At 46.4% G+C, this 119,178-nt stretch overlaps 8 protein-coding genes and 2 long non-coding RNA genes across 18 annotated transcripts; 6 read left to right on the top strand and 4 right to left on the bottom strand.

Moving 5' to 3' along the window:
- Positions 1–1,050: 1,050 nt before the first annotated feature.
- Positions 1,051–31,860, top strand: ttc3 (tetratricopeptide repeat domain 3). 4 transcript variants are annotated; one of them, XM_030101101.1, is made up of 46 exons: positions 1,051–1,188; positions 4,739–4,818; positions 4,915–4,945; positions 5,292–5,451; positions 5,541–5,616; positions 7,163–7,216; positions 7,334–7,466; positions 7,571–7,656; positions 7,746–7,840; positions 7,972–8,034; positions 8,145–8,199; positions 9,585–9,747; positions 10,362–10,401; positions 10,497–10,557; positions 10,782–10,812; positions 11,653–11,713; positions 11,943–12,030; positions 12,103–12,252; positions 12,393–12,473; positions 12,935–13,044; positions 13,128–13,254; positions 13,440–13,562; positions 13,641–13,742; positions 13,828–13,920; positions 14,042–14,106; positions 14,693–14,829; positions 14,965–15,282; positions 15,375–15,650; positions 15,735–15,772; positions 16,889–16,945; positions 17,023–17,102; positions 17,185–17,340; positions 17,437–17,989; positions 18,070–18,138; positions 18,290–18,439; positions 18,538–18,677; positions 18,809–18,877; positions 18,962–19,058; positions 19,272–19,375; positions 21,556–21,640; positions 21,793–21,894; positions 22,264–22,463; positions 22,552–22,666; positions 22,776–22,895; positions 23,137–23,229; positions 23,317–24,049. In XM_030101101.1, exons 2-46 carry the CDS (start codon positions 4,750–4,752, stop codon positions 23,425–23,427), a joined length of 5,187 nt encoding a protein of 1,728 aa, XP_029956961.1. In that variant the 5' UTR covers positions 1,051–1,188; positions 4,739–4,749; the 3' UTR covers positions 23,428–24,049. The 4 variants fall into 4 exon arrangements, with proteins under 4 accessions (XP_029956961.1, XP_029956960.1, XP_029956959.1 ...); XM_030101100.1 differs by having other exon boundaries at positions 5,538–5,616; positions 12,106–12,252; XM_030101099.1 differs by having other exon boundaries at positions 5,538–5,616.
- On the top strand, positions 30,526–31,089 carry LOC115395528 (uncharacterized). The gene is made up of 3 exons (XR_003932288.1): positions 30,526–30,551; positions 30,746–30,895; positions 30,995–31,089. It is a non-coding gene; the product is annotated as an uncharacterized LOC115395528 (long non-coding RNA).
- A 6,191-nt stretch (positions 31,861–38,051) lies between the features above and the next one.
- Positions 38,052–40,312, top strand: LOC115395527 (E3 ubiquitin-protein ligase DZIP3-like). The gene is made up of 6 exons (XM_030101103.1): positions 38,052–38,083; positions 38,452–38,651; positions 38,740–38,854; positions 38,964–39,083; positions 39,964–40,056; positions 40,146–40,312. Exons 2-6 carry the CDS (start codon positions 38,614–38,616, stop codon positions 40,254–40,256), a joined length of 477 nt encoding a protein of 158 aa, XP_029956963.1. The 5' UTR covers positions 38,052–38,083; positions 38,452–38,613; the 3' UTR covers positions 40,257–40,312.
- A 3,501-nt stretch (positions 40,313–43,813) lies between these two features.
- Positions 43,814–64,644, bottom strand: vps26c (VPS26 endosomal protein sorting factor C). 2 transcript variants are annotated; one of them, XM_030100221.1, is made up of 10 exons: positions 64,634–64,644; positions 62,226–62,227; positions 46,569–46,735; positions 45,809–45,952; positions 45,568–45,717; positions 45,079–45,159; positions 44,735–44,809; positions 44,488–44,635; positions 44,261–44,413; positions 43,814–44,051 (listed from the first exon to the last, which is right to left on the bottom strand). In XM_030100221.1, exons 3-10 carry the CDS (start codon positions 46,623–46,625, stop codon positions 43,969–43,971), a joined length of 891 nt encoding a protein of 296 aa, XP_029956081.1. In that variant the 5' UTR covers positions 46,626–46,735; positions 62,226–62,227; positions 64,634–64,644; the 3' UTR covers positions 43,814–43,968. The 2 variants fall into 2 exon arrangements, with proteins under 2 accessions (XP_029956081.1, XP_029956080.1); XM_030100220.1 differs by lacking the exons at positions 62,226–62,227; positions 64,634–64,644 and having other exon boundaries at positions 44,488–44,638.
- Positions 48,177–49,011, bottom strand: kcnj15 (potassium inwardly rectifying channel subfamily J member 15). Its single transcript, XM_030101418.1, has 2 exons — positions 49,007–49,011; positions 48,177–48,876 (listed from the first exon to the last, which is right to left on the bottom strand). The coding sequence occupies exons 1-2, from the start codon at positions 49,009–49,011 to the stop codon at positions 48,177–48,179; spliced, it is 705 nt and encodes a 234-aa protein (XP_029957278.1).
- On the bottom strand, positions 55,698–59,926 carry smg8 (SMG8 nonsense mediated mRNA decay factor). The gene is made up of 5 exons (XM_030100217.1): positions 59,276–59,926; positions 57,958–58,855; positions 57,655–57,800; positions 56,676–57,548; positions 55,698–56,519 (listed from the first exon to the last, which is right to left on the bottom strand). The coding sequence occupies exons 1-5, from the start codon at positions 59,900–59,902 to the stop codon at positions 56,301–56,303; spliced, it is 2,763 nt and encodes a 920-aa protein (XP_029956077.1). The 5' UTR covers positions 59,903–59,926; the 3' UTR covers positions 55,698–56,300.
- Positions 62,414–94,277, top strand: ppm1e (protein phosphatase, Mg2+/Mn2+ dependent, 1E). Of its 2 annotated transcripts, XM_030100219.1 has the most exons (8): positions 62,414–62,570; positions 62,685–62,878; positions 86,057–86,178; positions 88,315–88,514; positions 88,607–88,795; positions 88,875–89,018; positions 93,111–93,204; positions 93,342–94,277. In XM_030100219.1, exons 2-8 carry the CDS (start codon positions 62,694–62,696, stop codon positions 94,274–94,276), a joined length of 1,869 nt encoding a protein of 622 aa, XP_029956079.1. In that variant the 5' UTR covers positions 62,414–62,570; positions 62,685–62,693; the 3' UTR covers position 94,277. The 2 variants fall into 2 exon arrangements, with proteins under 2 accessions (XP_029956079.1, XP_029956078.1); XM_030100218.1 differs by lacking the exon at positions 62,414–62,570 and having other exon boundaries at positions 62,633–62,878.
- Positions 65,598–73,534, top strand: LOC115394917 (uncharacterized). Its single transcript, XR_003932195.1, has 3 exons — positions 65,598–65,610; positions 66,701–66,703; positions 73,430–73,534. It is a non-coding gene; the product is annotated as an uncharacterized LOC115394917 (long non-coding RNA).
- Positions 94,278–100,791: 6,514 nt separating the features above from the next.
- trim37 (tripartite motif containing 37) lies at positions 100,792–113,291 on the bottom strand. 4 transcript variants are annotated; one of them, XM_030100215.1, is made up of 25 exons: positions 113,088–113,291; positions 112,112–112,182; positions 111,843–111,944; positions 111,513–111,553; positions 111,202–111,318; positions 110,145–110,232; positions 109,810–109,932; positions 109,380–109,503; positions 108,580–108,647; positions 108,051–108,175; positions 107,896–107,946; positions 107,266–107,347; positions 107,086–107,162; positions 106,771–106,950; positions 106,565–106,679; positions 106,275–106,466; positions 106,051–106,184; positions 105,865–105,947; positions 104,951–105,175; positions 104,437–104,745; positions 103,644–103,793; positions 103,210–103,354; positions 103,009–103,112; positions 102,693–102,803; positions 100,792–102,481 (listed from the first exon to the last, which is right to left on the bottom strand). In XM_030100215.1, the coding sequence occupies exons 2-25, from the start codon at positions 112,130–112,132 to the stop codon at positions 102,435–102,437; spliced, it is 2,814 nt and encodes a 937-aa protein (XP_029956075.1). In that variant the 5' UTR covers positions 112,133–112,182; positions 113,088–113,291; the 3' UTR covers positions 100,792–102,434. The 4 variants fall into 4 exon arrangements, with proteins under 4 accessions (XP_029956075.1, XP_029956076.1, XP_029956073.1 ...); XM_030100216.1 differs by having other exon boundaries at positions 103,021–103,112; XM_030100213.1 differs by having other exon boundaries at positions 100,793–102,481; positions 103,189–103,354.
- Positions 113,292–115,562: 2,271 nt separating this feature from the next.
- On the top strand, positions 115,563–118,262 carry LOC115395493 (THAP domain-containing protein 6-like). Its single transcript, XM_030101065.1, has 6 exons — positions 115,563–115,699; positions 116,507–116,699; positions 116,784–116,885; positions 117,022–117,229; positions 117,324–117,477; positions 117,603–118,262. Exons 1-6 carry the CDS (start codon positions 115,620–115,622, stop codon positions 117,628–117,630), a joined length of 765 nt encoding a protein of 254 aa, XP_029956925.1. The 5' UTR covers positions 115,563–115,619; the 3' UTR covers positions 117,631–118,262.
- The last annotated feature ends 916 nt before the right edge of the window (positions 118,263–119,178 follow it).

Raw genomic sequence — 119,178 nt, 5'->3', positions numbered from 1 at the left:
CATCCTTTAACCCTCCCATTATCTTTGGCGTCAATTTGACCCTGTTCAGTGGTTATCATTCACATAACAATAATTGATTTTTTTTCAGGAGTAGAATCAATACCTTCTATTTTATACATGACACTGGTGGTGAGTAAAACAACTATTCCCATGACAACTTGGATAATTAATGTGGCAGAACTGATATTGCCCGCACTGTAGTGGGTAGATTATTCCAACTGGGGCACTGTTAGTTCAAGTAAAGAAAGAGAAGAAAAAAAATAAAAGCTTGCTTGGCAGCCCTTTAGGGAAAGGTCTACTGTCTGCTCTTTGACAGTGAAAGTGACGATGAGGAGAATGAGTCTGAGACAGAGGATTGTGTTGAGGAGAACTCTGACTTTGAAGCATTCTCATCTGAAGAGAATGACAGTGTTGACCCTCCTGTTGACGCTCAACCACCAGCAAACACCATCCCTTCCAGAAATGGAAAGATTATTAAAGCTTGACCCGGTGGTGGCGCGAGAAAGCAAGTCAAGGATTCATTATCTAGGGATTATTTATGTATTCAACAAAGAAACGAAGCTGGGATGACACCTAACTCTGGTTCTGCAAAGGTATACTCTTATATAAAAAGGGATTTTTTTCCTTTCCACTGTTGCTCATGCTTGTTCACGTGTGATTGTTGGGTCTTTCTCTGTAAACGTGCCCAGAAATGACTGTGTAGTAGTTGGTGCTGTACAAAAAAATGTTGAATTGAATTGAATTATTAAAACTGTAGTGCATTCACTCAAATTTTTTTCAGATTACTATTAGAACTGTGCTGCTTACACTTGTAACTTCTGTAACTGCGATGTGTTCTGGGATTAATAGCGTAAATCTATTCTATTCTTTTCTGTTTTGTAAATTTACACGTCCTCCTATGAGATGTAACTTTCTTTCTTTTTCCTTTTCTCTTAATTTTTATTCGTACTGTCCATGTGAAAATACCAAACAATTTGTCCAGTTGGCAATGTGATACTATAAATAAAGTTTTTTTTGGTTCGTTTTAAATAAAACCCATGGAGGAGAAGCCACGCCTCCTGGCGGAGAGCGTCGCGTGGAGCGCGGCGCACAGCGCGTGAGCGGCGTCGCTTGCTTCCGCACACACGAATATGAACAACGCAGGGGGACAGCTCTAATAAAACCCGTCACTCAGCACTACGGTTAAAGGTGGGTGTTTTTCCTTCGCGGGTGTTTTCGTGGTTGTTCATCTTCGCTGTACTCGGTTTGAAAAAGCGGTTATTGGGCTCGCGCTCTGGAAGCGAGAACAAAGTACGAAGAAAAGTGTCGAAACGCCCCAGAAAGGCCACAACAGCATTTAACTTCACTATGAAATACCATTTCAGTAGTTGACGGCGCTGGGACGTCCCAAATGCCGGACCATCCGGAATTTAATGCTTCTCCGTAGGCGTCCGTTTGGGTTAGCTCGGATGCTAACGATGGATGCTTTGACGTGGTTTTGACAAAGTGGGACGCGGCCAGGCGGGCTTGAACAGAAAACAGAACAAACTCGTACGTGTAGTCTGGAAAACACAGCAGGCCGCACACATTCTGGACTGGTGAGTCTGTTATTGTGGCTCATTTGATTATCTGGTTCCAGGATGTGGCTTCATTCGGGTGTTTCGGGTGTTTTGCCTACTGCTGCGAACAGAACGTGAGCAAATGGCGCTGAAAACAAAACCTGGGCTGTGTTCGAAACCGCATACTGTCTACTACATCCTTACATACTCATACTATGCATCCTGCATCCTGCTTACTCAGTCCATCAAACAGTATGCGAAGCGTTTACACTACAGCATACTACATAATAACCCACAATGCATTGCACTTCTTCCATGAGCAGAAATCGATCTGCTAAAGCTGATTTCACTTTAGCTCTAAACTCGTCAAATGTATAACTTCATCGAGATTTTTTTTTAAATTAGGCGACAAAGTGGTGGTTTACAGCCCGAGTGTGTCGTTTATTTGTCCGAATATCAGCCGTTTATGATTTTGTTCGGACGAATTCGGCGAAATTCAAGCCAGCCGCAGTGAGCAACGCACTTCCGGTTATTTTCACCAAAATAAACCACCCCTTTCCCTTTCTCATGCAAAACAACCTCAGTGATAAATCTGTGCTTTTACTTTGAAAACAAGAAGGCAATCTTTCAGCAATATATCTCGCTTAATATCGCCGTTTGGACCGGTGTCCCGTTAACGGACCACTTATTATGCCAATTATGATGCTGTACCGACGGAGAGTTTTTTCGGCTCTTCAACAAAGATCGGCTCGCCGTCTTCGGTGCATCATGGTCGCTTTCAGCAGGGACTTGTTCTCAGATGTAAGGTTTTTTTTTCTTTTTTTTACTATTTTTAGTCATTGTCAATCCAATCAGAAATCTCGTAACATAACACACCTACGAGCACAAACAATGGAGGGAAGATTAAATCTAGAACCATACTCAGCTTGCTAAATGTACATCATGAAGAAACGGTCATTGTGAACTGAATAAAGTTTATTCAAATGTCCGTCGCGTTGCATCTTGGGCAATTTCAGTATGAGTAGTGAACACACGATGTATACTCAACATTTCTGGCGAATGCAGTATGCATCCGGGGACTTCTCGCATACTCAAAATCGCATACTGCCAGTGTAAACACACTGCATACTCAATAAGTTAGTATGAGTAGTACGTAAGTATGCGGTTTCGAACACAGCCCTGGAGATTTCCGAAGAAACCACACCTACGTTTACTTAACTTTCAGGACTGAGCTCCAGCAGCAGCCGGGACATCGTGTTAAGAGTATAGATACTGTAATTTAGTCAGAGTTATGTAACTAGCTATCTCGTTTTTGGTGATTGAGTGTGGGTGAAACCAGGAGTCTGCAGCCTGATGCTTCCCCTGGAAAAACTCACATTTCAGCCTGTTAAAATTCCCACACAAGAGTTATTTAAAAAGTCTTGTTTCAGGGGATAATTTGACTGACGAAAGGTGAAACAAGAAAATAGCTTTAAATAAAAAAAACTGAAAGAAATGGCAAAACTTCATGAAATAGCTTAAAAATAAACTGGAATTTAATAAAGAGGAAAGTTTAAAATTGCAACAAAAAAAGAGCAAAACTTTTTTTTTTTAATGGCTTTTGTACATGATATGAAACTATTTTACACTCATTTTAGAGGTTAAACATGTCTTGCTGCTCCACTTGATTGGATGGAAAGAGACAATAGTGGCTCTTTTGCTCATTGAAGTTTCAGACTTCTGGTTTGAATTCTCTCACAAAGGACATAAACATGAGTACTGTGCTTCATTCACACTCAGTGAGGTTTTCAAAAAGTTTAAAAACTGCCTTTTAAACTAACTAAATGATTGTTTCAGCTAATTCCAGTGCAGCCGATGCCAGCTGACTTATGGGCGAGGGCAGGTTGACCCTGGACAGGTCTCCAGTCCATCACAGGACAAACAAACATTCACACACCTAGAGACAATCTCTGATTCACCACTTGACTGCTTGTGTGTGTTTTTGGACTGTGGGAGGAAACATGTCAGCTCTACACGTAGGCCCCGGTAGTATTTAGTATCAAAAATGTTTTTTTACCCCTCAGTTAAACACTGTGAATGTATAGATAACACGTCTGCAGTAAAAAATGAAGAAATCAATCAGGTGACAGAAAAATACAAGAAATAGTCAACCGGGCATTTAAAGAGTCTCCTTTAAACTAATATATGTTTCTCTGACTCCTTGATGATCATTTCATTGCAGTTAGTTTAAGACAGATCTGGATATTTTTTCCTTTTTTTCTGATATTTTATAAAGCTTGTGTGTGTTTTGTAGACTATTTCTTGTATTTGTAGAACAGCTTTTTAGGGAAGATGAGTAAGCATCAGAATAAGCCCTTCAGCATATTTATCATAGGTTTAAGATGTTTTCAATCGAAGCATTATTGCAACAGAAAAATTACTCGGCACAAATTTTCCTTTTTTTGTTTTGTTTTTTGAGACATGAGCAGTGTCATTGCTTTATTGGCTATAGCTGTATATTTTCATTCACGCAGAATAATCTGAAATAGATGTTGTAGTTTGTTTGTTTTTTTTATTGCTGGCTCTATATCCTGTTTACACCCTGAGCATTGGCTTCCAGTTCCAGGTCAGGCCTAACAGATGTTTGCCTTGTATTTTCTAGCATGCAGCCACACCCCATGCTGGCTCTACTTCCTGTTCAAAGAGTTTTTCCTGTTTCCTTTGCTCATGTGGAGGCTGTTGGACGTCTCTCCCTTTCAGTTCATGTTGGAAATGTCATAAAATGAGTCATGTTTTAATTTGACAAGTTACACAAACTGATTAGATTGGAATGAAAGTTACGACATGTTCGCTCAAATCATAAAAGCCAAAGGACCACACATGACGCTGCTTTTTAAGGAAAACTGAAATTTGGGAAACTTAGCAACTGTGCTCCAGCTGACTTTTGTAAAGAGGTGAACTTGGGAGTGGAAGTTCACAGGTTTGATCCTCACAGTGGCGTCAGCCTCGACGGCGCAGGTGTAGTGAATCAAACCAGACGTGAAACCTGAACGTGCTCCCAGTTAGCTGAATTCACGCTTTGTTTCAGTAATTCCTTCCGCAGAAGCGTGATGACAAGCCGCTGTGTGGGAGTAAAGCTTTCAGGGCGTTGGCCTCAGAGGATCGGGACGCGCTGCCTGGTGATAATGCCATTTATTGATGTGTGTGAAATGTGTTTCCAGAGTTTGGCAGAATGTCAGATTCTGACTCTGACTCAGAATACGGCATGGATTGGTTCCACAAGACACATTACAAAACCAGGGTGAGTTTTAAAAAACAAAGTTCACTTTTAACTTTATGTTCTTGTTTCCTTTCCGTCACTGACAAACTGTTTTTTTGTCTTTTGCTCTTTTAACAGCGTGACACCATCATCACGTTTCGGCCCACAGGTAAGAAACACATGAGCTTCTTTTTTGTTCCAGTTTCGTAGTAAAATTTGACCTGAGATGATAGATTGTTCTCGGAATTGGCTGCTTGGCTGTTGGCACGGCGTTAACTGGACAGTAGCTCATGTCTGATAACGTAACTCCACACTTATCTCGCTGGCTCAGGCCTGCTGACTGCTCTTTAAAATATAAATTCTCCTGCTGAAGTGTTCGAAGTAGCATGAAAAGGAAATTTGATCACAAGCGGAATTATTTTTTTTGATCTGGACTAGATTTCACAAGCAAAGAGTTGTTTGTTTTTCTGTTTCTCGTCCCTTTATGTCGTCTCTGGACGTCTTTGTTTTCTCAGACGAGATTTTTGAGAAGTTCAGTCTCATACCCGTCGAGACCAAGAAACTTGCCGTGCAGCGGATGAGGATTTGCGCGTTCTGGCTCCCGGCCCTGCTGCAGCCAGAGAGGCACCACAGCACTCTGGTCTGGGCCATCGACATCGGCATGAGACCCCGGAGGTCAGGGGCCGCTCATCACCGTGGCGATTCCTTCAGTGAAACATCATCGTTTGGCCTTTTAACAGTTTGTCGTCTCCCTTCTGCAGCAGCAGCGATCTGAGTTTGGACAATCTGGCCGTCATTCACTTAGTTGAACGGGTCCTCGATTCACTGGAGCAGGCTTCTGTGAGTAAATGATGAAAACGTTCAGTGTTTTGGGAAATGAATCCATTCTGACCAGGAGTGTCCAACTCATTTCAGTTAAATGAATAAAAATGTCTCGTTTTTGTTTTCCCTCATCTGTAGAGGTTTTCCCCGACTAAGAATTTACATAGTCGAATCTGATTCGTCCGATCCTGCTGATCGTAGACTGATAGTGGAATCTTTCTTTTTCTTTTTTTTTGTTTTGTTTTAGAATCATTTGAATATAAGCTACAGCAGAATGTTGCATTAATAATAATAAATAACAAAACAAAACAACACTTTTATTTTTTTCCTACACACTGAAACACAGACTGGAACAAAGTGTCGGTAACTTTAAATATGAAACGAATGAGGTACCGTAGTTCAAATGAGCAGAACCAAACCCACTTCTAACAAACGGGCTAAAGCATGTAATTTATTTATATTTATTATCTCTGCAGATAAGCTAAAAAAATTTGGCTAAACAATTTCTCACATTATCTGCTCAAATTAAATGAAACAGGCTTAATTGTGCTGTGTCGGGTCTGTTTGGCAGCGCAACATCCATGCTAAAACAAACACTAAATTAAATAGAATGAGCCTTTTAGATTAAAAAATATATATATATGTATATATATATGTATATATACATAATAACCTAAAATATTACAATTAAACGAAATAAAAGTCAGCATTAAAATTGAGAAGTGTGTGACAGAAACATCTTTCATACACCCAATTATCTGGCTACTGACCCGTTTAAGTTGAAAAGCCGTATAGTTGTTGTGGAATGATAAAGGAGCTGCTGACACAACTAGCATTTGACTTTTTTTGGATCATCTTTGACTTGTTCTGAAGTTTTTTTTTTCTGACATTGTGAGCCTTTCAAAGTTAAGCCAAATCACCACCGAGATGCTGCTCTGTGACGGAGCTCTGCGCAAAATCGGATTGTGCCACTCACCATGGTGGTTCATTCACAAACACTAAATAGATAGAATATTGAATAAAACTACAAGTTAAGTAAATTTATCCACAGTATATTTGATAGGCTAACATGTTTATCAAATAGGCTTTATATCATGTTTATTTGAAAAAAAAAAAACAAGCAATTCTATGTAAAATCAGTCATTCAGCACCCCCATGCAGCTGTGATGGAATGGTCCTCGTTTAATAACCACATTTTGTGATGCTTCGACTGTATGATTGGCCGTCAAATCAGGCCCCTTCGAACGAATCATCGACTGTCTGAGGACACCCCTACTCATCTGTGTGTTTTTCTTTTTTTTTTTTTTTTTTCAATCCATATTTGTCAGGACTTGTCTGAGGTCAAAGTCCACCGGCGGGTCTTTATCCTACCCTGCTGATACTCGTCACTGTAGAAATCATTTCCTACTTTTACAGCCGCAGTGGCGTCTCGCTGCCAGTTACACCCCCTTTTCTCTCCCTCAAATAGAAGTTTTTTTTCTTTCTCCGTCTCATGATAGAAAGTTCTGTTTTTATGTGAATTCCTGCTCTCGTCTTACATGTTTGTTTGTCCTCTCACTTCCAGATGAAAAGGGGACGAATAAGACAAATTGTTGCCATCAGCAACATGTTCAACTTGGTAAGTTGGACTGTAATAATCCAATCAGGCCCGATTACCAGACGTTTTCACGTAAAGAGGGACCACTTTCTTTGCGTCTTGGGCGTCTGTTTACACGCCAACCGTTTGATCCCACAGCGGTCTCCCAAGGCCTTCCACGACGCGATGATCTACCTGGAGCAGCTGGGAGACCTGGCCTTGCACGAATTCCTGCAGGTGTTCCAGAGCGCCGACACCTGCAGCACCGTGTTCCACCTGATCTTCACCGAGTGTAAGAGCCTGCAGAGCACACACACACATACACACACACACACACACACACACACAAACACGCTCTGCAACACAGCTGAAACTGTTGTCCCCGATTTGATGCAGTTGCCAAGTTTATCCAAGACATGGGGAGCGACGTGGAGAGGACGATGCGGTCGCTGATGCATAAACCAGCCGACCATCATGTGGAGGTACTGCTTCATACATTACAGCTCAATAAGTATGTGTTCTGCACACGAATCTCTGCTGAACGTTTAAATCTGTTGTGTCCCTACTGTAGAAAAGTGAAGAAATGAAGAAGAAAGGGAACAAACACTTCCAGAATGAGGAGTTTGGCGAGGCTCTCAAGTTTTACACTGAAGCCATCCGTTGCTAGTAAGTCTCAAAGTCTTGTCGATGTTTCATGTGGAGTTTTAGTTCCGTACTGTCGGGTTTATGTGTCAAACTCATTTTTTTGGGACTGGTAAATGAATGTTTTTCTAACGGAAACCTTCTCGTCTCTCCAGCCCCGACAATCATTTTCTTTATGGGAACAGAGCGCTGTGCTACCTCCGCTGTAAGCAGTATCTGTAAGTACCTCGCCGAGAGAGAGAGAGAGAGAGTGTTGCTGAGTATTTCTTCCTCATTGTAGCAAAGCGGAGACCCTAACTCTGTCTCTCTGTTTGGTTTCTCTTCCCAGAAAAGCAGCTGGCGATGGAGTCCGTGCCACACTGTTAAAACCACTCTGGGCTAAAGTACGTTTGTGGCGTCGGACCCGAACCTGACGAGCTTCGTTTCGTTCCGTTTATTTGGGCATATCACATAACATAAACATGTCAACAAAATATACAAAACCATTCAATGAAAGCCCAAAAGGAGTAGGCTGAAGCAGAAGCTTATCAGTGCCTACCCCTTCCCATATCTCGTAATTATATCACTGAGGGTCACATGGCAATGTTGTTGTATTTATACATCATTTTATCATCCACACCCAGGCCATTACACAGTAGCATGTGCCTGCCTATGAATGTGTGTGTGTCATGTGGTACAAGATTCATGTCCTGGCATGCCACACAGTGTGTGTGCATGCCTGGACATGAGCTGCATCATTAACCAATCAGTCATTATTCGTCGTTATTCGAACCAAGCACACAATATTTCATATTATTACAGTATACTCATAATCATACTATGTCCGACAGTATTATTATATTTTGTGTGTTCATTTTCCATACCCAGGCCCATGCACCCTAACCCGTGCATGTGCCTGTTTATGAGCGTGTGTTATGTCGTACAGTATTCACTTCCAGTGTTATGTTTGTCTGGCATAGTTATCAAAAATACGGCGCATATACAGTTTTTTGAATTGATGTATAGTTATGGCACTTTTTAGGTTCCCATCTAAGCTGTTCCATAGATTTACGCCTCTCCGGGTAATACATTGGCTTTTGAGGGTCGTACGAACACGTTGAACTTTTAAATTAAGCATTTGCCTGGAAGAATAATTGCCCTCTCTATTAGCAAACAGACGATTTATGTTACCGGGAAGTAAATTGTTTCTATTGTTTCTTGCCTTGTAGAGTATTAACAGAGATTTCAAATGTATTAAGTCCTCAAGCTTTAGAAGGCTAGATCTTAGGAACAATGAGTTTGTATGGTCCTTGAACCCCACGTTGTGTATGATCCTGATAGATTTTTTTTGAAGTCTGAACAAAATCTCCAAGTGGCTTCTGTAGGTATTTCCCCAAACCTCTACACAGTATGTGATGTAAGGAAGGACAAGTGAGCAGTACAAGATTTGGAGAGCTTTTTGGTCAAGAAGGTGTCTGCATCTTCTCATAATAGCGATGTTTTTAGCCATCTTAGTTCGGATACTGTTGATATGCAGCTTCCAGCTCATGTTGTGACTCAGAATCACTCCCAGAAACTTGTATTCTTTCACTCTTTCTATTTCAACATTATCTATTTTAACTTGGGTTTTAGTGTCTTCTTTGATTTTACCAAATAACATGAATTTTGTTGCGAGTACATTTAGCGATAATTTATTTTTATTGAACCACTCTTTAATTTTACAAAGTTCTGCTGTAATCTCAGTCACAAGGAGGCAGGAATGTATTGACTCCTGCTTTCTCCTTCTCAGGGACATTATCGATACGCCGAGGCCCTGTTCTTCGTCGGACAGCCACAGCTGGCCTTCAGCGCCAACTCCAGAGGCCAGGAGCTGTGTAAAGAGGACCAGGAAGCGAGGAGAGACCTGGCAGCGCAGCAGCAGAAATTCATAGACGCACTCTTAGATTCCGATGGTACCGCAAACATTGGTTTTTTTTTTTATTTTATTTATGCTTTTTTCACTTTCACTTTTTTCACTTGAAGAGTTTCTTTTAGTAGCATGTGTAGCCGTGGCCTCATTATGACGTTCAAATTTGGAAACTGTCTGTTTCCTCCCTGTCTTGCACCACATTTTGTGAAAATGCCTGCTGAGACGGTCGAGTTTGAGTTGGGTCCGCTGATCCTGAAATAAAAGGATTTAGCTCCTCCCCCTGACTGTGCCCCCACCGTGTGTGTGTGTGACAGAGTGGGCGTGGCCAGACGCGTTCGCGTGCATACCAGGAAGCAGGCTCAGAAACGGCGTGTTCTGAGGAGGCCTCCTCAGAGCCACTTTTCCGAACAAATGATGAATTTGGGGCGAACAACGTAAATACTACATTTTTGGGCTTCTGAGACCGATATGACGTGACTGAGAAATAGCATAATATGTCCCCTTTAAACCAGCTGAGCATTTTCCAAAGGAGAATTCAGTCTGATCGATGGGCACAATGTGGAGGAAGTGAATTCTCAGCTGGATTCCTTTCGAGGTGTTGATTTGTATAAGTGGATTTAAATCTTAATTGTTTTTTTCTCCCTCTGTGTCTTTTAGCACTGACGTCGGTTTATAAGGCGCCAACTCCATGTAAGAAGTACGTGTCTTCCACCTCCCAGCGAAAGTGCATTACTATTCATTGACTTTGATTTGAGTCTTGTTTTCATTTTTTCCACTTTGTCTCTCTTGCAGTTCCAAAGGCGGAGGAGCACATCAGACCGGGGAGGCTGTTAAAAAGACGTCTGCGCCGAAGGTCAGTGGTTATTCAGCTCTCTTCAGTGAAACATTGTTTCTTCACATTTGAAATGTCAGAAAAACGAACCGGCTTGATAAATGTGAAACTTCAGTGTTCAAACAGTAAACACGAATTTAAACTTTTAAATGTTTAGCTGTTGGTAACGATATTTTCTAAGTTTAAAGTTCTAAGTTCATTAAAGCCTCCGTGAACTCCGTGTGTCTGTTCATGTGTGTTGACAGGTGTCAGAGGTCAAAGGTGATAAACAGCCAGGTGAGTTTTTTTTTTAAATAAATTAATTGATTGGAAATCCTATTAGTCTGCACACGCAGCTTTAGAGTTGGTCTTTTGACAGAAATGTGGTTTTCGTCTCGGGATTGTTCTGATTTTCTGTTTTTAAGCAAAAACAATATCAAAATGATCGATAAATAAGCCTCATATTGAGAAGAAACGTGTCTAAGATTGGCCGTCATGGTGAGATTGAGAGGTCAGAAAGTTTGAGATCGGCTGACATTTTAACGGGATGGTGATAGTTTGAGTAAAGGACTCCCTCGATCTTCCACTGACGCCTTCGTCCAGTCAGATCTGGGAGAACCAGACACCAGCGTTCATTACCGAGGCTCCCAGCTCAATGATCCTTATTCTCCACTTATGTCTCCTTGTTCACCAACTGACTCACACATGTAGATGTGATCAACGCTCCTTTCTAATGTCGGCATATTCTATAGGGTCTCTCACACACACACACACACACACACATACATATACACACTTTCTGACAGAATCATGCCCCTCAGTGTTGGGATCCACACGGGGAGGAGAGCATCCAGGCTGTATAAACATCACACACCTCCTGATACGACCTTCATGCTATCTACAGACTGGTGTCACGTTCTACCCAGTCGCTGGAGTTATCTTTGCAGACATTCCTTCGACTGGAGGGTACACTCCCACAGTTCAGCTCCTGCCTGATGACTCGGGGAGATCATAGTTTCTGTCCTTTCCTCATCCATTCTTGCTGTGACCTTCTCATCTTTGAAAGCGGGAGCGTTTGTTTGGAAATGGATTTGATGTTGCAGGCTGTAAAAAAGGTGCATTTTATTGTCCTTTCAGCCAAAAATGACAAGACGGCGCAGAAGCAAAGCAGCACTAAAGAGCAGAAGCCTCCAATAAGGTAAGAAGCACTGCGCTTGGACTTTATCTCATGAACTGGTGAAAGATCTTCTGTTCCAGCTCAGTTTAGTCTTTTTACAGAGAATTTGCACGGAGAGCTGATAAAGCCTCATCTCTGCTGCATGATTCCACTTATCTTCTGTTTTCATTCGTCTGCATGGACGATAGAATAACACACAGAGACTGAAGGAGCTTCACTTGGTCATCAGCCTGATTTCTGGTCTTTTCAGTGAGTCGTCTTCCAAAAATAATAAAGCCGAATCGAACAACGCTGCAAAGAAGAAGGCAAAAAACCGGAATCCCCCGGCTGAAAACAAAGTGAGACGACGCCTGGCGGAGCCTCCCAGCCTCGGACAAACACAGGAAATGACCCGATGTCTTTCTCTGAAGCAGAAGGAGACCGACGGTAAGAGCGAAGTGTGTAAGAAGCTGAGGTCGGCGGTGCAGGACGCCCACGCCGCCCTGGTGGACCTCCGCAGCCGCAACGCCGAGCAGGCCTTCAGCCAGGCTCTGGCTCTGCTGGAAACCACCACGCCCAAGGTGAGCAGGACCCCGCTCTCACTGCGCCGCAGCGTTGGAACAGATGTTGACACATGGAACGAAGACGTGATCCGTGACTTTCCTTCGCTCTGCTGCTTTTGGAAATGCTCTCAGCGCGACGATTTGTTTTCCTCTCACAGGAAGTCGGGCTCTCCACGGTGGACGTCCTGCTGCTGATGTTTGGCCGAGCGTCGGCGCTCACAGACATCGGTCAGCCTGAGGTAACTCCCACTCCGAGCACGGTTTTATTTATTCATACACACTCCTCGGTGTGTGTCAGTCCGGAGGGCAGCGCTTCTATTGAGCTGAAGCAATCAAATAAAGCATCGCAGACAGATTTAGAGGAAGAACCTTTTACAGAGGATGTTATAAAAATATATAAACACACTTTATTGATCCTGTTCATGTGCAGGAAATTATTCCTGCTACTCAGACAACAGAAATAAATCTTGCAATGATCATAAAAGCTTTGATATATTGAGTAGCAATAACATTACTGTATTGTTAGGAAAAAATTAAATATTTAAAATATTACTATAGCATGTGGTGTCTTATTGTTCTGTCATGATCTGATGTCTGAGGAATATATAAAAAGCAACGTTACAAACAGGAGTAGTGAGGTTTTACAGTGTGCATATTACGTAACAGTTTTCACTTCATTTGTGCCCGTCTGTTTCTTCAGGAGCTCGCAGAAGCCCAGAAAGTCCTGGAGAAGATGAAGTCTTATGAGGACCGGACGTTCCAGTGTCTGGTTTACTACGCCGTCGGCAGGGTCTTCTTCAGGGAAAACAAGTGCTGCACTTTTTCCTCTCTTTTCCGTCTCGCTCGCGCCGGTCTCGCACGGCGCTCACGGCCCTCCTCCGCCTTCTCCGCAGGTTCGCTGTGGCTCTGGAGCAGTTTTCGAACTCGATGCAGATGGTGAAGAATCAAATCACTCCCGGGAAACTCACCTGGCCTTTAACAAAAGAGGTTGTGAAAGAAACGCAGCCGCAGTATTTTAAGGTACGGCAGCGCGCCAACTCCACATTTATGCAGCAACAAGTGAAGCTGTGCTTCTGGAAAACATACAAATAGACAATCGGTAAATAATCTCATGGTGTATTAAATTATCAAACTGTAAACACTGGCGCTTCAGCGCGGCAGCATTGTCCTCGCTCTCATGTTTTCTTTTGTTTTGGTTCCTCCAGGAACATTTGAAGAGCGCCATCGAGTCGTGCCGGTTCCCGCCGCCTCCAGACGCCATTTGCCGCTTGGATAAATGCCTCTCCTCCGTGAAGCCGGAGATCTTCTTCACCGACCCGGATTTTAAGGTGGGTGTCAGCCGGGCCGCCGTCTGAAGGAGCCCACACAGCGGACTGATTTTTAAGTGTGTGTGTGTGTGCGTGCAGGGCTTCATTCAGATGTGCTGCTGTAAAAGCTGCATGGTGGAATATCACATGACCTGCTGGAAGAGCCTGAAGTCGTCGGTCTACAATGAAAAGAATGAGAAGGTCGAGTTGATTCCTCTGCGTTTCCAGTTTTTCTGCCGAGAACAAACTGAATCAATCGGCTCCTTGTGTTTCTGCTGCTCCGCAGGATTTTCTTCATGAACCGTGTTTGACTCCCGACTGTATCGGCCTAATTTGTAATATCAAAATCTACGGTCCGACGGGCCTGGTGAAGTGTAAGGTGAGAGAAACCTCTGGAGATAAAGCACGGCTTAAAGATTGGATTTTTTTTATTATTTATTTATTTATTTATTTTTTTCAGTTTTTCATGGTGTTTTTATTGTTTTGCTTCCTTTTGTCAGTTTGAAGCTGCTATCCTGAAACCACAAACCCCCAAGAAGCCTAAAGTCAATCAGACGTGTACAAGGTCAGTGCCACAGCTTCCTGCTTGTGTCTAACTGCCACTGTCTTTGGTATTATGGTCTGGATCGGGGTTTTTTTTCCACAAGGCCAGGCTTCAGAAACTCACATTCTTCAGATTGTCTGATTTCACAACACGTGCGGGTCGAGACACGGTTTTTTCTTTCAACCTAATGTGGAGTCGGATTTTCCTCTTTTAACTTATAAATGTGACATTTAAAAAAAAAAGACAGGTTAAAGTGTCATCCAGTTATCGAACAGTTCATGAATACGACAGTCGAACAGACTGGCCTCATTTTTTGGTTTTAGGTTGGATATTTATAACTTTTTTAGAGCTGAATCATGGACGTATACAGGCCAAGCTGTCTCATGGTCTGTTTTGTTGCGCTTGCTAAAAAGAGAAAGCACATCTGTGGTTCCTGATCAGTTGTAAAATTTGATAGACCAAATAGATGTATAGAGATAAGATCTTTTGCTTGTTCCTCAGCCTTCATCATCAACTGCCCTGAGGTCTGCCACAGATAGAAATAGACATGAAAAAGCTTCTGCCCTTTTTTTTTTTAAATTGCTGTTTCTCGCTTCTTCTTTTTTAGTCTGAAGAAGTTAAAGTCAAAGGAGGAGCGTAAGACCAAGAGGAAGCTGCACAAACAGTCGTGTGAGGAGAAGCAGTCCTTCAACGAAGAGATCCTGCCGCAGAGCCAAGACTCGGCGTCTCAGAGTCAGCAGAAAGGTGCTTCCCCGTGACGCCCCCCTGCTTCTGAATCTCACCTGCAGCTCGTCCGCCGCTCTGACGGTCGTTTCTCGTATGAATGTAGTGATTCGGCTTCAAGTGAACTTGTTCTGACTCTCCCTTCACCGCTTTCAGCCTGGCTGCTCTACAGGGATCGCGTCCTGCTGCAGATCAGCCAGAAGCTGGATCTTCTCCGGGAGGAGAAGGGCCTGGACGTCGTGGCTCTGACCGGCAGCCTGAAGCCGTGGCTGGAGCTGGACTCGTCTCGGGGGAACCAGGTCGCGGCCCAGATCCTGGGCTGGCAGCAGGAGCAGCAGACTGTGGGGCGGGCCGTGGAGCTGCTGCTGGAGAGGAAGAACCGGGTCTGGGCTCGAGTCTTCGTCCACCACCTCAGCGGCCGCTCGGATTTGAACCCCAAACTGAGCACCTGGGCGTGTCAGCTCAACGACGCAGGTCAGTGTGACCCGGCGACGGTCGCTTCAGATACTCCGTGTTCCCTGGTCGTGGCCTTTTGTAACGCCGCCGTGCCGTCCGGCTCTCCTCAGGCCTGAACGCGGCCCGGTCCTTCATCGAGCGCCACGCCGACCACCTGGAGCAGCTGGACCTGGCTCTCCTGCTTAACTTCGCCCCGCTGCAGGAGATGGTTATAGAAAAGTTCGGCACCAGGCCGGAGCTGTTTTCAAGCATTGGCTTGACTGTGACTGAATACCTAAGACAGGCTCAGCCGCAAGACATGAGGCTGTTTATCTGGACTCTGGAGGAGCACAGAGAGGATTATGTCTCCTGTCACACTTTACTGGATGAGTATTTTGATATGATGGGTACGTATTCCCTCTGCCGCCCGCTCTCGGACGCCGAGCCCCTCCCACCTGACTTCACCGTTTCCTCTGGTTCTTGTTTTCCAGATGGACATTGTTCGGTCTTAAAAAAGTCTGATGAAAATGTAAGTCTTGGTGTCCGAAGCAGCGTTTTGAAACTGAGAAGAGGGGATCGACACATGGAGGAATAGTTTGACATTTTTTTGAGAGCGGAGTTAGAGGGTAGATTATAACACTGGCGATATAATCAGCAGAGGTATTCGTTAAAGGCTGAGTCAGTCCGGACACACCCGCTGAAGGCATTTCACACACTTCCCTGTTTTGGTGGAAAAACAATCATTAACCCCGTCTGGACGTTTGTTGCTCGTCAAGTTCGGCCTGTTACGCCACGCTCACACATCCATTGAAGGTTTGTTTTGAAACAAATGGAGAGTCAGTCAGGTTTTTCCATCTTGAGATTTACATCTCCTATATCGAAAAATGAAAGTCCCTCAAATGTTTCGCAGTTTAAGTATCACCTCAATGAAAAATTCTCGCCCATTTTAGAGGAATATTATCAATTTATGTGTCACAGATGAATAATTAATAAGGTAATCTAATGAAATAATGAATTATAAATATTTGAATCAACTGTTGGCTTTAAAATTCTTCAGTTTCAGACCAAGTTATTTGGTTGTTAATAATAATCTCAAGAATGAGAACACTCTGCTGTGATGGGAAACTTGTTTTGTTCCTGATGTGAAGAAAGGACATGAGTCACCTTGGCCAAAAAGTAATGGAGTATTTTAAATACTAGAAACCTGTTTGTCCAGAGTTGTGAAATGAGCTGTAGGTCGTTGTTGAAATATCAGATTTCTTCACCTTTTTTTTTTTCTTCCTTTTTTCCCAGCAGGTCATGACAGGAAATGTTTAGATTTATCATTTGACCTCGAGCACAAAAACCTAAACACTCCATATGTGTGACTGAGTGAACCCTCACCCAGTCAGCTGTGATCTGATCCTGTGGTCCTCAGTTGGATTCAGCCGTATATAAGATGGCTGGATGGTTTAACATGTTTTTATAACAGAACATCAGAATCGTGGAGCTATAAACAAATTTTCCTCTCCAGAAAAAAAAATGTCAAACTGTTCCCTTAAATGTTACTCTTGTGGGGATTTATCGTCTCGAAGTCGGAGAGAAAACGCAGGCAGGCAGCTTTCACCTCGAGTTTAAAGTGAGTCTCATGTGGTTTTGCTTTCAGAATTCTCCTATGAAGACTAAAAATCGAGGACGGAAAAAGAAACAGAGAGAGCAGAGGGTGAGACGTCGGGTCTTGAGTGGGAAAACATTCTTCTGTGCCATCTCTCTGAAACATTCACTCCTCTCTCCGCTCAGGGTGTTTATGTTTTACCGGAGGCGCGGAGTGTAACGCCGAGAGCCAGTTGTGGCCTCGACTTTATTGATGAAGACTCTTTGTAAGTTCCCTCTTCCTCTCAAACTCTCCCCTCCGAGCCGTCGTCTCACGGCGTGCTGAAGGTTGATCTGGTTTGTCTGCAGATCGTTCCTTGACCCCGTCGACCCGTTCACTGTGCCCAGTCACCTTCGAGGGCAGGTAGCTGACTTTGAGGACCAGTACCACAGCACCAGACACAGAGGTCACTTAAAAATGATTTTGGACAACAACCCCGACCTGACAAAAGAGAGTTTGTATGAGTAAGTGCGAACACACACAAACGTGCACTCCACAAGGCGGAGTGTCGCCTGGCCCGTCCTGACATCCCGTTTGTTTGGATCTCTTCCTGAATGCAGCTACTTCGCTCAGATCCTGGACGAGCACGGCCCCCTGCTGGCCACGGATCCCCTGCTGGTGGGCGAGCTGCTGTATTTCCCTTTGGAGGCCCGGGACAAGATCGAGCAGGCGGGCGGGTTTGAGGCCTTCCTGCTGGACTCTCTTCGCTTCATAAAGATCGGGGAGTGCATCGGCCTGGCCAAGCACGCCGTCGCCCTGCAGCATTCCGTTCAAAGAGCCAGCCTGGACGACCTGGACGAGATCACGGATCCCGACGACGACTCCTTCACTGGCTTTCAGACTGAAATGGACACTGATTTTGCAAGCTGTCTGGACAGTTACCATTCTTCCGAGGTCCGTCGTGTTCTCCCAAATCCATATGCGCCCGAGTTCAAGCCAGCGGGAATGAGCAACTTTATTCCCTGGAGTAATGGTGACGACCAGCAAGCAGTTTACTATTTACCCAGCTACTACGAGGGCGAGAACCTTTATATCTGTGACGCTGCAACTGAAGTTGTAGACAGTGATCCAACGGCTGAGGAAGAATATTCGAAGGTGGATGCAGCTGTGCAGGTCAGCGGCTCTTAAAAAATACACAGCAGGTGTTAAAAAAATGTCCTGAATAGCGTTTGAAATCTTGTTTATCATTGTAGACGTGTCAGGAGACGATGAGGAGCGTTGCAGTCAACACAGAAGTTTATGAACGTTTTGAAAAATACCCGGTGAGTTATGTCAGTCATCCATCAGTGGTTAATCTGATTACACTACTGTTTTATTTGTTTTTTGTTTTTCGTATATAGCTTTCCAATCATGTGTTACTGTGATACCTTAAAAAAAGCTTGATGTTAATCAATGAATTGATCTACTTTCCAGGGTGACATCATGAAAAAAGAGAAGAGCAACATGAAGTTAGAGCAGGACATCCAGAAAATGACAGAGGAAGCGAACAAAGTCAGACTCTCAAAACCAGAAGACATCATTTCTCTTGAAGGAGACATTGAGGAAATGAATGCCAACATACAAGTAGGTGTTGAGCAGCTCTGATTTATGTCTTTGTGAGTGAGCTGAAGGACCATGTTCGGCTACATCCATCGTTTGTTTGTTTTTTTCCTGTCTTGAAGGTGACCAATAAGGAGCTGGTGCTGTTCCAGCAGAAACTGGAGGAAGAGGTGAAGAAGGACCAGAAGGAGAAGAAAGCCAACCAGGAGACACTGAAGTCCCTGAAGCAGGAGATTGACGAGCTGCTGGAGGAGCAGGGGAGGTAGGATGGAGCCGTGCAGGTTTTGAACATCTTCAACAAGGGGACGTGGAAAACCGGCCGTGCAGTGACTTCAGGATCAGAAATGAAAGACTGAACATTAACCTGAAGCTTCACATCTTTTTGAATCATAGCCTCACCAAGAGCATCCGTGAGAAGAAAGCCAGCTATGAAACCAAGCTGACAGACTTTTTAGACCTGAGGTAAGAGGTAAATCAGAGGTGAGATAAATAAGGCATTAAACACCGCTGGCTTCATTCCCTCTTTTACTCTCATTGTCGCTGCAGCAATCAGTCAGCAACCGAGAAGATGAGCCTGGAGGATGAGATCAAACACTGTAAAGCTTTGTTGGCCGCTGCGACTCAGAGGTCTCTCTCAACTCAGGTACAAACATCTCCACTGAACACATTGCCTCCTGTCTTCAGGTTGAATTACTCCATTCTCATCCTTTTTATTTTGTCCTTTAAGTTTACCACAGTTCACTGTCAGCTTGGCATATCTGCTACAAAAGGACGTTAATGACTGATGTTGTATTGCTGATTGTATCTCAAAAAGTTGACATCTCCTCCAACTGGTTCCCTCCTTCTGCCTCTGTAGCTGTTGATGGTGGAAAGCAGTCGTGAGCAGTGTTTGTACAGCCTCCGCAGGGACCTGGTAGACTCCAAGGCTTTGCTCGCCAAAATGGATGAAGCGCTCACCAGGTGAGAGGAGGAAAATGTGAAGAGGCCAGGTTGAAAAAAATGAATGAAGAAGTTTGAGTGCCCACATGATCCCAGGAGCTACGATGTGCGTCGTGTCTGGTGGGGTCTCCCATGGCAATCAGGTCCTGGGTGACGGGCCAGACTAAGAGCAGGTCAAAAGTCCGGATGAAAAGAACAAAATCAAGGAACAATACATTTCCCGGTGTGGTGAAGTTGGGGCTCCATCCTGGAGGCAGGCCCGAGGTTGGGGCTGACATGTGGGTGTCCGTTCCCATGCGAGAGGCTGTTCGCCCTGAGCCCAGCCGGGTCTTCGCCCACAGGGCCCGGCTGGGCTCACCCCGAAAGGACGACATGGGCTCATCCTCCGGCGGAATCACCACCCTCCAAGGGGACCGTAGGGGCCAGGTGCATTGTGGATTGAGTGGCAGCCGATGGCATGGTGCCCATCGACCTGGTCCATGAACACAGACTGCTTCTTGGGATGTTTAAGGTCACGTCATTGGTAGGGGGAGAAGCCTGAGCTTATGAGGAAGGTTGACGGTTAGCGACTAGATGTAGTCGAGCTCACCTCCACCCACAGCCTGGGCTCTGGAGCCCAATCCCTCAAGAAGGGCTGGACTCTCATCTTTTCTGGCATTACTTGTGGTGAGAGGTGACTGGCTGGTGTGGGTTTGCTTATTGCCCCACAGCTTAGCCGCCATGTGTTGGGACTGTTCACGCCAGTGAATGAGACGCTTGCATCCCTGAGCCTTCAGGTCAGAGAGAGGTGTGTCATTGTTACTTCTGCTTACCAGCTGAAGAGCCGTGTAGAGTTCCTGGCCTTCTTGGAGTCAATGGGGGTTTTGGGACAGTGCTCCGACTGGGGTCTCCATTGTTCTCCTGGAGGACTTCATTGCCTTTGTGGGCAGTGACACTGAGATCTGGAGGTGTCCCCCATCTGAACCTGCACTTCTGTGCAAGCCACAGCTTGTCCATAAGAGCACTTGGCACCAGGATGTCCTACGGCAGTGTCAATGATCGACTTGTCATCTGACCTCTCGCCGTGTGTCTTGGACACTCGGGTGAAGAGAGGAGCAGAGCTGTTGACCGATCACCACCTGGTGGTGAGTTGGATCCACGGGTGGAGGAGGAACCCGGACAGACTTGGCAGACCCAAACCTGTTGTGAGGGTCTGCTGGGAACGTCTGGCAGAACCGTCTGTCAGCAGGGTTTTCAACTCGCACCTCCAGGAGAGCTTCTCCCAGATCCTCAGGGAGACGGGACATCGAGTCCAAGTGGACCATGTTTTACCTCCATTGTCGAAGCAGCTGCTCAGAGCTGTTTTCATAAGGTGTCCGGTGGTTGCCGTGGGGGGAAACTCCCGACATCGGAAGTAAGGGCTGCTTCAAGCTGAAGGAGTCCTATCGAGTCTTGTTGGCTCGTGGGACTTGAAGCAGCTGACAGTTTAACGGCAGACCAAGTGAACTGCAGCCAAAATGGTTGTGGAGGTAAAAACTCGGGTCTGGGACGAGTTCGGGGAGGCCATGGAGGACTATCGGTGGGCTCGAAGAAATTCAGTCAAACCTCAGGAGGGTAAAGCAGATCTCCATCAACACAGTTCACAGTGGCGGTGGGGAGCTGCTGACCTCAAATGGGGATGTTATCGGACGCAAGAAGGATCTTTTCAATCCCGTCGCCACGTCTTCCTTGGAGGAAGCAGAGGCTGAGGTGGACTCATGTCACCCACAGTGGCAAGGCACTGCGGTCAGATGAGATTCACAGCTGGTGGCCAGAGGGGGTCAGGTTTGGGGACCATGGGATTTTCTGTCTGCTTTATGCAGATGATGATGTCCTGTTGGCTTCATCAAACCTGCACCTACAGGATGCACTGGTGCAGTGTGCACCTGAGTGTGACGTGACGGGGACAAGAATCAGCACCCCCGAATCCGAGGCCATGGTCCTCACCTGGAAGAGGTGGTCTGCCTTGTGGGGGTGATTCATTGGATGAAGAAACCACCTGATATCAGCTCAGAATCACTTGTTGCTGCAGTAAAGATCAGGCCTTATTTACATGAATACGCCAGTTGATGAGTTTCGTGTCTTTTTTACAGGACTTTTCTAGAGAGATGCTTGTGATATTTTACAGACCATTCTTAAATTTCTCATGTTAGAGGCCATAAATCTTGTTGTCTTACATTCAGAATCCCAAACAAGGATCTGGAAATAACTAGAAATGGCTGCAGAACCACCGTGGAAGAGCTGAAGAAGAGAATTTCCAACACTGAGGTAGAAACACTCTATATTTCATTTGAGTGTTTGTGATGATAACTTTCTCAACAGAAGTAAAAGTAGTCATTAGTTATTAGATAACTGATTTTTTTTCTTTAAGTGTCATAAAGAGAGTTAAACCAACAGATGGTGTTTATTTTTCTTTCCAGCAAGAGTACCAGGCTCAAGTTGATAAAGTGAAAACTGGCTCAAGAGTCAACGACTTGCCTCCAGTTAACGTCCAAAACCAGCCCGAGGCTGCAGCTGCACCAGTAAGACCTGCACAACACGCCACTGGACTTTCTTCTGTCATTCACTTAAAACCAACCTGATTGTCAAAACTTCTCCTTTTTAACGAGACTCATCTGACAAGACCAGTCACAGCAGCTGCAACTTTCCCAGAGTTTTAAAACTCAAGAACACTTTTACTTTTTCAATGAATTAGGTCTTAATTGGACCATGAAAAGTAGTCATAACCTTTCCATCATAAAAGAGCTGAAAGTAACCTATGAAGTGATCGCCTGGTGCAGGAGCACAGACACTGAAACAGAAAAGTCTTGGATGATGGAGGACTTCTGCTCTCAAGCTGAGAGTGTCTGAACGAATGTCTGAAAGAGTTTTGTTTTGTGTGAATGCTGAAGCTCTCGGCAGCAGCTCAGGCCTCTCGCAGCACTCCTCCCCCTCCTCCACCTGCTGCCGCCGCCGCCCAGCAGCCTGCAGCCACAGCATCGGCCCCTCCAGCTCAGAAAGCTCCAGCCAGGACGGTGGATCCTCCTTCACACAGCACCGTGTTCGACAAAGCCATGGACAGCCTGGCCGGCATGTTCCCCGACTGCTCCAGGTAACGGCCGGTCCCTGTGGACTCCGCACTGGACCCAACTGAAGGAAACAAGGGACTTGACTGAAGTGAACTTCCTGCATGTGTTCAGGTCACAACTGAGGAAGTTTGTCCAGCAGCTGCGCTCCTCCTCCGGGGGCAGCCTGAGCAGCATGGCGCTGCAGGATGTGGTCAGCGGAGCCGCTCAGCTGATCTTGGACCATCAGGTAGGACGAGACGAGTCTCCGAGTGACTCCACTTCAGATCCAGCAGAGGAACAACAGCTTGAAATCAACAGGATCTGCAGCAGTGGTTTTATTTCCTTGTCTGTGTCAGGAGAAGCTCAGAGCTGCCAGGTCTAACGCCGCCGGTCAGAGGAGTCCAGCCGTCACTCCTCCTCTGCCCACCCCGGTCTGGCAGGCCGTCCCACAGCAAAGCCCCGCATACGTCATCGCAGTGAGTCCAGATTCATCTGACAGCTCTGTCAGGAGGTTCAGCCTGAGGGACGTCTTTAAAACATTGTTTGTTTAGACTTCTGATCTCGCTGTGAGAGGATTTTGGATCATGGGGGACGGTTTCCTTCTGTCTGCCCTCCATAAATTTTCCTTGCCTGTTTTTCCAGTGTTGTCCACTCAAGATGCAACCATTTCCCCTGAGCTGAAATGTGTCTGACCCCCCCTGAACGTGTGTGTTGCAGCTGAACGCAGAGGATCCCTGCATCATCTGCCACGAGGACATGAATCCAGCAGACATCCACGTGCTGGAGTGCAGACACAGCTTCCACCATCAGGTGAGCAGAAACCGCACCAAGCTGCACGCTCACCCTCTAAAGACGAACACCAGCCTGTTTCTGACCTGGGTGTTGGTGTGTGCGCAGTGCATCAAGTCCTGGCTGAAAGAGCAGAGCACCTGTCCCACCTGCAGGAATCACGCCCTGATGAATGACGAGTTCCCCGCGTTGATCGGCCGGAGACGCCCAGCCCCGTGACGTCTTTAAATCTACTGCTCAAACATCCACGCTCTTCTTCTCCTTTTATCTTTTTTACTCATGTTCAGCCATCTTGTTTTATTTCCTTCTTTCATATCATAAATGTTTTAATTTAGCAGGGGTTGCATTGTGAAAAAAAGGAACTGCTTTTACTTTGATTGTGTTTGGGTGATTTCCCTTCTGTTGACTGATCTTCCTGTAGCTGCCATGTCATCATTTTTGGTAAATCAATACAGATCTGGGCCTGTGGAACAGCTCAGAGCTTCAAGTGGTTTCTGCTCCTGCTGGTTTTAGTCACTCATTACGCCATCGTGTGGTGAGAGCTTGTATTACAACAGTAAACTTTTGGAGATGGAAGTCCATCAGCGGGACTTTTTTGTCACATTCGGCTTGTTATTAGAGGTTATGTGAATTGGCACGACTCTAAAATATCAAACTGTGTACCTTCGCAGTGGAAATGAGTCTGAATGGAAGTTTGACCACAGATACATCGAGAGGCATCTTGTGTGCTCACACAGGTTTAGAAAGGAAGAAAACATTGTTGAATATACTAAATGTATGCCATTTCAATGTGGATTTTTACGCTCTGTAGAATACATTCACAGTAATTAAAGAATTCTGTCTGCACTGCCTGGTGTCTGTTTATCCATTTATTCTCTCAGCTTCAGAAGGTTTGTCCATTCAACAGGTTTTCCGTTTTGAAAGTATTCTTGACATTTTTCCACTGTAAGACATTTGTAAATCCAGTGTTTATTCATAAGTTCAGTGAACTCCAGCTGTACATAAATGGATAGGTGGCATTCCTGATCTCCATCCACATAAGGAGGATTTTGTTTCTTAATCTGAGGATTTATACATTCGGAGAGCTTTATTTAAACCTGCTTTTAGTTGTCATTGCAACACTAAGAAGATTAGTTTGTTACGTATGTTTTTGATAAAGCAGCAGCATAAAGATGCTTCTCTTATTTAACATAAATTCAAAATTACGGTTTTTGTATGTCCTTTATTTAAAACACTTCACATTTTATTTTCACGTAACGTTCTCCTTTTACGTTTTCCCGCGAAAACATCGCGCGCTGAATGTTCCTTTCGCTCGTGACGTCACCAGATTGAGTTCGTGAGCGCACGTCACGTCAGGCTCGCTCACCGTCTTTTCTGGACAAACGGTGAGTTTTCTACATATTCTGAAAACATTGCATTCTTTGATTCATATTTTTTATTTTTAGAAAGTCTTCTTCTGTTAGCTTTGTTCGCATCCTACTTTTTAGCCAGTGAGGCGTGAATTTGTGTTTATGGTCACCTGCGTGAAAGTTCGCACACACACCGGAAGACGATACACACCAATGCGCCACGTGAAGGGACCAGCCGGGAAAAGCGTCCCTCACTTGTTGGGCCCTCTGCTCCTGATTGGACGATTGTTTCCAGCCGGTGTGAAACCCCTTGCTCAGCTGCGAGGGCAGCAGGAGGAATCAAACTCACTCGCGCCACACAGCCAGAGGACCACAGTGGCTGAAATAAGCCATTCCGTCGCACCAGGTTTGAACTTTGACATTTTTTTCCCCTTATCTGTTTTTCACTGAAAGGGTTGTGCATATTGCAACGACACATCGTCAGCAGGCTGAACCTGACCTGCCTCAGGATCAGGAGTCTGCAGCCTGAGCCTCTTTAGTCCCTCTGTAGCGGCTCTGTGAAGCCTTCACAGCATGATACATGAATAAACATTGAACTTTTTAAGTTATTTTCTGATTCGTCACTCTTGGTTCAACAGGGTTTAAAAAAAAAAAAGATACAAGTAAAATTGGGAAAACCACTAGAAATGGGGGTGAGGGGTGATAGAATTGCGTAAAAACCTGAAATTTCTCCAATATTTACCATAAGAAAAATAAATACGGAAATATGGTAGGAAAAAAAATCATACAAAACTGTTTAAAAAGAGATAAAATGGCAAAATTTCAAAACTCAACAAAAAAAAGCTCAAGAACAAAATTGTTAAAATCAGGTACAAAAATAGTTTAAATGTACGCTACTAAAAGGTTCTGTTCTGAACTGTGGTTAAAACATCATGAATGCATCTTCAAATATATGGTTTTTGTTTGTGCATCGAAACCATGTGTGAAACTTCATGAGCTGCATTCGCCTCATTTTAATGGTTAAATGTGCTTTATGGCTGCAGACCAACTCGGCTTGACAGAAAGTCACTAAAATGGCTCTTTAGGTCATAAAGGTTGCAGAAACCTGCTCATGATGGTCTAAACCAGCTCATGTTCCCTGTTAGTGGGTAAACAATCCAACATTTGGTGATTTCTGCCTCACAATGATAGGAAGAAAGGCTTAGATCAGGGGTGGGGAACCCTGGTCCTGGAGGGCCGCAAACCTGCATGTTTTCCATGTCTCCCTGCTTCAACACAGCTGATTGCAATGAGGCTCGTTATCTGGCTTTCTGCTGGACTTCGCCATGAATCTTGATTCGATTCAGGTGTGTTGAAGCAGGGAGACATGGAAAACATGCAGGTTTGCGGCCCTCCAGGACCAGGGTTCCCCACCCCTGGCTTAGATGGTCTTCTCTGGTGGCAAAGCGTCACCTGCTGACCTTTCGGTGACCAGTATTTGGGTTTCACCTTTGAGCTTTTCACCATTGATCATAACTTGTCCTTAAAGGAGCACGTTGACTCATGTAAACTCAAATTGTGATACATCTTCAGAAATAAGTCCTGTTTTTCATGTCAGGTCAGAGATGATTTCATCGGCACAACCTTTTTGCCTGTACTGGTCTGTGTTCAATGCTCCTGAAAAACATTTAAAGAAACTGGACTCAGTCTATCACTGTGTGCTGTGTTTTATCACTGCTTGTGTTTTGCAGGGTAGACTTTCTCACTGGCTGCTTGTCATTTATAAATCTGCTCTCGGGCTGCTCCCTTCCTTCTTGACCTCATATTTGATCAGGTCAAGAAACCATTCTTGGCTGAGCTCTCAGGATTTTATTAAAACATCTGTGGGTCAGAACTGAACTGAGTAAGACTGCTGTTAAATATGCCGCCCCCTCTTCATGGAATCGTCTCCAGACGGACTTGAGACTAATAGAACTGGTCACGGTTGGGAGAGAGAACCATGAAAGAGCAACTTTTGGACTCTGTTTCAATTCTTGCATGCCCATCAATTTATTTCAAGTTGTTGCCTCCAGAAGTACTTGTTTTGTCTCGTGAATCGATGTAGTATTAGTTCCTGTAACTGCCTATATCTCAATAAGGCTTCTTTTTTTTTTATCAAGGTCTGTTTATTTAACAATTTTTGAAAGCAATAATACATTCAGTCAAAAAATAAAAATTCCCCCTTTAAACACAGAATCCCACCCTCAACCATATCCAGCCAGACTGCAGGAAAGGAATGATGCATTTTGGTTCGTTTCACATCAAGGGTAACTCTAAATATGACAATAAATGGGCAAAGGGTCAAGTCAATACCACATGTTTTAGAGAAAGTAGCAGAGACATATTTCCAAGAATTATGTAATTTTGAGTAAGTCAAAACGTATGCGATATGGAGGCTGGCTCATGTTTACAGCGATCACAAGGAGGGTCAAAATCTCTAATCCTTCTCAGTTTAGTGTTTAAGTGGAGACAATGTTCCAATTTTAATCGTGTTACCATGTCTTTGACAAATCGATGATGGAAAAAAATACGTTCAATCATCTAGATGATTGAACGCATAGATAAACAACCCATAGATAACACTTATGAGACGCTTGACGTCTGGTTTAAGTTTAAGAATATCATCCAGAAGAATCTCTAATCTGTGGATATCTGAAGAAGTGGGAACCAGGGGATACATTAGTTAGTCTTCAGTTGTTCGAAAGAAGTGAAAACTTTGTCTTCCAAGAGTTGATTCATTGTACACTTGATGGTTTGATTTGATTTATTTATTTATTTCAAACATGCCATAAATAATGTAATAAATAAACTGAGATATACGTAGAGAAAAAAAACGAGAGAGAGAGAAAAAAAAAACAATATTAATAATCCAACAAATTAATAGAGTCCGACATGTCCGAAAAGGGGTAGGAAGAAGCATAAGCTTATTTACACCTACCCCCTCTCCACTAACAATTAGTGTCCTGAACATCTATTTACATAATCAATATTAACTTAAAAGAAAATTAACAAGGTAAATAAACATAGTCACAGATTAAATAGACATTAAGTGAATAAAACAAAAACCCCCGAAAGAAAATAGATAAATAAAAAAAAAAAAACAAGCAAAAAAAGAAAAAAAGACAGACAAAAATAATTTGTGAAAACACACAGCTGTTATAAGCCTTCTTCCTCCCTGTACCTCGTGAAAACCATGTTTTTGTACCGCTTTTTAAACTGGGTCATTGCTTGAGCTCCACCCCCAACCTGTTCCATGACCTCACTCCACTGACTGAAACGCAAAAACTTTTTAATGTTGTACGTGCTCGCTGGTATTTGAAGTTCAACTTCCCCCTCAGATTAAAACCCCCCCTCTCTGTTAAAAAACATTTTTTGAATATTTTCAGGAAGTAGATTATTGTTTGCTTTGTACATGATTTGTGCTGTTAGAAAGTGAACCAGGTCAGTGAATTTTAATATTTTTGATTTTAAGAATAGTGTATTTGTGTGCTCTCTATAGCCGGCGTTATGAATTATCCTTATTGCTCTTTTTTGTAGTATGGATAATGATTTTATTGAACATTTGTAAGTGTTACCCCAGACCTCTGCACAGTAATGTAAATATGGTAAAACCAGTGAACAGTAGAGAATGTGGAGTGATTTGTGGTCCAGAAAATGTTTGACTTTGCTCAGAACAGAAATACTTCTTGATATCTTAGTGTGTACATACTTGATATGTGATTTCCAGTTCATTTTATGATCAATCATTACACCAAGAAACTTATTTTCAAACACCCTTTCAATATTCACACCATCCACACTTAGCTGTACTTGATTATTCTTATTACAGTTACTGAATAACATAAATTTAGTTTTACATAGATTTAATGATAATTTGTTACTGTCAAACCATGTTTTCAGTTTACACATTTCAGTATTAACCCTGTCAACTAAGTCTTGTAAATCCCCCCCAGAAATATATTTGTGTCATCTGCAAATAAAACCAACTTCAACTGTTCTGAAACTTTACATATATCATTAATGTAAAGTATAAACAGTTTTGGACCTAGTACTGACCCCTGAGGGACGCCACAAGCAATGTCCAAGCATGATGATGAATTTTCACCCAACTTCACAAATTGTTTTCTAGTACTTAAATAACTTTTCACCCATTGCAAAACCAACCCCCGAATCCCATACGGGATATGGTGCACTGAAGGTTTGTTCAGATGCTGAATGCCTCATCAATTAATGATGGGGGAAACGTACAATTTCTTCATGGTGGTGCAAAGAGGGATAATTTGACCACTTTGAAATTCCTCCTGAGCTGGTTCCATATCTTCATTGAGTGAGTAACAAGTGGGTTTGAGGTGAAGTTTGAAATGGGTTTTGCCATGGGTAACCTGGTGTCTGTCAAAGTTCATCGTGTTCCACCGATAACTTTTCCAGGGCTTCCCATGATGGTGAGTTAGCATCCCGTTCTGTCCAGCACAGCATTGCTTTCATGTTGGACGCCCAGTAATAAAATAAAAAGTTTAGGAGTGCCAAGCCTCCTGTGCTCTGGGGCCTCTGGAATATTCTTTGTTTTAGTCTAGGTAGTTTCTTATTCCAAATGAAAGAGGAGAGTCGACTGTTTCCATTTTTTTAAGAAATATTTGGTCAGAAATATTGTAGGGCATTGGACAAAATACAATTAAAAAATAATAATTTAATGGTAATGATTATGCTATCTAGTGAAAGACAGCAATTCCCATTTTTCAAATTCTTGTTTTAATTTTTACAGTAACACCTAATAATTGGCTTTATACAAGTCTTTGTGATGTCGTGTGATCCATATGTCAAAGCATTTAAACACTGTAACAGAGTTTAAAAAGTGTCCAAAGTAAAAGGCAGCTCCCCCATCATTCTATCGATGAGCATAGCCTACGATTTCTGAAAGTTTACTTTGTATTCAGAGATTATTCCAAATTCCTTTAACAGAAGTTTGGGCGACTATGCATTTGGCCTGAGACAGACAAAAGTATATCATCCGCATAAAGCATCCGCATAGTCCATTTTTACTAAATTAGGCTTAACCTGGTTAAATAAAGGATATGATATGAATGTTTTTCAACCACTGTGACCACACCTCTCTGATCATGCAGCTGGTGGCGTCCAAAAGTCCTCTGACTAGAAAACTGGGCGCTGAGCTCTTCTGTAGGCAGACGACAGTTCATCCTCTGAGTTACACTTGAAATCAACAAAATCATACGTCAAGTTCAAAATGAAGCCGCTTTGTTGTTCTGACCTTGTTGGTGTTTTGCAGTGTCCAGAGTGATTTTGAAGTGGAGCAGAGTGGGGACGACTTTTGACTTCTGTGGCTGGAAAAGAAATCAAACAGCTCAAAGGTAAAGGTCATGTAGATGTAATTATGGTAGCTTATGATGGGCAACAGGGTGCAAGTTGTAGAAATTCCAAAGAACTTGTAATGTCATGATGAGATCACTGGATGATGTTAGCAAATCTAAAAGTAGTTTTTACCAACTCATTGAATTTATGTGATCAGCAAGGCTTTTCAGGGTGTATGAAGGTATTCCCAGCTCCTCAGTAAGCGCTCGGACTGACCTGAATGTTTATGAAGACCCCGTGGTACGACGGATGTTGCCTTCGGTTTGCAGCGGAAACTCAAATGAGGATCTCGGTTTTTCCTCCGGGAATTTTTCCAGGCTTGGCCACTTCGATGTTGCTGCTGATCAGCTGGATGGGCTGCAGCACATTACGGTCAGATTAGGAGGAGGAAAGACTTTCTCCAACCAGGAACAGTTCACACTGATCAGACAGGTGTCACACAGCTGAAAAAAGATCTCTACAGATCTTTTTAAAAAAAAGATGGATCGGGTTAAAAATGATCCTGAATAATGTTTGAAATCCCGTTTATTTTCATTGTAGATGTGTCGGGAGATGATGAGGAGCGTTGCAGTCAACACAGAAGCTTATGAACGTTTTGAAAAATATCCGGTGAGTTACATCAGTCATCCATCACTGGTCACATGTTACACATGTCCACCTAACTTTAACTTTGTGAATAAGATGCAAACCCTTCAACCATATTATTATTATTATTATTTTTACCTTCCATATTTAGCTTACCGACCATGTATTGCTGTCATGCCTTCGAAAAGCTTCATTCGATTAATTGATCTACTTTCCAGGGTGACATCATGAAAAAAGAGAAGAGCAACATGAAGTTAGAGCAGGACATCCAGAAAATGACAGAGGAAGCAAACAAAGTCAGACTCTCAAAACCAGAAGACATCATTTCTCTTGAAGGAGACATTGAGGAAATGAATGCCAACATACAAGTAGGTGTTGAGCAGCTCTGATTTATGTCTTTGTGAGTGAGCTGAAGGACCATGTTCGGTTACCTCCATCGTTTGTTTGTTTTTTTTCCTGTCTTGAAGGTGACCAATAAGGAGCTGGTGCTGTTCCAGCAGAAACTGGAGGAAGAGGTGAAGAAAAACCAGAAGGAGAAGAAAATCAACCAGGAGACACTGAAACCCCTGAAGCAAGAGATTCACGAGCTGCTGGAGGAGCAGGGGAGGTAGGATGGAGCCACGCAGGCTTTCAACATCTTCAGCAAGGGGACGTGGAAAACCAGCCGTGCAGTGACTTCAGGACCACGAATGAAAGACTGAACATTAACCTGAAGCTTCACATCTTTTTGAATCATAGCCTCACCAAGAGCATCCGTGAAAAGAAAGCCAGCTATGAAACCAAGACAACTGACTTTTTAGACCTGAGGTAAGAGGTAAATCAGAGGTGAGATAAACAAGGCATTAAACACCGCTGGCCTCGTTCCTTCTTTTACTCTCACTGTCGCTGCAGCAATCGGTCAGCAACCGAGAAGATGAGCCTGGAGGATGAGATCAAACACTGTAAAGCTTTGTTGGCCGCTGCGACTCAGAGGTCTCTCTCAACTCAGGTACAAACATCTCCACTGAACACATTGCCTCCTGTCTTCAGGTTGAATTACTCCATTCTCATCCTTTTTATTTTGTCCTTTAATTTTTCCACAGTTCAGTGTCAGCTTTGAATTTCTGTTTTAAAAAGACGTTAATGACTGATGTTGTATTGCTGATTGTATCTCAAAAAGTTGACATCTCCTCCAACTGGTTCCCTCCTTCTGCCTCTGTAGCTGTTGATGGTGGAAAGCAGTCGTGAGCAGTGTTTGTACAGCCTCCGCAGGGACCTGGTAGACTCCAAGGCTTTGCTCGCCAAAATGGATGAAGCGCTCACCAGGTGAGAGGAGGAAAATGTGAAGAGGCCAAGTTGAAAAAAATGAATGAAGAAGTTTGAGTGCCCACATGATCCCAGGAGCTACGATGTGCGTCGTGTCTGGTGGGGTCTCCCATGGCAATCAGGTCCTGGGTGACGGGCCAGACTAAGAGCAGGTTAAAAGTCCTGATGAAAAGAACAAAATCAAGGAATGATACGTTGCGCGGCATGGCACAATCGGGCCCCCACCCTGGAGGAAGGTCTGAGATTGGGGCTCCCATGCAAGCACCTGTTTGAGAAGAACCGAGATGGGCTGGACTGTCGTCTTCTCTGGCATTGCCCGTGGTGAGAGGCGGCGGGCTGGTGTGGATTTGCGTATTGCCCCACTGATTAGCGGCAGTGAGTTGGAGTTCACGCCAGTGAATGAGACGGTCACGTCCCTGAGCCTTCAGGTGAGAGACAGGTGCCTCGCTGTTGCTTTGGCTTACCAGCTGAACAGCAGTGTAGAGTTCCTGGCCTTCTTGGAGTCAATGGGAGGGTTGCGGACAGTGCTCCGACTGGGAACTCCATTGTTGTCCTGGGGGGACTTCATTGCCTTTGTGGGCAGAGATCTGGAGGCCTCCCCAATCTGAACCCGAGAAGTGTTGTGTTATTGGACTTCTGTGCAAGCCACAGCCTGTCCATCACAAACACCATGCTCGAGCACAGGGGATCCATAAGTGCAGTTGGCACCAGGACGCCAGAGGTCAGTGTCAGTGACTTGTCATCTGACCATCGGTCACTTGTCTTGGATACTCGGGTGATGAGAGCAGCAAACCTGTTGACTGATCTCCACCAAGTGGTGAGTTGGATCCATTGGTGGAGGAGGAAAACCAGACAGACTTGGCTGACCCAAATGTGTTGTGAGGGTCTATTGGGAATGTCTGGCAGAACCGTCTGTCAACATGGTCTCATATCCTGAGGAAGGCTGGGAACATTGAGTCTGAGTGGACCATGTTCTCCACCTCCATTGTTGAAGCAGCTATTCCAAGCTGTGGCGGCAACCCCTGAACCCGGTGGTGGACACTGGAAGTAAGGGATACCATCAAGCTGAAGAAGGAGTCCTAACCATGCTTGTGGGACTCCTGAAGCAGCTGTCAGTTACCAGCAGGCCAGAACTGCATCCTGAGTGGTTGTGGAGGCAAAAACTGGGGTCTGGGAGGAGTTCGGGGAGGCCATGGAGGAGGACTACCGGTCGGCCTCAAAGAAATTCTGGCAAACTGTCCGGTGCCTCAGGAAGGGAAAGCAGGTCTCCACCAACACTGTTTAGAGTCAAGGTGTGGAGCTGCTGACCTCAACAGGGGATATTATAGGATGGTGGAAGGAATACTTCGTAGACCTCCTCAATCCCGTCGCCACGTCTTCCTTGGAGGAAGCAGAGGCCTAGGTCTCAGAGGTGGACTCATCCATCACCCAAACCAAAATCGCTAAGGTGGTCGTTGAGCTCCTCGGTGGCAAGGCACTGAGTGTGCATGAGATTCGCCCTGAGTACCTTAAGTCTTTGGATGTACAGGGACTGTCTTGATTGACACATCTCTACAACATCGTGTAGTGGTCAGAGACAGTACCTGTACATTGGCAGACCGGGGTGTGCTCCAACTATAGGGAGATCACACTCCTCAACCTCCCAGAGATAGTCGATTCCAGTACCCTGGAATCTACTATCTCTGGGAGGTTGTCCAGTGGTCCAGTGTCGTGGAACACTTGACCAGCTCTATGCCCACCAGGGTATAACAGCTTGAGGGTTCATGGGAGATTGACCAACCAGTCCTCATGTGTTTTGTAGATTTGGAGAACGTGTTCTACTGCATCCCTCATGGTCTTTTATGGGGGGTGCTTTGGGAGTCCTGAGTCCCCTTGCTAAGGGCTGTCCAGTCTCTGTATGACCGAAGTAGGAGTCTCGTCCGAAATTGCCAGCAGTAAGTCGGACCTGTTCTACATGCGGTCGTTGTATCGGTTCGTCGTGTTGAAGATGGAGCTGAGCCAAAAGACGATACTCTCTATTTATTGGTCAATCTAGGCCCCTACCCTCAGCTGTGATCACGAGGAAACGACAAAAAAGGACCAGATCCCAGATAGAAGTGGCTGAAATGAGCTTCCTCCATAGGATGGCTGGGTGCTTCCTGAGAGATAGGGTGAGGAGCTACGTCACCAGGGAGGAGCTTGCAGTAGAGCCGCTACTCCTCCACATCAAGAGGAGCCAGCTGAGGTGGCTCGGGTGTCTCTTTCGCATGCCTCCCTGTCAAGGTGTTCCGGGTCTGTCCTGCCGGTAGGAGGCCCAGGGGGAGGCCCAGGACACGTTGGAGAGTCTATGGGCTCTTGCACACCAAAATCCAGATTTTAGACCAAATCAGAACTTGCTGGGGAAATCCTGATCATTTATGCATGTTTGAACGCTCCCCTGAACTCAGATTGTGATCTTTCAGGCGAACCCTGAAACTGTTAGATTATTTGAATTAAAAGATAAAATGCACACACAGTTTCAGTTGGAGCAGACTTCGTGAATGTGACAACTTGAATGTAGTGATAAGGAAATACGGTTGTGCCTTCTTGTAGTCTTTTGTTGAGAACTTGATTTGATGTAGCTGTAAAGAGAACCATATGGAGACAACCACAGAGTGAAGCGGAACCGTGAGCATGTCCTGCTGATTGACCCAAGTGACAAAGAGGAGGAGATCAAGATGAAAGGACTATAAAGACTATGCATTAAGGCTGGACCTGGTACCGAAGAGGACTGAAGACAGATTTGCATGAGGATGAGGAGAGACTGGTTTAGGATGGACTGAAGGAGAACCCTCTGAGTGTCAGCGAGAGAAGTCAGCAGACTGGGCTGGAGACGGGACGATGGAGGAGCTTGAAAGGAGACTGACTTAGGACTTCAGTGAAACCATTTCATCTGTTGTAGTTTCATGGCGAAATAAACCTAACATTGAATGTTGATATGTTGTTGTCTTTCTCTCCCAAACATTAAGAATGATAGAAGGAAATTCAGGATAACCCCTGGATCAGCCAGTCTTGAAGTGGAGCATCAGAGGGTTCAACAGCTGTAGTGAGAGGACATGTGGAGCACAATGCACTTGAATAGCAGAATAAACAAAACCAACGGTGCAGCCACAAGAAGCAGATGCACAAAGAAAGAGTTAGAAACTGTCTGTTGGGCAGATATGGAGTGGAGAGGAAGTGCAGGCGCTCATTGATAGATGGTTAAAAAACTGTAAGTCATGATTGTTTGTGGTTAGCCATTAGCCGCTAACCAGCTGCTGGGGCGGGACTTCGGTTTCGGTATGCACCAATCGAATGAGTCAGATTTCTTCTTCTGATTGTCTGGTCAGTGTTCATTTGTTCGACAGCAGCTACTGTAATTGCATGACATTGTTTGTGCGTTTGGTCCATCAAAGTTCTGCTCTCAGAAGTGCAATGTGCAGCAAATCCATTTTTACCAAATGAATTTTTACCCACCCCCACCTAAAGTCCAGGATTTGGCTCTCCTGGTCTGAAAGCAGTCAAAATCTCTTGGCTATCCTGGGAACGCCTCGGGATCCTCCCAGAAGAGCTGGAAGAAGCGTCTAGGGACAGGGAAGTCAGGGCATCCCTGCTTAGACCGCTGCCCCCGTGACCCGGTCCTGGGCGAGTGCTAGATGGTGGATGGATGAAGAAACCACCAGATGTCAGTCCAGAATCACTTCTTGAAGACTAGAATAGTTTTTGATAATGTCACAGCGGAGAAGTTTACAGGTGCAGAGGCTCGTAGACGACATAGGGCGGTGCAAAAACTGATGAAGGTGCAAATAAGAATAAGTAATAGTGCAAATCGTAGTCAGAATAATAGAAAACCAAAAAAAGAGAAAAGATCTATGTACAACATAAATCAAAATATATCAGGAACTATAATATATACAATATGTACAAGTGTGTTTTTAGAGCAGCAGAATGAGTGGTTGTAAAGTGTCCATCATTGCTTATGGGGGTTATAAAGTGACAATGATTGCAGGATATCATGTCCAAGGTTATTGCACATGTTCTACAGTAGAGTTGTACAGTCACAGCGGTGGGGATGAAGGACCTGCGGTAGCGCTCTTTCCTGCACTGAGGGTGTCTGCCGGCCACTGAAGGAGCTGCGAAGCTCCTCTACTGTCAGGTGCAGTGGATGAGAGCTGTTGTCCATGTGCATGTGAACTTTCACCCACATCCTGCAGAGTCCAGTGGGCAGCCCAGGACAGAGCTGGCCCTCCTGACCAGCTGGTTGAGTCTCTTCCTGTCCTGCTCTGTGCTGCCCGGGGCTCAGCAGATGGCAGAGGCTACCACAGAGTCAGAAAAGGTCCTGAGCAGAGGTCTGCTCACTCCGAAGGACTCAGTCTCCTCAGAAGGTGGAGGCGACTCTGTCCTGCTGCTGCAATAAAGATCAGGCCTGATTTACTTGAATACACCACTTGATTAGTTTCATGTCTTTTTTGCAGGAATTTTCTAGAGAGATACTCGTAGTGTTTTACAGACCATTCTTAAATTTCTCATGTTAGAGGCCATTAAGTTTGCTGTCTTACATTTGCAGATTCCCAAGCAGGGATCTGGAAATAGCCAGAAATGTCTGCAGAACCACCGTGGAAAAGCTGAAGAAAATAATCTCCGGCGCTGAGGTAGGAACACTTTAGTTTCATTTTAGTGTTTGTGATGATAAACTTCCTCAACAGATGCAAAATTATTATTAAGAAAATAACTGTGTGTCTCAAAAAAATTGTAATATCATGAAAATGTTGAGTATTTTCTGTCACTCATTTCAGAAAGTCAAACTCAGATATGATATAGGCTCATCACACATGCGGTGAAATATATCAAGCCTTTGTTTCTTGAAAGTTTAATGATGATGGCTTACAGATGACGAAATCCCAAAATTCAGTGTCTCAGAAAATGAGGTTATTGTGAAATTGTTTCAGAAAGTCGTGGTGTCACACCCTAATCAGCTGATTAACTCAAAACACTTGTAAAGGATTCCTGAACCTTTAGTCTTTCCGTCCTTGTCAGTAGGCTACAAAATCATGGGGAAGACTGCTGACTTGACAGATGTCCAGAAGACAGTCGTTGACACCTCCACAAGCCACAAAAAGCCACTGCTGAAGACGCTGGTTGTCCATAGAGTGCGGTATCCAAGCATATTCTTAGAAAGCTGAGTGTGTGGAAAAGGTGCACCAGTGGCGTTGATGACCGCAGCCTTGAGAGGATTGTAAGTGAAATCCATTACAAAATTTGGGGGAGCGTCACACACAGTGGACTGAGGCTGAATCTAGAGCCACTCAGTGGGATCCCTCATGTCAAGGCTACGTATGTGGAAATCCAGAGTCTGGAGGAAGAGTGGAGATGCTCAGAATCCTCCAGTGTGAAGTTTCCTCAGTCGGTGATGATTTGGGCTTCATGTCATCTGCTGGTGTCGCTCCACTGTGTTTTCCAAAGTCCATAATCAACACAGCATCTACAGGACACTATAGAGCACTTCATTCTTCCTTCCGCTAAGAAGCTTTATGGAGATGCTGATTTAATTTTCCAGCAGGACTTGGCTCCTGCCCACAACACCAAGGTACCAAAAGATGGTTTAATGGCCATGGTGACCATAATGACCAGACTGTGCTTTACTGGCCAGCAAACCGGCCTGACCTGAATCCCACTGAGAATCTATGGGCTGTTGTAAAGAGGAAGGTGAGGGAGACCAGACCCAGCAATGCAGATGACCTGAAGGCTGCCATCAAAGAAACCTGCGCTTCCATTATGCCTGAGCAGGGCCACAGGTTGACGGTTCCAGCAGGATGAACCAAGTATTGAGTGATAGAAAAAGAACATACTTTTCAGAAACCAAACTCTCTTGTTCAAAATATCCTTTATTGATTGATTTTATGGAATATTCTAATTTTCTGAGACGCTGCATTTTGGGATTTTGTTGTCTATAAAGCCATCATCATCAAAATTTCCTATTTCACTCTAGTGAGCCTAGATCATATCTCGGTTTGACTTTTTCAAATGAGGGACCAAAAAAAACATTTTCAGAATATTTGAATTTTTTGAGTTTTACCTGTTTATAATGTTGTTTGTCTTTACATGACACAAAGAGTTAAACTGGCAGTTTGTGCTTTTTTTTATGTTTCCAGCAAGAGTACCAGGCTCAAGTTGATCAAGTGAAAACTGACTCAAGATTCAACGATTTGCCTCCAGTTAACGTCCAAAACCAGCCCGAGGCTGCAGCTGCAGCAGTAAGACCTGCACAACACGTCCCTGGACTTTCTTCTGTCATTCACTAAAAACCAACCTGATTATCAGAAAACTCCTCCTTTTTAATGAGACTCATATCTGACAAGACCAGTCACAGCAGCTGCAACTTTCCCAGAATTAAAACCTTAAGAAAACTTTTAGTTTTTTAATGTACGTATTAGGTCTTAATTTAATTCAATCATGAAGCGTTGTCATAACCTTTCCATCATAAAAGAGCTGAAAGTAACCTATGAAGTGATCGCCTGGTGCAGAATCACAGATACTGAAACAGAAAAGGTTTGGATGATGGAGGACTTCTGCTCTCAAGCTGAGACGAATGAAAGAGTTTTGTTTTGTGTGAATGTTGAAGCTCTCGGCAGCAGCTCAGGCCTCTCGCAGCACTCCTCCCCCTCCTCCACCTGCTGCCGCCGCTGCCCAGCAGCCTGCAGCCACAGCATCGGCCCCTCCAGCTCAGAAAGCTCCAGCCAGGACGGTGGATCCTCCTTCACACAGCACCGTGTTCGACAAGGCCATGGACAGCCTGGCCGGCATGTTCCCCGACTGCTCCAGGTAACGGCCGGTCCCTGTGGACTCCGCACTGGACCCAACTGAAGGAAACAAGGGACTTGACTGAAGTGAACTTCCTGCATGTGTTCAGGTCGCAGCTGAGGAAGTTTGTCCAGCAGCTGCGCTCCTCCTCCGGGGGCAGCCTGAGCAGCATGGCGCTGCAGGATGTGGTCAGCGGAGCCGCTCAGCTGATCTTGGACCATCAGGTAGGACGAGACGAGTCTCTGAGTGACTCCACTTCAGATCCAGCTGAGGAAAAACAGCTTGAAATCAACAAGATCTGCAGCAGTGGCTTTATTTCCTTGTCTGTGTCAGGAGAAGCTCAGAGCTGCCAGGTCTAACGCCGCCGGTCAGAGGAGTCCAGCCGTCACTCCTCCTCTGCCCACCCCGGTCTGGCAGGCCGTCCCACAGCAAAGCCCCGCATACGTCATCGCAGTGAGTCCAGATTCATCTGACAGCTCTGTCAGGAGGTTCAGCCTGAGGGACGTCTTTAAAGCATTGTTTGTTTAGACTTCTGATCTCGCTGTGAGAGGATTTTGGATCACGGGGGACGGTTTCCTTCTGTCTTAGATTTCTAATCATCGAGCTGTTTCAGTGCTGAAGACACAAATATATGACCTCAAGTCATTAAAGAGATGAACACAGCTGAGTGTTTTCATGTTTTACAGATGATATTGTCAAAAAAATAATAATTAAGCTTAACTAAGCTTTTCCTTTATTTATTCTTCTCTTTGTGCAGTTTTAATGATATTCTCTTTCCGATATTCCTTTATAAAATGCTGTGAATTTCCTTCTGTCTGAATGATGCTCTGTAAACTTTCCTTCCCTGTTCCCTTGAAGGCTACCTCTGAGAACTGTTCAAGGTCACGTCTGCTCGGTCTGGAAGCGTGCGCTCAGCTGGATAAGGCAACACAGAGTGTGGCCACACTCAGAAGTGAATTTAAAATGAGGGCCAGCTGGTACTACGTTTCCAGCCTGAAGTGATTCATCCTTCATTCTCCTGCATTTCAACACCTGCTGGTGTTTTCTGTTTTTCTGCTTCTTCCCTCCTCTTGACCGAATGACTGTGGCGCCTTGGGAGTCGGGGTTATGAGGATCGAGGGAAGGTTTCCTGCCCCCGTCCAAACAAATTCCTCGTTATAATCTGCAATATCTGAGTCAGATGTATGATGTCGTTAAATATGTGCAATCTGCGTCTCTTCAGGAGAGCGCCCTGTGAGTGGCAGCCTGTCATGGACATTGACCTCTGTGGGAATAATAAAGGATTTCCCCTGAGCTGAAATGTGTCTGACCCCCCTGAATGTGTGTGTTGCAGCTGAACGCAGAGGATCCCTGCATCATCTGCCACGAGGACATGAATCCAGCAGACATCCACGTGCTGGAGTGCAGACACAGCTTCCACCATCAGGTGAGCAGAAACCGCACCAAGCTGCACGCCCACCCTCTAAAGACGAACACCAGCCTGTTTCTGACCTGGGTGTTGGTGTGTGTGCGCAGTGCATCAAGTCCTGGCTGAAAGAGCAGAGCACCTGTCCCACCTGCAGGAATCACGCCCTGATGAATGACGAGTTCCCCGCGTTGATCGGCCGGAGACGCCCAGCCCCGTGACGTCTTTAAATCTACTGCTCAAACATCCACGCTCTTCTTGTCCTTTTATCTTTTTTACTCATGTTCAGCCATCTTGTTTTATTTCCTTTTTTTTATATCAGAAATGTTTTAATGTAGCAGGGGTTGCATTGTGGGGAAAAAAGGAACTGCTTTTAGTTTGACTGTGTTTGGGTGATTTCCCTTCTGTTGACTGATCTTCCTGTAGCTGCCTTGTTGTCATAATGTTTGGTAAATCAATACAGATCTGGGCCTGTGGAACAGCTCAGAGCTTCAAGTGGTTTCTGCTCCTGCTGGTTTTAGTGACTCATCACGCCATCGTGTGGTGAGAGTATTACAACAGTAAAGTTTTGGAGATGTAAGTCCATCAGCAGGACTGTTTGGTCTGTTTGGCTTTATTATTGGAGGTTATGTTAATAAGAGGCATCTTGTGTTCTCACACAGGTTTAGAATGTTGTTGAATATACTGATTTCTCATAAATGTCTGCCATTTGAATGTGAATTCTTACACTCTGTAGTAATTTGATCTGTCACTAATTTTGTCAAGATTTTCATTTTAAGACATTTGTAAATTCAGTGTTTGTTCTTAAGCTTTATGTCATCTCCCGCTGTACATAAATGAATAAGTCAAGTGTCATTTCTGATGTTATCCATCCACAAAGTTTTAAGTTTTTTTTAAATTTGAGGACTAATAAAGCTGTCGAGTTTTTCTTAAACCCGCTTTTAGTTGTCTGTGAAACACTATAAGAAGACAAAACAGTTTGCTCTGCAACACAAATGAAAATTTAATGTACATACAATGGGGGAAATAAGTATTGAACGCATTAACTGTTTTGTCATTACATTTATTTCCAAAGATGCAATTCATGTGACATTTCTTCCAGACACTGGTATTAACTCAAATAATCCACACATGAAAAGAAATCACAACATTCAAATCCATAAATAGTGATTATGTGGAATTAAGTGCAATAACACAGGAAAAAAGTATTGAACACACTATCAGAGACTCGTTTAATACTTTGTGGAGAAGCCTTTGTTTGCAATGACTGCTTCCAGACGCTTGTTGTATGTATGAACTAATCGCCCACACTGCTCAGGTGTGATTTTTGCCCATTCCTCCGCACAGATTGTCTTCAAATCCTGAATATTCTTTGGTGCCCTCTGGTGAACCCTTATCTTTAGTTCTTTCCACAAATGTTCGATCGGATTTAAGTCAGGTGATTGACTGGGCCATTCTAACACATTGATTTTCTTTTTTTTAAACCATTCGAGAGTCAACTTTGCCGTGTGCTTCGGATCGTTGTCCTGTTGAAAGGTCCAGCCCCGTCTCATCTTCATCATCCTGGTGGATGGCAGGAGGTTCATCTCAAGAATTTGCCGATAGATGTTTCCATTCATTGCTCCTTCAATTATATGAAGTCTGCCAGTACCACGAGATGAGAAACAACCCCATGCCATGATGTTTCCACCACCAAACTTCACTGTTGGTATAGTGTTATTTGGGTGATGTGCAGTGCCATTTCTCCTCCAAACATGGTGTGTAGTATGACAGCCAAAAAGTTCAATTTTGGTCTCATCTGACCAGACAACATTCTCCCAGTATTCCACAGGCTTATCCAGATGCTGTTTAGCAAACTTTAGACGAGCTTCAACATGCCTTTTTTTGAGGAACGGAGTCTTGCGGGCTGAGCGTCCATAGAGGCCATGGCGGTGGAGTGCATTGCCTATCGTTTTCTCTGTAACACTTGTACCTGCTGCCTCCATGTCTTGCTGGAGTGCTTTCCGGGTGGTCCTTGGCTCTTTGAGAACTCTTCTGACCATCTTTCTGACTCCCTGGTCAGAAATCTTGCGAGGAGCTCCTGTGCGCGGCCTGTTGATGATAAGGTGATGCTTCTTCCACTTGCGGATAATGGCCCCAACGGTGCTTACTGGAATACTCAGATTCTTTGAGATAAGTCTGTAACCAGTTCCATTCTGATGCTGAGCAACAATCAGGCTGCGAAGGTCTTGAGAGAGCTCCTTGCTTTTACCCATCATGAGATGTGTCTTGTTTGACTACTTGGTGAAAAAACAACCTGTTTATAGGGCCATCAATTAGCACTAACCCAGCTGATGTTGGTTTGCACTTACAGGAAGTACAAAGACTAATTACTTTCAGGTGTGAGATGGTATGGTGCCTTTCCTTGACAAACTATACAGCTTTCCCATGGTGTGTTCAATACTTTTTTCCTGTGTTATTGCACTTAATTCCACATAATCACTATTTATGGATTTGAATGTTGTGATTTCTTTTCATGTGTGGATTATTTGAGTTAATACCAGTGTCTGGAAGAAATGTCACATGAATTGCATCTTTGGAAATAAATGTAATGACAAAACAGTTAATGCGTTCAATACTTATTTCCCCCATTGTAAATAAGTGTAGTTACGCGTTGAAAATCAGTGAACTTGTATTTTCAGTCAAACATCTTTTTCTCATGGCTTCAACATGCTGTTTTGTGGACCGAAATCATTTTGTCTAAAAATGCTAGCTGTTGCCAAAGCTGTCCGTCCCTGGGAGTGGGATCCCTCCATACTGTGGTTCTCCCCAAGATGTCTTCTTTTCCCACTGGGTTTTTGGAGTTTTTTCTTGCCGGATATGAGGGTCTAAGGCGGTGGTTGCTTCGTTTTGTCTCGTTACTGTGAATTTGACATTAACATTATGCTTATTCACTGTTTTTATTTTTACCAACCAATGTAACATCTTGAAGCCCTCTGAGGCAACTGTTGTTGTGATACTGGGCTGTACAAAAATAAATTGATAAAATTTGTATCATGTCACAAAATAGGGTTTAACTGCTACAAATCACTATTTAATGGCCTCAAATTACTATTTCGTGTGTGATTTTTTTTCACAGCTCCCTATTTATTTTTTTTTAACAATTTACGTTTGTTGCATTTACTTTAGCACGTTTTCCCCGCGAAACCCTCACGCTCTCCAATATTAATGTTCAACCAATCACCTGCCTTTGCGCTCGTTACGTCACCACGTTGAAGCCATTTACGCAAGTCACGTCAGGCTCTCTCGCAATCCATCTTTTTTTTTTTTTAATGTACCATCAATAATCTCTGGGAAAAAAACGGTAAGGTTTTTCCATATTCTTCGAACGCATTTATTTTTTTAAAGGGCAGTTGCAGATATTGACGCATCATTTCGTTTTCAAGCTGTAATTTTGGTTGTTTCTTAGAAAGTGAATTCCCGTTAGCTTAGCTAGCGTCGAACTTTAGCCAGGTTTGAACTTTGACCTTTTGTCCCCACATCAGTTCCTCGTTGGGGGGGTTGTGTGTACTATGCTGCTGGTCCTGGACTGTAACAAAATAAACACAAGGCTGCTTTTCAGAAACATGTCTGTCAATTAGCGAAATTCAAATGTTTCAGACTTCTGTGGTGACTTTAAAGATGGTGAGTTTACTACATGGTGGAGAAAACGTTTAAAAGTTAATAAAAACTTTCTACACCGACTGGAAACAGTCAAAATATTGACACAGTATGCAGAATAAACAACAGAACACTTCCGAAAAGTCAAATAATTTCACTTTCAAAACATTATTTACAACCAGGAAAAAGACTTCAACCGATTTGACCTCTGAACTGGTTGGGGTCAACAGACAGCGTTTGTATTTTCAGTGGATCTGCAGGAGCTGCAGCTGGTGTGTTGGTCAGCAGGAGTCTTTACACCCGACACAGCTTCAGAGGGAAGTTCTCTGTGATCAGATGATCATCATGAAGCACGATGACGACATTTACTTCAAACTCTGAAAGACAAGAACAGATTTAAGACTATAAAGACCAGAAACGACTTATTCTACACCAACTTGTGAATTACACTAAAGTATTAAGTGTAGTTCAAATGCGTAGATAAGTAACATGAATAATATTACTGTTGAATCCCCAGCCTGTCGCTGTATAATAACCCGCTCTTTGAAAGAAATGCAGAAATCTCCAAATTGAGATTTTCACTGACCGACTTTAAAGTTGGTGGTCTCCAGCGTGGGGCAGGTGAACAGTCGGGGGAAGACCATGTAGATGGGGATGGAGAGGCCGTGGCACACGTCGCCTTCGGCTATCTGGATGTTCTGGATCTCGGTGGCGTCTCTGGCGTAACCCTCGGCGCAGCCTGAACGCGGCAGACAGAGTTAGAAATGCTGCTGCCACACGCAGGTTGAAGTGGCGGCCAGAGCGCGGACTCACCGCAGGTCTCCACCCGCACCAGCTGCAGCTCGATGCTCTTGACGGGGACGTCCGAGCTCTCCACCACCACCTCTCCGGTCAGCGGCTGGCTGATCACGCAGTTGGTGGCGTCCAGATGTCCTCTGATCAGAAACTTGGGCGGTGAGCCCTTCTGTAGGCAGACGGCAGTTCGTCCTCCAAGTTGCACTTTAAAATGTCAACTCAATCAAGCGTGAAGTTCAAAATGAATCCGCTTTATTGTTCTGACCTCGCGGGTGTTTTGCAGGGTGTCCGGGGTGATTTTGAAGTTGACCGGAGTGGGGACGACTTTGGATTTCTGTGGCTGGAAAAGAGATCGAAACAGCTCAAAGGTAAAGGTCATGTAGAGGTAATTATTTTGGTCTATGATGGGCACCAGGGAAGACCAAGTAAAAAAATCAGATTTTCCCCTTTCCACCCACTGGATGGCAGTGTTGTAACTTCATCCTCAGGAGGTAAAGTTAGACTTCCTCTATTATCAAGCCTGCCAAACAAGATGGCTGATTAAGACAGTAGTGACCTGTGCTGATCAGTGGATTGGTGTTGTGGTTGGACGTTGCCGTTTTCACTCACCTGACTGTGCACGATGAACTCGCAGTTTCTGCTCAGGTCTTTGGCCAGCAGGGAGCGCTTCATGTCACAGCGGAGAGTGTACTGAGGACAAAACAAAACTATTTTCAGTCTATTTTGGCCAAATGAGCACAATGTAAACACGGGAATCTCATTAGAATCACTTATTGACAGTCTTTTAAAGAGCCTGAAGGCTGATTTTGTTTGTGTGTTCAGAGGTTATGTGTATCAAATCATCTCAAACATCTTCTGCAAACATTAAGAATTCAATGTAACTCAAGTGTCCCAATCAATCAGCAGATCTCAGTCCAGTGGAGTGTTTAATTCATGTGGTGAACTGAGGGAGTCAGATGATGGACCTGCAGCCAACACTCAACTGAAGTTCGCAAGTCTAAAACTAGTTTAGACTAACTCACTGAATTTATGTGATCAGCGAGGCTTTTAGGAGTGTATGAAGGTATTCCCAGCTCCTCAGTAAGCGCTCGGACTGACCTGAATGTTTACGAAGACCCCGTGGTACGTCTCGTACAGAACTTTGTTGCCTTTGGTTTGCAGAGGGAACTCAAACGGGATCTCGGTTTTTCCTCCGGGGATTTTTCCAGGCTTGGCCACTTCGATGTTGCTGCTGATCAGCTGGATGGGCTGCAGCACATGACGGTCAGATTAGGAGAGGGAAAGACTTTTTCCAACCAGGAAGAGTTCACACGGATCAGACGGGCGTCACACAGCTGACCTTGACAGAGTTGTAGAACGCCTCAAAGACGCCGACGCTCTTGGAGCTGAGCTGCAGGTTGACCTGTCCCTCCATGCTGAGAGAGATGCCGTGATGCTGCAGCGGCTCCTTACACACCAACACGATGACACCGGCCACCGTTTCCTGCAAACAGAGCCACATCACTGAGGTCCTGTCTGCTGCGACACCTGCTGGAGCAGTGTTTATATCTTTATTTAAAGAAGTGAGCGTTGAACCTCTGTCCATTACAGTGACAGCAAAATAATGGGTCAAATAGAGTTTAGTGCACAAGATGCATGCAAGACAACTTATTTTTCTTTGAAACAGCTTTATTTTTCTTAGTAGTTCATGTTTGAAGGTGTATTTTGTAAAGGAGGTCAATAATAAAATACTTCCACTGAGTAAAATCTGTGGAATAGTCCTGACTGTTCAACCCCTGCAGAACTGTCAATACAGCTGATAGTTTGCATACTGTTCCCAAACTGTATGGTTAACTTTTTGACCCGATTATCAGTGTTTCTTGGTCGCGGAGCTCTCAGCTGAGAGCACCGAATCGCTCGGTGACACATTTCACCGTTACACCCCTCCGGTCAGCTGCGGGTCATGTGAGGCCGACGCCTCCTAAATACAACCGTATTAATCACGCACAGCTTTGCCCATACTTAGAAATAAAGACACCGATGACAATAAAGACAGTTTGCGGTTTACTGAGCAGGTTATTCTGTCCGCTAGCTAACACCGACAACAGCAGAAGACTCACCCCTTCATGATAGACTTTGTTGGCTCGTTTCAGCCTCAGATCCAGAGTGACGCTCATTTCTGATGATCACACATTAAACACTGAGCTTTGTTGATCCGATTCCTCCTGCTTTTACATTGAAACCTTCAAGGAGGACTCAGTTTTTGCCCATTAGCTTGCGTTAGCTACTTTGCAGTTTGAAAGTGACAACTTCCGGTCACGTCCTTCATAATAAAAACAGTAACACCCTCTTTAGGTCCTTCAAATTAAAAGCCCCCAAAAAGGTGAGGTGAATCCATCATTCGTCGAGAGAAAAACTCCAATGTCATGATATTTATGTCCTCCATAGATGCATTTAACAACAGCTATCACATTGTTCATAATGGTGGGTTTATATGATCCATCCTTGTGTTCATTTTTCCTTAAATTTAGTTTAAATGCAATAAAATCTGGAGGCTCACTTCGCCCTCCACCTGATATGTTATGTTCTCCTCATTTTTGCTCTCGAAACGAAATTATAATTTCAGTCTGGAAGGAAAATGGTAGAAATAACCTGCTGTGACCCACAGAAGTCTCACCAATCATTACACTATGAGGATTATTCTCATTTTTAACTTCAAACTTGAGTTTGGTGGATTATTTCTTTGTTTTGAAACAAAACCTGGTGATAAAGTTGAACTTGAGCAGCCTGTTATTTATTTGATAAATTCAGTTACAATTAAGCAGAACTTGCATTTGTAGGATGAGCAGCAGAGCTGAGCATGTGTGCTTTCAGAGCCACTTTCAAGTTAGTTATTTTCCTGCTATATCTTCTTTTTTTTGTCTCTAACAGGAAAAGATCAGATGTTGTTTGGATCAGAAACAGTCATCTCCAGTTTGCTGGTCGCTCCAACATGTTTCCACAACAAACCCTGAAAGCCTGAACAGCCGAGCTGCTGGAGGAACGAGTTTTGTCCTTGAAGAGGCTTCTGCTTTTAATCTGTGTGAGTACAGAGCAATTCAAGCCCTCCTGCGTGATCAAGGAGCTTAAATCACTTCAGTTTATTGAAAGGCAAGAAGCACAATCTGTATTGTGACATTTTGACAAATTCAATTCACTTTTTGTTCGTGCTTGTGTGTTTTTCGAGGGTCCACAAGCCAAGTCACCGATACGAATGAATTATTAATTTCACGTTTAATGACAGGATGATCAACATTCTGAAACAGGTATCAACTGAAACGACTGGATCAGACTGTAACTGGGTTTTTATTCCAAGGTAGAAAAAAAAACACAAATGCAGAGATTTAAATTTAAGACGTGAACTCTGGTGGATTCACTTAAATTTTTCTAATTCTCACACATTTTTGTGGTAAAGGTGTGTAAATTTTTGTGGTTTTTGCAATGATTAAATGTTGCTGAACACATTAGATACATTCCCTTTCACATCTATATCTTCTTCTGCACAGAAGTGTCCATCAGGATCCTATTCTGTGAACTCCACAGACGCTGTTTTGTAGTTTTATATCACTTTATCTTGTATATCCTAACAAACTACAAATCAGATTTCACTGGTCAAGCTGCTACGAATTTAGTCTCTTTGTTCCCTAAAAAACTATTCATTGACATAATTGGCCTTCCTGATAAACAGTTTACCCCTTCTTGTCGTCCTCCTCCAGTTTCAGCTTCTCCGTGTTGTTGCTGACGATCGCCGGGTCGCTGCTCGCCTGCACTTTGTCGAAGAACTTGAAGTTGGCCACGTAGCGGCCGCTGGGCGTGCTGAACAGCACCGGCTTGAACTCGTAGCCCCACAGGATCTCCTGGAGGTGCGGCTCTGACACGTGGCCACTGTGGACTCCATGGTGGCGTTGAGGGTGACGAGCAGCTGGAAGTCGCGGGTGAGCAGGTTCTCCGCCGTCAGGCCGGACAGGGGGCTGCGCTCGTCCAGGACGTGGTAGAAGGTGAGGGGCAGGATGAGGAATGGGCACTCGCCGCTGGAGTCCATGTGGAAGTCCACCGAGCTCTGGTGGATCTGCGTCTTCTCGCCCTCCTCCCGTCACGTTGGACTGGAACAGCTTCCCCGTCAGCTGGCACTGGATGAGCAGGCTCTTCCTCATGTTGGCCACCCTCAGCATCAGGCACAGCGGGCCCCGGCGCCGGCACACCGCCGCCGACTGGCTGAACTTGATGGTCTCCGCCAGCTTCTTGGGCCGCGCCAGCTTGGCCAGGAAGGTGCCGGTGACGAAGATCTCGGCCAGGCCGGTGATGACGAGCTGGGCCACCAGGGTGAAGATGGCCAGCGGGCACTCCTCGGAGATGCAGCAGAAGCCGTAGCCGATGGTGGTTCCCAAACTGAGGTCTGGGACCCCCTTTGGGGGCAGGGCTGGGTCTACGCAGTGGCAAGAGGGGGCCTGGCCCCCTCAAATAAATGTTGTGCCCCCTCAAACTAAATCCCCCAAAATATATTAGCACGAGCACGCACCCCATCATCCTCGCTCCGACGCTACATGTGGACCCCCCCCCCCCCCCCCCCCCCCCGCTGCACAGCTGCTCCCAAAGTGGAACTTTTTGAAAACGGTCTGTCTCCATGGGAACGAGGAAAAACAACACTTTGTGGCAACGTTTGGGCGGCGATGCTAACGGCTAACCAAGTCGTTTTCAGCGTTTCCGTGTAAACATCAAACTTTCCTGAAACAAATAAGCTAAAACTTTGCGTTTTCACCTGAATCGTCGTCGTGTAAACGGGATCTTCCTCTCTTGGTTCTCAGAAAGGGACAGTCTGTCAATCAAAAGATGTTTGCTGATTCGTTGCTCCTAACTGAAGGTGGTTTTGTCACGTCCCGCACTGCAGCGGCCTCCTAGTGGCGCTGTGCGGGTTCTGGTTTTGTTTTCCAGGTGGGTGGAGCTGGAGAGGAGGTTTGCTGCAGCGGGGGTTCAGCTCGTCAGCGGGATGGCTTTCAGCTGCTTGGAGCCCTGGCACTATTTAAGTGACGTCCGAGCTGGAAGTCAGCGCTGGATCGTAACATCAACGCCTGTGTGTGACGTCTGTTAGTTCTTTCAGCCTTGTCGCCGCTCGAGTTAACCTAGTTATTCCTTGTTTGCAGTTTGGAGTCTGGACCAGCTCGCCACAGCGCCCAGCAGCTCTCTGCCTCTCCAGCCGCCCACCTGCCCCGGACAGTCTCAGGACGCAGAGCTTGGACGCCAATTCCGAACCTCGCCACTGACAATTCGGAGTCTGCCCATTCTGACCTGCCGTCTGGACTCGTCGCTTCCTGACCCCCAGAATAAACTGATCTTTGAACTTTCTAGACCCGCCTCCGTCTTGCTGTCTGCGTCTGAGCCTCAGTACAGACCGTAACGGTTTTAGTCTCGTCAGATCAGACTGAGCATTTCAGACTCTGGTTCTGTCTCCGTCTCTTCGTGCTGGTTTGTGCTTGAATGATGACCGAGCTGCCGCTCCTCAGTGTGTGTGTGTTTGTGTGTGTGTGAACCGTCTGGGTGTGTTTGGCCGCCTCCCCCCCTCACCGTGTCTTTTCAGTGGACTGTACATAATGCTGCAAACTGCCTGGTTCTCCAGAACCCCAGGAAAACCCATGCAACGACCTTTAAGGAGACAGGCCAGCTGGCATGTAGTCCTGAAACTATGGGAGAGAAGTGAGTTTTATTTGTTTACATTACGTTTACAATGGCTCAGTTTTCATTTGTAAGGATATATATGTTGGTATAAACAAATATTTGCATATTTATTGCCTGAGGTTAAACGATATGACGTGTTTTGTGTTCTCACATTTGGAATATAATGTTGCGGTCATCACCTGTATTACTATCTGGATGATTTTTGGTAAAGTAGTTGATCATTTTTGTGACTAAGTGACTGTTTTCTGTACCTTTTTATGGTTAGAATGCATGGTTAACTATTTATTGTGATTTGGAGTCACTGAGATGTGTATTTTTGTTTTCTGAATAAATAAATGGTTCAGCTTTTGTTGTACATTTTGGAGGTGCCTTAAAAAAAAAAGGCTACCGATTCATATCTCTCTTCTTCAATAAAACCAAATACAAGCTGAGTGTTTCAGACTCCTTCTGTCCATCTCCAAGGCGTTTAGCTGGAGCAGCAGTCGAATGTTTGAGCAGCAGTGGAAACGATCTGGCCTGACGAGAAGAGTTTTATTGGCATGAAGTAAATTCCACTCCCTCCTCCACTCAGCCTCATTAAAATCACTATGAGTCTCCTCCATCACTGTCTCTCCCTGATCCTGCTCCACCCGTCCCTCCACCTCACCATCAGACGTTGGACAGGACGACCCGGACAGCCGGCTGGACCGGGACGAACCTGTCCCCGACTCCACCACAGCGCTGGCCTGCTCCACCTGGTCCAGGAAGACCACCACAGCGCTGTTCATCCCCACAACTGACTTCACATCATCGTCACCCGCCTTCTCCCCCACAGCCACGTCCTCCACGCCGCAGGGGGCAGGGCCACCACCCGGACACTATGTTTGCAGGTGAGCTGTCTGAGGGTGGTCATGTCAGCAGCCAGACCCCCAAACGGACAGCAAAACCCACCAAGAAACCTGAAAACGATATAAACTACTAAATGTGCTCTGTGATTAATAAACCACAGTGAAAGTGAACATTCGCAACTTAGACAAACAGAAAAAAACAAGCAAAAAGCAACGCCACACACACCACAATCTCACACACTCCTACCAATCACTCCCAGCATGCACTGCGAGAGAGAGAGAGAGAGACCGACAGAGAGAGAGAAGAGTTTGTTCATATGGAGGAAGAACAGGGAGTTCAGGAAAAATAAGCAGGTTTTTAACCAAAGAGAAAGGTTTTGATGTGATTGATTCCCTGAGAGGGATTCCCTCTGCAATCTGAAAAATTTAATCTAGAAATTATATTGATTTAAAAGATTAAAACCAAAATAAAGCAAAACAATGAATGTTTTTAAAAGGGGGAACTCATTTAATAAAAAAAATAATCCTGATTATATTAACATTCGGTCCCAAGAAAGAGAAACTGTCTTGGCAGAGTTTTTCCATTGTTCATCTGAGAAAAGGCTTTAAACGTAGCATTGTATCAGACGAATCAAATAAGATGGCTGCTGCTGACAACACAGTAAAACACCCATTGGTTAAAAGAAATAATACTCTCAGCAGTTTATCTAGAAACGTTCTTTGTACTCCTTGTTACACCCTGGCTCAGCGGGTGCAACATAAAGGAAGACGAGCCAACGAAAAGTTTAACAATTTATTACAGGTCTAGGAGTTAAAAACAAACAAGAAGTAAATCAATGGTAAGTGAGGTGGAGAGCAGCTGCTGCCATGCTGCCAGCCAGGTGGAGAGAGAGAGAGGGCGTGGCCAAGGTGGGGCTTTTATAGACCTCAGGTTCAGGGTCGGCTGCAAAACCTGGAACTGGAATGGCACACTTAATGCAGTTCACCATAACACCCCCTCCCATAAGCAAGTTGATCATGTCAACATGCAACATTATCCAGGAGTCTCACGACCTTGAAAGTGCATCAGCCAGGAGATTTTCACGTCCCCGGATATGACGAATATCCAATGTGAACCCCTGCAGGAACAGGCTCCATCTCATGAGTCGTTGGTTCGAGTTCTTCATGCGACCCAGGGCGACGAGTGGGTTATGGTCAGTGTAGACCACAACAGGTTGGCTGGAAGAGACATAAACCCCGAAATGCTCGAGGGCCATGATTAGAGCTAACGCCTCTTTTTCTATGGTGGAGTATCTGCACTGATGGACATTAAAAGCTACCTGACATGCCAGACACCAAACAAAAGGGACCTTAGGGCTAAGCAGGTTTGTTAGGGGAGCTGCAACAGTGGCAAAATTTTCGCAAAAACCCCTGTAATACCCTGCCATACCAAGAAAGCGTTTAAGGTCACGTCTGGTAATAGGAACAGAGTAGCTTGCAATGGCCTTGATCTTTGCTCCGACTGGACATACGGTTCCACAGCTCACAACTTTTCTCAAATAGGTAACGGTAGCCTGCCCGAACTCACACTTAGCCAGGTTTATCGTTAGATTGGCAGCTACAAGTCGGGAAAATACACAACCGAGTTTAGATAGATGGTCAGACCAAGAGGAACTGTAGATGACTACGTCATCCAAGTAAGCTTCACAACCATCAATGCCTTTCAGAACTGTGTTAACAAGACGCTGAAAAGTGGCTGGAGCGTTCCTCATACCAAAAGCCATGACACTGTACTGACAAAAATCATCAGGAGTGACGAAGGCCGAGATCTCACTAGCTCTCGGGGTTAAAGGGACCTGCCAATAGCCCTTCAAGAGGTCTAGCTTTGAGACGAATGTAGCAGACCCAACCCTGTCAATGCAGTCATCTAAGCGGGGTAAGGGGAAACAATCGGGCTTAGTGACTAAGTTCACTTTCCTGAAATCTGTACAAAACCGAGGGGATTTGTCAGACTTCTCAACTAGCAGACAGGGTGAACTCCATGGGCTACTGCTAGGCTGAGCAATACCATGCTGCAACATGTACTGTACCTCATTCTGCATCACCTGGCGCTTCTCAGGGTTCACTCTGTAGGGGTGTTGCTTAATGGGGGTAGCATCACCAACATCAATATCATGATGCAACACGCTTGTACACGTGGGAACATCTGAGAAGAGCTCAGGATGCCTGTGAATGACAGCCATGATGTCAGTACGCTTATCATGGTCTAAATAGGAAAGATGAGCTTCCAGGTTTGACAACGGCTCAGAGTTTAGTAACCTTCTTGCCAGCATGTTTTTTTTCAGCCATACCAACAGAGTCGTCAGGCTCTGAAACTGCGGTTGTCAGCACAGCTACAGGCTTCTGACCTGGTGGAACACTGTTCCTGTTGAAATAAGGCTTAAGAAGGTTAATATGGCACAGAATGTTTTCCTTCTCCTGTCTGGGGTCTTGATCAAATAATCGGTGTCACTAACTTTGCGCTCCACCTCAAAAGGCCCACTATACTGTGCCTGCAAAGTAGACCCAGGAAGTGGCAGCAACACCAGCACCTGATCCCCTGGAGAAAACACTCCATGCTTAGCTTTCTTGTCAAACCGATGCTTCAATTCGCTGGACCTCCTCCAAGTTTGACTTCGCAAGTTCACATGCTCTCTGAAGTTTGAACTTGAAATTACTCACAAACTGTAAGAGGCTAGACCCACCAGATGACTCCCCAAGCCATCTCTCTTTCAAAAGTTTCAGTGGTCCCCGAACTGTATGACCGAACACTAACTCAGCTGGACTGAATCCCAGTGACTCCTGAGTCACCTCTCTAACTGCAAAGAGGAGTAGAGGAATGCCATCATAAGAAGAAGAAATTCAGAACAAATTTAGGATAAAAAAGAAAACAAGAGGGCTACATTCCAGGCATAATTAGGTTAAACCAAAACAAAAAAAGAGATAATTTCTAGGCACAACTCAATTACCCCCCCCCCCCCCCCCCCAAAAAAAAAAAGAGGCACAAATAGGTTAAAAAAGTGTCTTTTATTAAGGAACAGCGACGCTGGAAAAGAAGAAGAATGGACTTTATGTCAAAATGGGTGTGTGTGTGTGGTGTGTGTGTGCGTGCGTGCGTGCGTGTGTGTGCATTGAGAAAAAAGAATTAAAAAAAAGATCATTATAAATTGACCAAGACTGCAGGATATTTTGTGCAGGGTTGTTGCTCATATTCTACGTATACAGTAGAGTTGTACAGTCTGACAGACAAACCAAAGGCTTCCTGCACCCGATTATTAATTACAGTGAGAATGTGTGTGTCGCTCCAGTCCATCAGAGCAAATATCGGATGTGTAGCTGCTGATAGAAAAGCAACAAAGAAAAGTTGTTCCATATCAAAAATAACAACAGAATTATTACTAAATGTAGTTTATTGTATATTGTTGAGTTATGCGTTTTAACCGGGTAAGTTAATTGAGAACTGCTTCTCATTTCCAAGAAGGACCTGGGATGTTTATCACCTTTCAGGATTGAGGAAAATCAAAGTGCTGGAAAAACTGGGAACTTAAAAAAGAACTTAAAGTAAGTGCCGGAGAAACAGACAAAAGTCTGCCTTTCATGATGAACCTCACAAGCAGACGAGGAACGTCGTGACAATACTTATGAAATCGACTCAAACCTCGGACACGGCTGACCTTGAATTTCTAGTTTCAGATTTGTGATTAACCTCATCGCCGTCGTCAAACATTCCTGAAGGAGGAGAGCGTTTCTCAGTCTGAGGTCGACAAAATATGCACCACATGATTTAGGTAAATGTTTCACTCAGGGTCAACTTCATTGTTTTTTTCTCCAAAAACAGTTAAAAAAAAAAAACAGTTGAATACAGATATTTATTATAACACATGTACTGTTTTGACAGTTTGTCATGCTGTGTTTTATCAGGCTTTTCCAACCAAACTCTGCTACATTTCCACTGATATGAGGATGTGGATGTATTTATTCCTCTTTCCAGTTCCCGTTTGGTTTTTCTCTTCCAGGGTTGAGATGAATTTTCAGGTTTATAATTAGTTCGGATAAAACTCCTGCATCCTTTTTTGAGTCGTGTTCCTTTTTTAAACCGATCTAACAGCATGTGTTCAGATTTTTATGACTGAAAATAAGTAAAAATGTGGCATGAATGAGTGCATACGACCTTTCCCCCCTTATGAATGTTGAAAATGATGTGACAGAGTTAAACACTTTTCAGAATTTCACTGCTAATGTGATTATCTTTGAGCTTAATGTGATAGTTTGAAGTGAAATCTGGTGTTTTGGACCACAGACCATAGAGAAAACAAGACAATGAAACAATTATCTTACACGGAATGACCATTTTTTAATTTACGGGGAAACGATAATTCCAGTCTGATGATCTGCATATCCTGCCTTCATCTGAACAAATGCAGGGCTGGAAGGATCTCAATGCCTTCAACCGTCTGAGCACGTCGCCCCTCAGAGAGCAGCTGAGCTCCTCAAACACACCACGACCAGTGACTAAATGTGTGTTTCAACACACAGATGCCAAACACACGAGGCTGAAGCTGTGAAAGCAAATACAGGACGATATTAAAACACAAAGCTCGGGCTTCATTTCTCTGTAGGCACAAACACGTGGATCTTATTTTGGGTGGAAAATAAAAATGACAAATCTTCAATTACACTTATCAGAGCGCAGCGTTCACAGAGCTCTATTAGTCACCATACAGCTGTTTTTTTTTTTTTTTTTTTTACAGTATCAATGAATAATCACCTAAAACAGACATTTTCCTGGTTTTTGACGCTTGAGGAAAAGACCTAAATTCCACATAAACCTCCTTTAATTTCTGGTTTCCTCATTAACCCAAAACAGAAACCTCCAGTTTAGTGTTCATGGCCTCCAGAGGTTCTGCTACACCTCTGAGGACTCTGACAGACAGAGTGGAGCCACTTTAAATATATGAGCTGAAAATTGTAATTGTGTTTCAGAAAAATGGTGGAAAAAAAAAAAAAAGTAAAAATGTTTAAAAAGAAGAAAACGTATGATGATGATGGACTTTTCTTCCTCCTCTTCATGTCGAGTACAGATCTGTGAAGCAGCTGCCGCTGATGTGTTCCCTTTTTTTGCAGGTGTTTCTTTGAGGGACTCAATGCACCACCTTGTGGTGTAAGCCTGTATTGCACCACTGAAAACGGCTGCGTCGAGCTGGAACACCCGCTGGTTTTGCCCGATGTACGAGCAGCACGTCACAACACTGTCGTTTTATCTTAAACATCCCCGCTGGACTGTTTGGCTGTGGCTCAGGAGCACTGCGGCGGAGGATTGGCCGTGGTGGCTCTCAGGATTCCTCGCAGCACCTTGTAGTTGCTGAGTGGCTGGTTCTCTTTGGGGGGGTAACAGGGGCCGCGGTCCGTCGCGTAAGAGTTCGGAAACCGCAACACCCAAAGGCCGTCGGTAGGCAACACTATATCGGTCTGCTCTGGATGGAAGACGGGGCACGGAGGAGGACCGGGCTGGACCTGAAACACACCCAGCAAACAAGAAAACATCAAGTGAATTAACAGCTGAAGCTAAAAATAAGATGAAGATGATTTTTGCTCCTGTTGTCACTGACAGGATCTGGCATCTCATAACCATCACCCTGTCTGAGGGGCTGAGAGAGAGTCTGGGTTCACCTGAGGGTTTAGGGTGACTTCCAGCGGAGCGTCAGGCACCACGATGAAGAGTCGGGACAGCTGGGCGAAGTGCGGCTTCAGGCTGCGCCCCTGAGCCGGGGACGGGATGTACAGCGGCATATCGGTGTTCAGCACTCGGGTGGCAGGATCTTTGGTGCCGCCGGGCCCCAAAACCTTCACTATCTTATCGGGCCCGCAGCTGATGAAGCGCCTCCCTCGGCCGTCTTCGTACTCGAAGCCCACGAAGACCCGGGCCATGTCGTCTCTCCGGCGGCTCCTGCCCAGCCCCCCCGTGCTGCCCCGCTTTCCCACCAGCGACTTGTTGGGCGCGGGCCACGAGGAGGCGCCGTCCAGCGACTCCGTCAGCCCGGCGTCGTCCTCGGAGCGGGAGCGGATCACCAGGTCCCAGGGCAGCAGGAAGGAGGACCCGGGCAGGAAGCCCGGCTGCTCCAGGCCCGTGTGGCAGTTGTACGACTTGGCCGGTCCCAGTTTGACCAGCGACCAGCTGGAGAACTTGGGCAGGAGGCCTTTGGGGCAGCCGGAGTGCATCATGCCGGGGAGGTACTCCACGGTGGAGGGCTGGCGGTCGATGAGGCTCGGCCTCTTCTGCTGGACCTGGGTCTCCGCGCCGTCCCCGTCCCCGTAGGGCCCCAGGCTGTCGGTGGACTGACCCAGGCTGAGGGCCAGGCTGAGGCTGGTGTCTCCGGGGGTGTGGCTCTGGGCCGTGCTCGGCTCCTTCAGCCTGTCGGTCTCCCCGGAGCTCGAGGCCTCGCCGGGGAGCTGGTTGCAGGCTGGGGCCGGGTCGGGAGTGCTGGGCTGGAAAACCGGGAAGTCGATCCTCTCCAGCTTCCCGCAGCATTTCTCCTCCAGCATCTGGAGACAAACACAGTGAGGTCCGATTATCGCGCGACAAAATGTTTAATACAGACGCGGCGTCATAGTGATGTGACGGCAGACGGGTTCTGTTATCGGTCCTGACCTGGTAAAAGTCATAATTGGCGGCCTGAATGTCAAAGGGATCCTCGCGGGGCGCCTGTTTCCTGCCGCAGTTGCAGGCGCTGGTGGAGCGCCCCCTGCTGTTGTGGTTCATGATGGGCGGGTTGTGATCCATGTCGGGTTTCTCACCTGCAGACAAAAAGGAAACATCAGTTGTTTTAGAGAAAATCATCAAAATGTAATTTTTTTTCTAAGTGAATCTTTTCTATGACGCTTTCATTTCTTGCTGCGACTCTCCCGTGGAAAAAAAAAAAAAGCAAGCGTGAATCAGAGGCTTGCGTCCGACCTGGCTGAGGCAGCAGGTGGAACTTGTGAACGCAGTGCTGGTCCGTCAGGCTGCGCTCCTCGCACAGCTGGTGCCCGTTGCTCCAGAACTTGTAGCAGTCCTCGTGGAGCTGCAGGGCGTAGCGCTGGAAGGCCACGCCCCGGGCGTGCTGGCTGTACACCCGCAGCGCCTGGGCCAGCTGGTTCTTGTGCACCGTGGTGGTGTAGTTGTGGGGGAGGTTGGACTGGTAGGCGCTGTGAGCCAGCGGCAGAGCCTTCTGGCACCGGTTCTCCGAGAACTTGGCGTCGGCGTCGAGGAAGCCTTCCAACACCTTCACCTGACTCTGGACCTTGGTGGCCAGCTCTGCTATGTCCTCCTCTGTGTTGTTGATCAGGACTTGGTGGAGTCTGGAGGCCACCTGGACCCACTTGGTGTAGGTGGGCAGCTCGAAGTGCGAAGGCTGCGGGTTGCGGCCCACGCTGTCGTCGAAGCCCTTCTTGGTCAGGACCAGGTCCACGTGCTGCCAGAGGAACTCCTTCAGGCTGCAGTCCACCAGCTGACCGCCCATCGAGATGCCGCCGGGGTCTCCAACAGGCTGCCGGGCCGAACGTCTCATCTGCTGGTAGCGCCTCGGCCCCGACACGGTCACGGCGGCTTCCTGCTCGCACAGGATGCAGTTGGACCGCAGCTGACTGAGCAGCGCCCCCACGGGGTCCTCGTCCGAGGCCGGGATCACGTACACGAACGCCTGGTTCGCCGGCACGGTGAACAGGCAGTTGCTGCTCTGGTTGGTCAGGACCCGGCTTTTACGGAAGATGCGATAAATCTGGTCCTCCAGGGCGTGCTGCAGCCTCCTCCGGGGAGAGTGCTTCTTGGGCTTGTCGGGGTTTCCTCCAGACTCTGAACCGTTTCCTGAGACCTTTGGGACAGGACAGATAAACAAGGTTACGTTTCTAAAGGTGCCGCCATATTTGGATAATCAGCAAACAGGTGGAGGCAGTTAAAAGAACATGACGTCTTGGGAACAAGAAACACTCAAAACCCACAGAGATGCACTAAAATCAACAGAAAATGAAAAGAAAAGGTAAAGGTTTCCATGATTAACTACAAAATAACTTAAGAAATGTTAACAATTTAAATAAGACATTAAGGATAGTAAAATCATACAGATAATTAAAAAAAATCAAACCATAGCAATCACCACCAAGACAAACAACAACAGAGAGGACAGATAAACAACTAAAAAGACGAGAAAATCCAAACAACCACAAAGGCAGCAACGGAGCAGTTTATGACAGATGATGAGGATGTAGGGAGAAGAAGAGGAAACACGACAAACCTTGAGCGAGCTGTTCATCTGGAAGACGAAGAGCAGCCTGGGAGGACAGGGCCTGCAGTTCAGCTTCCACTCTTTGGACACCGGGCAGTCCTTGATGACAGCCCGGATCAGAGGCAGCGCCTTCTGCCGCAGGGCGTCCAGGGCCCGGAACAGCCGGTCGTAGGACACGTCGAAGGTGTGGTTGGGGTGCACCAGCAGCAGGACGTGGCACACGGAGAACATGTAGAGCAGGTGCAGGCAGTGCTGCCGGTCCAGGCCCTTCCAGAAGTCGTGCACCTCGGAGTGGCTGCCGGCGGCGCTCAGCGTCCGGCAGGCGCGCAGCAGCTGGCGGCTGTCGCACACGGAGGACAGCAGCAGGTACAGGACGCGGTTCTCCTGGTGGTAAAACGCCTGGATGAGGCTGTCCGCGGAGCCGCCGCCGTCTTCCGGGTCTCCCGACACGGAGAAGATGTGTTTGTCCGCCAGCGTGTTGATGAGCGAGTCCTTCAGCGGGCCCGGCTGCATGCTGCTCTTCCCGAAGATACCGACCACGCACAGGCCGTCGTCCCGGTACGCGGCGTCCTCCAGCACGTCCGCCTGCAGCAGAGCCCCCATGCTCACCGGGAGAGCCATGTTGACTTCCTTCATGTTGAAGACGGGGGAAGGAAAACAACGACGGACACGGCTGTGCGTCCTTTTCCGGTCCGTCACGATAACATGTTCGGGTAGATACAACGACTGTTGAAGATGCTGCGGATTACAGGGCTAGAATAAATGCACAAGCTAACAAAAAAGTAAAATACTACTACTACTACTACTACTACTACTACTACTACTACTACTAATAATAATCCAGATAATAATATGGAATAATCTCACTCTAGATAGATATATTAGAAAAGAATGGACTTTATTAATCCCACAGCTGAAAAATTTACAGGTGCATTACAAAATACAAATACATACAAAAGAAAAAATATTCAAACTACTTTGACTATTTATCTATATACTCCTCTAGACACACAATACAGAAATATCTAAGTATTTTTTGAAAGTTATTGAACACAATAAATAATCTATGGGTATATGTGCATGAAAATATTCAGATATTGTCTTTCAAACAAGCTGCTGCAGTCGACATTATTCATGTAATGTTGGCGATGCCTACTAACACATTTCTTTATTCATTCCAGTACAAGCAAATGTGAAAACATTTATTTCTATTATATATACAATACTCAATTGGACGTATTACAGAGGCACTTTGAACCCTCAAAGTGGTATACTGATGTAGGATGAGAATAAGAATGTATGAGAAAACTAAGCAAGGGACAAAACAATGAGTTTGTACCCCTATATCCCCGATAAGAAGGTATACAAAAAAAGAGGGAAAAATTTCCATCAAAATATGAAAAAAAATGTTGTGTATGGTGCAATGGTTGCATATGGGAAATGCCATCGTTATTGTATAATGATAAACACAATTCCTATGAAAAATGTTCAAGTTTTATGAGACTGTCAATTTAGCATTTTCATCATCTGTGAGCCACAATCACCCTCATTCAAGGAGTAAACTCTTGAAACATTAAAAAAATGTCTTCACACTGTTCAATTTGCAGGCAGTGTTACATTTCCATTGTGTATACACTTTCAGAATTTCACAGGCAATGTAGTAGTTTTTTTAATTATTTCTAAAGATTTCTTAGAAATAAAAATATTGTAATGATTATCCTGTCATATTTGAAATTGGTACGGTGAGTGATCTACCATTGTGGAAGGCCCGTCCATGCTTCACATGTCCGCGTGGGTGCGCGTTGCGCGTTGGTCCGCGTGACGTAAAAATCGTCATGAATTCCTGTCCGCTAGGGTCCGCGCGGACCGGTCCGCGGACGTCCGCGCAGCAGCCAGAATTTACCGCGTTGCGCATTGCGCGCAGGTCGCGGAAGAGTGCGCCTGCGCCAGAGCGCCATAGCAAACAAAACATGACGGTAAAAGTGAAAGTAGACGGAGATACAGCCTGATGGCTCCACTTAAAGACACCAAAAGAGTGAAAAACTCGTGGAAAGAGAGAGCAGACTGTCTGGAGGGAGGAGAAGGTCTGCAGACAGAAGTGAAAAAGTAACTAATCGCTCCGGCGCTGCCCCGCGATTCAGAAACAGAAAAAAAAAGGCTAAATAAACTTTAATACTTAAAGATAATGTACTGGCAATGTATGTGCTTAATTTTCTCTAAATAATCCGTAATAAAGGAGAAGATAAACAGTCTGTAGTGCCGGAAAAGCTTGTCGAGGCTGCGTGAATCACCGCGCCTGCATGAGACGCGCACAGCTGAGCTCAAAATGTAGCATGGTAGAAAGCGCGTCCGCATCGGTGGTGCGCGGACCTTCCAAAGCGGACGCGGAAACGCGTACATGTGAAGCATGGACGGGCCTTAACACACATCACTATCCATTTCATTAACCATTTCATCTTACAAAAAGCATCATTTATGTCCATGACAACTATTATGTTTTGAGTAATCCAGCTGAGACTCCAGAACGTTTTTCCTCAGGCTAAACTGACCATCTCCTGACACACACTGTTTTTCAGTATTCCCCAGTGTTTTCCAGGCTCTGCTGTTGGTGTGTGTAATTCCCGGTGGCATGACCTTTGAAACTGATCTGCTCTTGGGGATAACCCTAATCTGACCTGTATACAAAACAGGGGATGCCTTGCCAACTCCAACCAGCTGATGCATCCTCTACTTTTATACGCCTACACTGTACAAACTTAATTGGGGTTTCTTTGGGTTAATCCCATGACTGCCTCCAGGTAAGTCTTGTATTTTCCACTTGGATGCGGTTCTAGTCTGGGGACATTCAATGACCTGGCAAAACTTTTCGTAACACCTGCTGATGAGGATTTAACACTGGTTTTTTAATCTCTGTTTTTTTATTTTTATTCTTCGTTGACGCCGCTGTTTATCCAGTCACGACTCAAATGCAGTATTTTCAGCCGCACGCGCTTCCGCGATGGGGATGCAGATCTGCGCGTGCAGCTCATCGGAGGGGGTCGGGAGCGCGAGCAGAAGGCGACATAACACCTGGCGTGAGGAGGCAGCGCTCTGCGTGCGCGTCCCCGCCCTCCGTCGTCACGCCTCTGACGTCAGCGCCCTCCGATCATCCGAAATCCCTGATAACGCGGTGCGCGCTCCCGCTCGGCTCTGAATGGGGGCTCAGTCCAGCCTGTGACAGCTCGTCCGGTTGCGCGCAACTCTCCCGGGCTGCTCCGAGACTCTCCGCCAGACCACGGCGGCCCCGCTTCCTCCGCCCGCTCAGGTAGTATGGTGGCGGCGGCGGCGGCGCCAGCCCGCCCGGTGTCTCTGACTCTTTTCTCCTCAAGTTAGTGCACCGCGCTCACACTGACGGGCGGAGCTGTCTCTGTCTGTCCAGGAATGAGAAATGATGGCCGGCTCTGCAACAGAGGAGAAAACCTTCCGACGGTTCCTGGAGCTCTTTCTGCGGGAGATGAGGATGCCTCTGCAGGACAGCGACCCGCCGCCGCTGCGCCCCTTGACGGACCTGGTGTCTGAGGAGGAGGTGGAGGGGGAATGCCTCGACCTGTGCCTCCAGCACCTCTACAAATAGTTAAGTCTCCACTTTTCTTTTCTTGTCCTGGCATGCTCCAGTTAGCAGATATTGTGCTCTGTTTTTTTTTTTTTTTTTTTGTTTTTTTTTTGCACACACATATATAAAAAGGAGTGTTTATTGCGAGGGGGGAGCTGCCGGGTCCCCTTCATTACTCACACGCGCCTCTGGCTGCTCCTTGACGCACAAAAATGCCAGAATACCTGTCTCTCCATCACCGCGCAGGGTGTGTCCGGCCGCAAGTTTAGACAAAGTGTGTTTACCGACGCATTTATTTCAGGAGAAAAGCCTAAAGCAGAAGTTGAAACCTTTCTCTTCTCTCTCTCTCTCTCTCTCTCTCTCTCTCTTTCGCTCGGTGCGTTATGGATGAGAGATATTCAGCGCGCACCGACTCTTGCCTCGTGCCACCGGTTTTATTCATACGGCGATTATTCTTTCACGCCAGCGATGTCACAGAGCTGGAGGTCTTGAAAAGGTGAACCCCTGGTTTTGCGTAACAGCGCGACGTCACTGTGGTGTAGGAGGGGGAGGAAGCCATCGCCATCGCTGCTGAGCGCATCTTCATGCGGGCTAAAAATAACCGCACCGGTTACGTTATTAGCCTCGATCGTTGCACTCTTTAAAACCCAACTCACAGACTCAGTGGATGATCACAGGAAAGCACAAACATCAGCCGAAACGCACAAACACCCTTCTTTCTTCTTTCCTTCAATAAAAAGGGGGAAAACTTCCGGCCGCATGCACACAACCCAAATACTGACCGGAGGGTTTCTGCTTTGACAGCCACTGAGATGAATTCTTAATAATTCAGTGTTTCATTTGTGGACAAACTTGGCAAAAACTGTAAAATGCAGAAAGAGAGAGCGGCTGCTCTGAGCTCTGCTGGCCTGGTTTCGAATCCAAAATAGGTGCAGAAAGTGTGCTGGGAAGAAGAAGAAGAGGGTGGAAGGACTCATCTAGGGCACCGAGAGGCAAGAGGGAGCTGCTGCCTGCCTGCACGTCTGAAAACCTCTTCAGCAGACACATGAAGCAGAGCTGCCGCTCAGGTCAGAGGAGCATCTGGTGGTGGCAGGAGGATGGATCTCTCACACACACAGACACACACACACATAGACACAGACACACGCACACACAAGCTGCTGCTGTGCAGTCGGGTGTTTATTCTCTGTGCGTCCCCATATTTAACCTCCACGTCCAGATCGATATTAGTTCGCCACACCTTCATATTCTCTAAGTCACGGTGTGCAGGTTTGAGTGGCGCGTGGATATAAGGTCACCGAGCATTAAACACTCATCTTTTTCACAGCTTGCCGCCCCCTCCTCCCCCTCCTCCTCCTCACCTTCCTCCTCCTCCTCCTCCTCCGCCTCCTCCTCTCAGTCTCCATCACTGTTCACTGATTCTGAACAGATCTGTTTTAAGGTTTCAAACTGAAACATAAATGCACATCAGTTTTCCTCCCATGTGCTAAATGTAGTGTGAACATGTCCAAGACTCATGGGAGATGTAGTTTTTAAACATTTAGATGAGGAGGTGTTTGCATGCTGTTCGATGTTACATTAAAGTCCCTAAGCTGCTGTGTAAAACATTTTTTCCTAACATATTCACCAGTTATGGCGTTTATGTGTTTGAAAATAGCAAGCTAACAGCTAGTCCAGCCTGCTTTGTATATATATCCAGTCTGGCCTTGGTTTGAAATGAAAAAATGGTAATAAACAGGAAATGCTGAATAAAAGACCTGAACTCTGACAGGAACTCAGAAGAGCAACTGAAGACAAACTGGATGCAGCGACTCACTTCTGCCACCTGATGCACAAACGTGGCATTGCTTAAATTCTCCATTCTGCACCTTTAACAAGGTCATGTGGCATTTTATTTTATTTATTCACATCAAATTCTATGTGCAAACATGTTAACACGATCTCAGTCATGCATGTAGAAGTCACTCTATCCTCCACCGTGCCGCTCTATATCTCCACTTTAGCAAATAGCAAACAGCAATGTGCACATGCAGCATGGACAAACACACGTTTACTGTACGAGGGATCCAGGTGTGACATACTTGTTTACATAAACTGACACTCTGATGGCTTTGTAGCAGCTGTGTCTTTTCTTTATAAAAAGTTCCAACTCAGTACAACAGTATGGGGGGAAACACTCTCTGATTTGGCAGCATGGGATGGATGGATGGATGGATTGTTGTATGTTTGGATGGATAGATGGGTAGATGGTTGGATGTTTTGATGGATGTAGGGATTGACAGATGGATGGATGATGGATTATTGGGTGTTTGGATGGATGGATGGATGTTTGGATGGATGGATGGGAGGATGATGGATGGATGTTTGGATGATAGATGTTTGGATAGATGGATGGTTGATCTTTGTATGGATGATGGATGGAGGGATGGTTGGATGTTTGGATGGAGGGATGGATGGATGATGAATGGATGGATGCTTAGATGGAGGGATTGATGAATCGATGCATAGATTAATGGATGTTTGGATGGACGGATGGCTGGATGTTTGGATTGATGGATGGATGATGGATGGATGTTTGGATGGAAGGATGAATAGATGGATAGACTGATGGATGTTAGGATGGATGGATGATGGATGAATAGATGGATAGATTGATGGATGTTTGGATGGATGAATGGATGGATGGATAAAATCTGGCGGAATGGTTTGCCTTCCACATGGCTGAGCAGCTGAGGCTGAGGCTGAGGCTGCAGTGGAGCGCCGTGTCTTCCTGCTGAAAGTGTTGTATTCCAGATCTGCATCTGTCAGTGAGTCATCCTGAAAACAAAAGGCATAATAGCACAGTAGCCACTCTGCAGACCGAGGTTCTTTTGTAGCATTGTGCTGGAAACAAACACACACACGGAGATCTCAGCATATCAGACGAGCGCAAAAAAGAAAAGAAAATCATCTCTGTTTATCTGGAGAAATGGAGAAAAATGAAAAGACAAACTCTTTCTTTGGTCTATATTGGTTCTCATATTCATCTCACAGTCTGAGGTTCCTTCCAGTTTTACATGCTTGTTGCTGTTTTGGATTCAGGTGAATAAGAAGTTTCTTTCCTCAATATTCCTGAACGCCTTGTAACTTATTAGGCAGGATAATTCACCCAGTGTGTGTTTGAGTGTCTCTCACGAGAGTCAAAATGTTAAAATTCAGCTGTGGCTTTGGTTTAAGTCGTCCCTGGACTGCGAGGCCGAGCGCTGAGCGACGCGCCTCCAGTCCTCTCTGACTTGGACGCGGGCCTCAGCTGTCAGCTGGGTGAACGTGGGCGTCCACACTCACCACCTGGTGTCAAGCGCTCTGAGACAGCAGAAAAAGAGTCCGGGCTCCGCGCAGGCTCGGTTTTCCAGTCCTGCACAGCTCACGGCGGCGAGATGCGTCCGTCCTGATGTGCAGTCTGCTGCATTGAGTCAGATTTATCAGGTGTTTGATTCACCGTGAGTCACAACATACACTCCTCTGCTGTATTTTCACACACAACCCGCTCCTCCAGTGTGTTTACATAAATTAGTTTCGTGACAACTTAAACACTCATTTAAAACTGTTAAATATGATTTTTACACATAAATCAGCATGAAATTGTGTCTCTACTCCTACTTTAATGTGCATAATTCAGGAATAATTTATCTGACGTGTAATGAAGCGCCGCCGTGGAATGAGTGGATGCTTAGTGTGTGTGTGTGTGTGTGTTGTGTGTATTGTGAGCTGGAGGCTGGTGTGTGTGATTCTGGATGTTGGCCCCGGTTCCTGCTCATCAGGATTGACTGAAAGCTGAAATCGCTGCAGTCTTCTGAATGGAGTCCGTCCAATCTGGATGTGTGAAGCCAAACCTGCCAGGATACCTGCAGCCCACCGCCTGGGCTCGCTGTATGAAAGACCCTGCTGTCTCCCTCCGCTGGCAGAGACACTTTCTTATACATTTGGCTCGTCGGAGTCGATGAATCACTCGCTGGCGGTTTTCCATGGAGCAGTTTATCATTTGAGACAAATAGGAGGAGCGGTGAAGGTCAAGAGGGGCTCGGAGCACAAAAACAGAGAGTTTAGAGCTGCGAGATTTTAACACAACGCTCAGGGAAAGGTTGTGGGTCCGCTCTAATGCGACCCGAGCATCAGGTATTTCTGATTAAAAAAATATGTCGAGGGATGTTTCTCCGTGTCCATCAGGCACACAAGAGGAGGAAATACTATATAGCTATGTTTCAAACTGATATTTTAACTTTGAAAACCTATTAGTGTTTCATTGTAGCTTTTTGAATATTTTATCTTCTATTAAGCAAGAACTTTTACCAGGCTTAGAAATTTGTGAAACAAAAGTTATTTATTATTTATTAAACTGTCTTAAAAGTCATCAAATCCTCTCTGAATATGCAGATGGACTGTTATTAAAGGAGGCAGGTGGTTGTTTCTGCTCGGATCCCGTGCGTTTTTCTGAATCCAAACCTCTGATTTGATCGCTCGGAGTCGGCTGAGACGTGTAAAACGAGCTGCGGCGGCGTTTGCCGGGACTCTCTCCTCGGTTGCGGGACTTTACGGGACACGCAGATCATGTATCGACTCTCATTCAGGGCTGATACGCCGTCTAATGTGTCACTTTAGCTCCCATTAACTTCGGCCGCTGCCACTTAAAGCTGCAGCTCTCGGGCCGAGGAAACCTGCGAGGGAAGTGAAAGGGAAAGTCTGGATCATTTACAGCGGTCGCCATAGCAACAGGCCAGGCATCCTCGCATCCCGGGGCTCTGACGGCGAGTCTGACCGGGAGGCGGCCGGCGAGCCGCGCTGCAGCCTTTGTACGTGCGGTTTGATAGCGGCAGAGCCGGCGGGGACAGCGGGTTCCCTGGACTCTGGCCGTGGTATTCAGCCGATTGTTTGCGCTCAGCGGGGTCGGGAAACATGCCTTTACAGTCCCCGGTCGTCTGGCGGCGTGGCGGATCAAATAGAAGAACTTGTTTGTGTCAGAACGGGTGTCGAGCGCTCAGCCGGGAGTCTGTGCAAGAGCAGAATGTGACATCTCCAAAGCAGGACCGGTGCCGATTCTGAGGAGATTTTAAATGAAATCAGTCATTTACTTCATCATAAAGTGACGCAGAGGGAAAGAAACAACTATTCTTTATCCATATAAAATGTAAACAATATATATATTAACTGTCATGCACTATGTTGTTTGAGCTCTGCAAAAACAAAAAGACAGAAATATAAATATGAAAGAAAAGTGCAGATTAAATATCCAGATTAGTTAAAAATTGGACAAAGACCGAAGCAAAAACCGCTGCTGGTATGAACTGCAGATGTTCATGTCACAGCTGGAGTAAATTTCAAAGCACAAAGACATTTACATCCACTTAAGCTATCACAATATTCAACATTATCTCACATTTGTTTCATTATAAAAAGAAAAGTCTACATATTGCTCAATTTCAGTGGAAAGTCAATGTTTTACCTCAATATTTATTTCAATAATGTCCTGAAAAAAGGCCAGTTTAGAGAATTAAAACTCAGGTTTACAGGAATCATGTTGAAACAAGCCGTGGCAGTGAGGACATAACGTAGTTACTTCAAACATTTCCCTGGATTCCAGCTGAGTTTTGGTCTGATTTGAATACCCGCTCAACGCTTCCCTCACAGGAGAGAACCGACTCCTCTTCACACAGGAGATCAGCCGTGTGTTTGCTTCTGGCCTGTCGTAAAGAGAGCCGTCTCTGAGTGTGATCCGCCACCGCCAGCTCTCCGTGACGGTGTTGTGTGTTGGTGTGTTCTCCAAACTTCATGTGAAATTAAAAGCATTGCATCGTGGGAGTCTGAACACGTGGAGCTGAAGTCCTGCAGACAGACAGGCAGGCGGGCCTCCGTGGGTTAATGGACGGGACCTTTCCGCGGCGACGGCGACAGCGCCGCCGTGTTTGTGTTTGCGCGGCGGCCAGCGTCCTACATGGCCGCCGACTGCAGCCGCAGCCGCGAGAGTAATGACAGTCGGAGGCAGCAGCTCCGGTGATTCATCCCAACGTGTCATTAGTTTGTCTCTGGGTTGAACAGCTAATAATAGACTTCTGCAAGAAGAGAGAGATCCCCCTCTGTCTGTAAGTGTGTGTTAACAGGGGGCGGGAGAAGTGTTGGTGTGTTAGAACCAGTCTGAAGGTGTGGATGGTGTGTGTGCGTGTGTGTGTGTAGTTTCCTAGAGTCGCACCAGCCAGGAGGGTTTCACCCCCAAGTAGGACTGAAGCTACAAAAAGAGCCGATAAATCCAGAAATCCAGGTGTGATTATCGCAGCTGACGCTCCCTCGACAACAAGACTGTTCAGTGTTCAGCTCGTAGTGAAAATCCTGCAGATCACTCTGTGTCTGTGAAAACGTGAGCATATGAATTTTAAATGTAAAGTCATTTAAAAGTGAAAGTCGTCAACATGTGGAAACTGTTTTCTGCTTTTCTGTTCCTTGTCTGCTTCACATCAAATTCTCCGTCTTGTTTTAGGGGTTTCGTTGTAATGAAATTGGATCTAATGCAACTAAAATGAGTGAGTAAAAATATGCACTGAAGTGCAAACATGATGTGTCGAGATCAGGGGTGTCAAACATAAGGCCTGTGGGCCAAAATCAGCCCGCAAGAGGCTGCAAATCTATTTTATTCTACTTTTTTTTTTTTTTTTATTCTCATCACAACAATCTGAAGTTAGCAACATGCAGAGCATTAGAAAGTGAACCACAAAGTGTACTGAGACGCATTAATGAAGTATTTTTAACTTCTGGGAAACAGATTAAAACAAAGAACATTATAAAAACTGAAATAATCCACAAAAGCTAATGAGTTGGAAGCCAGCTTTACTCGCATGACATTTCCAACCTTTGTGGGTTTTTTAGTTTTTTTTTTTTTTTTTTTTTTGATGGAAGTCAGGAGCTGATGCTCCGTTAAGTGGTTTCCACTTTCCTAAATCTCCATCATCATTAAATCCGAGTGTTTTGCTCACAGTGCGAGCGGCTCGGTGAGCGAGGAGCGATCCGTCCCACAGCGCCGCCGCCGAGCCTGCTGGCAGAGGTCTCAGGATTTCTGTGAAATGATGACTCACATATTTGATAGTAAACCAAAGATCACACGCTGATGATCAATAACAATAATAATGATGAACTGAAAGGTTCAGTCGGAGGGAAGAAGAGCTGAAATGAAACGGTGATCAGAGTTCACACACTCTGTGTGTTTGTACTGACTGCTGACGAACCGGTGATGACTTGAAGAGGGGGAGGTCAGTGACACACACACACACACACACACACACACACACACACACACACACACACACACACTCACACATTCACAGCTGATGGATAGTAATTGAGGGGAGAGCCTTTCTAGACCTCATTAAACAGAAACGTCTCCCACAGCTGTAAAGAACTGGGGGGTAGATCCGGCTTCCTCCTACACACACACACACACACACACACACACACACACACACACACACACACACACACACACACACACACACACACAATTAGAAGAGTAGGAGGTGTTAGAGGAGCTGCTGCTGACGGGTTTATTAAAGGATAAACCACAGACTGAGATGACTGTGCGACGGAGCGGCGGCCATGTTTTCCTCTTCATTCCCCCACGATTCCCCTGTTTTCTCCGGTATCAGTGGTTTTATACTGGTTGAGCTGTGATATGTAATCGCATTGATGGAATCAGAGGACACGCTCTTTGTTTATGGGCAGTTTTCACCGGTTTGGAAGAGAAATTTAAGCCATTTTCACTCAGAGTGTTTGACTCCCAGTGAAGTCAGGAATCTCAACACCGAGGAACAGAAATGGAAATATGTAGTAAACACATCAGCATTCAGGCAGAAATGAAGGCAGTTTGTATAAACTACATAGCTTTGTGTAGGTCGAGATGACAGTTTGGTCAAAACCCTTCATTCTTGAAACATTTGATCTAAAATTACAATATTTTTGCAGCATTGAAAGTCTGGGGGAACTTTTTTTTTTTTCAATCATTGCTTTGTAAAAAATGACTCATGCCATCACTTGCTGGTTTTTCCCAAATATGCTCCTAATCTTTAACTACTTTGTGCAAAATGTCTGAGCTTTTCATAATGAGGGTTCAGACCTAAAGTGGGCCTGATTTCTTTTTTTGGACGATGTCAAAGTAAAGATACAGCGTTACTGTTGGGTGTGGGGCTCAGATGCAGAAGTCTGGCCGTCCTGACGGGATCGGCACGTCTCTGTGAATCACAGCCTCTGTAATGACGGCGAAACAGAAACACGAGGGAAGGTTTTCTTTGGAAATGGAGAAGCGAGGCCCCAGGGGGGGAATCTGCAGCGAAGGAAAGAATGACTTTAGTTAGTTTTAAACAAACGGCGTGTGGCGGCAAGCGTTGGATTGTTCAGCCGCTAACAGGGTTCAGACCGTCGCCCGGCCGGTTAGCTGATGGTCACACGATGCGTTGTTACCATCCTGAAAACATGGCTTCCCTCAGAGGCTGGACGCATTTTAAATGAATGGTTTGTTGGGCTCTTTAACAGGGATGTTGTGTTTGTGAGTCACCTAATGTCAGTTTTGGCTCCGGAGGTGAGAAAGTTTGTTCTGCCGGCTGTAAACTGTCACTGCTCCGATTCCTCAGACCATCCAGTCGTCACTGTCGGATGTCAGCAAACCACAGAAGAGTGACTTTTCTTGAAAACCGTCCCTGCAAGTCCATCAAAGGCAAAGTTTCAACAAAATGCATACACGCATAAATGATGATACACGGTCAGGGCTGCTTTTCTCGGAAATCAAAGCTTCTTTTGTAGGTTTTGTGCCGTTCCAGTGAGTGGAATAGTCATCGTATTCATTCATTTTTGATCAGCAAACAAAACAAAACCTCCAAAATAAAGCTTTCATTACCAAGACACTCTACATTACGCTCTCTCAATCATGTTTGTCAAAAGCAAATATTGGCCTTATTGCATTCAGAATTATGCTGCAGGTGGATAAACTGTGTCTGTGGTTAACCGTGTGTTAAATGCAGAGAACTAATTCTCCCGAAGGGATCGATAGCGCGAGCTCTCTGTGCACCCGTCACGTTGTGTGCTCGAGCTTTCCGAAGCACAGAGAGAGAAGAGTCGCCCGTTCTCCAACACTTTCACTTGCACCTCCATCACAGTTAGCCGGATGTGCGAAAAATCTCCATTTGAAAAAAACACACAAAAAAAACAAATAAAAACACCAGAAACTTGTCTGCAGTTGCAAGTTGGTGACGATTCCTGGAGCGCTGACGAGGAGCAGCGACTTCCAGCGATCGGAGTCCTGAACTCCTCCTTCCTGCTGGTTTTTCCTGGAGGGAAGGCGTTCTCTTCCTCCAGAGGTTCCTGATCCCGCCGCTGCCGGCTCCTTTCTGCAGAGCCACGGTTTTGATAAAATGTTACTTTGCAGTGATTTTCCTGCCAGCTGAGCTGTCAAACGGGAACGCTTCACTCCTCGCCACACCGACCGCTCCTCAAGCGTCTCCACAGGCGACGCTACTCCTTCAACAGCGGGAAATGTCTTCCAGGCGTTCCTTAACCGAGTCGTTTCAGGCAAGTTTAATCTGAAACCACAGTGAGTGCAGTGTGAGTGGGGTTGGTCTCTGTTCGGAAATGGCGGCCTGGAAACACTGCGCTTCATTTATAGCCTCCCTCACTGCCTCCCGTCCCCGTCCGGGCAAAACCTGCGCCGTTCCCCGGTTCAAGGACGGACGAGCCCGCTTTGCTCTGGAACAACCGGACTCCTCCTGGGCTTCATTAACCAGGACTTCCCTCAGGCCGTCCTGCAGAAGGAGAGCGAGGAAACACTGCTCGTATGGGAGCGAGCGGCACGGCCGTCCACCTGCCCACACACTCATCCTGCTCCTGCACTCCAGGGGCTGAATTCACACGTCTCAGAAACAAGCCGTCGCACCGCTGTAGTAACACGCAGCGGTCTGCAGCCGACAGGACTCACTGATCGTCACACCATGAGACCGGCGAGCAGCTTTAAAGACAAATCCTGCGTTGAGACGGGATCCAGCAGGGATCTGATCCAGGACTCCTTCGGTGTTGTTTCAGTGTGTTTTGCATCGTTATTCGAAGCCGACTTGTTGATGCTTCCTGTTGCTCGGCGCTCACACACTGTTTTGTGTGGATCGTAATGAAACACACGGCCGCGGTTCGGTTAGGAGCAGGCTGGGAATCGTTCCCCTCTCCGACGAGCCATCTCTTTTCATTTGGAGCTGGCTAGCATGCCTCCGTGTTTTCACCGCCGGAAGATTACGGCTCTCCGGCGCCTCGCCAGGCTCCTAATTTACGAGCGTGTTGTGACAATAGAGGGTCGTGTGTAGGAGAGGGAGGGCAATACTGATTTGTGTCGATTACTAAGGGAGTGGGGAGGGTTTCTGTCGTCGTTCTGAACCCGGAGGGGGGCTTGCAGTGCAGGAAGGGTCACTTGAGTGCGTCTGGTTTCCCCGCCGCGCCTCGTGGTCGCGGTCGACGGCGAACTCAGATACCGCCGGCTCAACAGTCGCCAGCGGTGACGGAAGGCAGCGGCCGAGGCGGTAATCCCGGGCGAAACACTCTGATTAAAGGGATTACCCCTGAAACTAATTTCAAAGGCTGGGATAGACCAGACGAGAGCCGCGAGGGAAGAGGGGCGAGGAGGAGAGGAGGAAGAAGAAGAAGAAGGAGAAGAAGAAGAAGAAGAGGGCGGACGGATGAGAAACACCAAAAAAAAATTATATCATCTATATTCTGAGACAGCATGCCTCAGAGTCACAGAAAAACCCCCTTTAAGGAGAGACGGGGGGAAAAAATGAAAAATGAAAACGCTTCATTTTTAGAGCTGCTCTAGAAAGCGGCGCGGTTACTTCCCAGAAGCCCCGGAGGACGCCGCATCTCCAGAGGAGGGGGGGGGGGGATGAAATCTCCTGGCTTCACATCGCTCTGATTAAACAGTGAGGAGCCAGCGGACAGACAGATGGTGGCGTGAAAAAAAGTAGGACTTTTAACAACAACAAAAAAAAAAAAGACTTTCCCGGCTTGGGTGGGTTTCGTGGTGATGGCGGCGGCAGCTGACGTCCCTTTCCACTGTTTACCCTGAACTTCAGGAGCGCATTGTCTCCGAAACTAGTTCAGCCGGAAAAGGAGGTCACTTGTTTCTGAGACAGTGCTTGAGGGACTCTGATGGATAGATGGTCTGATTCGGTCTGCCGTGGTGGAGCCACAAAAATCACCCGGCGCTCGCCGGCCGCACGACACACGTGTGTGTCGTGCGGCCGGCGAGCGCCGGGTGATTTTTGGCGGGGCGCGACCACGTCGCATTACTTCCTGTCCGGGCCGCTGTTTTCTGTTTGATAATAAGATGACATTTGAATATAGTTTGAATCATTACCGGGGCCATGACACCGTTTTCTGCTCAGAAAACTGTTTTATTTATTTCTATATTTATTCCATGAGGAAAAAAAAACATTTATATTTTAAACACAATTTGAAATATTGTTGGAATTTTGAGTCCGTTTTGGTAAAAATTGGATTTTCTGCATGAGGAAAACTGATAATCTGACTCACTGATACGCCTGGAAATGAAAGCTCGCCTGGCTCTTTCCTTAACGTTCATCGATTAAGAGTGTGAATTGGTTGATGGCTTTCCCAGCATGCACTGGGGGAACCATCCCAGCTTGTCGGAAAGCCTGGGTCGCTGTGGGAGGAAAAACCGAGGCAGAGCATGCAAATACTGGGAGAACATGCAAACTGCAGTCAGCTGACGGACGCGCCTTAAAGGGACGGTCCGCGGATCTCTACAGAGATCACACTTTCAGCTTAACGATTAAAAAAAAAACCCGACTCCATCAGCCTCATCGCTCAGAAAAATCACACGTTCGGCTCCTGTTATGTAACGTCGGCTCGGCTGTCACCACCACCATAGGAAGTGTTTCATTTCATACAATCCCATCCACTGAGGGATTTATCTCCGCTGTTTGTCTGGATCTCACTGGCGGTCTTTCTTGAAACGTGTATTCATCGGGAAAGAAAAGGGTTAAATTTCATCACCTGCTTGTTTTTAAACCTCGCTAATATATTTCATCACTGAATGCAAAGTACTTCTGATCCCCACTGTGTGCGAAAGGTGTTAAAAAACCGAGCTCTGCTGAGTGGAAGCGTTGGAGCGCTGCTCTCCACCAGGTCCTCTCCATTTTGAGAAGGTAGTGTGCATCACGTATTTAGCCGGGAGGCCCGGGGCAGCTTTAATGCTGCATGTGGAGTTTTGCATAAATTTCTGCGGTCGTGTTTTTACTGCGTTCTGTGGGAAGGCTGCCGGCGTGCCAGACGGCAGGGACTTTTACTTACAGTCCAGTTTCTCAGGTTGACGGTTCGAAGCTCCGCGGCGCAGGAATGGAGAGTCTTTCCAGCTCGAGCGCACGGCTCTAAAACGGGCGCCTTAATTAATTCCAGCTCTGGAGAGGCCCCATTTTTGGAAGTGCTTTGACCTTCAAAACTGTGCAGTGTCCTCCTTTTTCCTCTCGCAGCGTTACGGACACTTTTTTGCAGAAGCCGCTGCCGCTGCTGCTGCTGCTGCTGCTGCTTTAAAGTGCCAGGCGTCTTTGTTCGCACAAGGTGCCCATAATTCAAATGATGAGTCATATGTCTGTGGCAGATGAACTGAATGCAAAGCAGTCCGGCTCACGCTATCCGTCCAGCATCCCTGCCTGTCTGACCTTGAAAAATATATCTGAGAGCATTTTTATTGCTGCGACGCAGAGAAAAGCTTCATTTAGCTGGGATCTGGAGAGAGAAGCGGCGTTTCGCCTCGACTTGATAGGAAAAGAACATTAGTCACAAACATGTTGTGTGGAAACATTTGTTTGCAGTGGGAGTAATTAGAAAAACAAATCTCTGATGCAACAGTTGTGAGTCGGTATGAAAATCATGATGGACCTGCATGAAACGGCTCGTTCTGCCGCCGTGAAATGGATTTATTTGGTTTGAAAACATTTGCAGAGTCCGGAGGCGCTGCTCGGCTTTATGGTCTGTGGTGGGCCTCAGGTGTTCACGCGCCAGCTCTCCTTCACGTCGCCGGAGTGAGAAACACGCCGGCGTGCTCCTCACTGATATTTAGCCGAACCGCCGGTTCGATTTGAAGGTTTGTCCTCATTACGCGACGGAAAATGTCAGGGGAGCCGACCAGAGACTGGAGGACCGGCTCTCCGCGGAGCGCTAACATCTACTGTTAATTGCTCAGAAATGCTTCAGTGTCATGAACAGACTAAAAGGTCGCCGCCGCGGTTTTTTTTTTTTTCCCTGGATCTGGAGAAGCTGGCCCTCTCCACCAGTGTACAAATAAAGGAAATCTTTCATTTTTCCTCATAAATTCTCATTCACTGGTGCACAAAGGGATGCCTCAGACAACTTGTATGAAGAGATATCAGATAAAATACAGCGATGAGCACAGTGTGAGATTATTATTTTTAATTTAGATGCAAAGCACTTCCCCGCTTCGCAACTCTGTTAATTACTTTGGAACTGTAATGATCATTAGTGTGATTATAGAATAAAGTGCAACACAATCACCTAATATCCTTTTAACACTCAGTGTGTGAGAGGCGGCAGCTCTGCTCCACTTCGTTAAAATAAAAAAATAGCCGTTGTTTGATGCAGCCTGCTGCTGAAGCAGCTGGAACCACGACGCAGCGGAGATAAATTTTGAATATATACCCGGGAAGGAAACGACTCCCCGAAGACGCCGCGGTGTTGTGATGACCTGCAGTCATCTTCAGCTACAAAACAACAAAGTTTGTGCTTGAAGGGTTTGTGGCTCGTCTGCTGTTATAAATCACTTTTCTGGTCATAAAACCAATTATTCCAGTTTGTCAGGGTTACGGTTTTATTAGTAGTGTTAAAGGAGATGATTAAAACGACTTTTGTTTCTTCCTTTCAGCATTTCAATAATCGGTTAAAGAGATAAATGAGATCAGATCAAGTTTTTTAGCTCAACACGTTTCACTTCTGACAGCTGGGTAAGAAAACGTCTTTGACTCGTGTGGATGGTCATGAGTGTTAACCGTCTCTGTTGGAGAGAAAATGTTGAAATCTGTTGTGTTCTTTCTAATATGAAGCAAAGAATTTTTTTTTTTTCCTCACTGTTAAAATCAAATCTTTTAAATTTCTGCTCTGGTTTCTGATAAAAGTCGCCTAAAGCTCCAAACCAGCCGCTGGAAATATCCTACAACAAAACGGCCCTCAGCCCCCGCCATGTCCGGCTCGTTCAGAAACGCCGGCTCCGCTGCAGAAGGTGAGGAAAATACATATTTGCGAGCTGTTTTTAAACCGCTTTGCACCCGGGGGCCTGGCAACATGTAATTACGTTAAAGGGGTCGCCTGAAGAGACGAGGCCACATGCGGCTTCTGCAGAACAAAATATGGCGCCGCACGGGTTTTTAATTTTTCATCCGATCACCTGCTGCAGGAGCAGCTCCAGAGTTTTAAGTTTCGTGTTCTGTTAAAACATCTTAAAGTTGAACCTTCGTTATGAAAAGCTGAAGGATTCTACTGTTAAAAGCACTGGAATGAAACAACAAATCATGTCATATGAACAGAAACAGTGTTTCTTCAGGCTCTTGTTGGATGGATCCTTCTTACTGAGAGTCACTATGAGGTGCTGCTGTGCTCAACTTACAGGAAAACGGCATCAAATCCAGACTGAACGTGTGAACGGGCCTCAGTGCACGAGAGACGCCTGGTTTGAATACTCCCGTTTGCATGTGACTCGCTCGCGTCCGTCGGCCACAAACTAAGAGGGCAAATTAACCAAATGCAGCAGCCTGGCCATCTTCGGTGGACTCTGATCTGATCCGGCCGGTTCACCTTCACGAGGATCGGCTACATTCAGGTTCGGTAAAACGCTGCCATAAACCTCATTCAGCGCGTTCTTAACGGCTCTCTTGGCGTTTCCAGGCTGAGATGGCTCTGTAAATGATTCAGCCGTCTCGTTGTGGACCATTTAAAAGCAGTGCTGCGCGCGCTGCGTTAAAGGAGGGCTTTCTTTAGCTGCTGGGAATGAATTCACGCCAACGTCTGGTCCCTGGCTTTTCTCTTTTCTCTGCTGTTTATGAAAAACCAGTAGAGTAGAAGCAGCTTCCAGAGACGGTTCAGGTCAGGGCACGATGTGCTTCCTCTATAGGCTCGCTCCCGTCCACCAATGATCCAGCTGGTGGATTACGTAACCCTGCCTCCGGGCTGTGTGCGGAGCGGCGCCGGGCCTGCTCCAAACCCTCGCCGGGAATCACATGTACGTTCCCCAGCCTTCCTGCGGAGGCCGAGCAGAGGCTGCAGGCCGACCCGGGAGCCGAGCGCGTCAGCCAGACTCACAACCATTTCAAATAAACGGCACATAAATGAGCCTGCGCCGGCCGTCGCGTCCTGCGCGGCGGTCCCAGACGTAGAGGAGGCCGTTACTGGAGCTCCTCTGCGGCTCTGGAGGTTTTTCTAATTTTATGACAGATTAGACACGCCTCCGTGCAGCCGACATTGTGCACTTCATGGTAAGTGGAACGTGGCTCTGCAGCAGCAGTGACGTCCGCAGCCACGTCCCTCCATCACGTCCCGGCCGTTACATCAGAGAGCACACGGAGGTGGGCTCAGGTTAGAGCAGGGAGCTGCTGACAGGCCGAAGCTCCGCCGCCAGGCTCTCTTGTCCACATCTGCCGGCCGCGAGCCGCCGGCGAGTCCAGCCACACATCTGGAGAGAAGCACAGAGGTGCAGCAGGAGAACCGTCCCGGCTCCAGGTTCCTCTCGATCGATGCTTCCGCTCAGCTGTCAGTTATTTTTATGTCCAGTGACACATCGGTGAACATTTTCAATCAGCACACACACACACACACACACACACACACACACACACAGACTGCAGATCCCTCTCACACACACGCTCCTGCTGCCACTTACACTGAAGTCTGTTTCCACACAGTCAAATAAACCTTCAGATTTGCAAAGCATGAAGTGAATTTTCTGGAAAATGTCTCAAGAAAGCACTTTCAGCTGAAATCTGAAAGCAAAAACAACACATAAAGTCATGTTTTAGATATATATATATATATATGTCACTCGCAGCGGTGAATATCGGGCTGCTCCCCCTGATCTTGATGTAACCCGCTCACTTACAGTGAGCTTAATATTTAGATGAAAACAGTCAAACAGAATATCTGAAACACTGTCCTTTCTTAAATGTCCCCCTGTGGATCAGCTGTGCTTCAGCAGAATTAGTAGATCAGTAACTTGTAGAAGCATGAGCTGTAATTCAGAATATTGGTTAATGCAGCTCATTTTGTGGTTTAAATAGATCACAGTAAGTTTAGAGCACTTTCTACAGCGTTAATGAAAACATTCAAATCAGATAAACTCAAATATTAAGAAATATAATAAATAAATCATTTTTTTCGTGTTTGTGTCAGTAGTCACATCAGTAGTTTATATAGCTGCTCTGTTTTGCACCACAGATTTGGCTCATTCAGGATTAAAACCTGCACCGATCCGTCAGTATAAAGATACCCGTCACTCACCCAGAGAAACACTCTAAACTCATCAGTCATGTTATTGATGTGAGTGAAACTGCATGTGTGCATCGATCTGGTGTCATATTTCATGTCGGTGGGATTTATTCTGGTTTGGATGTGTTCATTTTAAGAATCTGTAACACTGTGATGCAGTTAAGTTGAATATTTTGTCCCATTTTGTTTTTTTTTTTCAAACTAAAGTCAAAATGTACTGATCAATATTTTCCTAAATGCAGATTTACCAGGTGAGAACAAGAGGAAAACAATGGTGTCTGTGTTTTTATATTTTTATACACGAAAACCCCGAGAGGAGAGTTAAAGGTGTGAGAAGAGACAACGTCCTCCGGGGTTGTTTTTGGATCTCTGGGTGTTCAGATGTAGCATCAGTGGCTCCCTGCTACTCGCCATCAAACGCCGGAGAGCCCAGGAACAGACTGGAGCGCCACATGGTGTGTGTGTGCGGACAGAGGAGACAAATTAATTCATCAAAGTCATTTGAAAGCCATCTTAAGGGAGAGGCAGCAGTAAAATGCCACGATTCAAGGCTCCCTGGCACACTTTGTGTTATGTAATCCCGTCCTGCCCTCTTGAGAATACTGTGTTCACATAACAGAGGATGTCGGGGACGCGGCCGTTCAGCCTGTCCCTCGCAAATATGGACAACAGCAACACGGCAGTGTGGCGGCTAGTAGCTGGAGGATTCTTTTCCTCAGATTGAGCCGTAACATGAAACTTTGCGTGAAGCATCGCCACCTTCTCCCATCGGTTGAAGGTGGAAGTCATCAGCGGCGCGTGTTTGTCTGCAGGAGCTGCATTTCACCGACACCTGTAGTGTTGAGGGTGGTCTTAATGTTATGGCTGATGGCGCCGTCTCGGAGGGCGCGCTGCCCGGTCGGGTGCGTACCCAGCAGAGCCCGGCGGGTGGCTGCGGGTCTCCTCTCTCACCTCCACTTGGCACGGAGAAGCTTCAGTATTTAGAATAACGCGGCGGGAGCCGCTTCTGGACGACTGACACCATCCACTGTCAGTCACTCGCTACTGCGTTGCCATGGAAACAACCTTGTTGCTCCACTGCGGGGCTAATTCTGTAGAGAAGAGAAAGCGATGGAGAGAAAGAGAGAGAGAGAGAGAGAGAGGAAGAAAAAAAAGCCCAACAAAAACATGGCTGCACACATGAGTCATCTGCTCTCACATCCACCCAGAGCGCTCTGCGGCGATATCAGCGCCAGCAGCCTGTCGGAGCTCCTAAACACAGACCGCAGCCGAGAACAAAAGCGGCCACGGAGAGAGAGAGAGGCCGGTAATCGTCTCTGACTCCAACATGCCGCCACATCAAGCTGCGCCGCTTCACCGGCGGGCCGGGCCGCGGTCCTGGGCTCGGCCCCGGCCGCCACCGGCAGCTCAGGGCTCTTTCAAGGCCGTCGTACCGGCCTCTCCCCGGTGGGGGCTCCACGCTCCCCCTGTGTTCCACCATGACGGGATATTCTGGATCAGCTGCTGGAGCCCCATCACCACCACTCAGAGCTGCGCACCCCGCCATCTGCCTCATTAGCAAACACATAAATAGAGCTGACTGAATATCATGACGCACTGCTTCCTTCTTCCAAAGAAGTGACGTTTTATTGACTTCCTGGCCCAGGCGCGTCAAACATAAGGCCCGTGGGTCAAAACCGGAACCCAAGAGGCTCCAATCTGGCCGCCAATCCACCAAATTGTAAAAATTTAAGGAAAAAATCAGTAGAAAGACCGGTGTCAGATAAACCCACTGCATTTAAAACACCCGTCTTACACTATGATACTACTGACGTGCTTTAACAATGTAAATAATCAACCACAGCTTTACAGTAACAAACATTTCAACATCTTAACGCCATGTTTCAGGAAACATTTGAATTAAAATATGTACTTTTCTTGACATGTTGCTGTTTAAAGAGTAAGATCAGTGAGACAAGCTGATAAGCCTTGTTTTTTGATAGAATAATTATGTTTTATTCATCCATCCTGGAAAGTCAGTCTTTTGAACTCCTGGATTTCTTCCCACTGTCGTTCCAAACAGTGAGATTGTTGCTAAATGTGTGTGTGTGTGAGTTTAATCGCTCCCCCGGCGCCTCTCAGGCCATGAATAAACCAGAAGAGAGTCGGTTAAAATCTGATCCCCCTTCAGATTGAGTTTCCTGCTGGCGAAACTTCAGTTTCCCACCATGAAGTTAAACCGTTTTTTTAATGTACAGATCAGCAGGGAGGACAAAAAATTATTCATGTCAATGATCCTGCGGCACGAAACAATAATAAAGAATAAGAATCAGGAAGATTCCGGTTTGCAGACTGAACTTTTCTCTCGTTTCGTGTGTTTGCTTCACTCCGGCCTTTGTCTTCTTTGGTTCTCTGTCTCAACAGCCTCTGCTTTTCTTTTAAAGTAACTGGGGCTGAATCAGAAGAGAGCTGTGCAGTCAGTCAGTGTTTGCATCCACACACACAGACGTGTGTGTCGCTCGCAGGAGATGAATACAATGCCATCAACACCTGTGTGAGACAGGACAAAGAAACGACCTTGTGCTCAGGTTGTACTGGATCGTCTGACCTGTGTGTGTGTGTGTGTGTGTGTGTGTGTGTGTGTGTGTGTGTGTGTGTGTGTGTGTGTGTGTGTGTGTGTGTGTGTGTGTGCTTGCAGCTTTCATAACATGGCCATTAGAATGCGGCTCAGGGATGAGAGCGAGCGCAGCAGAGCGCCGTCAGCCTCGCCGGCGCCGGCCGTGCGTCGTGCCGCTGCAGTGTGATGGTGTGAACGCGGATTAAGCTCTCCTTTTAATCCTCCTCCGCTCCACATGACCTCACCGTGATGCACGAGCCGCGGGGAGCCGCCATTGGCGCGTGGCGCCGTCTCCCTGCGTGACCCGCGGCCAATGAGAGCTCCCCAGCTCGGCGGCGGGCGGGCGGGGAGGGAGGGAGGGGGGAGGAAAGAGGGGAAATGTTTTCTGTGAATGAGGTGAAGATGCTGATGATGAAGGTCAGGAAGACTCCTCCTCCCCAGTCGGGGCTGCTCGCTTTCAGCAGATGATGGAGTGTTGAAGTTCTGGTGCAGACGGCGGCTGTGGGCCTGCGTCTGGAACAGACAAAAAAACAGAAAAGTGGGGCGAGTGTTTGTGGAAAGGACGAGACGTGAATGTTAACTTTGCCCCCGGGGTGAAGACGCCGCCGTGGTGAAGCGCTGGTGTGATCATGAAGACGGATTCGCTCCAGGCGGACAGAGCGGCTCTCACTCCTCTCAGCTGTCGATGAAAACATGGAGGCCTTTTTGTAAGATACAAAACGGTCACGTCCTACGCCACCTTTTCAAGGAGACACCCCCCCCCCCCCCGGAGCTTCCCCTGCTGTACGGCGGTATGGGGGCGTATGCATTAGCTGCTGTGCTCCTTTTTCCAGCCCTTGACCCATTTTGAGAACAGAATCGAGGACCTGATGATGGAGAAGTTTCCGCCACATGCACAGAATAACAGGTCGTGTCCATAAACCGCTTGAGCAAATGTCGTTGACCTACAGTAAGACGGTTAATGTTCTTGTATTTGCAGTGTCAGTACAACAAATTGGCCAAATTTTATCTTAAAGGAATGAAAAATTTGACAGATTTTATAGGCAGCATTAAAATGTGGAGCCAGCGGCCAATTTCAGACGCCAGTTTACAGAAAATCACTTTCAATCAAACCCACAGCTTTGTTTTTTTATTTTTTTTTTTGCTTTGTATTTGATAATGGGCAGAGATATTCGGCGGCTCCGCACATCTCTATTGGGCTGTTCACACATGCAAGCTGGGAGAATGGCGAGGTGACAGCGTGTCTGCTGCTGTGAAGCGAAGCGTTGTGTGAGTGTCTGTCACGTGGCTGACACCTTCTCACACTCGCTGGGAGTTTCCTGTGCTGCCGCCGCCGCTGCTCTGCAAAAAAAAAAACAAAAAACAAAACTCAGTCCCACTGAAAACACTCGCCTTGTTCCATCTCAGAACGTTCTGTCTCAACGCAGCTGCATGAAGTCCTGCATGTTCAGATGGAACTGTGACACACGCAGAGATCTGCAGTGGTCTTTTTACCAGGAGGATTTTTTCCCCATGTCTGATTCTGCAAAACTCCCAGATTTAGATCTCTATTTGCACTCGTGGAACAAAATGACAGGTACAAATAATTCAACTAATCTGCAGCCCACCTGTATCCTCTCTGCCAGGGTACCACCCCCTCTTAGCGAGCCCCTCACCGCCGCCCCCAGACTCTCCTATACGCAGCGGCGAAGCTCAAGTGCAGCTCGCTCCGCTTTTCATACCGGCGGAGCTTCATTTGGAAAGAGTGGAGGACTTCACGGGTTGATCAACTCCCAGCAAAGTCTCATTTTCTGTCTTCTGGTAATAACCGATGTGAGATTTCAGGGGGTGTTCACACACTCGGCGGGATTCAAGCACACCGTCGACTGTGGCTCCGTTTGTGGACGTGTGAATGTTGTTATTTAAACCCTCTCACCGACAGCCACGGGAATCCCGGTCCCCATGCCCTCAGCTCATAGCCGGCTGACCTTTGACCTTGAAAGATGGATGATTAAGACTCAGCAGGACAGCTTGATGGCGTTTCTTTTAAAGTCGTGTTGTCCCAAGGTGCCCTCGCGTCGGTCCGCTCCCCTGGCTGGACAATAATGAGCCGTACACACACTCCCAGGAGGAATCCACGCACGCCGGCCTCAGCTCTCACATTAACAGGAGGGAAAAAAATTAATTACTGTCTGGTTTAAGGCTCTCGGTTCGGGCTGTGGGGAAAGATCACTGTTACACTAATTAACGAACGCACCGCCAAACCTTTAAAGCTCTCCTCAGAAAGGTCGGCGCGCTCCGCACGCAACGCCGAGCGGAGGGAGGACGTCACGCGTCGTCCGGAGATGAGTAACCACGTCTCTGACGCCTTTAAATATTTCTGCGAGATGGTCGTCAGCGGAGGTATTTGTAGTTTCTGCGGTTGCCACGGCGACGGCCGCATTTCTCGACTTCGCCTCCGAAACTTTCTCCGGCGTGTCGGCAGAGAGGCGGGAGCAAATATGAAGAGTGAATCAGAGTTTGTTGGAAGTAAACACGGCGATGAGCATGTTTCGCCCCGAGGGAAGGCAGCGAGCTCCGCAACAACAGACGTGGCGTCTAAATGCAGTGGAATCGTGTGTGTGTGTGTGTGTGTGTGTGTGTGTGGTCGGGTTGTTGACCGCCGCGACCTCCCCAGTCCCACGCTGTGTCCTCCTCATTTGCACTGCTGTCACTCGTGATGAGATGCGCTTCATTTTGAAACATTGTGTAGACAGGACGGCCACCCTGAGCATGACCCTTGACCCCCACCGGCTCCCCAGAGTGTCCACCGCATCGCCGGAATAGGAAGGATCAGAGCTGATTCAGTGCTCTGGCTGGATCTCCTGCGTCTCTGTTCTCTCGGGTCTTCTCTGAGGAGTGACGAGCGGCGCCGCTGCCGTCGGATCTCACAAAGAGAGAAATCTAAAGAGGCGATCTGACGTTCATTCCTCTGAAACCGGCTCTGACCTTCCCTCGTTAAGGAGCCGCCACGCTAACGTCAGCTCGGTTCAGGGTTACTTTCAAATTGACGGAGAGCATCCAGCCGCTGGTTGCCATGGTTACCTGCATCTGGAGGTGGCCTAGTTGTCTTGGTGACTCATGTACAGCGAGCCTTCAGTCCTTCAAACGACCCCCTCTGCTGCTGCTCCTCCACTTCCTGCTCCTGCTAAACTGGTGAAGAAGAAGGAGCAGCGCCTCCTCCTCCTCCTCCTCCTCCTCCTCCTCCTACATACACACATCTGGACAGATGTTGTGATGCAAGCTGCTGATGTATTGTGCATGTGCTAAAATTTTAAACATTCCTCGAGGGGAGAGAAACTGGCACCGGTTTCCTCCAGCTGCCGTGAAATCTGCAGCTTTTAGTCAAATCTGACTTCGTTTGAGAAGTTCACCAGGCAGTGTTTAAACGGCTTACGTAACGTATTCTTCTCACAGGGATGTTTGCGCTGAAGCCGCTCCTCGTATCCTATCAGAATACACAACTAGTTGGGAATTAGGAGTTTGATTCTGGTGCTCACCGATGACATTACAGCTCCGGAAATAATAAAGATGCTGTGTTTGTGCTAAAATAAAAACCCGCTGAAATGAAGCTGCGGGACTTCTAACTCGACAAAATTTTTCCAAACACCTGTTCATAGCAGCGACACATCTCAATAGCGGGACCCAGCTGAGATGTTGGTGATGCTGCTGTGAAAGCTAGCTAACTAGCATTAGCCTCAAAGCCATGCCTCAACAGCGATAGGAGAGGTTTTACAGACATTTCACTGTATTTTTTTGCATCACTAAAATTGGCTTCATGTTGAGATTGCAGTCATTTTTTGCATTGACTGTTTGGTTTTGTGAAAATATTGACATTTTCATCCCTTCGGCACTGCTCTCGCGGAGAGCATCCATCCCTGAGCACTTTTTCTAATAAACCCAGATCCTGCCGCCAGTAAAAATAAACTGGATAGACGACTCTGTTGACCTCCACTGGGGATTACCGCTGGATGATTTCTCTCTCTGACCCATTCATAAGTGTGTCGTGTCTTCCTCTCCGCAGTAACTGCCCCTGCTCCCTGGCCGCCGCCCTGGCCCGGGCCACGGCGGACAGCGTCCATCAGGCCGACCTCTCCATCCACATCCTCATTAAGGCCGTGGAAGATGGAGCTGACCCGCAACCACGTGAGTCCCGAGTCCACCCCTCATCCCCCCCCTCCACTCCCGGGAGCCCACGAGACTGCTCTCTCACACAAATTAGGTCTCTCTCATCCCACACAGATACACAGGCATGTAACCACCAGGGCTTTGTCCCAGTTCTCCCCCGCAAAGCTGCATTAAGTGGTGTTTGACCACTAGAGGGCAGAAACTAGACTCCGGAGCCGCGTGCCAGGATATACTACACCCACCACAGGAAAGATCGACAGCCAGAGCACCATCAGGCTTTCATCTGCTTTCATTGTTTTAATGGTGGAGCCAAATCTGCAGAAAAAATAAAATCACAGCAAACAGCCTCAGATATTTATATTCAAAAAAACTCTCCTTTAGTAAATGGCGCTCAGAGCTGAGTGTGTACATATGAGCAGACAAGCATGTTTTTGATTCTGGTAGAAAACCCATGCATGCCCAGGGAGAACATGCAAACTCTTCTGCACCTTTATCATGCCTGAATGATTTTTTTTTTTTTTTTAAACTGTAACTGAATCTTCTTTTTAGACATTAAAGTCAGTTTAGAGACTGTAAAAATAAGAAATTTCCGATATTTGTTTTGAAATGTCTGGAGGTCAGAGAAGGAGCTATGCTGAAAATCTATTTATGACAAAGGTGTAGGTGTGTTGAACATGTTTCTCTGAGAGGTGTTTAAAGTTTTGAAGTGGGGACTTGACAGAAAAGTGAGTTCAGGGAGACTTTCAGAGATGAATTACTCTCACACGCTGCTTCTTTTAATGCGTCCGTGGGATTTGTTAATCAAAAACACCTCTTCCTCCAAGCTTCTCTGAAAAAAAAAAAAAAAACATGAAGATCCTCTCAGTTTCTCGAGGACTCGACACACTCGAGACGGCTCTCTAATAAAAACATCTTGATCTTTAATACTTCTGAAAATAGTGCCATGTTTTAAGGAAGACGCGAGGAAACACGAAGCCCCGGACGGTGAAATTCACTCTCGTCTCCTCCTGGTGACGGAGGAGCTGGAGGTGAAAGCTGGGAGGCTCGCGCTGAGGCTCCCGGGGAGGCTGTTTTGTTGTTCTTGTGTTTTATTAAACTCTCCTCTCCTCCTCGAGCTTCATCCAGGCACGAAACACGTGTTAAATAAAGCATGGCGCGCTCCGCCGGAGCAGCGCGCCGTGTTTTGATTCTGATGAACTTCCACTCAAGCTGAAACCGTCTTCGCAAACTTTGCGGTTGCGTAACAGTCGATCGCGCCCGGTCTGATGCCGCTTCGCTGCACTCTGGTGGGGTTTTTTTTTCTTCTTCTTAAGCTGTTTTCAAGGTGTTGTCAAATGCATCTCCATTTGGAGCAGGACGGGGGGAGGGGGGAGGGGGGAGGCGGCTCACAGATGCAGTTTAGTCGCTCATCTTCCGGCTTGATGTGCCGACTCCAAATGAAGAATTGATCACTGACTTCTGTGACAAAGAACAAACAGCGGACGGCTCTCGGAAGCGTAAACTCGTGTTTGTCTCAGACTAAATGTCCTCTTTTACCCCGGCGCGTCCGCTTTCCACGGCCTGTCCGCCGTGAATAAAACACTACTGCTGCATTTCAGAGGGACTGAAGAATTTAACAGCTTCTCAAAAACCAATGGATAAGGATGGCGGAGACATCGGAGCTCACATCAAGAAAAAAAAAAAAAAATCATAGAGAACAGGAGTTTAGTGAAATGGTAACAAGTCTGTTCTTTCAGGTAACTACTAAAAGTAGCTGCAGGACGGAGAGGGGCAGCTTTTAAACTGTTATCAGTGGGAAAGTGGCGGCGCTGCTGTGATTCCAGTTAAATAGGACACGGCCGGTCTCCTCCCGCCTCGCAGCGACAGAGGAGATGGACGCTTTTACCTGCAGCGAGTTTTTTGTGGGTCACGCAGCCCGCTCCCGCTCCGACGCCACTCAGCCTCAGCGCCGCTCAGAGCAAACCGTTTCCTACGTCTGCCTCTCCGGAAGAGCCGAGCTGGCCTGTGGGCCTCTGAAACGATGTCATTTCTCACAGGGACGGCGAGCGCTCGCTCAGCGAGACGCTCCAGCCAGCACCTGTCCGTTCACTGGGACCCCGGGTGTGTTTTCAGGGGCTGATTGACCTCGTGCGTGTGTGTGTGTGTGTGTGACAGAGATGGAGGCGGTGAAGCTGGCCCGCCAGGTGTTCAACAGACTGTTCGACCTGTGCTGCCTCTGGCTCAAGGAGCTGCCGTTCCGCCGCCGCCCGCAGCCGTACTACGAGACGTCCATCCACGCCATCAAGAACATGAGGCGCAAGATGGAGGACAAGCACGTCATCATCCCCGACTTCAACACACTCTTCAACATCCAGGTAGAGGAACCGGAACCGGAACCGGAACCGGAACCTGGCGGCGGGTTCCAGCGGAAGCGATAAATCGGTCCGTTCTGCTCCCCGCCCCTCAGGATCAGGAGGAACAGGCTTTCTTCGCCGTGTTCGACGGTCACGGCGGGGTGGACGCGGCCATCTACGCGGCCAATCACCTCCACGTGAACCTGGTGCGACAGGAGTCCTTCAGCCAGGACCCCGGGGACGCGCTGCGCAGGGCCTTCAAGCTGACCGACGAGCGCTTCGTGAAGAAGGCCTCACGGGAGGTAACGCATCCATCCTCACTGAGGGACGCAGAAATGTGTGTGTAACATTCACATTCTGATGCGTGTGCGTGTGTTTCAGAACCTGCGCTGTGGCACGACGGGCGTGGTGTGCTTCCTGCGGGGCCGCACGCTGCACGTGGCCTGGCTCGGAGACTCCCAGGTCATCCTGGTCCGGAAAGGACAGGTGGTGGAGCTGATGAAGCCGCACAAGCCGGACCGTGAGGTTGGTCAGGAGGGCTGCTCGCCACGTTTCACAGAGGCTGCCGCTCACCAGTCCAAATCCTTAAAACAACTTAAAACGAGCAGGAAAAAAAGCAACATGACCCGAGGTTCAGGGTGACAGGTCAAATCTAGAACAGCTCAAACCGTGGACACACGAAACACACGGCAGGTAAAACTAAATCGTCATCAAAACAGAAAACACAAGAAACTGGAGTCTATAAGAGCTGCGTGATGTAATGCTGCTCACTCTATAGTCGGTTTGTTTAAGAAAAATAAATAATTAAGAAAAAAACCTGAAGTGTTGAAACGTCAAAGAGTTTGGTGCCAAACAGATTTTTGGCGCTGAGCTGTTGCCAGGCAACAGGCCGAGACTCCGGTAAATTATAAGATGCAGCCAAACAGAATTCTGGCACAAACCCCCCCATAAAACAACAAGTTTATATTTTATTCCCCCTTGATGAATGAAACCAGTAATTTGAAACGTATAAAGATTTAAGTTTGATGAAATTATTTTCTGATAGAAATGAAAGAACTGAAGTCAATGCAGAGATGTGTGTGTTATCTGTGAATGGAAGCAGTTTTTAATACATTAAAAAAACTGCGAAGGAGGAAATACAGTTGGATTTCAGTCCATTAAATCGGACTGAGTTCATGGAGCTTCTTCAGGGTGGTTCTGTTCAAAACGCTTCACAGGGAGCTGAAAGAGTCCGAATACGACGAGACGAAGAGAAAAGAATGGAAATGAAGGCATCTGAAAGCAGATAAATAATTTAAGATAGAACATTCATCTGAAACAAAGTTTCAAAGATTATGGGTTACTGTGTCAGAACTGGAGCCAAACGTTTGAAATTAAGTAGTGCTGTCAATCGATTAAAAAAATTTAACTAATTAATCACAACTCTGATCATACTTAATCGCGATTAATTGTTCAATTTGTGAATTTGTAACCAACACAGAAAATCACCAACACATAAATGGCTACAAGAGGATATTTGTAACATTTTCAAGCTTTAAATGAAGAATCTAATCCTCATAATGCAAAAACAATGCCCCATAATGCACCAGTACTGCACAGGAATGGAAAAATGTCCCATAATGCACCTGTACAAAAACAATGTCCCATAATGCACCTGTGCTGCACAGGGATGAAACAATTTCTCAATGACAGTAAAATGAGTTTTGTCTCCGAGCCAACTGCTAACCTTAATTCTGTGATTAATCGTGATTTAAAAAAAAATGAATCTTTAAAAAACCTTTGATAGAATAGAGTGGGTATACCTACACGCAGTCATGAAGAGATTTGGATTTGGTGAAACATTTTGTAATTGGATCAAAATTCTTTATAGCAACCCAACCTCGGCTGTTAAAACAAATGGTTTAATATCTTCATATTTTCCTATTTTTAAAGGGACACGTCAGGGCTGTTGCTTGTCACCATTTTTGTTTAACTTAGCCATAGAACCTCTTGCAATAGCGATGAGAGGTGATGAGGGAATTAAGGGCATTCAGAGAGGAGACATGATTCCTAAAGTTGCGCTCTATGCGGATGATTTGCTTCTTTTTATCACCGATCCGTTTCAGTCTATTCCCCACCTTTTAGTTTTATTACAGAAATTTGGGAGTTTTTCAGGCTATAAATTAAATTTAACAAAAAGTTTATTATTCCCTATTAATGACATAAGTAAAACATCAAATTATAGTTCCTTCCCATTTAAAACTGAACGTCAGTCATTTAAGTACCTCGGTGTGAATGTAACCAGCTCATTTAAAACACTCAGAGCAGTAAACTTCGACAGTTTATTAGAACATACAGAAAAAGAACTAGAAAGGTGGTCACGCCTTCCAATCTCACTAGCTGGCCGTATCAATGCCGTCAAGATGACAGTGTTACCAAAATTCCTGTATCTTTTTATGACAGTTCCTGTTTGGCTCCCAAAATGTTTCTTTGTTAAATTAGATAAATGTATTTCAACTTTCATATGGAACCACTCAATACCCCGAATGAAGAAAACCTATCTTGAAAGACCCAAACCTGAAGGAGGGCTTGGTCTCCCAAATTTTCTTTACTATTACTGGGCATCGAATATTTCCAAATTGGCATACTGGATATCAACATTTTCTGACAATGATGGGCCCGCTTGGGCATCAATGGAACTTTCATCACACACATCGATATCACCAATCTCTTTTGTTTCTCTTATTGTGCACCAATAATAAGATTTTTTTCCAATCCTGTTGTTTGAAGTTCCATCAAAATCTGGATACAATTTTGCAAGCACTTTAACCTTGATCAGATGAGTGGCCTTTTTCCTATATCCCATAACCACCTCTTTGCTCCCTCACAAACTGACTCAAATTTTGCTGGCTGGCGCAGACATGGATTGGTCTTTTTTGATGATCTGTTTGATGAAAATTCCTTTGAATTCCTTGTAGAAGATCACAATATCCAAAAATCTAATTTCTTCAGATACCTCCAAGTCCGCAGTTTCGCTTCCAAATCTTTTCACTCTCACCCAAAGCCAACGGACAAAAATGTTTCTCATAATTTGCTAAACCTATATCCATGGAATAGGGGTCTAATTTCTAGGAGTTATAAAATAATACAGAGCATCGACCCTCCATTGCAAACTAAAACACGAGAAGCTTGGGAACGGGATCTCGGTACCGCAGTTACAGATAATGTTTGGGCTCAATGCATTACTAACATACACTCCTCTTCTGTATGTGTTAGGCATGGGTTACTACAATTTAAGGTCCTTAATAGAATTCACTACTCTAACAATAGACTAGCAAAAATATATCCTTCTATTCAGCCCATCTGTCCCAGATGTGCCAACTTAGTGTCGCTAGGTCATATGTTCTGGTCCTGCCCCCGCCTCACAAATTTCTGGTGCTCTGTATTCCATTGTCTGTCAGCTCTATGCAATACATCTCTCAATCCTAATCCATTAACGGCCATCTTTGGAGTCGTACCTACGTTAACACATACTACAAACTCTCAAAAGAGAGCAATAGCATTCAGTAGCCTTATAGCACGCAGGCTGATCTTAATTAATTGGAAATCCGACAAATGTCCACCCTTTAGGAGATGGATTCAGGAGGTGCTGTCTTTACTCCAACTAGAGAAAAATCAGGCACACATTAAATGGGTCAGATGACAAATTTGTGAGAGTGTGGTCTCCATTTATTGAGTTTGTGAAGACGTCAAACTTTTACTAGATTATTTCATCCAAGCGACAGGCTTAGCTGACCTGTCTGAACGGTCCACCGAGATTGTAGTTCGACACTGACAGCTTTAACAGTGATGCTGGTCACCCCTTCTCTGAAATTATGCCATGCTCTGCCCATGCCTTATTGATCATCATTATCACTCTTCCAAGATCATTGTGGCCTTGCAAGTCTGAAATTTCACCAGATATCAGTGGGTCTTTTTTTTTTCTCTCTTCCCTTTGTGTACTTTTGGTCTCACAGGAGGGTGTATGGGGAGGATTATGGAGAGGTATATGGGATTATGTTTTTTTTTTTGTTTTTTTTTTTGCCATTTTGTATGTCTGTTTGCTAACTTGTTTATATAACTGAAAACCTGTTTAAATAAAGTTATTAAAATTTTTTTATCTTTGACAGCCCTCCATGAATTAATCGCAATTAATGCGATTAAAACCGACAGCACTGAAATTAAGTTAATTAAATAAGATGAAAACATGTGGTGAACAAGATGTGAAACTAAGTGACAGAGAAGAAAAACTTAATCATATTGTATTACTTATAATTTATTAAAAAGCAATTAATTAAAAAGAACAATAACATTCTGTTGTGCGATAGTGATATGATGATCATGATATTACAAATGGAATTATAAAATAACTAAATGAACAAAAGAGATATTTTTTCCTCCGCGGCCCCTGATCCGGCCTCTCATCTGTCTGGACAAACACATCTGGATTGTTCTGCAGCCTGTGGTTCTCATTTTCACTTCTACAAACAAACCTTAGTCGTTTAGTTTCCCGCCGCTCAGATCATTCATGTAACATTTCAATGGAACCCTGTGTGTGTGTGTCTGTGTGTCTGTGTGTCTGTGTGTGTCTGTGTGCAGGACGAGAAGCAGAGGATCGAGGCTCTGGGAGGCTGTGTGATCTGGTTCGGCACATGGAGGGTCAACGGCAGCCTGTCTGTTTCCAGAGCAATCGGTGAGAGCTCACACACACACACACACACACACACACACACACACACACACACACACACACACACACACACAGTGGATGTGTACTGTTCTGTGTGTGTGTGTGTGTGTGTCTTCACTGACCCCTCCACCTGCCGACAGGTGACTCGGAGTACAAACCCTACATCTGCGGCGATGCAGACCACAACATTTTCCCGCTGGACGGCTCGGAGGACTACCTGATCCTGGCGTGCGACGGCTTCTGGGACACCGTGAGTCCCGACGAGGCGGTGCGGGTGGTGAGCGACCACCTCCAGGAGAACGCCGGCGACACCAGCATGGTGGCCCACAAGCTGGTGGCGTCGGCCCGGGACGCCGGCTCCAGCGACAACATCACGGTCATCGTGGTGTTCCTGCGGGACCCTCGCTGCCCCGCGCCCGCCAGCACCGAGGACGAGGAGGAGGCGGGCGCGATGGAGGGCGAGGCGGCAGAGGCGGAGGAGGAGGAGGCGGAGGTGGAGGAGGAGGAGCAGGAGGAGGAGGAGGAGGAGGAAGACGAGGCGGGCAGGGTGGAGCGTGACGGCGGGGAGGGGGGCAGCACTGCGGACATCGGGGGGAAGGGCCGCGGCGGCTGGCCCCTGCAGCAGTGCTCCGCCCCCGCAGACCTCAACTACGAAGACCGGGCAGAGTCGTTCACGGACAGAACTAGCCTCAGCCTGCTGGGGCCGTCGCTGGAGGGCCGCGTCTCGCTGGCCCCCGCCTCCAGACGGCCCTGCTTCGATTTTAGCCCCAACGTCTTTGCCGCCTCCCGCAGCTACCGAGAGGCGCGCCCGCCGAGGCGCCGGCCCCGCGCCCTGCTCCAGGAGCTGGGCGCCTCCGGCCTGACGGACGCTCTGTGGCCGCAGACGGCCGCGCCGCTGGGCCGGGCCGCCTGGCAGAGCCACCGGCTGGGCCACGGCCGGCGCCGGTGGGTCCGGAGGTGGCCGGGCCGGTCCAGGGAGCCGCCGGGCCCGTCGCCGTCCGGCCTTCTGCTGGCCTGCGCGCGGCACCACTTCGCCGCCGCCGCGCCCCGACTGCCCCACGACGGCGCCTTCTGAAGAGGCCGCCCAAACCAAACCACCCCCCTCATCTCCCGTCCCGCCCCCCGCCCCTCAGCCCGCCCGCCTTGGCCTTCAACACCTTTTTTCTTTGGTAGTCGGTAGTCGTGGCTCCTGCAGTCGTTGTGTGATTCTTGGATCTCATGTCGGAGGAGCGGCGCTCCGTCCCCGGCCCAAACCTCTCCAAACACAGCGCCCCGCTCCTTAATGCCGCTGTAGGGAAAGTGCAACTCTGCGTCCTCTCTCTCCAGCGCCAGCGGCGGGAAGACGGAGCTGGAAGCGCAGGTTATTCTCATGACTCGGTCACAGGCAGCGTCCGAAGAGACCAAAAAGACCAGAGGAGTCCACTGCAGTGTTTCAGAACTACTGCTAGAATCACCTGGACCTGCATGTGTGTCGTTCAGCCCTTCGCTCCGGTCAGAACGCCGCTCCTTCATATGCTCGGTCGCGCTGAACTCGTCAGACAGACGTCATGAAAAGGTTTGAACCAACCAGTTTGGTCTCTTCCTGCTTCATAACAGAAGTAGAGACGACCTTGCGTCTCCGGAGAGGAACTGCAGTGTTTGAGCGCCTTTAGTCGCTCGCTGCACAGCCATGATTTGCACGCAGGCCGCGGTGACACGCCTCCTCTTTTGTCCGGAGACGTCTGTCGGCAGCGTTCGAAGGGACCGAGCATCAAGTGAAGCTGTAATGGCCCCGTCTGCTCCCCCGTCCCCTCGGCCAATCCCTCTGGCCGCCGATCCCACGAATAACGTTTGAAATAATTGTTCCTCCTGGTTTCTGGGACTGAAGGCACACGCTGTCCTGCCCTCTTCCATACAATCAATGACCCCACCATTATCCAGCCACAGTTTGTCTACAGATAAAAGCACTTAGCACTGGATTATAAAAGATTAGCAGTCACTTACCTGAATAAACGCTCCGTGTCGTCCAGCGCTCCAGATGGGGATATACTCCTGGGACGAGGGTATTTTGGAGCGGGGAGGGGACGGCTGTAGAAAAAGGTTCTTTTTTTGGTCATAGTTGCCCACATTGTTGTTGCAGTGGCACCAAACCAGGGGTTAGTCAGTATTTAACGTCAGGCCGGGACAGGTGAAAGCTGCAGAACACGTGCCTTTCATGAGAGCTACCGAGGCCGGCCTACTTCACACACTCAGTCCAGTGGGCGGGTGTGTGTGTGTGTGTATGTGTGTGTGTGTGTGTGTGTGTGTGTGTGTGAGAGAGACACTGCCGTGTCTGTTTGAAGGAACATCTTAGGAAAATATAAGAGTTAAAGAGGAAAATTCAACTTTCCTCCATACAATTAGCCCGAACTGTGTGGGTGAAGGTGGCTGTAAACAGCTGGAGAGGCGTTCAGGACTTTAAATTAAAACTCGTTTTAGTGAAATCCATCCGGGAGATGAACACGGCGTTCGTCGGCAGATGTCAAAGTGCTTTCAGATTCTGCCCTGAAAGTCCTTGAAGAGATTGGACAGTGATCTGTGTGTAAATAAAGTTGTGTGGTTAACTGAACATCCCGTTCATCAGCGGCTGGGAGGCAGTAATCCCTCCCCACAGACACACACACATACACACACACACACACACACACACACACGCTGCTCCACACAGGTTTTATAACTGGATCTGACTCTGATCTGATCTAGATTCTGCTAAGGAGCCCCCCCACCCCCCCTCTGCTGTCAGACATGCAGCATTATCAGGTTTTGGATGAATTCAATTCAAAGCTTATGCACTTTTTATGAGGCTGCAGGTTAAAAGCCATATCTAACACAGCGGTCCATCACTTCCTCTTTACTGTCCGTCCATTTCCAGAAATAAACTATGTAATCCTCCTCAATATCATTAAAAAAAACCTTCATAATAATCCCTATTAAGACTAATAACATGCAGTTATCTTGGTGAGTCTAATCTGTGCAAAAGAATTTGCTTTAAATGTAACGTGCTGTATCTAATCTAACCTTCCTGTAAACTAACTGTGGAAACTACGACCAGAACCCAAGACGGACACATTCCAGTTCACACATCTGACAGCAACCGGCTTTAAAGCACTAAAACACACCCCGTCCCCAAAGCCACGCCTCTCCCGCCATTTTCAAACCCCCCAGTGTGAACAGTATCGCTGGAACCAGTCCAGACGGGGCTGAACCGTTACGCCGGTTACTCGCTCGCGTTTTCATTTCACACTAAAATAGAACGATGCGTTCAGACTGGAGCGGATTTTAAAATCGTTCCTGAAAAGTCTCCGAGGGTCCCTGAGCAGTAACGGAACACTGAATGAGTGAGGTTAGAGCTACAGCCAGACGAGCGTTTTGCTCTACGAGAATGTCTTCAGGCTCGTTTTGACGAGCGACAGGTTGAACGTGAGATTCTGTCCTCATTTGCTCGTCTGTGAGGCTGAGTTCTCGAACTACAGACAGTTTTTGCTCCTTGACCAGAAGTTCTCTTGTCCCATTTAACAGTTGCCACAAACAGAGTTTAATTCACTCTTTTCTTTGTCTTTTCGTGAGATTTCTGAGCTGGTATTCAGCGCCCGTCATTCACGTCATTTTGTGCTTTTTGCTTCACCCATTTCTTGGGGGGTCTTAGATGCAGTGAATTTCTAAATAGGTCGTGTGCCTCCACCTTTCAGTTCCCCAGAATTTCAAATGTGAGTCACTGCCATGTTCCCAGCGCCCCCCTCCCCGTTCAGACGCCCGTCAGCCTCCTGTGGACGGACGATGGAAGGAGCAGAATGTACCTCATGTGGAAGAATGTCCGCAGAGACTCTGAAGCGGTGTTTCATTCAACTTATTTATCCTTTTACTTTATCGTTGTTGTTGGGAGAATCGTCTTTCTCTGGGGCGTCAGGCTTTGAGGAATGTACTGTAGAGACTCTCAACTCAACACCGGACGGATCTCTTAGTGGAGACGTGGCCGCCTGAAGAGGACGGGCAACACGTGGACGATCCAGTGCTCAAAGGAACGGACGACTATGAGGACTATGAGTTGGGCGAGTGCCGGAGGAGTGTACATAATATTAATTCTGTCTTGTAAATCAGTGGTTTTAATCCAGGCTCCACGAGGCCCGATGGCCGGATCCAATATTTACTTTGAACCGTCGGAGCGGTCAGAACGTCTGGCTTTAGAGCCTCAGTGTCCCGTCGTGGCCTCGCCGCTGCCCCATCCCACTTCCTCACCCTCACCTAGAGACACCCACCAAGACGAGAATCGCCGGCTCGAGTATCTGTCCTGCCAATCCGCAACAGCTTTGGAAAAAAAACGATATCAGCCTTAAAACAAAACGAAGAAAGGCCTTGCCAGTCGAGTTAGTCGATTAGAGAAGAGGAAGACATGACGCCGATGTAGAGCGTCGCTCTCTCTGTGCTGGTTTGGATCAGAAATGACCACAAACTGAAACAGGATCTTGTTATAATGACAGACTTTGTGAATTCCTCCGTGTCTTCTGTTTTTCCCACGAATACTTTCCCCTTTTTTTTTGTAATTGTCTGTTCCTTTTGAGCGAATGAGTCTGAATCTGACACCACAGAACACCGTCTTGTCCTGTTTCAGCATTTACATGTCAGAGTGTGAAAACATTCATTCCCCGTTTGCACAGTGATTCCAGCGAAAACGCATCGTTCCGCGTGTCTGTTTCAGATGTATGAATCAGACTGAAGAGAACCTGAATATCTTGATTCTAATATTTCTGAAAGTCTTTGGTGGTGAGAGAACGCCGTTTGGGTTTCTCTCTGGGACACTTGAAGCTGAATTTCAAGTGTCCCGGGAGGCGTGACGGCCAAACGGTTTGTCCTCTGAGAACGACGCTTCAGTTTCCAATGAAAAACTTTACTGTAATTCACAAATTCTTAAACCTGGCAGTAAAAATTAAAATTAAATCTTCAATAGTTTGTCTTTTGGAAAGAGCAAGATTAATAGTGAAAGAGAATAGTGAAACTGAATTTCTCTAAAAATCAGACAGGAACAGTGAAGACTTGAAGGACTGATTGGTCGAGAGGCAGCCGCTCTTCTCCTCTGTGGTCATTTTCTCCGTTCTCCCACACTTTGTCATTATGAACAAGATCTCCTGTTCCAGCTGCGAGTGGCGTTGTTGTTGTTGTTTAGGAACGCTGAAGCTCGTGGTTTCCCCGTCCAGGCCCCCCTGCGCACTGATCTGGTTTCACAGCAGGAGGTGGGGGGTCCGCGGGGAGGAAACCCACCCAAACCTTCACTTGAAACCCCGTCAGTTAGTTCTCCGCCGTTAGTCACCGCGCAGAGAAATCCACAGACGTCGTCACTGTATGAGCAATAAAAAGCGTTCGCCCATCACTCCTCGTGGTAAACCCTGCACCCCCACCCCCCCTTCGCTCACGCTCTGCTTGCACTAAAAGGTTTCCCTCCCCTCATGACGACAGCGAGCAGGAGCCGGGCTCTGCTCGTCGGGCCCTCCATGAATCTGCACTGTGTCGACGTACACTCCAAGCTTTTTCTCTCTCTGTAAGCAATAATGACGCTGCGACGAAAGGCTCTCTGCGGGTTTGTCTTCTGCTGGGGGATGCAACCGGGACGGTCGTTCTGTCAGCCATACTTGAATGAGGATTGTTAAAAAGAAGCTCTCGGAGTTAGTTTCACCTTTATCTTTCCCCTCGAGCGGAACGCGAGGGTCACATGCCAAACATTACAGCGGTGGTGGGGGGGGGGCAAATGTGAAACTTTCCATCCCAAAGAGGAGCGGAGATAAAGGAGGCAGGACATTTCAGGCGTATCAGCATCCTTCAGCAGAGTGTGTGTGAGTGAGTGCGCGTGAGTGTGTGCGCGTGTGTGCGTGCGTGTGTGCAGCTGAGGACGAGTCAGGACTCCTCGGATCAAAGGGAGGGAGGAGGGGGGGGGTCGGACCAGTGAGGGGGTCCGTGACCCCTCCAGGCTGGAAGACAAACCCCAGGATTGGCTCTTCTTGAACATGCAGGTTAGGTAACGAAAAAAAAAAAACCCACAAAAAGAAAAAAAAAAACAGTAAAAGACACATTGAGTACCTGTATTATCTGTGTTCCTGTAGTATATAAATATGTGTACTGTAACTGGTGAATAATGATGTATATAAAGATTAGACCAAGTCTCCGGCTGAGGCTCTTTCTTTTCTCTGGAGTTTTACTCAACAGCACCGTTGATGAAAACTTAACGTGACGCAGTGACGATTTCACTAAGCTCCTGTTTACAGGAGGGGATCCAGTGGTTGTTCATTACTTTTTTTTTTTTAATTACATATTGAAAAAAAGCTGGTATGGGAATTTCAGTTATAAACCATCTTCCTGTAGCACTGACAGGCGGTATTCTCTTTTTTTCAAACCATTTCTGTACGGTTGTGTGACCGGTTCACAGTTTCCACCGATCGTGATTAAACATTAAATCAATTTAACATGAATGAATCCCTCACTGAGGGTAAATATGTGTATTTAAAGCCGAGGATGTGCAGATTTTAAATTCCACTCCCACACGGATGATCGTGTTTTTCCTTCTTCGCGGCTCGCTGCATTTAATTACCCAGAATGCTCTTGGGTGAAGCGAGTGCGTCAAAATGAAACCTTGAATGGGATGAAGGTGGTCTGACGCATCACACACTCCAGGTGAGAGGATCAGTGTCAGCGGTGGAAAACACTTCAAACGCAAAACTAAATCTTCAAACGAGTTTCTCTCTCCTCTGGGTTCAGATGCATTTTAGTCTCTTTGTCTTCAGTCCCTCAAATAATTACTGGAGCCCCCAGGAGGCCACAGTAACCAACACTTCACCAAAAAACCCACAAAAACAAAGATTGATTCTTGGTTTCGCTCCATTAATCATCTCACTCCTCTCCAGATTCATCTCTCAGCCTCCTGAGCGGCAGGCAGCAGGGATTTTCTGACTCCTGCGTCTGATTAAGCACTAAATCCAAACCCCGGGGCTCAAACGTCACTGAAGCTTCCCTCCGCCGTATTCCTACACCCATCTAAAATTAAAAGACAGCCATCTGTGTGGAAGTCAGAAAGGTGAGGCTGAGGGGGCGAGAGGCCCCCGGAGAGAAAACAATCGGGCAGCAGGACGGTCAGCGGGAAGTCGTGTGTGTTCGGCGGCGGCGGAGGGGAAGAAGAAAGCCGAACAAATTGTTTTGTTGTAGCGGAGTGAGATGCCAGAGGCCACAGCGCGGCGAGGAGCTGTGATGCTATAACAGGGCTTTCATGTCTGCCGTTACATAAACAGCTTTACAAAAGTGAGCAGCCAGTCCTCCACATTCTCTCTATAAAAGACTCATCATTTCACCCCCTCCTAATCTGGCTTTATTCTCTCCATTCCAGCAGTTTGGGCTCTGAGGAGAAACTCAAACAGGAGCAGGACGTGACTGTTCTTCCTCCAGAAACACAGGAGGGGCCGAGACTGCAGCGGTAAAACGTTTCCTGAATAATCCGACAGAAGACGGTGAAATGCTTTTCCCTTGTCAGAAAACATTTTATTTGTTACACAAAAAAAGAAAGATACACATCAAAATAGGTGAAGTCCGTTGTGGAAACATTAAAAAAAAAAACACACACACAAACACACAACAGCTTTTTCAGAAGAAGAATCCCACCATGAGCTGGTCTGGACTGATGGAGGGTTGAAATCCAGCCAGGGAAGCCATGCACATCAGGCACGCCGCCGCCTACACACACGCGGTTACAACGTCAACCGGCCACGGCAGGGGTGAAGCGGAACCGGCTGAAGGTCAAACAGTCTTACAAAGGTCGGTCAAGACGGCTCCACTTCCAGAAACGAGCCGCCTGTGTGTGTGTTTTCTCCCAGAGAGGTGAAGAGTGTCGCCGCAGCGGATTAACCAGTGTGGGTTAGGATTATTTAAAAAAAAAAAATAAGTGCAGGGGAACATGTTATATAATTACACTGACTTTAAGGAAAGTGTGAGAAAATAAATAAATAGCACTACTTAAAGGAGGATATCTGCCTCTGCAGCTCCTTTTTAACTCGAGCAACATAAAAAAAACCTTTTAGAAACAACACTGCTCCTGAAACAGTGAGACTTCAACGGGACATAAAGTAAAACTAAAGAGCCTGACCTTTTAGACGTCTCCATCACCAGAAAACCTTTGTGCTTTTTGAATAAATCAAGGTTTTCTTTTGTGGATGAAGGTAATAGCTTGGGATCAACAGTCAGATTTCAGTAATTGAAGGCAATATTTTAGCTAATAAAGGAAGAGAAGCTGATGAATTCGGTGTTTCTCTGGCTGAACTGAGGCTATAGAAGCAGATCGGAGTGTCCCTCGCTCATGAACGGCAGGTTTGAGGTATTTAGTGTTTGTGGAGAGTTCAGAGCAGCTGATGCTTCAGATCCAGACAGACAGGCGAGTGGCGCCGATCTGCTGGCGGATTGTCTGCGGTACGTAGGACCTGTATCGGGGGTGGGTGGTGGAGGGGGTCGGATGTCTGCGCAGATGTTGGGGTTAAAAACACCTGGCCGGGCAGGCTTCAGCCCACAGACGCCAGTTTCATAACCCGTGCGAGTCGCTGATCGTTCACCCTTTTTAAATGTCAACTGGGAGCCGACTGCTATTAGGAGTGAACACATTTACATAAATTACCTGCTCACCTCAGAAAGGAAGGGAGGAAAAAAAAAAAGCTGAACTTCAAGCTGCTGACAGATCGGCGTGCCGCTGAATAAAGCGACTCGCTGCTGCTGCTGCTGCTGCTGCTGGGAGACGCAGGCTGAAGGAAGCTGAGTGGGCGTGGAGCCTGAAGCCCAGACTCACCGGACCGAGTGAAGGGAAACGGTAGAAAACACTGAACACAGGTCGTTCATGTATGCGGCTCGGCGGTCAGATTTACAAAAGTTATTCATACACAGATACAGACCAGTGCTGAGGGTGGATTAAATAATTGTCCTTGCAGGTGTGAGCGACACTTCAACAGTTCTCATGCCTTAAATATGTGAAGAGATTATTGCACAAACACTCGTCCTTTCAGTACTTCCTGAGAAGCGCTGACATCTCCGAGAGGAACACAGAACGTCAACATGAGAGCGCGACGCTGCTGCGCTCACCGCTGCCGATGTGTCGGCGGGCGGGAAACAGATTCCATAACTTCATGCATAACAAGCAGCTTCTACTGTACAGACTAAGTGTGTGTGGCGTCTTCATGGAGTCACTGTGTGGAGAATCACCTGTCGGCCGGCAGACTGGCGTCATCGGACAGGAGCTGCTCTCCTGGGGGGAGGAGGAGGAGGAGGAGGACAGGCGTTGGCTTTCATGGAAATTTAAAGCACAATTTGCTTCTTTTTCCTTCTTCTTTGCTTAACGGAGTGCTGCTGGAACAGCCGTGTGTGTGTGTGTGTGTGTGTGTGTGTGTGTGTGTGTGTGTGTGTGTGTGTGTGTGTGTGTGTGTGTGTGTGTGTGTGTGTGTGTGTGTGAGCCCTACCTGTGCACGGAGGCGTGTGGTTGTCGTAGCGGGAGTTGCTGCTCTGCAGCGCCTCGTCCTCCGTGTCGCTGTCGCTGCTCGTCGCCGCCACCAGGACGGACGGCGGTGGATCTGCAGAGCAAACGAGACACGGAGACGTGGACGAACATCGAGGGGGAAGTCTTCTCTGATTGGACGGACGGCGCTCTGACACGTCGATAACAACACGAAACACTAAACCTCGTCTTGTGGCTCAATTCCTCCATTCTAGATGATTATCATCCACATTTTAACCTGAACAGAAACGAGAGGAAATCAGAAGATTTGTGATATTTACTTGAAATCCCACCTCCGTTTGACTGTGACAGAGCCGAGGGCCCCTCCAGCAGGGACTGATGGGAGTTCCCTGAGCTTTCAGACTCGCAGTCCAACATGGCCGCCCTGCATCGGGAGGAAACGGGAGAAATGAGGGATGAAGCCGCTGCTTCCTGTGTCTGAAGCTCCTCTGGGTTCGTACCCCAGCGTCCTGCTGACGCACGTCTTGCCGGCGCTCATGTAGCCGGACCCCCCCAGGGAGAAGATGTCGTCCCTGGACCCCGAGGCGCCGTACAGCTGCTGCTCCGCCGAGGAGGAGACGCCCAGGGACAGGAGCGGGCCCTGCAGGCCGTCCACCTTCAGCACTCCTGAGCAGGAACAGCAGGGAGAGCAGCTCAGAGACAAAAGCACCGCTCGGTCTTCCACACCATCAAATCAAACGGCAGGAACCAATCAGAGATGAATCCACTTTTCAATCAACTTTTAAAACTTGAAGCTCTGAGCGGTTTTATTTTTAGCGCTGCAGCATCAGCATGCAGTGAAGGCAGCTCACACAAAGTGTGTGAGCTCAGCAGAACTCCACCAAAACCCCACACACGCGCACACACACACACACACACAAATGATGTGAATCATGAGAGACAGAGGTCTGCTGACCCTCTGCGGCTCCCGGCCCCTCTTTGGGACCGAGGCCGAGCTCGGTCGCCGCCTCGGCTCCTCGCAGGTCTTTGTCCATCTCCTCCAGACTCCTCCTCTTCACCACCAGAGAGCCGCTGCTGTCCAGGACCGGCGACAGGGACTTCCTGGCTGCACGCACAAACACAACAGCAACAATATCAACTTAATGCAATATGCAGCTTAAAAACAGAAAACAACTCGGCTCTCGCTCAGGAACGGCCACAGAGCCTCATTACCTGGAGTCCCTGAAGAGTTTTCTGTCTCACTGTTTCAGGTTAATAGTAAATATAGAAAGATAATTCAGGAGTCATGCTCACAGCTGACTTCCACCTTAAAAAGCTCCTCTTCCACTGTACTGGAAATGAGAAATTCACTGAGCAGTTATCACGCTGCTGCAGCCGTAATGTCTTCCTAATGTGTAAAGGAGCCACTTAATGAAATGAGACAGTGAGACGGCAGAACGCATTTCACTACTGATAGTCAGAGTATTTGTCCTCGGATGCATCGGCAGCTAAAAATAAATCCGATTCTGGAGGCTGATAAGTCTTGGTGGATAGGCTTCATGAAAACGATCCGTCGGTTCGGTTTCCCTGCAGGACTCGGACAAGTCCTGCAACGAAACCAAACCGACGGATCGTTTCCATGAAGCCACACCGGGACTCTCTGGCTGTTCTGAAAACAGAAGCAACTGAAGGCGCCGTAAACACATTCTTGAAGAGCGTTATGAGCAGAGGGCTGTACGCTGACGGAGCAGAGAGACGCCGGTCCTCACCGGGCCGGCAGGGCCTGGACCGAGAGGCGGCCGCTCTCCCCACCAGGTCCAGCTCGCCCGTCTTACGGCAGGCGGACGCCTCGGAGTCGCCGTGGTGAGACGGCGTCTCCTCCATGCCGAAGGCCCCCGACGGGCCCGGCCGGGGCTCCCCGGGGCCCCGGGCCTCCAGCACCTGGCTTTTGACGTCGGACATCTTGCTGCGGACCTCGGCCATCTGGGCCTTGAGGCGGATCAGGACCCCCGAGTCCGGAGCGGACCGCCGCACCACCTGAGGCCGCCGCTCGCGCTCTTTCCTGGAGTGAGAATGAGCTGCGGAGACCGGAGCAGGAAACACTGGAGTCAGCATGAATCACTGAACACACAGAGAAATGTAAATCAGCACTAGTCCGGCGCGGCGCGGTAGATCAGCCTTAAAACTGCATCAGCCTCGTTTGGGGAGGGGGCGGTGAGCGAGAATTGATCCTCCGCTTAGCTGGAATGATTTGTTGTGAGCGAGCCGGCGGTGTTTGCAGACCTTGGCTGTGCAGCAGGGACACGGGGGGCCGGGGCTGCAGGGCCCACAGAGACTCCACGCTGCTGCGCTCCTTCAGGTCCAGCAGCTGGATCAGGATGACCGGGTCGATCTCCAGCAGGCTGCTGCCGCTCGGCCCCACGGCGCCGCCGCCGCTGGCGCCTCCGCGGCCCGCGGCGGCCGCTGCCGCGCTGCGGTGCAGCGACCGGATGCTGGAGCTGGATCCACCTGCGTTACATAAACTCATGATCAGGAACATGCCGACATTGACCTCAACAGTTCACTGAAGAAATCATGGGAACATGCGGCTCTGCACGACTCCGACATCCTAAACACAACCTCCACACACACGTGTGCACGTATGGACGCAGAGTGTTTCTATATCGGCGGCTGCGATGGGTTCAGGGCACCAACAATGACTCATCCTCTTCATGCCTTTAAACACCGACACAGTGAAAAGCAGTGAAGGAGCCGCCATCGCTCCACAAGCAGACCCTGCAAACGAAGGCCGGGGCTCTGAACTCACTCGGCCCAGACAGAACGGGGGCTTTTTGAGGATATTTCATGGTTCTAAATGACCGTGGCCTCCTCGCACCGTCAGATCAGTCACCTTCAGCTCTGGGAGGAAAGTCGTTAACATCTCTCCCTCTTTAACGGCCGGATTGAGCAGCTGTACAGCCTTGCTGAGTCACTCTGAACACAACCCAAAATAAATCCTCTCCGGTGGAAGCAGGCAGATTGATATGCTGATTCTTTAACGGCAGACCTTCTCATGTTACAGCAAGACGGCAGCAAACAGCCGTCCGCTCAAGATAGCAGTCAGAAAACATGAATAAGAAGAAAAGGACTGCAGCATGATCACTTTAAATTTAACAGTAAATGATGGAAATAGCTTCGTCAGGGTGTGTGGTTTGTACCTGTGGCTCCGGCCAGGTCGTCAGGAAGTTCTCCCTCCTCCGTCTCCAGGTTTCCTATGAAGTCGACGTCGTTCTCCCCCGACCTGTGGAAACATAGCCGCCGGGGTTTAACGCCATCTTTGATATATCTGGGTGAGAACGGCGTGACGGAGTGGGGGGGGGGGGGGGGGGGGGGGGGGGCCTCACATGGTCTCCTCGTCGATGTCGTTCTCCTCGGTGTTGCTGGTGGCGGTGGAGCTGCCCGACGTGCTGCTGCCGTCCAGCGGGTTCACCTCCTCCTCCGTCAGACAGTCCACCTCCAGGTCGCCGTCCGACAGCTCCTGAAGGAAACACACACACACACACACAGGTCGATGTGTTTTCCTGGCCGGCGGCCGCGAGGAGAAGCAGGGGAAGGTCTGCAGCCTCACGTTGGAGTCGTCGTGCTGGGTCCTCTCTTCGTCTTCGCCTTTCTTGGTGTTGCTCAGGGTGGACTGGAGGTCGTCGTCACTCTTCACCGAGCGGGGGTCTCGCTCAGAGGTGGTCGTGCTCGTGGCGGGTCGCAGGTCAGGAGGCGACGAGCTGCGTGACGTCTGGCGCCGAAACAGCTCAATGGCCAACCTCTGAAGGCAGAAACATTCAAGTAGCATCCCAGCGTTCACATTCAGGTCAGCAGAGGCATTCCGTTTGTGCCGAGAGCCGAAGCCTGGCAGACACTCACCTCTTTGAGGTTGTTGATCTGTTGGATGTAGCCGCTCTGGGCCGACTCCAGCTGGCTGATGTACCAGTACTGATCCCTGCACTTCTGGAAGAAGGTGGGCGAGCGCACCTGGTAGCTGTTCGGCACAGCAAGGAAAAAAACCAGGAAGAGAGCTTTAATCAGACGAACACTGCTGATCGGGGAACACTGAAGCGACGTGAGCCCACCGGAGCACGAGCGTGTCCGTCTGCATGTTCAGGTAGCCCTCGCTGGCCAGGAGGTCCAGTCTGAAGAACCGGTTGTAGCCCCAGCACTCCCCGACCTCGAAGTCGGAGGCAAACTCCCGGATGATGTTTTTGGTGGGATCGCTGGAGGCCTGGTGGACCATCTCCACACGGTACTCATACCTGCAGCGGACACCGAGGGGGGAATGAAGGTCAATCGACACCAGCACTGCGTCTGGAACAACAAAACTACCTCCTCAACTCCGCACTGAGCAGGGTGATGTTTCGAAAGCGGCTTTCAGTGAAGAAATGACTCACTTCGAGGTTTCCGGAAGCCCGGCAGAGAGTTCCAGGAACACGGACAGATAGTTTCCACGCACAACTCCATTACCGTCCTGAGAAGACGGATTACACAGACACGCTCCGCTTTACTTCCCAGCATCCTCGGCAGCCAAGCCAATCACGGCCATAAAGAGAGTCTGGGAGGGATGAACTCACCGGGTAGACTTTGAGTCTCCAGCAGAGGCCTGATATCTGCAGAGGAGGGCTGTAGACCGGGTCGGCTCGCTGCCTCAGAGTGCTGCAAACCGTCACGTCAAGCTGTTAATTTTTTATTTTCCATTTATATGAGAGCGGCTGTCCGACACGCTGTCTGTCAGGACACAGCTGGGTCCAGCGCAGGTTCAGTAAGTTTACACTTCCTGAGGAAAAAGCTATCAGGACAGACTCACTGGAGCTTGCTGGTGTCAACGTCTCCTATTTCTAAACACCATGGCACAAAATAACCCAAACGGCTGCTTTAATAATACAAATGTCCAGATCAGGCATCCAGAGCCACATTAGAACTGCGGTTCAAGTTGAAAATTGAAACTTTTCCTTACATCCATTGAAATAATAATACGTGCACACATTTGGATATTGCACTGGTCAGTTTTTATCTTCTATAAAACTATTTGCTCATTTTCTATAAACTAATTGTTCAAGAGTCTCTACAGAGTTATAATGCGACTGTAGAAGCAGGTTTAGGCCCAAAGTTAGTAATAACTACATGTCCACGCTCAACAGGCTACAATGTCGGGCTCAGATGTTGATTTCATCTGTTAAAGTGAGAATAAAGAGCAGGTTTACCTGAAGTTGACCAGAACGAAGGTGCTGGAGTCGTAGGCAGGCACCAGCTCGCTGGAAGTTCACAGAGAAAAACACCGATTAAAGCCCGGAAGTCTGCTCGATTTTGGACGATTAAAAGAAGAGCCGAACAGCGAATGTGCGGCCGTGCGGCTGACCTGGTGAAGTCTGGCGGGACGGGCGTGGTGACGAAGGACTGCATGGGCTTCCGGTGCACCTGCTGGAACATGAGCAGGATCTCCGGGCTCTTGGAGATCAGCTCGCTCTTACTGCAGGAGTGAAGCTGTTCGGCACACAAACAGGTGATGAGACCGTCAGTGACGCACCGATCCGTTTTAAATATCATGAGCGGTTAATGTTCACTACTGGACCAAAACAAGAGAACGGTAAAGGCATGGCAATACTTTGGAGCTGGATCTTTCAGTTTTAACGCTGAAACACAGTCGAGTTCATTTATAGAACAGTTACAGCACGGCCTTATTGTTAAAGGGAGATTTACTTTATAATTCAAAGCAATCAAACAGCACAGTACAATGAATTCCAGCCGTTCGTGTTGAATCCATGGCGCAGCGTGAAGCATTTCATGATGTGAGGCCGTCTGAGCGGGCTGAACTTTAACACTGCACAGCAACAATACGCAGCGCGGCAAAAGTGAATGGGCGCTTTCATGGGCTGCATCCGACCGACCTGATGCTCCACCTCCTGCAGGAGAGACTCCAGCAGCTCCGTCTCCTGGGTCAAGGACGTCTTCTGGCCTGGTGGGAAGGAACGCAGAGCTATTTTCAGCGTGCTTGTGCTGAATGTCAGCCCTGATGGAAGCCGGTGAGTGCGAGTGGGTGTGTGGAGCTGCGGGCTGTGTGTGTATGTGTGTGTGTGTGTGTGTGTGAGCAGAGTGCATGTATCCACTCAGTCCAGATAAATATTTCAGATGCATATTACCCGCGGCTATAAAAGCTGGCTCTCACTGCTTTCAGCGTGGAGTCTGAATATTTTGTTCGCTGACGGTCTCGACCTTTAGACACGTTTTAGTGTCAGCTCGGGCGTCTCGCACAGGTCCCTGTCCTGTCCACTGGCTACGCAACGGCTGTACTCTTCAAACCTGCTAAGAGGACAGCTTATATAAACAGACACTTCAGTGTCAACATGTGACACAAGTGTCTACTACATTTAAATCTTGACTAATGGCTGCAATGAACCCGTTCCTCACTCCTGACTCCACAAACTGATGTAGAAGTCAATGTTTTCAGCTTTGACCTCAAACTGACTGAATTTATCCAAAATGCATTGCAGTTTACCAGATTTCTGTCATGAAGTACTAATAAACGTGATCGGGCAGCTTACGCGGCCGTGAGAAAAACACTGTGTTCGAAAGGGGGATACAGAAAACAGCAGCAGCGCCTCTCAAATCTCTTATCACACAGAGATACGAGAGCTTTGAGCTCCTCACAGACTCGGGAGGAGCAGCTGCCGGCGCGCTGCAGTCATACCCATGAGAGTGATGAGTTTGTTCTTCAGCTGGTTGTCCAGACGGGCGATCATCATCTCCACGGCGTTGCGGATCTCTCTGACGCGCTCGTCCTTCGCTCCTCTCACGGCCTCCACGTTCCGCTCCTGAATCCACACAGAACCAGACAGAGGCAAAACAGAAAACACTCTTTCAACCAGTTAATCAGTGACACAGCGCCATCCGGTGGACAAAACACATCAATACAAGTCTCCATTTAGAAATTAGCTCCTGATATGTCTTCTTGGCATTTTTTTTTTCTGCACAGCCAACACACACTGACAGCAAGCACGGCAGGAAATCTACTCAGATTACATTAAATTAATTCCTTTCACTGTAGCTGTACATCTCAGAGGCTGCCTAAAGGGAAAGCATAACAGATTCTTTATTTTTACATATCCAAATATTCTCACCACTTCTTGCACCAGACTGATGAGCTCCATGAGGCGCCGGCGGAGCTTGGCAACCTCCTCCTTCACCTTGGTCACATGCTGCTCGTAAATCTCCACCAGAGGCTTGAAGGTGTGGCCGCCATGCTGGAAGTCACAGAGAGACCATGGAGACTCCTGATACTCTAATCTGAACACTGATTCAGTGAGAGTAAAATAAAAATACTGGCCGAACAATAGCATCACAAAGTCATGTGTCAAAATTACCAGTAAGTAAAATTACTGTGGGATTCAGCCCTACTATTACTTTAAAAGTGTGATTTTGAACTGTAATCTAAAAATAAGAGATGAACAGTTACCATCCCTCCCCACAGAGCACACTGGTGACAGATGCACTTCTTGCAGGTCCAGCAGAAGACACTCAGCTTCTCATGGTGGTTCTCACATCTGGAGAAAAAGTAACCGACAACAGAGCATCGAGCCATCAGAGAGACAGAGAAAGCTCCAGTGTCGTTTAGAGATCTGCCTCAAACTGCTGAATCGGCCTGTGAAATCTGCAGTGAAACAACATGGCTGCATGAAGCGAAGCAGAGAAACCGGACGGCAGCAAACAGAAGTTTTTATTATCCCCGGTTCTGCTGACATAAGACAGTTTAATAGCACTCTTTCAATAGCAGTTTTGAACTATGAGTTTCTATTTGTCACGTGTGAAAATATTTCTTTTTTTTAAGCCTTCTGGCTCCAGATCTCACCTTCACTCCATCAGACTCTCAATTTTTTTATGTAAGTATTGAGTGATCAAAAATACACTCACACGAGCTACTCTCAAAACAATCATCAAAACTTGTTTTTAATTTAAATACACTGCAAGTAGCCCACTAAGTGTTTTATTTACTCCCTCCATAATGATTTTTTTTAAATGTTTCTTAAAGCATAAAGTACTAAAAGGCAGATTTAATCACCTGCGAAAATCCTTCAACAGTCATTACAGCATTTTTGCTGTTCTAAATGTATTTTTCTGGGTTTTAAACACAGATCAGTCTTAACTGTTGCACAGAGATGACAAATCTTTTAACTTGATGATTTCTGACTATTTAAATCTTGATAAGTTGACAGAATCAGACAGGACTTGAATTTCTCTGTTCTCTCAACGGCCTCACAGACTCTCAGTTTGTAGAAGTGGTCATTTTATCGAACCTGTCAGCTGTGTGAAACTTTGAAAAGTAACAGTTCTTCTACTGAACACGATGAAAGAAAATGGAAAAAAAAGGAGGCATATATTTTTTCCTGAAGTTAATTCTAAAATAAAGTAATTTGTGACTGAAATCAGGTTGAACTGAAGCAGAATGATGGTGAAGAGCTCCCTGTTGCTGACAGAGAGCTAGAAACAAGGTTGGAGTTGGGGGAGCGTCTCACTTGTCCTTGTCGTTGTCCTCGTGCTTGGTGAGGCTGCAGAGCTGCAGGGTGTCCAGTTGCTGTGTGACCTCCTCCGCCCAGCGGCAGTTCACCAGCTCCCTCAGCTGGAGTGGCGCTCTAAGACATTGAGAAAAAACAGAATCTTGGTAACTATAAAAAATACAGTGCAAGCACCAAAGACGATCTAAATGTATTTTACACTCCCTCTGTCGAAATGAGCTGAGCCGACATCAAATGCTGTATATTCCATGAAAGTTTCTGTGTCACATTTCACCCGAGTTGTGACACAGTATGGATGCGTAGCGGCTTACCGACAGTGTGGACACTGGGCTCTCTGCTCCGTCAACCACCGCTGTCAAACAAGACAGTGTTTGATTACAACCAGAGCAAACAAATACTGAGAAATACCTAAGAAAGTTCAAATGCAGGAATTGTGATAAGAATGTGATTTTGAAGCCAGATGTAGTTTTTTCCTCATAGCCACTGTATGACAACAATGTTGTGAGTCAATATCAAATATTTTGGCTCATTGTTCAGAGGTTTCAACACAGCATGATCCACATTACGGCCATATGATTGCGACAACATAATATCTGACACTGATGTAGTCCCGGCAGCAGTCCAGTGTTCAGCAAACGTACTCGTATGCAGCTGAAGCAGCAGAGTTTGGAGCAATGTGGGCAGAGGCGAGCATCCCTCAGCTTCTCCATGCAGATGAAGCAGCGAAACACCTCGGCAATGCTCTGTAGGACAGAAAAAAGTTTAACACCGAAATGAATCAACGTCTCTCAAAGGTTTCACAGACGCAAGTAGCTGATCCACAGCTGCTGCAGGTGTTAAATTATAGGTTTACTAGATATATGAAAAGAATTAAACACTGCATTAATATAATGTGCCGTGCAATACACACCTCAACACTTTGTTCATCCATTTCAGCCAGTTTGAAGTCGTTGATCTTGGTGCCGATTCAAGACAACAGGTCTGAAAAGAAAAGTGCTGTTAGTATTACAGCGATATTTTGGAATCCAGCACTACTGAGTCACACGAATTCAGCAGTGTAAGAACAGCATTTCTGTTCTGCAAAAACCGTTTCCACTGATTCAAAGCAATTTATGATCAATAATAAAAAAAAACTACTGAATAATCCACACAGGATAATCATTATTCCCAGCTCCAATTAACACCTGAACAAGGAAACATGACGGATGTTTATATTTGCAAGGAGTAATCAGTGTTTACATTAATTCACAATATATGTCTTTTTACAATTTACTCAACCAATACCATAGTAATCAAAGGTTAGTTACAAGTACAACTACCTATTTTAAAAGATAATTTAGGCAATGAGTTCCAGTCAAACAATTCAAAATAAGAAAATATTTCTCATGAAATGTTTTATTTTGAATATCCAAATGTTTGAATTGTGATTCCGAGGTTTGCAAAATGTTGCATTACATTTCATTTACATTTTACAAATTGTCCTGAACTTTTCAAACTGGTTTATATTTAAAGAATAAAGCAAAACAACCAGAATATTTACCGTTTTCACTGTTTGCAGCTCTGGTTAAAACATTACGATCCGCTATGTGAGGATATAACATCCTTTTAACATAATATGACACAAATATTAGGGTTCAGTGCATCAGTAAAACCTGCTCATCTGCTGCATGTTTATCTAAAGCTGTGCACACAGGAGGCCCAGCATCAGCAGCCAAAACACACAAGCCGCCAGGCCGAGAGCAGACATGACAGGAGCTACTGCAGGCAAAACACGCCTGTGTGTCACGCCGTACGCGCACGGAACAGCCCATGGTGTTTTAATTAAGAAAATTAACAAATTAAGGTGAACGTGTCAGGGTTGCTAGCTTGCTGGCATTAGCACTCACCTCCCCGGAGACTTCGTGTGTCACACCTGACTAAACAGAGCACCACAGACACGGGCTACATCTTAACACATTCTCCGTCGGGTTATCTGCTTCAAAACAGGTGGAAACGCCCCGGGGTGCAGCCGCAGCGACGTAAAATCTTTACATTTGTTGATGGAAAGACGACAGACTGCTCCCTTTTGCCCTGAATTGAGGATGTAGAGGTAACGGCTGCCCTGTCCCCTAGCAATAACCAATCAGACGGCCGCGTTTCTTCTTCGTGCGAAAGTAGCGTGTCAAGGTTGATGTGAACGATCAATGTACTTTAGCGCCACCGAGTGGCTGATTTGTAGAATCTCGACAAAAATCTCGACAGAAAGTCATCTCAATTTATGTTGGTCTGGGCTCAAACACTGATTCTCGAGGGCCGGTGTCCTACATGCTTTAGATATCTTCCAGCTGCAACACGCCTGGTAGTGAGAGGGGCTCCTTATTAGACTTTTTCCCATAACCTTGTGCTTATGTTGAGCGTTGTCGCCATCTTGGATGGGTCTCAATACAGCTCTACAACCCAACAAGGTTACAGAGCTTCACTTGAAACCCTTCCATGACATCGGCGACGCATAGATACAGGGCGTTTCTCTCTCACATAGAGTTAAATAAATTATTATCATTATTATTATTATTATTATTATTATTATTATTATTATTATTATTATTATTTTAGTTCTATAGTTTCCCACTACGGTTTATCACCCGTGCTTACCGGCCGAACCTCTGTACTTAGCAGCCATCTTGCTGGAGGCAGCTCGCTCATTCAGAGCACAGTGCTCTTATTAACTTGCTCGATTCCAATTTTCAACGTTGTGGTTTGCAAATTTAGAGAGGTAATTATGACACTGCATACTTATGAATAATTAGAAGCAAATAACTCTTTTCACAAGCACAAGGTATTTATGTCAAATTAAGTTTAATGCACCAAAAATCAGGTACAGAATGAAAATTCGAGAGTTTTATTATGTAAATACATCCAAAATATAGGAATATTGCTAAGATGATGAAATAACGTGACTTATTAGATGTTTAATTTAAAATGTAATAATTCAAACAATTTAATTTCAGCTTCACAAAAAAAGAAGTAAAACTGTGAGGTGACCTTTAGCCACCATGGCCATCGCCTGTGGAAACGCATGCCAAAGAACCTGAGTACTGCAGATTGTCAAAATTAGTATAAAAAAAAGGTTAAAACGCCTTTTTAATCAGGCTGATATTTGACCTTTTCCAGATATATAACATGCTCAATAATTTCATTATGTAGTTTTACTATAAACTTCATTGGGAGCTGTGGTAGAAATGGAACCTTCCAATACTACCACTTGGCATTTACTGAGATCTTTAACATTTGACTGACTTGGTGGCTTAGCTAACAGCATGCTTCTTTGAGGGAGAGTGTCCCTTAAACCTAAATTAGCTCTAGAACCCTGTCCTTTACATACAATGGGGCAAAAAGAGTATTTAGTCAGTCACTGATTGTGAAATGTTCTCCTATTTAAAATGGAAAAAAATCAACTGTGAGAGACAGATTGTAAAATAAAAATAAAAAATAAAAAATAAAAAAGTCCAGGAAAACTCATTTTAGGATTTTAAAGAATTTATTTATAAATTATGGTGGAAAATAAGAAACGCAAACCATATCAGGAAGTCAGCTCACAATATACTGTTATGAGAAGAACATATTTAAAGGTATAATAAATAAGAAATGTGCAATGAAGATAGTTAAACTTATTCCCTGCCATTGAAGAAACATTCCCTTTAAACCATCTCCATCAATAAATGTCTCGGTAAAGTCTTTTTCTTTCAAAATGAGACTTCTGGGATGGAGCAATTCCGTGGGCACACACTACATTAGGAAAGGAAAAATGATGAAAGGTTATGAGGAAGGAGGTCTGGAAGCCAGATATAGAATGTATTACTGGCACGATTAAAATTAATTGTCTAGATATTTTTTTTTAAAGAAATGAAACCAACCCAATCAATTCTTTTCATGAAAACCTTAATCAGCGTGAATGAATGAATGAATTTCTGACTTTCTGATTGATTGATTGATTGGTTGGTTGATTGATTGATATGGCATTATTTACGTGACTTGAATACACAATAAGATGAAATGAAAATAAGATAAAAATCAAACTTATTGAAAGGATAGCACAGGAAAGCCAAGGGCTTGTTTCCACTGTGGCTCTTTTAAAGAAAATAAATTACAATGTGGCGCAGCCAGAAAACATGATTACATTAGATTACATAACAGATTTGCACACATTAATATCGAAAATCAAATGGCCATTAATAGAAACAACCTGCTTGTGTTGATGAAAGTTGATTTATTATCACTTTTATAGCCAGCACCTCCACAAGATGGCGTAGGCACGTCGGATCCAATGTGGCGTCTACGCTGTTGCACGTGCGCGTGCGCGTGTGAGAAACGGCCAAAGCGTCTCCGTCATCTTGGATGGGTCTCAGTCGAGCTGGAGCTCTGCAACCCAAGGGAGGAGGATGCCCGAGTACTGTTCAGCTTACGGTTGTGGGAATCGCCGCAACATCGAAAACTCAACACGCGGCATCACATTTCACAAGTAATATCTAACAATATATTTTGTTTGCACGTGTGACAGTTCATGTCGTTGTAGCTAACTTTATGTAGCCATTAGCTGAAAGGTAGCTTCGCTAAAGTGGACGAGGTTAGCTACAACTGTCAACACCGAGGATGTTTACAGCACGTCGAACACAAGAGATTTAGTCGCCTAACGCTGAAATTGTGTTTTTTCCCTCTCTGTCTTTGTGGTAATCTTTGGTTTCGCGTCTGAGTGACAGTCGTGAAGGAAGTGGTTTCCTTGTTAACTGATGTCCGACTTGTTTTAGCGTCCCGTGTGTTACCTTTTAGACATGGGGTAAAAACCAAACGGACGGAACAGAGACAACACTTTAACACTTTATCGTGAATGCAGATAAACAGCGTTCTATGGATTTTATGTTGCACGTTGAACACTGCTGTGAGTTGCAGCAACGAGGAAGGCGAAAGGAAGTTGTTCACCAATTAACACGGAAACCAGTTAAACCAAAACACCAGTTTGTAGCTGCTGGGTCGCTTTATTGCCGAAGATAATGATGATCCAGACGTCTCGCTTCAGTGGGACAGAAATATTTCATCTTTCATAATGTTTTAAATATGTTACACGTGTTAATGTAATAGCACCACCAATCTATAGATCCAAATATAATAATTTAACAACTGTTATGTATACTCTTCCAATACATTTGTTCTTCAGTGAATAAATGAGTCTAATGTTTTTAACCTTAATTTCAAGGAGGAGCTCCTCACTTACTCTTTTAGATGTTGGTGTGTAATGTTTTATTCATCTGTCTTTTCTCCCATATGGAAGATTTCCCAGAGACAAAAAACTGAAGAGAAAGTGGGAGCTTGCAGTAAGAAGGAAGGATTTTACAGCCAGTGAGTTTTCTAAGCTCTGCAGTGAACACTTCAAGCCGGAGGATTTCGATCGGACGGGTCAGATAGTGCGGCTCTGGAAAGGCGTGATACCTTCTGTTTTCAACTTCCCCTCTCGTTTACAAAGAGTACGTACTCACTTTATGATACTAAAGCCTCCTGATTTTTGTTTTTGATGATATTTTTCTAATTTTATGTTTCTTCTATTGTAGCAAGTAGCAACCAGGACCACAAAAACCTCAGAGAAAGCTGAAGAGAGCTTACCAGTGGAGCCTTCTCAGCCTTCACCCCAAAGTCAAACTCTTCCCAATGTTGTGAGTATTTGTATCATCTGGATGTATCAAGGCCCGATAATATCAAAAGCTCCCCCTTGCTTTACGCACGTGGTGTGATCCAAATATCAATTAAAAAAACAAAAATAATAATACTTTTCCATCCTTTTTCAACTAGGACCACTCCTACGCGTTGCCCGATTCTCCGGATCTTCTGAAGGCCCGACTCAGTGACGCTCTGGCTCGAGTGGACAGTCTGGAGCGTGAGAAGCAGAATGCTAAAGCCTGTGAACAGAGGGCAAAAAAACTGCAAACTCTTCTGGAGGATCTGAAGAAAAATAACCTTATCAATGAGGAACTGAAGGAGAAGCTCGACTTCTATTCAGGTGAAGAGAAAAGATAACTTCATATATATTTGGATTTCCTGTCGGTGCTATTTGAAGAGGATTTCATAGTTATTTTGAACTAACTGAATTTCAGATCTTCAGCTGGACCTCCTCTCCAAGCAGGGCCACGAGTACACCGAGGACCAGAGACAGTTCGCCCTCGCGCTGCACCTCCACGGTCCAAAAGCATACAACTACCTGAGGGAGACGCTGCATCTCCCCCTCCCACATCCGCACGTGTTGCAGAGGTGGCTGATTCAAATACTTCTAACCTTCTGTAGACAGACGAGCTGTGAGCTCAGAGACTTGCTCTTTTCACTGTTTGAAAATGAAAGAATTCAGATTTTCTTCTTTTTTTTTATTCTTTGCACAGGTGGACACCAAGCATGCACTCATCATGATGCCGTTGGAGATGAAGACATGAAGACCAGAGTACCCAGCAGAATGGGAAATAATTGAAAAAAAAAAAAAAAAAACGAAGCACATCTTAACTAAATGTTTGCTGCACAGTGAACCATGTGAAAACTGAGGCAGTTCTGATTCTTTGAATTAAGACCTCCCTTCTATATAAGTGTGGTCAAAACGGGGACTCACCCAAGATGGCGGCCGCAGGGTCGCATCAGGTCCCAACAGGCAGCGGCAGCCAGTGAGGAGTCTACTGATGTATGTGTGTTAAAGAAAGACGCAAACAACAGAACTGTCGTCAGAGTGTAACATTCAAACCCTCCTGAACAGAGGAGAGGATGTGTTTATTTCATTGAATGCAGACGGGAAGAGTGTCCGTTGTAGACAGAGGTGAGACGTGCTCACCATCACAGACGTTTAAGCCCGTCTGTGGCACCATGTTTGCTTCAGCTGTTCAGCGCTTCGTCCACTCCGGGGATTCAGGTTGTATTTTATTTTGGTGAGAGCAGTTGATGTTTTTTTGTATGACTTTTTTTGTTTAGGATTGTTCTACTTCCGTTGTTCCTTTTTGTTTAGGATTGTTCTACTTCCGTTGTTCCCTGACATAAAAAGAAACATGTATGCATCAGATTTGTTTGTGTGTGATCTGTCTGTATTTACTGGTGATCTTTTACCTGTTTTGTGAGTTTTGATTTGAAAAGTCAAGGTAAAAAGAACATTCAACTTCCTACTACAGCTCAAGTAAAACATTGAATAAGGAAGTTAAATCAGCAGTCAAAATGTCTTTTAAAGGATAAAAACTAGGGATGTGCGAGTACCGATACCAGGTATCGGGCCGATACTGGCCTTATTTCAAGTTATCGGGTACTCGTGAAGGCTACCGATGCCAGCCGCCGATACTCACGGCAAGAAAACCCCACGCGTAGTAAGCCCTCCTCACCAGCAGTTGGCGGTAGTGCAACCAAATGGGATGCAAGCTGCCGACAAACATGAAGGAGGAAGAAGCTCCTCTCTGGAGCGCTGACAGGCGCAGGGCTGCACTGCAGCGGGCTGACTTCTCCATGAGTCTCATCCAGAGCAGAGACAACAGGATGAATCCAGAACGGCTGCTCGTCTCACCAAAACTCCGCCGGTGTGGAAATTCTTTTATACAAGTGAAAACGAGCCGAGCTTTGCAGAATGCTAACTCTGCAATGCTAAAATTGCTAAAGGAGGTGCGCGATGTTGTTCATGTACCACTAGTAATTTGTTTAAACACCTCAGGGCGAAGCTTGTGGACGAGAGTCTGACGCTGTTGTGCTGGAAAAAAAGAAAACTCCGGCAGCAACTCGACGGCAAACTCTGCAGAAGACCGAGAAACTGAAGAGCAGAGATCCGAGAGCAGCACAGAGAACACCAGCAACTCTTTAAACTCGGGGGTTTTTCTATCTTTGACTTTAGTTCTTAAAAAAATCATTAAAATTAGTACATTTAAAAACCTTAGTTTATGTAAAGTGTAAAACTCAGAGAAATTGTTTTATCTTGCACTTAATTTCATTTAAATA

This window comes from Salarias fasciatus, chromosome 10, assembly GCF_902148845.1.
Source record: "Salarias fasciatus chromosome 10, fSalaFa1.1, whole genome shotgun sequence".
Lineage (NCBI taxonomy): Eukaryota > Metazoa > Chordata > Actinopteri > Blenniiformes > Blenniidae > Salarias > Salarias fasciatus.
This window is presented reverse-complemented; position numbering and strand designations above follow the sequence as displayed.

What these genes read in the sequence shown, in the direction of transcription:
- ttc3 (XM_030101099.1), top strand. Translation starts at nt 4,750, where the DNA reads ATGTCAGATTCTGACTCTGACTCAGAATACGGCATGGATTGGTTCCAC. An exon ending in ATGTTCCCCGACTGCTCCAG is followed by an intron (nt 22,464 to 22,551) that starts GTAACGGCCGGT and finishes GCATGTGTTCAG; the next exon opens with GTCACAACTGAGGAAGTTTG. An exon ending in AGCTGATCTTGGACCATCAG is followed by an intron (nt 22,667 to 22,775) that starts GTAGGACGAGAC and finishes TGTCTGTGTCAG; the next exon opens with GAGAAGCTCAGAGCTGCCAG.
- LOC115395527 (XM_030101103.1), top strand. Translation starts at nt 38,614, where the DNA reads ATGGACAGCCTGGCCGGCATGTTCCCCGACTGCTCCAG. An exon ending in ATGTTCCCCGACTGCTCCAG is followed by an intron (nt 38,652 to 38,739) that starts GTAACGGCCGGT and finishes GCATGTGTTCAG; the next exon opens with GTCGCAGCTGAGGAAGTTTG. An exon ending in GACACAGCTTCCACCATCAG is followed by an intron (nt 40,057 to 40,145) that starts GTGAGCAGAAAC and finishes GTGTGTGCGCAG; the next exon opens with TGCATCAAGTCCTGGCTGAA.
- vps26c (XM_030100220.1), bottom strand. Translation starts at nt 46,625, where the DNA reads ATGAGCGTCACTCTGGATCTGAGGCTGAAACGAGCCAACAAAGTCTAT. An exon ending in AGTTCATCGTGCACAGTCAG is followed by an intron (nt 44,810 to 45,078) that starts GTGAGTGAAAAC and finishes TCTCTTTTCCAG; the next exon opens with CCACAGAAATCCAAAGTCGT. An exon ending in GACCACCAACTTTAAAGTCG is followed by an intron (nt 44,052 to 44,260) that starts GTCAGTGAAAAT and finishes CTTGTCTTTCAG; the next exon opens with AGTTTGAAGTAAATGTCGTC.
- smg8 (XM_030100217.1), bottom strand. Translation starts at nt 59,902, where the DNA reads ATGAAGGAAGTCAACATGGCTCTCCCGGTGAGCATGGGGGCTCTGCTG. An exon ending in CCAATTATGACTTTTACCAG is followed by an intron (nt 57,549 to 57,654) that starts GTCAGGACCGAT and finishes GTTTGTCTCCAG; the next exon opens with ATGCTGGAGGAGAAATGCTG. An exon ending in AAGTCACCCTAAACCCTCAG is followed by an intron (nt 56,520 to 56,675) that starts GTGAACCCAGAC and finishes GGTGTGTTTCAG; the next exon opens with GTCCAGCCCGGTCCTCCTCC.
- ppm1e (XM_030100219.1), top strand. Translation starts at nt 62,694, where the DNA reads ATGATGGCCGGCTCTGCAACAGAGGAGAAAACCTTCCGACGGTTCCTG. An exon ending in TGGAGCTGACCCGCAACCAC is followed by an intron (nt 86,179 to 88,314) that starts GTGAGTCCCGAG and finishes TGTGTGTGACAG; the next exon opens with AGATGGAGGCGGTGAAGCTG. An exon ending in TGAAGAAGGCCTCACGGGAG is followed by an intron (nt 88,796 to 88,874) that starts GTAACGCATCCA and finishes CGTGTGTTTCAG; the next exon opens with AACCTGCGCTGTGGCACGAC.
- trim37 (XM_030100213.1), bottom strand. Translation starts at nt 112,132, where the DNA reads ATGGATGAACAAAGTGTTGAG. An exon ending in GTGCTCTGTGGGGAGGGATG is followed by an intron (nt 109,933 to 110,144) that starts GTAACTGTTCAT and finishes TGTGACTTCCAG; the next exon opens with CATGGCGGCCACACCTTCAA. An exon ending in AAACGGAGGTGGGATTTCAA is followed by an intron (nt 102,804 to 103,008) that starts GTAAATATCACA and finishes TTTGCTCTGCAG; the next exon opens with ATCCACCGCCGTCCGTCCTG.
- LOC115395493 (XM_030101065.1), top strand. Translation starts at nt 115,620, where the DNA reads ATGCCCGAGTACTGTTCAGCTTACGGTTGTGGGAATCGCCGCAACATC. An exon ending in TCCCCTCTCGTTTACAAAGA is followed by an intron (nt 116,700 to 116,783) that starts GTACGTACTCAC and finishes CTTCTATTGTAG; the next exon opens with CAAGTAGCAACCAGGACCAC. An exon ending in CATCCGCACGTGTTGCAGAG is followed by an intron (nt 117,478 to 117,602) that starts GTGGCTGATTCA and finishes TTCTTTGCACAG; the next exon opens with GTGGACACCAAGCATGCACT.